The 144179-nt window shown below is 39.2% G+C and overlaps 3 protein-coding genes across 7 annotated transcripts; all 3 read left to right on the top strand.

The window, feature by feature from the left end:
• The first annotated feature begins 8289 nt into the window (after window positions 1-8289).
• fcho2.L (FCH and mu domain containing endocytic adaptor 2 L homeolog) lies at window positions 8290-88822 on the top strand. Of its 2 annotated transcripts, XM_041568752.1 has the most exons (27): window positions 8290-8568; window positions 32864-32955; window positions 40732-40806; window positions 40889-41030; window positions 44736-44888; window positions 47791-47895; window positions 54697-54795; window positions 55060-55156; window positions 61026-61070; window positions 61482-61554; window positions 62472-62496; window positions 67841-67898; window positions 68883-69061; window positions 71317-71328; window positions 72493-72517; window positions 72786-72825; window positions 73193-73278; window positions 73490-73957; window positions 75506-75621; window positions 77032-77161; window positions 78108-78219; window positions 79994-80149; window positions 80870-81002; window positions 82298-82497; window positions 84101-84165; window positions 84594-84758; window positions 87413-88822. In XM_041568752.1, exons 1-27 carry the CDS (start codon window positions 8536-8538, stop codon window positions 87433-87435), a joined length of 2907 nt encoding a protein of 968 aa, XP_041424686.1. In that variant the 5' UTR covers window positions 8290-8535; the 3' UTR covers window positions 87436-88822. The 2 variants fall into 2 exon arrangements, with proteins under 2 accessions (XP_041424686.1, XP_018120598.1); XM_018265109.2 differs by lacking the exon at window positions 73490-73957 and having other exon boundaries at window positions 8295-8568.
• A 10449-nt stretch (window positions 88823-99271) lies between these two features.
• On the top strand, window positions 99272-113885 carry tmem171.L (transmembrane protein 171 L homeolog). Of its 3 annotated transcripts, none has more exon segments than NM_001093105.1 (4): window positions 99272-99319; window positions 102195-102894; window positions 111221-111356; window positions 113051-113885. In NM_001093105.1, coding segments are annotated over 3 exon segments (996 nt in total). In that variant the 5' UTR covers window positions 99272-99319; window positions 102195-102263; the 3' UTR covers window positions 113280-113885.
• A 17247-nt stretch (window positions 113886-131132) lies between these two features.
• tmem174.2.L (transmembrane protein 174 gene 2 L homeolog) lies at window positions 131133-136928 on the top strand. Of its 2 annotated transcripts, none has more exons than XM_041568765.1 (3): window positions 131133-132067; window positions 133936-134031; window positions 134895-136928. In XM_041568765.1, the coding sequence occupies exons 1-3, from the start codon at window positions 131454-131456 to the stop codon at window positions 134929-134931; spliced, it is 747 nt and encodes a 248-aa protein (XP_041424699.1). In that variant the 5' UTR covers window positions 131133-131453; the 3' UTR covers window positions 134932-136928. The 2 variants fall into 2 exon arrangements, with proteins under 2 accessions (XP_041424699.1, XP_041424696.1); XM_041568762.1 differs by having other exon boundaries at window positions 131135-132067; window positions 134892-136928.
• The last annotated feature ends 7251 nt before the right edge of the window (window positions 136929-144179 follow it).

Here is a 144179-nt window from a genome sequence, read left to right on the forward strand (position 1 = left end):
TACCCCTCCCCATCCCCATTTTAGCACCTCTTTAAAGGTTTGTCCTTTAAAGAGAGCATTCACAGATCCTAAAATCATGCTCTGTAAGGCTGACAGATATTTTTTATTGCTTAATGTTCTACAGAGACCTTATGCTTAGGATCCCAATTCCAGGATCCACAAAATAATTATTTCTTCATGAGGTGCGCATTTAATTTGACAAACATGTTTGGTGGCAAGTTATAGTTAGAGTGATATCTTAAAGGAGAAGGAAAGCTACTGAAGCAGTGTATTGCCAATAGATTAGCCACAATACTGCGAGCTAGAACACTATATTTATTCTGCAGAATGCTTTACCATAACCGAGTAAACAGCTCTAGACATTGTTTCTGTCCTTCTGTTTGTTTAGGATAGCATCTGCCATATTAGCTTGGTGTGACATCACTTCCTGCCTAAGTCTCTCCCTGCTCTGGGCTCAGATTACAGCAGGGAGAGAGGAGCAAACTGAGCATGCTCAAGCCCTAGCCCTAGAGGTTTATGCTGAAAACAGGAAGTCTGATACAGAAGCCCCTGTGTACACAATAGAAGGAAAGAAATGCTGTGTTTCTTTTGACAGAGGACTCAGAGCAGCATTACTTTGAGGCTTTACTGGAATATTTATATGGACCTTTCTGATAAGACTTACTTTTAACTTTTCCTTCTCTTTTAAGAGTCTACAGAGTTTATCCAGAGACTGACAGCCATAAAAGACTTCACCTCCCCCACTGTCTGAATTCCCTGGTCATATTTGGGGTGTACCAATTAGAACACTGTTTTAGTTTTTGGCCATTTCTTACAGTTAGAGCTTGTCAGAAGAGGTTTGTGGACCTCCATTTTGAAATAGTTGCTACAGAATCACAATTGGCCTTGTATTTGGGATCACTTTTCTGCCAAAATATGAACCTTTAATTTTTTTCACCATCCCTCCAGTCTTCTCTTTCAGAAGAATACCCAGTCCCTTCTAATGAAAAAGAACACCAGTTTGTTTTATATTCTGCTGTCACTATCAGACATGTTTTATTTGTAGATATGGAATGTAACTGTTTTCATGTTGCTCTGGGTTAGTTGCCATAGCAACGAGGTAGAGCAGTTTTGTAATCAAGAAATTGGATTTTGAATCAGTGACCTCCTTTTCAGCTGAATGTTGGACATTCTGCCTGAATATGAAGGGTAATTTAAAAAAACATACAAAACATTAAAAATTATAAAGAATAAATCCATAACTTCTTTAAATGATGGCTTGCAGAAAATCTGATTGTTTAGGTTTATAGAATGCTAAAAATAAGCAACAACCAAATGCACTGATAAACATTTAAGAAATTAATGAATGAGCATGTATGTGCTTTTAATTCAAGAACAACATTTTGGAAAGATTTAATTTCCTTCCAATATGGAATTATTTTATGGCACAATCAATGTTGTCTAATCCCTGAAATAGTTGAGTAAATTATGTGCCTGAATCTGTTGTAAAATTAGGTGATCGCTTTGGCCATTTTCTTTTTGTTTTCAGCATATAATGCTACAGTCTTCATTGCTGCAAATAGCTGCCACGGCCACAAAACCAGTACTGAGACTTCATCTCTGTTTCAAGGGTAATAAGGCGCTCTCTATTTGCAAACCTCTAGAACATTTATTAATAGGCATTGACTTGCTAAAGGCACTTGCTGAAAACCACTTTGTTCAGTCTGAAGAAAGATTTGTGAAACATTCGGAGGCACATTTATCATGGGGCAGATATATCAAAGGTCGAGGTGAATTTTCGAAATGAAAAAAATTATGATTTCTAGCTATTTTTTGTGTACTTCGACTAGGGAATAGTCCAAATTCAATTTGAAATTGAATATCAAAATTTATCATTACTGTCTCTTTAATAATTCAACCATTCGCCATCTAAAACCTGCCGAATTGCTGTTTTAGCCTAAAGGGGACCTCCTAGAACCTGTTTGGAGTCAATTGGTGGACTTTGAAAAAAAAAATTGAATTGTTTTTTGGGAAAAACTTTCATTCGAATTCGATCAAATACTCTATTACTTCGATTAGTATGATTCAAATTCGGCCGAATATGGACCTATCCGTTTGAAACTGACCTATTCGGCCAAAGAAAAACTTCGACTTAATTTCGGTTTGTTTTTTTGAATTCGAAGTTTTTCAAATTCAAAATTCAACCCTTGATAAACATGCCCCCAAGAGTCGAATTTATGTGAGTTTTTTTTTAACACTCCCATAAACTCGAAATTTAGTAATAAAATCAAATTTTCAGCTCGGACGTATTTGACCCGAAAACTCGAATCGAATTCGGTCCAAATGAGAAAAACTCCAATCGAATTTAAAAAACTCTATTCTGTTTTTTTTTTTTCTCTGGAAAAAGCTCAAATGTCAGGAAGGCTGAAAACCACCAAAACGATCCTTGGACCTCTCCCATTGATTTATACTGCAATTCGGCAGGTTTAAGGTGGCGTATAGTTGATTTAGAGTTCTTAAAGAGCAAGAGTGTGATAAATCTCGATATTCAAAAAAATTTAACTCAAATCAAGTTTGGATAACTCGCAATTCGATTTTGAGTGTTTAGACCAAAGAGAATTTTCACTTTGACCCTTAATAAATCTGCCCCCTCACTGTCCAACGACTATATTACTAATATCCGACGCATCTTTGGAGTTTTAAAAAGTCCGACCATTTAAAAAAAAGTTTGATAACCGTAGTGATAACCCCATTCATGGTCTGTGAGTGCTTGTAAAAGGGCAGGCCATAACTCGAGGGCTAAATTTGGAATAAATAGCCATGGTTAATATCCAGTATTTAGCACTGTGACTATAAACGGTTAAAGTAGCCATCTGAGATTTACAATCCACATGAAGCAATATTGACATTTAAACGTCGAGAAAATATTATAGGCTCCACTTTGCGTAATGTATGTAAAGGCTAACATGACATTCACGTTACTAGATCTTTCTGCTGCCAACTTGGGGTGTGTGGTTTTTTTTTTTTTCTAATAAGAGCTTTATATCTGATTGTTTCTTTACCTTTTGCAAAAAACAAGAATAAAAAAATTGTCACCATTAGACCTGCTCGTGCAATTCCTGTTCAGTTGGACGATCTTTCGAAAATCTTTGCTTCTGCTTACTGAACTTCACTTAAAATAAAATATGGTTTTAGTTTTTGATAAGCTGCTGAATTTTAAAACATTTTTGGGGCCACCAAATATTTTGGATCATGCAGAGAATATATATTGTACTGTTGTAATTTTGTATTTACATTTGTATGATGTGATACTAGATGTGAATGTTAATCACTGCTTGGCTGTGTTAATAAAGTTGTTTAAGTATATTTTCTGTATTGTCGTTTCTTTACTGTGATATTTTGCACTAAACTCTTGCCTTTGGTTCATCAGGGTGCCATACCCAAACTTTTTACATTTCCTCTTGTACTCCGTAAGATTAAGCATTTTCTCATAAATCCTGTAAAACCAGGCATAAATACAGCATATTAGGCACGGTGCGAAGCATCCCCTTTTCACTTATTTGCATTTTTATGTATTGGAAGGAGCTGTTATTTTTAGAAATGCTCCAAATTCAGGATTCGGCCAAGATTTAGCCATTTTCAGCAGGATTCGGCTGAATCCAAGTGCCTGGCTCAACTGAATCCAAAGAACCGCATGATTTTTAGTCACATGAACAAGGAAGCCAAGAAAAAAATTCTCTTTCCGGCTTGTTAACCTGATTTACATATGCAAATTAAGGTTTGGATTCAGGTTGGTATTCAGCTGAATCTTTCAGAAATGGTTTGGGGGTTCAGCCTAACCCTAAAATAGTGGATTTGGTGCATCCCTTGTTATTTTTAGAGAATTTCTCCATGAGCAATGAGAGCAGAAACACTCTAGTGATTGTCATTGAATTTGATGGAGAGTGCTGAGCTAAGCAATATGTCCCCTACTACTGTATTCCCTTTAACCCTTTCAGTGCTAGCTGAATTTGCCCTCATTTGAGTTAAAGGATATGGTAAGTATAGTTTCCCCAGCAGCTTAAAATGGAATAATGCCCATTACTTTGCCTGGGGTAGTGCTTTTTCTTTATTTCAGACTTAACTTAGGGTATGTGCATAACTGATAAGATCAAGCTCCTCTTTCAGCTAATAAATGGTAATGTGCACAATGTCAGCGGGCTGTGCTAAATGCAAATGCGCTAAAATACTTGTGGGAGCAATGAATGGGACTTCAGTAGATACATTACCGTTCCTAAATTATGGGATAGACCAAACTTTCTTAAAATTAAAGCATGCACATCGGTCATCACATGTTAGAAAAGAACTGCACACTGGCACTGACGCGTTTTGTGTACAAGACATGCAATCCTATGTCCCACATTATGGGATAGAATTGCTCAGATAAATCTATTGGAAATTATTTGTGGAACTATCACTATAGTGTTTGAGAAGGGAGCAGTCATCTAGAGTCAGACTCTATTTGGCCTATAATGTTATTGTTTAGGTGCAGAGTGTGTGAGACTAGAGCAGGCATGTCCAAAGTGCGGCCCGTCTTAAAATTTACACCGGCCCTCGGCCTCCATCATGAAATTAATAATAATGCGGCCCGCCAGCACAGTGCAATCAGGAATCGCCTCGTCTATTGCTAACACCTTCAGAACACAGGCAGCAGTATAGACCAAGTGGCAGATCATTTCACTAATTTGCCCAAATATTACTTCTACCATTACCTATGTTAATGGTTCAAAGAATGTTAGGCTGAATGGTTGGCCCCCACGCATTTTCAGCTCCCCAAATCTGGCCCTCATTGCAAAAAGTTTGGACACCCCTGGACTAGAGAAAAACTCGCCTACTTTCTACTCATTCATAAGGAATTTTTGGAAGCTTATTTAACAGAGTTTTGATAAATACACTTCTATAAATCCCCTAGGAATAAATAGAAAGGGGGTGAGCTTTAATCTCACTTTTGATAAATTTGCCCCTTATTGTTATTTTGGATAATGTTTTTGACTAAGTTTAAAAACTGAATATTTTTCTAGTTTGGGGACAAAAAAACATTTATGCAGAATTATACAATTCACACAGTTGTAAGCATTACTGTAAAGAGGCAGGTAAAGCTTGCTATTTGTGAGCCTTGTCCCTTTATATTAAACCACATTCATATGCTTCTGTCCTTTATTCCTGTTTTCTTTCCTTTGTCTTCAACACACCCATCATGTTTTCATCTTCTGCAAAAAAAAAACCAAACTACCTAGTCTGATGAAAAACAATAAGCAATGTAGGACAAAGAGCTGTCAGTGCTGTAGATTTACTTTTTTTTTTTAAATTGATCTTTTGTGGCGGTTGTGATACTGTTCCAAATGCTGGACATATACCACTTGCATGTTACATTTGCCTTTGCAATATTTCTCCTTTGTTCAAACCATTCCCACCTCTATCCCATCTAACCTTATTCAGATGCCTCTCTTTCATGGGCCTTTCCTAAAGAAGGATGAAAGGTACACTGGAGGTTACCAAAATGGCATGCCTGGTGATTATAATTTGTAATGCCTGCCACCCTCCACTATGTAAATAATAATGTGTACATTTTATAGATTTCAGCACATCACCACAATATAAGCACTCTAGACTGAAGAGGGAAAATATAAGACCGATTCCATGATCTCACCCGCAACCTGTATTTTGTAAGAGTAGACATCCTACTGAATTCAAAACCTATTGCATATAGTTCTATTTCATAATCAAAATGTTGTAACATTATGTAAATAGCACATATACAATTTCATGGATAACACTGAAATACAAGCACAATGCCTGAGTTTTATGTGAAAACACCTTACAGTTGGATAACCCCAGAAAACCATAAATTTTTGGAAAGTATTCATTCTGAAGAATTTAAAACTGGTAATGTTATTGTGGTCGTGCCAGTCCATCAATGCAATGTTGGGCATGACAGAGTGGCAAGGATGCTACATTATGATGTCAATTCAAGAGTTAAATACCCAGCATGCGCATGCAATCTATTAATTCCTGGGTTTCCTCTATGATTTGACTTTCTGCTTATTGGTTTCCAGACTGATCCTGACTTCTGTCTACTGTGACCTGTGCTTAAAGGACATGTAAAGCCTACATTTTCCTACCATGTATATAAGTTGGGCATATCTTCCCCACCCACGCCACATCATTTGTACTGTATATACCCCCTCCATTTGCCAACACCATCACGTTTTCCTAAAACAAATGGCAGATTTTACCCGTGGCAATTTTCCCTCTGACACATCATCAGTAACATTGACATGTGCAAACAGGACATGTATGTTGTAAAGTTCATGCAATGCAGAATGCGGGTTTATACAGGCACAACATACTTTGATAAAAAGTTCTGCTGGGGTTGAGCACTGTAATGGTTAAGCTGAGCTCACGAGAGGTAGTTAGGAGAAAAAATAGGATCAGACAACTAGAGCTTCTATGGGAACCAACGATGATATATCTTCATTGGCTGTTTGACTGGAGGGTGTGTTTAGTAATCTGAGCTGAGAAGAACTGAGCATGCTCATTAGCCAACAGCCAACGTAAATTCCTGAGGGGGGCAGAGTGAGTTAGAGGAGGAGAAAGATTTTGAAGTGATTGAGGTGATGCTGCAGCCTTACTTATAACAACCAGAGTGGCAGTTATCTAAGGATTTCAAAGTGGCTGTTCACTGATTAAATTTTTGTGGGGGGGGGTTTAAACTGTGACTGTGATTTGCTGTAATACCTTGCCATTGGACTTCTTACCTTTAATGACTGTTCCCCACTACCTGGTTTATCAAAGTCCCTACCAATTGATCCTGCACAAACCCAGAGGTTCAGCAGTCCTATAATATCCATGATGCATGCGTTCAAAGTCTGGTCGTTTTAGGCCATCCTGTGAGTGCCAGTGGCACTGCATCTGCTCAGTATGCGAGGTTACATCTGTCATAGACACTAATGCTACAAGCCACTAGGTTGGTGTCCCAAATCATTTTCTCTAGAAGTTTCTCCTCCCTGTGCCTGCTGTGTGTTTATTCTGGTCCATCTGACCAAAAAGTAATCTGGCTTTGGTGTTTTGAAGAGGGGTCTCCTGTCTGGAGCAATGGGGATTGGTGCATGGAAAATTTAAAAAACGATAGTATCTCCTGCACATCCCCAGTATTTCTGAACCAATGTGGGTGTGTTTGGGCAGCATACCACCCCCTAAAATCCTGCCACCCTAGGCCCGGCCTTTCCTCAAATCCAGGTAGGGTTGCCACCTTTTAAAAAAAAAAAAAAAAATACCGGCCAGTGCTGGGGGCGGATACTAAAGGGGTGGGCCGTGACGCAAAAGGTGGTGGAGCCAGCGGACAGTGACGCAAAAAGGGGCGGGGCTAGGGTTGCCACCTTTTCTGAAAAAAATACCGGCCTTCCTATATATTTATCTTTTTTTCCCTATTAATAACATTGAGATCAACCATCATTTTTACTTGCCAGGCTGGTAAAATACCGGCCAGGTGGCAACCCTAGGCGGGGCCACATCGCAGAAGTCAAAGGAAATGTAATCTTTTACTGGAGGGCAAGGGCTGTTGTAAAGGGTATTACAAATTACCGGCAGCAACATTGCTGGTAAATTTGTAATAACGGCCCCGGCCCTGGCAGGTGTTTTACCGGCCGGGTTGCAACCCTAAATCCAGGCCTGGCAGGGGGCTAGGCTTAGGGAACTGTCAGAAACCATTAAAAATCATGAAAAGTCTGCCTTTTTTTTTAAATGATGTATATTGCAATGTTGCTTGAAATGATGTTTACTTTTCAAAAAGCTTAAGTTATGTTTGTGTGGAGTTCCCCTTTAAGGGGTGTGGCCACAAAACAGGCGTGGTCAAAACATTTACGCACCCCAAAACTTTTGTCCCTCTTTGTATTTTTCAAATGTTGGCAGGCATGATATTGTGACTGAAATATTTGTATTGTAACAATGAGTATACAATGAACACTACATTAATAACGTTATGTACAAGATGAAACTCCCCTGCTGTGTGAGGAATATATAGAATCAATGGCACGGGCTATAGGTTACACAACTGTAGCTCGCAGCTATCATTGTTTTACTATAAATACTAAGTTCCTAGTGTTTTCAACAAAATGGTTTCCACACTAATTCCAGGCCGAGACACTGAGCATTGACATAGGGAAACGAGTTCATGTGGAAACTGTCAGACGCGAGCTTTTGCATTGGTCAATAAAGTTGTGTTGGAAGAAAAAAACACTATCCTAGAGGAAAATTTCGCCTTCCACGCGCATAAGGTTATAGTGCTGTGCGCGCGCTTTGCTCCCCCTCCCCGGCCCTGGTGCGCATGCGCCTTGAAGCTTACGGGAGGGGGGAGGAGGCTGACATACACTGGGATCCGTATCCGTAGCTGGGAAGAAGGAGCAGCCAGGGAACTGTACATCGAGCCGGGTAACCCGGCGGATACGGGGGTCAGTTTGGAGAAAAATACCCTAAAAGGCGCTGGGCTAGAAGCAGCCTCGCTCTTCTGCAGGCACCATGGTCATGGCCTATTTTCTGGAGAACTTTTGGGTAAGGTCCTGCTTCCTGGCCGGTATTTGGCCTCCTCCTCCTCCTCCCTGCCCTCTGGGCTCCCACTAGGGATTTGTACAGGGGTAGTAGGGCTGCACATTTATTTGAGCTCCCTGCTGGGCTATAACCCCTGCTTTAATTAGGCACCCTCTGTCTCTACAGCTGTTGCTGAACTACAACTCCCAGAACCCTAACCCCATAGGGAGTGGCTTCTACAAGTGGAGACCTACCACTTGAGAATTCCATTCCTGTCCAGTATGTGTTTGGAATTTCCAACCTTCTTCCTCCTGTTATTGATCTACGACTCTCCGTATCTGAAATCAGTAGGTGCAGGGAGTTGTAGTTGATCTTGTGTCAGACCATGACTGAATGTGCTGTAATAAATACAAATGTATCGTCAGGTAATCTGGAGAGGTTTCTGGGAGACTCGCCCTCTAAATAAATAACCATGTTGGCGGAACTTGTTGAGATATAGTTACACCCGAGAGTGCTTGACTTTTAGTGATCATATTGGATAAGTGCAGTAGGTTCACGTTCTGTCTATCTCATGGACTTTCTATTCCCAGGGTTATCACTCTGTCCAAGGGGCCCCTGATCCTCCAACTGCACCTCAATATCCTACTTACCAGAATATGGCAATTTATGGACTGTAACTGGGCAAATTGCATTTCTCTATGGGTTTGGAACGGGATCTACATGGCTGATTCATGGGACCTAGTTTTTTTTTTTTTTATTAAGTTAATACATGTCAGATTAAATAGCTACAAACTGTGGTCTTTTTCTGTAATAATTTAAGGGGTGAAAGTACAAGTCACATGACGGGAAACTGTGTTTTTCCAAACAACCAGGAAATTCTCTTTTCTGTCTTCCCCTTAATCGCACACTGGCACTCTGCTTAATTCTGTAGTAAAGAGCCAGAGTTTGCAGGGATTCTAATAAATCACTGAATTAAATGGATACTATACCCATAAACTGCTTTTTTCTATGTATGTATGTATAACTTTATTTGTAAAGCACTGTTAAGTAGCCGCATCGATGTACAATGCATAAAAGTACAATATATAGATAAAAGTATACACAGGGCAGATAAATATCACACATTGAATAAATACAGGGCTCATATCAGAACAAAGAGTTTAAAGGAACAGTAACACCAAAAAATGAAAGTGTTTTAAAGTAATGAAAATATCATGTAGTGTTGCCCTGCACTGGTAAAAATCATGTGTTTGCTTCAGAAACACTACTATAGTTCAAATAAACAAGCTGCTGTGGAGCAATGGCGGAAATTAAAAAACGGCTATATGGCACAGGTTAACTAATGGATAATAAATAACACCATTAGACAGACAGAGCTTATCTGCTGTGTAACCTGAGCCTTTTCTCCTTTGAATGTCTGCCCCCATTGCTACACAGCAGCTTATTTATATAAACAATAGTAGTGTTTCTGAAGCAAACACAGCAGTTTTACCAGTGCAGGGCAACACTGCATTATATTTTTATTACTTTAAAACACTTTTATTTTTTGACGTTACTGTTCCTTTAAGTGCTGTGTGGCAAGAGATACAGTATGAAGGAGGTCCCTGTCCTGTAGAGCTTACAGTCTAAGTGGATGGGAGGCTAACATACAGGCACAAATTGGAGATGAAAAAGTCCACAAAAGTGGTCTGCGTGTTACTTATTTATTTATTTTTGTGAAAGAATGAAAGAAACTGTGATTCTAATCAACTTTCCAATATACATTAATTACAACTTTTCAATGGCTTTAAAGTTATTTTTAAATTGAACTGCAGTAAAAAGCAGTATTTGCTTATTCCATTCCATTCTGTTCTTGGGGGTCTGACTCATGAAACAATGCAGCAGGTCTGTTTTCCTCCTTAATTATCTGGCCGTTGTCTGCTACATTGTTTCTAAAGTCAGAACAAGAAGACCAGAGACTATAAACAGCCAGATGAAACCACTGAAAATGTGTAATTAAAGGGATACTGTCATGGGAAAAAAAATTTTTTCCAAAACTAATCAGTTAATAGTGCTGCTCCAGCAGAATTCTGCACTGAAATCCATTTCTCAAAAGAGCAAACAGATTTTTTTATATTCAATTTTGAAATCTGACATGGGGCTAGACATTTTGTCAATTTCCCAGCTGCCCCTGGTCATGTGACTTGTGCCTGCACTTCAGGAGAGAAATACTTTCTGGCAGGCTGCTGTTTTTCCTTTTCAATGTAACTGAATGTGTCTCAGTGGGACATGGGTTTTTACTATTGAGTGCTGTACTTAGATCTACCAGGCAGCTGTTATCTTGTGTTAGGGAGCTGCTATCTGGTTACCTTCCGATTGTTCTGTTGTTTGGCTGCTGGGGGGGGAAAGGGAGGGGGTGATATCACTCTAACTTGCAGCACAGCAGTAAAGAGTGATTGAAGTTTATCAGAGCACAAGTCACATGACTTGGGGCAGCTGGGAATTTGACAAAATGTCTAGCTCCATGTCAGATTTCAAAATTGAATATAAAAAAATCTGTTTGCTCTTTTGAGAAATGGATTTCAGTGCAGAATTCTGCTGGAGCAGCACTATTAACTGATTCATTTTGGAAATTTTTTTTTTCCCATGACAGTATCCCTTTAATGTGTGTTTCTGTTCTTTAGACAATGTACTGCTGCAGTTTGCATTCATTGTATGACGCAACATTTATTGTTCTGCAGAGTTCCAGTTTGGAGTTTATCAGTTATCGGGTTAGTAGAGTCCCATTGATCCTAGCAACTTATCACTAGTTGAATAAGAGTAACGTGAATTGGAGTGTGTGTGAATATAAATATAAGGTATGATAAATAGTACAAAACCAATCAATTAGAATGAATCTACTTTCTGATTGCCAGGCATTACTAAAAACAACAAACTGCATTACAGGGGACTGTGGATACCCACCTATAGCACAAAAACTTCTGCATCTGGTTGTATTTATTAGGGTGGAACTAATAAACTAGATCAGTCTTGGATCCAGAGGCATGCAAAGAAGTCAAGTACAGAGAGAGAAGATGTGGGTGCAGGTTGGGTGCGGGCCCTGAAATGGCAACGTTTTGCGGGTTGAGTTTTTTCAATAATTGATAAGTATCCTTTCAGGCATTTGCTGGTTATATACTTTAAACCCTATATATAAACAAATGTACTGACATTAAAGCCATGTATGATTGTTTAACATTGTGTCTATTATGTTTTGAATACTGTGTATTATGCATTTATCAGCAAAACTGTTTCTATGCTTTTTTAACATAGAGCCTTCTCAGATAATTCTCTAAAATAGCTGTTTTTATGCTGTCTGTGAATACTTAAAGGTATCCTGTCATCGGGAAAACATGTTTTTTTAAAAACACATCAGTTAATAGTGCTAATCCTGAAGAATTCTGCACTGAACTCCATTTCTCAAAAGAGCAAACAGATTTTTGTGCCTGCACTTTAGGAGAGAAATGCTTTCTGGCAGGCTGCTGTTTTTCCCTCTCAATGTAACTGAATGTGTCTCAGTGGGACATGGGTTTTTACTATTGAGTGTTGTTCTTAGATCTACCAGGCAGCTGTTATCTTGTGTGAGGGAGCTGTTATCTGGTTACCTTCCCATTGTTCTTTTGTTTGGCTGCTGGGGGGGAAAAGGGAGGGGGTGATATCACTCCAACTTGCAGTACAGCAGTAAAGAGTGATTGAAGTTTATCAGAGCACAAGTCACATGACTTGGGGCAGCTGGGAAATTGACAATATGTCTAGCCCCATGTCAGATTTCAAAATTGAATATAAAACAATCTGTTTGCTCTTTTGAGAAATGGATTTCAGTGCAGAATTCTGCTGGAGCAGCACTATTAACTGATTCATTTTGAAAAAATTTTTTTTTCCCATGACAGTATCCCTTTATTGCAGCCCCTAAGCAAATTGCTAGGCTGCCTGCCTTATTGTATGACAGATCCTGTAAAATCAGTGGGTATGTGAATCCATAGAGCCACTTGTAGAGAAAATCAGACCTTTTATTTGTTTTAGTCATGGGCCCTTGACCTTATTGCACCTAAAACCAGTTCCTTAGGATTGTGATGGTTATCCGTGTTGCATACTGACATTATAATATCCTGAATTCGAGCAGTGTGCTTACATAAAATACTGAACTGCCCATGTATCTTGTTTTTCCAGTCTGTTATCTCCCTTTATATAATATCCAAGTGTTATTTTGTCCTAATGTGAGCGTAATATTGCTCCTCATCCTGCAATGCCTTAAATAAACCTGTGAATGTAACAGAATTTGCTTTAGAGAGCAGCAGTTTCTCAAGCAAAGTAAGCTGACGTGATAGGGATGAAGCTGCATGTGTTACTTCAGTTCAAACTGGGGAAGTGTATGTTAAACCTTATGCTATGGACATGTATTCATTATATTAATATTTGGTTTGGGTTCTCCCTGCTTTACTTTAGAAGGCACAAGTCCACTGAGAGATTGCCCGTTACTGATGTAGTATTGTTGTGGGTCAGAAACCCAACCCAAACCCACAAAACCTTAACCTGTACCAGACAATAACCCAAAAAATGTTGCCATTATAGGACCCACTCCCAATCTGTAACAGTGTCTTCTTGCTCTTTACACTACTTCTGTACATGCCTCGGGTTTCAAACTAGGGAACACCCTAACCCACAATGATTGGCCAAACTTCAATCCAAACCTGCGGTTTCAGGTCAACCTGCACATCACTATTAGGTTGCACTGCACTGAGGATTTAAAAAGATTCACAAAACAAGGGTTTAAGCAAGTCTGTAGGAAACCTTGAAATAGTAAAAAAATAAATGTTTGTTGTTTTGATATGGTAATCATAAAATTGAGTGCTGTCGTTGCAGCTTTAAAGGACCAGTAACGCCAATTTTTTTTTTAAATTAGTTTGTATAGAACGAAAACACACACCAAGACATGTAACTTTAAAATCGCAAAGTTTTTATTAAAAATTAACTTACCGAAACTCTGCTTGCGCTTCTCTTCAGAAAAACTGAGAAGGCGACAATACATTGTGCGACGCTCGATTTCTCCTCCCTGACTATCTCCTATAGGAGGCAGGGAGGAGGAATTGAGCGCCGCGTGATGGATCGTCGCCCTGTCGCCTTTTCTGAAGAGGAGGGCAAGCAGAGTTTCGGTAAGTTATTTTTTAATAAAGACTTTGTTATTTTAAAGATACATATGTCTTGGTGTCTTTTTTCGTTCTATACAAACTAATTTTTTTTTTAAATAATTTGACGTTATTGGCCCTTTAATTTATTACTATATAAGAATATTGTAAATAAAGCTTTTGGGCTCTGAGGTCCCTTCTCCAGGCTGACGTTTTACTAAAAGAGTTCCGAAAGCTTACCTGGTGATAGTTCTGTTTATAGTTTTTTACATTTTAGTGCAGATATACAAGGTTTTAAAGGAGTCGTTCACCTTTGAGTTAACTGATATAGAGTGATTTTTCTGAGACAATTTGCAATTGGTTTTTTTTATTATTTGTGTTTTTTTTGTTATTTGGCTTCTTATTCAGCAGCTCTCCTGTTTGCAGTTTCAGCTGTCTGGTTGCTAGGGTCTGCATTACCCAAGCAACTATGCATTGATTTGATTAAGAGACTGGAATATGAACAGGAGAGATCCCAAATAGAAAGATGAGAACTAAAAAGTAGAAATAACACATTTGTAGCTTTACAGAGCATTTGTTTTTATATGGGGCCAGTGACCCCCATTTGAAAGCTGGAAAGAGTCAGGAAAAAAAAGGCAAATAGTTAAAAAACGATATCATACTAAAAGTTAACTCGAAGGTGAACCACCTCTTTAAAAATGTTTGTCTGTGTGAAGAACAGAAAGAATCAAGTCCACTATATTAGAATAACTGGTCACATACAAGGTTGCCTGATGGTTGCCTGATTTGGTTATCAAATTAGATCATATGGGACCCCATGATAATGCAACTCCCATCTGATGGGATTTTCAGTCTGCTGGATCAGTATTTGAAAGTACCTTGATCGGATATGGAGCAAGATGTGTGTTTGGACCTGCTGACTAGGCCTATCAAGCTCTTTCTGAAGAAACCATTTAGTAATAGTCCTCCAAGGTTCCAGGTATAGATTCTGAGCTCATTTGCTTTCACACGTGCATAATCTAACCACATCTGTTGTGCAGATAAATTGAGGCATCCCCACCGGAGTGTATTTCCTCAGCTGTTTTTCTCTCACCACAAGACTATCTCAAGGGAGGCATCGTGGTTTCACATTAAACCTATACCTTTCACAATTGATTGAGATCTGTGAATTAAGACTTACTTTTACTTTCTGTGCTTCATCTGTTGCTGATCATACAGCATTCTTTTATTCTTTGGGACTAGAATTTTGTGCCTCGAGCCCCTCACAATAGCCACATGTTTGTCAGCTTTTGCAATATCTGTAACGTAGGTATGTCCTTTAAATACAGTACATTTCCTTCACAGTAAAGTTTAAATATTGTTTTCATAAGTACGTCCCATACAAGAGTAAATACCTTTTTGTTTCTTCTCTCTAAATTACAAGCTCTGTGCTCAAAGCAGTAAGTGGAAGATTTGGTGGGCTGTTGCCATTGAATTTTTCTGGAGAGGGAATACAGTTAAGGTTGTGTTTCCACATTTCAACCTGAATTATCCTCAACTTGGGTTTGCAGAAGTATTTGTAAGAGATAATAGTACTTCTCTCCAAATCCCCTCCTGACTGGCCTTCGGACTTCAGCTCCAGGCCTCCCGCAAAGGGCAGATGCAAGTAGGATACAGGCATGGCACCTTATCCAGACCTGGGGTTTTCCAGATAAGGAATCTTTCTATAATTTGAAGCGCTATACCTTAAAGGACCAGTAACATAAATGTGTTTTTAAAAAAAAAAAAAAAAAAAAAAAAAAAAATGTGTTTCTACTTAAACGGATCCTGTCATCGGAAAAGATGTTTTTTTCAAACGCATCAGTTAATAGTGCTACTCCAGCAGAATTCTGCACTGAAATCCATTTCTCAAAAGAGCAAACAGGTTTTTTTATATTCAATTTTGAAATCTGACATGGGGCTAGACATATTGTCAATTTCCCAGCTGCCCCTGGTCATGTGACTTGTGCCTGCACTTTAGGAGAGAAATGCTTTCTGGCAGGCTGCTGTTTTTCCTTCTCAATGTAACTGAATGTGTCTCAGTGGGACATGGGTTTTTACTATTGAGTGCTGTTCTTAGATCTACCAGGCAGCTGTTATCTTGTATTAGGGAGCTGCTATCTGGTTAACTTCCCATTGTTCTTTGTTTTTTTTGCTGCTGGGGGGAAAAAGGGAGGGGGTGATATCACTCCAACTTGCAGTACAGCAGTAAAGAGTGATTGAAGTTTATCAGAGCACAAGTCACATGACTTGGGGCAGCTGGGAAATTGATAATATGTCTAGCCCCATGTCAGATTTCAAAATTGAATATAAAAAAAATCTGTTTGCTCTTTTGAGAAATGGATTTCAGTGCAGAATTCTGCTGGAGCAGCACTATTAATTGATTTATTTTGAAAAAAATGTTTTTTCCCATTACCGTATCCCTTTAACGAAAAAAACCCACCGAGACAGTTTTAACTTTAAATTCGCAAAGTCTTTATTAAGAAATTACTTACCGATTCTCTGCTTGCGCTCCTCTTCAGAAACAGCGACAGGGTGACGATCCATCGTGCGCCGATCCATCGTGCGCCGATCCATCGCGCAATGCTCGATTTCTCCTGGCTATCTCCTATAGAAAGCATAGGAGAAAGCTATTTTCAAAAAAAATTTTTTATGTTACTGGTCTTTTAAGTCTACTAAAAAAAACAATGCAAACATGAAATAAACACAATAGGCTGGTTTTGCTTCCAATAAAGATTAATTATTAGATCAAGTAAAGGTACTGTTTTATTATTACAGAGAAAAAGGAAATACTTTATAAAAATGTTAGTTATTTGATTAAAATGGTGTCTATGGGAGATGGCCTTTCCATAATTCAGAGCTTTCTGGATAAAGGAATAGTAGTTCACTGATAATATATTTTCTTAAAATAAGTGTGTATATGATATATGAAGAAAGAAGGCTGGAATTTACTGTGTAAATACACTTTTACTAGACTAGTAGTTATTTGTTGTTGTTTTTTACTAATACCTAAATATACCTGTTATTTCCTCCTTTCCGCCTTGACCCTAAGCTGATCTCAGCAGCCAGAATACTACTGACCTGCAAGGCTACAATTTTATTGCTATTGTTATTTTTTTTGTTACTTATCTTTCTATTTGGGTCCCATTACAAGGTACTGGTGTATTAGACCAGCTGTATTACTGGTCAACATTAGAGCAAATATAATAAGAGCAGCTGTCTTTGTGCCTTTGGAAGCCCAATGTGGTCCCAGAAAATGAAGAATAAATGCATAGCCTCTCATCATCTCTAAAGCTCCCCATAGACCTAACGATTCTTCTTGCCTTTCTTCTTGGATTCGAACGATCGTACAGCTTACGATTTTTCGGTCGACATCTGTCAGGAAATTGATCGGCCAGGTCAAAAAATCTTTGTCGGTCCCAGTGCAATCTATCTATGTTTGCAGGGCCAAGCAGGCAGCTCCCCTTTATTTTCCTGGCAAATTGGTCTTTTTAGTTGATGGTAAATTCGTACGATCGTTCTGAGAAGATCGTGGTCTCACGATCAGGATCTGATCTTTTAATAATCTCGACATCTATGGCCAGCTTAATCTGGTAATAAAGAAAATCGTTATGGAAACTCGTCGTTAAAATGTAGAGAAATAATTTGATTCACTGTATCATAGTGCTTGTACAGTAACTATATGATACACATTATAATGCCACGGCTTGCTATTTTTTGCACCAGTTGATGCTGTGTATATTATCCCTAGAATTATTTTTGAAAGTGACAATTCAGAGCCGGTGGCCTGTGTGGGAGGCTGTGCTTTATTTATTGATGTGTTGTTATAAGTGATGGTTACTGCACGAAGAATGCTCTTTATAAATAAAACGATGTTTTTGAGGTGGTAGTTGGTGAGTGCCGGAATAGATTCTTTGCATATTTGTGTTTTAATTAACTAGGCAACACCCTGATTTGGGTTAAGCAACTCCCCTTGTAAAAACAGTGGTGCAGCAGCCTCCCTTATATATAAAGGTAGTATCATTGACATTTAATGGAAAAGCATTTATCAGCCCTGTGCTCACAATGCAGTGGAAGGCCTAAGGGTGAGGGTACACTGGGCATATGGGGCACTCACTCTGTCTCTCTCTGCGTTTTGTAGGCTGGTGTAGAGAAGCAGATCCACTGCTATGAGCTTCTGTGTGTAGCTCCATGTACAGGCACAGCTTTGGGCTGAATGCAGCTACAGGGAGCTGAGATTGGTTGGAAACATATGAAAGCAAAATAAATGGGCCATATGGTCAGTGTGCCCTAGCCCCTAAGTATTTAAGATTTAGGGCACTTAACTTGCCAGGTTTTCTGCCCACCGCTAAATACCCCAAACTCCCTTAAAGGGATTCTGCCATGATTTTTATGGTGTAGTTTTTATTTTTAAATTACACTGTTTACACTGCAAAAAATTCACTCTACCATGTAAAATTGAATTCCTGAACCAGCAAGTGTATTTTTTTTTTTTTTAGTTGTAATAATGGTGTGTAGGCAGCCATCTCAGGTCATTTTGCCTGGTCATGTGATTTCAGAAAGAGCCAGTACTTTAGGATGGAACTGCTTTTTGTCAGGCTGTTGTTTATCCTACTCAATGTAACTGAATGTGTCGCAGTGAGACATGGATTTTACTATCGAGTGCTGTTCTTAGATCTACCAGGCAGCTGTTATCTTGTCAGGGAGCTGGTTACCTTCCCATTGTTCTGTTTGGTTGCTGGGAGGTGAAAGGGAGGGGGTGATATCACTCCAACTTGCAGTACAACAGTAAAGAGTGACTGAAGTTTATCAGAGCAAAAGTCACATGACTGGTAGCACCTGGGAAACTGACACTGAGGGGCCGATTCACTAACTTCGAGTGAAGGATTCGAAGTAAAAAAACTTCGAATTTCGAAGTGTTTTTTGGGCTACTTCAACCTTCAACTACGACTTCGAATCTAACTATTCGAACTAAAAATCGTTCGACTAATTGACCATTCGATAGGGTTAATTAACCCTCGATAGTCGACCCTTTGTGAATCGGCCCCTTAGTCTAGCCCCATTAAATACAAAAATATCTGTTTGTTTTTTTGAGAAACAGATTTCAGTGCAAAATTCTGCTGGAGCAGCACTATTAACTATTGAATTTTTTTCCCAAGACAGTATCCCTTTAATGCCACTTCCTTCTGTGTTGTATGTATAACTTTATTGATAAAGCGTTACTAGTATACATACCACTGCATTTTATTATATTGAAAAGCAGAAACAGTGAGGGGAAATATTTAAATAAATATAAATGAGATTCACTGCCAAGTGGCTGGACAAATATGAGGAAGGCGGTCACTGCCCCATTAAAAGTGAATGCCTGAATGCTCCATCAATACAGCTGGTCAAATACATCCGTACCTAACCCATTACTTGTCAACCTATAACCCAGGGTTACTCCATTTGGGTCTTCGTTGCCCTTCAATGGTTTGACTTGAACTAGGTGTATCTTCATGAACATCGGTAGAATTTTGAAAATGCATCCATAGCCCTCAATCTTACACTGGCGCTGTTCAGTACTGCTGTGCTTTCTATGCAGAGGCCTGGCTGGATGCATTTGTTTTGGTAGCTTGGCATGCAATAATCCTGCCCCCCAAATATCTGTTGGCCCATTCTGAACTACTATTTTCATCACCTTAGGGCCATAAAATGTTGACTGGAACAAAAACGGTTGTCCACCTTTGAGTTAACTTAGTATGATATAGAGTGATTTTTGTGTAGAGCGTGATATTCTGAGACAATTTGCAATTGGTTTTCATTTATTGTTATTTAGCTTTTTATTCAGCAGCTCTCCAGTTTGCAATTTCAGCAATCTGGTTGCTATGGTCCAAATTACCCTAGCTACCACGCACTGACTTTAATAAGAGGCTGGAATATGAATAGGAGAGGCCTGGATAGAAATGAGTAATAAAAAGTAGCAATAACAATAAGTTTGCAGCCTTACAGAGCATTTGTTTTTTAAGATGGGGTCAGTGACCCCCATTTGAAAACTGGAAAGAGTCAGAAGAAAAATGCAAATAATTAAAAGAACTATCATAAATAAATAATTAAGACCAATCGGACAGTTGCTTAGAATTGGCCATTCTATAACATACTAAAAATTCACTTAAAGGTGAACCACCCCCTTTAGTAAGATTTTGGAAAGTGTTTTTATATCTGCGGTAATTCCTCTGTTGGGATCATTGTGGATTTGCCTTAATGGCATTAAAACTGTGTGTTACAAAAGCCCCAGAGCTGTTTTGTAGGGGTGAATGAAAGAGAGAGCTTGTCTGTTGCTTTTGTTTTATCTCTGTATTTGAGACTTACAATAAGTTTACTAGCCATCCATAGACACTATAGAAGCCTGGAATGCATTTTAGGAATGTTAGGTGTGCCCTGAATGCCTGTCTCATTAGTTCAGACACTCTGCAATGAGATGGGTGTCTGCAAGTCTTGTCAATAAGGTGACATTTTGCTGATTCAGTCACTTAATCCATTGAGCATGAATGTATATCCCATAATGTTGTGTTTAATATACAAACTAATTTTTACTTATACTTCATTCTTTTGGAATCTACAGTTAGAGCACAAAGGAGAGCACCATTTTGTGAACACTGGTATCGTGGAAAGCTTTTCATCTTCCCAAAATCTTGATTATGTGCCAGAATCGGGGACCTAATGCCCATGCCCTGGCTACACATTTATAGACCGTAAGGAGGGAGGGGGGATGTGAGGAGTACAGTGACATCTAGAAGTGGAAAATGGAAAGTGCCTGAGGCGGGGCAGGCAATATATCATTGACAGCTGATATTTTTAAATAACTTTGTATGGGTATGCAACCTGCTATCCAGAATGCTCAGGAACTGGGGTTTTCCAGATAAGGAATCTTTCCATAATTTGGAAAGGGTAAGGGCACACGGGGAGATTTAGTCGCCTGGCAACTAATCACCTCTTCTTGTGGGCGACAATCCTCCTGATCTGCCTTCCCCTACCTTCCCGCCAGCTATAATGAAAAATCGCCAGCGGTATGGCACTCGCGGCGATTCGTTTTCCGAAGTTTCCTCACTAAGCGCCATGAGTGCCATACCGCTGGCGATTTTTCATTATAGCCGGCGGGAAGTTAGTGGAAGGCGGTTCGGGGAGATTGTCGCCCCCGAAGAAGAGGCGATTTGTCTCTGGGATGACTAATCTCCCCGTATGCCCTTACCCTAAACTGCAAGTTTTATGTGGCAGCTCTACATGGCAAACTAAAGTATGATGAAAGTGCAACTGATTTGGCCAAAAGTGCTAGATGCAAAAATGGGGTTGATCGATGCTCATTACTGTCCCCATGTTTTACCACAGTAATTCCTCCTGTGCAAGTGCATGCATTTCCAAAACAGGCATTTTTCCTACAGTCCAGCTTTGATTAACTTAGCCAGAACAACAAAATTAGGTTATTATTTCATAAACGGAGAGCTCATTGTACTGTCACTTCTGAATTATTTTGGACAACCAACGTTACAAGATTAAAGGGAAACTCACTTTAGGGTGGTGGCAGACGAGGAGATTAGTCGCCCGAAGACTTTGTGCGACTAATCTCCCCAAAATGCTTTCCCGCTGGCAAGAATAGGAATCGCTGACACAATGGCGTATGAATAGCTTCGGATTTCCGAAGTTGCCCAAAGTTGCCTCGTGAGCGCTCCTATCTAAAAAAAAATAAAAAACGTCCCCCACCCCCCACCAGGGGTGCAGGCTAATACAGTAGAGCCCACTATCCAGTTGGGGGAAACAATAGTTTTAAAATGCCTCCTGCAAGTGCTATGGTGCCTGCAACCATAGACCGAAGTAAAACAGAAATGGCATAATATGAGGTCAGGGGAGATTAAATATTAAAATTTAAATTGCAACCAACTGACCTACAGCCATATCCAAATCGTTAAATTCTACCAGGTGAATACTGACAGTAACCCTTGCTATAAGATTTACTGTAAGCCTGAAAAAGTTCACTGAACAGATGAGCCAATTGTAGCCTCATTTATCTGCATAATTGAGTTAATTGCGTCTACTTATAGTCTCTATATAGTCGATATACACTATATATAGGCTTTAAGATAAGGGATCATTCATCTTTACCTGAGTCTCGTAAGAGAACTGCCTCACTAGTGAGTCTTTATGCAGATGATCACAGTCAAACTATCCCTTTGCATTGGGCTGGCCCCACGCAAACTCAAGGGTCCCCATTCACTTAGTGCAAAATCATCGTTTTATTTCAATCCATCCCCAAGACCTGTTGATCAGATGAACAGCACTGCCTTGTTGCTGATTCAGTCCACTTCATATGCATCACATTTGCTAATCAAAGTCCTGTTCCACCCATATGACCATTAACAAAACAAGTGTGTAGGTTTGGTTGATCAGTACTTACCTTATTCGTTGTAACCAATAGCTTAGGGTCTTTCAAGTAATCTCCACCAAACTACTCTGCTGCACTTTATTTTATTCTTTCACTTGTGAACTAGTTTGTTGTGTCTACTGTTTTGCTAATAAGCTGTGTGAATAGTTACCTTGTGGTAATTGTGTTATAGGGAGAAGTAAAGAGCTATGAATTGCTGGGGCAATCCACATACAGTGGTGTGAAAAACTATTTGCCCCCTTCCTGATTTCTTATTCTTTTGCATGTTTGTCACACAAAATGTTTCTGATCATCAAACACATTTAACTATTAGTCAAAGATAACACAAGTAAACACAAAATGCAGTTTTTAAATGAGGGTTTTTATTATTTAGGGAGAAAAGAAATCCAAACCTTTGTGAAAAAGTAATTGCCCCCTGAACCTAATAACTGGTTGGGCCACCCTTAGCAGCAATAACTGCAATCAAGCGTTTGCGATAACTTGCAACGAGTCTTTTACAGCGCTCTGGAGGAATTTTGGCCCACTCATCTTTGCAGAATTGTTGTAATTCAGCTTTATTTGAGGGTTTTCTAGCATGAACCACCTTTTTAAGGTCATGCCACAACATCTCAATAGGATTCAGGTCAGGACTTTGACTAGGCCACTCCAAAGTCTTCTTCATTTTGTTTTTCTTCAGCCATTCAGAGGTGGATTTGCTGGTGTGTTTTGGGTCATTGTCCTGCTGCAGCACCCAAGATCGCTTCAGCTTGAGTTGACGAACAGATGGCCGGACATTCTCCTTCAGGATTTTTTGGTAGACAGTAGAATTCATGGTTCCATCTATCACAGCAAGTCTTCCAGGTCCTGAAGCAGCAAAACAACCCCAGACAATCACACTACCACCACCATATTTTACTGTTGGTATGATGTTCTTTTTCTGAAATGCTGTATTACTTTTACGCCAGATGTAACGGGACGCGCAGCTTCCAAAAAGTTCAACTTTTGTCTCGTTGGTCCACAAGGTATTTTCCCAAAAGTCTTGGCAATCATTGAGATGTTTTTTAGCAAAATTGAGACAAGCCTTAATTTTCTTTTTGCTTAAAAGTGGTTTGCGCCTTGGAAATCTGCCATGCAGGCCGTTTTTGCCCAGTCTCTTTCTTATGGTGGAGTCGTGAACACTGACCTTAATTGAGGCAAGTGAGGCCTGCAGTTCTTTAGATGTTGTCCTGGGGTCTTTTGTGGCCTCTCGGATGAGTTGTCTCTGCGCTCTTGGGGTAATTTTGGTCGGCCGGCCACTCCTGGGAAGGTTCACCACTGTTCCATGTTTTTGCCATTTGTGAATAATGGCTCTCACTGTGGTTCGCTGGAGTCCCAAAGCTTTAGAAATGGCTTTATAACCTTTGAAATTGAACTCAGGTGTGATAAACCACAGTTGTTATTTTTTAACAAGGGGGGCAATCACTTTTTCACACAGGCCCATGTAGATTTGGAGGTTTTTTTCTCCCTTAATAACGTAAACCTTCATTTAAAAACTGCATTTTGTGTTCAATTATGTTATCTTTGACTAATAGTTAACGGTTTTTGATGAGCAGAAACATTTAAGTGTGACAAACATGCAAAAGAATAAGAAATCAGGAAGGGGCAAATAGTTTTTCACATCACTGTATACACACAAGCACAAAATATTAATTTATTGGAACCCCACAAGGCAAATTCCAGGGAATAGTTATCAGCTTGTACAGATGCTGTCTCCACAAGGTCAATGCTGCTTAGTGCCTGAAAGCAATGGGATTAACATGCATTTGCTCCGGCATCTCTTCCTGCTGTATAATCTGACATTAATTCATTTTCTCTGAACCAATACATAAAAGTGTCTGGCTGTTTAATAATGAGGTTGTAATCTGTAAAGGATATGCCAGTAAAACGTTTCTAGTGAAGTTTGGATGTTGAGTTAATCTTGTTGATCCCTTTTTTCCTGTAGGGACTTTTTGATTCTTATTACATGCTGTCTGTGTAGGAGTATGTTCTTTCCGTTCCTATTCATACCTGGGAATGAAAAGACACTTATTTAAGTATGTAAAGTCGAACTTGATTGGGCACATCTCAGGCATGTCAGTGGGTCACAGTTGGCAGGACTATGAGTGCTGCCCTCCATGTCAGGGTACGATGGCTTTTAATTAGTAGAGCATAATATTTTCATTGTAGTTTACCAAAACAATACTGTCCAGAAAGAGCGTCTCATGCTTTTGCCCCCAAATGCCTTCTTTGAACTTCACAAACATTGTTTGGGGACAGAAGCAGATGTAACCCAAGTTATCGCCCAATTCATATACTGTCTCCATTATGGCTCCTGGTGGTTGGAAGTAAGGCAAATTATCCATTATAGGTCAATCTAAACCAGGTGAAATATTGCAGGGGATTCTGTGTCTTGCTTTTTAGACTTGCAGGTTTTGGCATGTATGGCCCCCATGCATTTCATTTACAAGTGAAAGCAAAAGTATGTTCTTTTCCTTGGTAAGTGCAGTTAAGACACTGGCAGTATGCGGTCATTTCTTAGTTCTGGTTCTTGGTGTCCATGCTGTTTTGGCATGCTCTAGTCTAAGATGGCCCCTATTCATTTACAAGCCAAGCCGGAAGGACAGTATGTTCTTTTCCCTGGTTAGTGCTGTTAGAAGCTGACCGTATGCGGTCATTTCTTCGTACTGGTTCTTGGTGTCCATGCTGTTTTGGCATGCTCTGGGCTAAGATAGCCCCTATTCATTTACAAGCCAAGCCGGAAGTACAGTATGTTCTTTTCCTTGGTTAGTGCTGTTAGACGCTGACAGTACATGGTCATTTCTTCGTACTGGTTCTTGGTGTCCATGCTGTTTTGGCATGCTCTAGGCTAAGATGGCCCCTATTTATTTACAAGCCAAGCTGGAAGTATGTTCTTTTCCTTGGTTAGTGCTGTTAGACGCTGACAGTATGTGGTCATTTCTTAGTACTGTTTCTTGGAGTCCATGCTGTTCATTTTCATCATCTTCTCTGCACTGGTACGGATGTTTTTATTACATTCTCTTTTGCACAGTGAAATTATAGGTTTATACACCACTTAGAATTCCTCTGTGGGTTTTGCCAATTTTTTCCTCAAGCTCTGACCTCATCTCCATTGGAACCCTTGGTAACAAGACTCAGACTGGCACACTGTTTCCAATTTTTATTTCTAGTAGCTATCACACAGCTTGCTATGGTGGAGAGATAATATTCACTCTCTGTTCTGCCAACACCATCACCATCATTTTTCCTGGTAAAGGTACAATAAGGTGGTCATTTCAGGCATTAACCCTAAAGCAGACCCAGAGCACGAGTGGTGTACTTTTATTTAGTACAAGTATAGGACCTGGGGTTTTCCAGATAAGGGATCTTTCTGTAATCCGGATCTTTGTACCTTAAAGGAGAACTAAACCCTAAAAATTAATGTGGCTAAAAATGCCATATTTGATTTACTGATTTTATTACACTGTCCTAAAGTTTCAGCTTGTCAATAGCAGCAATGATCCAGGACATCAAACTTGTCACAGGGGGTCACCATCTTGAAAAGTGTCTGCTCTGTAGGCTCTGAACAGCTGTTGAGAGGCTAAGCTTAGGGGTCACCACAAATTATCAAGCAGAAAACAAGGGTCTGATTATTAAATTCTGAAGTTAGTTGCAATGGTTTATGTGCTGCCACATAATTACTAATCGGCCTTATATTGTGACATTTCTATTCTATGTGTACTGTATATTGTGAGTGGGTCCCAAGCTCAGTAAGTGACAGCAGCACAGAGCATGTGCAGTGAATCAACAGAAAAGAAGACAATGAGCTACTGGGGCATCTTTGGAGACATAGACCTTTACTGATAAAGGGCTGTGGTTGCCTTGGGCTGGTACAGAAGCACAAAACATAATGTACAACATTTCTAGCTACTTCTTTAATTAGACTTTAGTTCTCCTTTAAGTCTGCTTGAAAAATCATTTAAGGCTGGTGTTGCTTCCAATGAGGATTAATTATAGATTATTAAGTAGCTTTATTATTACAGAGGAAAAAGGAAATCATCTTTAATAATTTGCTTTATTTGGATAAAGTCTATGGGAGGCAGCTTTCCCATAATTCAGGGCTTTCTGGATAACTGCTTTCCGGATATTGGATCCCATACCTATATGAACTATATTTCCCACTACCTAGCCACATGGATATATGGTGCATTGTACCTAATTTCAAGAGGTACAACAAATGTATGACTCCCTGCAAGACTACCATTAGTCCTTGGATTATTATTTGTAGTGCGAGGGCATATCATTTAGATGGGCTCCAAGCTACATTGTACCAGGGCAATGGCCACATCCCAGCAGCCAGATTGTCCTTGTTGAGTACTTTCATTGCAAGGTAAACATCTTGGTGTTTCTAGGTGCCAGGTTTGAGAGCAAAGATTTCCAGGCTATAATACATTTTCCATAGTGAAAATATGTCCCTCCCGTCTTTAGCTTTGGAATGTCCAATGTTTGATAAATTGCTGCCATGGTGACTTAGAAATTTTGTTAAGGAGCAATTTCTCTGTTTCCATGTCACTCATCATGGCAGCATTCATCAACCTCCCGCCCTTCCTTTATTTTAGCGCTTGTTATATAAACTGAGGCAGTTGGGAGAGAAAGGGATTTAATCTATAAAAACACTGGGGGGCTGAATTAACATGTTGCTGAATGAAAATAGATTATCATTATTTTTATACGTTCTGTTTCTTTAATTCCCAATTCTTGACTTTTCTCTTTTTCAGAAATACATTTTGTTTTTAGGGAAGTCCTTTCTCTATTTCCTGTAAGTAACTCTGGAATGTTTTTGTGCCAGTGATTTGTTTCCATGTCTTATCATTGGCCGTGCACTGAAAAAGCTTTCATTTATTCGGAAGCGACTTGATTTGTTCCCTTGAGTAAATGCTAATTGTAACAAGCTCTAGATCATTTGAGATTTCTTACAGTTTATCATTTGGAGGTTTTTCTTTGTAGCTTGGATTTAATAAAGGTTAGGCTAAATTTTGCAGAGAAATTGTAATTTCACCTAAGCATTGTGCAATAAATTTTGCTGGGAAACATTTGTTTTTAAAAAGATAGGATTTTACACAATACTTCAAATTGTTTTAAAGTCTGTAACCTTCCCATGTGTGCAGAAACTGAGATGAATGAACTTGCCTATAACTGTGCACGAGCGGTGGATTTTAGCTAAAAAAATTCCCAAAATGAGCCTGGTGTGCCCAGTGACTATGGTTGTGGGATATATTGGTGGTTTATCCTCCTCTGTGTTTCATGTGCCATTAAAGGGGTTGTTCACCCTTAAAGGAGAAGTAAAGCTACAAAGCAGTTTATTGCCAATAGATAAGCCACAATAGTGCAAGCTATAAGACTATTTATTCTGCAGAATGCTTTACTATACCTGAGTAAACTGCTCTAGAAGCATTCTCTGTTTGTTTAGGATAGCAGCTGCCATATTAGATTGGTGTGGCATCACTTCTCACCCTGCTCACTCATAGCTCTGGGTTCAGATTACAGCAGGGTGGGGGGGGGGGAGAGGAGCAAACTGAGCATGCTCAAGCCCAAGCCCTGGAAGCTGAAAACAGGAGGTCTGACAGATGCCCATTTGTACACAATAGAAGGAAAGAAATGCTATGTTTCTTTTGACAAAGGACTCAGAGCAGCATTACTTTGAGGGTTTACTGGTATATTTATATAGACCTTTCTGATAAGGCTTACTTTCCTTCTCCTTTAAGTTTACTTTTAGTATGATGTAGAGAGTGATATACTGAGACAATTTGCAATTGGTTTTCATTTTTTATTCTGGTGTTTGAGTTATTTAGCTTTTTATTCAGCAGCTCTCCAGTTTTCCAGTCTGGTTGCTAGGGTCCAAATTACCCTAGCAACCATGCACTGCTGAATAGAAATATCATTTATAAAAATAACAATAAATTTGTAACCTTACAGAGCATTTTAGAAACAAATTGGAAAGAGTAAAAAGGCAAATAATTAAAAAACTATAAAGAAATAAAATAGTAAAGATCAATTGGAAAGTTGCATAGAATCAGCCATTCTATAACATATGAAAATTTAACTTAAAGGTGAACCACTCCTTTAACCTTATTATTTCATTATCAGTTGCTAACATTTCTCAGCAGTTTCAGCCCCTACTGACTGCACTTCCAGAACTGAAGTTGTACTAAAGTCTGTTTCAGAGCTGCTCTAAAGGTGGCCATAGACGTAGAGATCCGCTAGTTTGGCAATGTTGTCAAATGAGAGGATCTCTCCCCAATATGCCCACATTGAAGTGGGCGATATTGGGCTAATCCGAATGTGGGCTTTAGGGCCCAACGATCGGATCATTATGCATTCCGAAATGGATCGAGGGACCGCATAAACGCACAGATGCGGCCGTGAGCCAACAGGATTTTTTAACTTGCCAAATCGAGATCTGGACAACTTTCGGCCAGATATCAATCGGGGAAGCCTGTCGCATGGCCCCACACTTGGGCCAATAAGCTGCCGACTCGATCTGTCTGCAGCTTTTATTGGGCCCTGTATGGGGGCCTTTATAATTAGATATTTGATATTCAAATTGAGCAACATTGAACAAAATACATTGCATAAATGAATATTTATTACCTTAAGTTGTTCAGTGCTGAAAAGTCCAAAGGTTTCAATTTAGTTTAGCTGAACATGAAGTATTGGCCAGATCTGAATCCCACTGTAAGGGCAGGGATTTGAAGTAGTGTTCCAAATCCTGGCATCTTCAATGTATTTTGGCTTTTGAGCCTCTGGTGTGTTAGACTTTTAGTCCACTGTGGATAACATTTTCAGTAACGTGCGTTTGTTCTGCACAGGAAGCTGACAATCCTTAGAGACTACACCCTTGGAAATGGAAGCAGGAGGCACCTGCCATTTCATTCAGGAAACTCAAATGGGTTGTTCACCTTTGATTTAACTTTTAATATGATAAAGAGAGTGATATTCTGAGATAATTTGCAATTTGGTTTGTTATTTTTCAAGTTATTTTGCTTTTTATTCAGCAGTTCTGCAGTTTGCAATTTCAGCAATTTGGTTGCTAGGCTCCAAATTACCCTAGCAACCATGCACTGATTTGCTTAAGAGACTGGAATATAAATAGGAGAGAGCCGGAAAATTAAGATGAGTAATAAATAAGTAGCAATAACAATACATTTGTAGCCTTACAGAGCATGTGTCTTTTACATGGGGTCAGTGACCTCCTTTTGAAAGATGGAAATAGTTTTTAGATTTACCTATACAAGATATACCTTGACCTGGATGAATGAAAATCTTCATAGTCAGAACAGTCATACAGTCAGAAGAAAAAGGCAAATAAGTAAAAGAAAAAAAATTATAAAAAATTAATAATCAAGACCAGTTGAAAAGTTGCTTAGAATTGGCCATTCTATAACATACGAAAAGTTAACTTGTACCGGCTGAATTGATTTTAAAACTATTTATTAAACACACAGAAAAAGTTTGAAAAGACGTTACATCCATGGAACGTTTTTAACCACCAAATAGTTGACCGTTTTATGCTTCTAACAAGATAAATGCATTTTGTCTTCATACTCTTTGTGGTTTGGTAAGATTAAGCATGGTACTTAGGAACGAGTGCACTTTAATTGGAAAATAATGTTATCTACAGCTCCCCATCTGTAAGTAGGGATAAGCTTTTGTATAGTGATAGTGCTGCTTGGTGTATATGTGCACTATTGATGTATAGGTGAATTAGTGCTGTAATATCTTTTCCTTGACATTGCCTCGAACTGCCTGTCCTGGATGAAAACTTGTTACAGAAAGTACATAAGTTGGTGGTTCCATATAAGGACCTAAGGACTATTATTTACTGATATTAGTAAATATTATTATAAGGACTAAACTCACAAACTCTAAAATTACGAATGTTGGGAGATTTATTACATAATGTAAATTAAACAGTATGAGCTGAAAATGACACTGAACTCTGTGCTAAAAAATACGAATACCGTGAAAACATCTAAAAACGTTTTTTGGACAATTCCTAGCAATGAAAAATGCATAAACCTCTCAAAGTCCCAATGGATTTAGATCAACACAGCTCCCATTAACTTCTATATGACCTCGACAACTTTTACCTGGCGGAGTTTTGTATTAGTGGTTTTCGTGTTTTCTTTTTTTTTTACTTCTTTTGTAAAAAATTAGAAAAACACTAATTTTTAGATATTCCTATAAAAAATGAGACATTCAATTGTTTGTAAATGACCTCCTTAGTCTGCCGTTTTTCAGAAAAGTATACCTTTTGTGGGATTTTAATAGATGAAACATTGTTTCATTTTGTAGGTCCCTTTGGCTAAAGTGGCAAATACAGGCAGTCCCTGGGTTACTTACGAGATAAGGTCTGTAGGTTTGTTCCTAAAGCAATTTCCTATAAAAATCATAGGAACGTTTAAGTATCAAGTAGTTGCTGCACCTGTAATCGTTCCCCTGAAAGCCCCCCTCAAAGCCGCCCCGCGAACCTTTGCGCAGCAGACCCGATCACACTACTAGCGGATCTTCTGCTTTGCTTCTGTGACACTGGGCTGGGGGCGGAGCAATCCTTCCATAGGCTGAAGTCCTGTTTTCATTCATAATCCGCCTATGGAAGGATCACGCCGCCCCCAGCTCAGCGTCACTGAAACTGCAAGGAAAGGTCTTTTAGCAGTGTCGGAGGGTCTGGTCAATGGAGGGTTGCGGGGCTGGGGACGACTTTGAGGGATGCTTTCAGGGAAACTATTGTGGGTGCAGCAATTACTTGATACGATACGTTCCTATGATTTTTATAGGAACGTGTCGGTATCAGTTTTTATGTAAGTTGAAATATATACATTTACTTATTAAATGCAACAAGACAAATGTTTGTCTTCACATAGTATTTCTTTTTACCTTTCTGTGCATATGTATTTTGGGGCAGGTGGTTTATTAAAGCTAAATGCTAATAAAAGCCAAGCAAACCATAGTATGTTACTGTAATAGCCCCATTTGTAAGTGTGAGTTGTATGTAAGTCAGGTGTATGTAACGTGAGGACTCACTGTATTTAAAACTCCACTTAATGTAATGTACACACAGAATGGATGAATGTTTAAGACACAGATGAATAGTGTAATGTAGTGAGGTATATAGTTTAGCCATATCTAGTATTCTGTAGCTATCATATGTTTTCTTAGACCTGATTAGTAAATGCTGCCTTTTTGATTGGTTACTAGACAGGGAGTTGTTTATTACATTCCCCCATAAGATTGCATCCCCCAAAAAGTATTTAGAAGGTTGTCTGTTGTATTTTCTGGCCTTTCAGCACACTTAGAGAATTGAGGAGATAATGACACATACCTATAACTGGTAAGAACATAAGGGCAGAGACACGCTCCGATTCGGGGAGACTAGTCGCCCGGCAGCAAATCTCCTCTTCTTCAGGGCTACTAATCTCCCCGAACTGCCTTCCAGCCAGCTAGAATGTAATTCACGGCGGGATGGCACTCGGAGCACTTCATTTTCCAAGTTGTCTGAAGCTACCTCATGAGGAAACTTAGGAAAACGAAGCGACCTGAGTGCCATCCCGCCGGCAATTTACATTCTAGCCGTCGGGAAAGCAGTTTGCGGAGATTTGTCGCCCCGAAGAAGAGGAGATGTCGCTGGACAACTAATCTCCCCGAATCTGAGCGTGTGTCTCTGCCCTAACACTATCAATAGTAAGAGTAGACCACATGATGTGTTTCAGAATCTCCCTTTAGCTGCCCCCACCACCCAATGCCAGAATTACTTATAGCTCCTGCACTCAGACCAAGCTTAACTTGAAGGCCAGTTCTTTCAGTAATGCTTGGCTGGTGGTGGTGCAATATTCCTATTAATATTCCTATTAGCTGTATTTTTTACATTTCTACTCCAGCTTGTGGAGGGATCATGCCATGTTGTGGTCCTCCCAACTATTGTAGGAACATATTGGTATTATTTTCCGCCACATCTGTGGCAGACGCATTGATGTAGAGAGTGTGTGTGTTCTTGTGTGCTTAAACGATAAGGTAGAGGATGGAGCACACCATCTGCAGACTCTGCTGCAAAAGTTTTTTTATATTGATCACAACGTTTCGGATCAGCATTGATCCTTTTTCACTTGAAAAAGGATCCATGCTGATCCGAAAGATGTGATCAATAAAAAAAACTTTTAAGGAAAGTGAGCAGCTACACCGGTGCAGATCGTTAGAACAAAACCTCATCTAGTGTTCTTGTGTGCATTGTGCTGGCATAACTGTATTCATAAAGCTTTTAATACCTCCTGCTCTTAATCACATCGAGTAACCAGGACACTGGACTACTAATTACTATATTTTGCCCTTTTCTGGATTCATCACACACATATTTATTGGTTCCTAAAAGTGAACCCTGTTTTCTAGCCATGGTAAAGTTTTCTAAAGAAGCAATATACTATTTCATTTTCTGCTGGTATATATTGTATCTAGAGGGTACAAGGCGGTATTCACTTTTGCAGCAGCTGCCTGGCACTGCCACCACCTCTTACTGTGTATTTATATTAAGATTTTACAATATGATGTATGTTATCTTTATATTTGTGGCTAGCATGACACAACATACTTATCTTATATTCTTTGCTCTTAGCTAAAATCTCTCTGTATCTATTTCCTTACCGATACATTTTTATATAATATATTTAATAATTGCTATGCTTTATTACAGGGGGAGAAGAACAGTGGCTTTGATGTACTGTATCATAATATGAAACATGGCCAGATATCCACAAAAGAGCTGTCTGACTTCATAAGGGAAAGGTTTGTTTTTACATCTTACTTTATTCAAAAATGGTGAGAGACATTTACATTTGTCACCATAAATTAAACATGTAAGGGATATATATATATATATATATGTGTGTGTGTATATATATATATATATATATATATATATATATATATATATATATATATATATATACATATATATATATACATGTTTTCAGTGCTCATTTTTGGATATGTGGTGTGCTGCCCACCGCCCATTCAAAGTGCCAGAGAGTGCCCCCACTGTATGCCGTAGTTGAAGGTTACATTATCATTCCGGGTACTGCTTGTAGTTAAATTCTCCTGGAGTGGATTGGATTAGCTAAATAACCTAGCTGCATATTGTCCCTACCTAATGAGTATGTTTGATGTTTCTATAAATCTTGGAAAACCGATAACGGACATATTATGCACAGTCACACCATGTTTTTGTAAATATGTTTATTTTTTTAAATCAGCGTTAGAGCAGCCATGCTGTTTACTCTCTCTGGCTATTTCTGTATAATCTGGTATCTCCTAAATGCAACTGCTGCCTGTGGACGGCCTAACTTGCCTATGGTTGGATGCCTTCTAGTAATGCCAAAAATGAACACGCTCCTGCTAGTAACTGGCTTACATTCCATACTTCTTCCTTTATATGTTGTAACCCTTGTGGCTGCTGACATTCTTTTTTACAGAGTGATTCCTTTATATCGGCAGAAATATCTGCCATAAACATTGCATTTCTGTTTCTGCTGAACAAGGTGTGAGAATACTGTGACAAATAAAATGGCCCGTGGGGGGCCTTGATGTCAAGCATGTAGCAAATAAAAATGCCCCATCTTTGCTGAACCTTGCATAGAAAACAAACTTGGGGTCATTTATCAAACCTGGCCAGATTTGTTCATGGATAGTAAACCATGGCAACCAATTAAATTGTTGCATTCATTTTTCTACCTGCAGCTGTCTGGAAAAATAACAGTGTCTGATTGGTTGATATGAGTTACTGCCCATGGGCAACTTTGCCCAGTTTTGATAAATAAGCCCAACTGTATTAGGCAGATTGATTCCAGGTTATGGGCAGATTTCAGAGTGGGCAGTGCCAGCTGTACAGGAAAGCAAGTGGAACTGTTACAGAGGGCACTTGTAGCTTGTAGAGATAACATAAAATCATACGACTCCCTCCTGGACAACAAATGCCCACATTCTTAAACATGTAATCATGAAATAATACATTCTGGGAATTGTAGTTTTGCCAACATGTGGGACCCAAGCACTTTGAGCATAATTCTGTTGAAAAATATAGGATGTAGTGGCCCTTTAAAGAGTAACTGACACCAGAAAATAACCTTTCTTTATATCCATCATAACATTATCTTTGAATGCTATTTATAATTTTGCCATAAAAGTATTTGCCTGATGCTTTTACATTACCTTTCTTACGCCTATGTTCCTCTATGAGGGGGCTGCCATATTTGTGCAGCAGGAGTCCGTTAGCATTATAAACTCTAACTGACTGAGACTAAGATGGGACAGTCATGTTGGCAAAACAGTCAGGTTTAGAAACTTCAAGTAATAATTACTTACAAAAGCAGAACTGTCTGCAAAAAACGATCGATGTGACCTATATGTAACTTTTAATGTAGATATTCAATATTTTGAAAAGAAAATTTCTACTGTCCGTATCACTTTAAGTAAAATTATGTGTGTTTGGGGCTAAACCACCACAAAGTGAAATACTCTATAAAAGGAGTTGTTAACCTGTAAATTAACATTTAGGGGTCCGTTTACTAAAGTGCGGTAAATTTGACTTTAAGTTTCCGCATGTTATCGCTGAGAATATTTTTCCAGCAGAATATTCGCAGCGACTAAGTTTACTAAACAGCGATATGCTCAGAAGTCACTGCGATCACTTGCGGTAACTACGTTAACGAACCAGCTTGTGTTAGCGGTAATTTTAGCAAGTTGCGAATTTTCTGGGGACAAATTGAGTTTTTTGCGAATATTTATGCTATAAAATAGTCTTGTTTTATGGCGGTTATTATGGCAATTTTTACTGTGACATTTATTGCCAGAAATGCCTCTTCAAAACTCATAAACTTTATTGACTGATGATTATACCATCCAACAACATTACCAGAGTAACACCAATCAAACATTTATGCATCATATAAACCCTTCTGCCAATAGAATCATATGAACAAGAAATCATACCAGTCAATCTCTTTGCTTCATAGAAATGCACAGTTTAATGTAGCCAATCACAATGAAACCAAAAAAGCGTAGAGGCTGACGAATCCTTGGACTGTGATCTCCGCTGCCAATAATACGACTCTGAGCTGAAACTGCTGCTGTTGCAACAGATAGAAGCAGAAGCCAAAACATCCGGTCAGCAATAGCTACAGATCTCTCGACTGTCAGCAAAGAATGATGGGTAAAAAAAAGTATTATGGGATATTTCCTGCTCCTTGAGAATTTTCTGGTGAAAAAATACTTTTACTCCACTACACAGGTGGCGGTAAAATTTTGCGAGTATAAAAATCGCAAATTTATATTTACCGCAGGTTAGTAAACTGGCGAAAACGTATTTGGCGACTTTAGTAAACGGACCCCTTAGTATGATGTAGGGAGTGATATACTGAGATAATTTGCAATTGGTTTTCATTTTTTATTTGTGATTTTTGAGTTCTTTAGCAGCACTCCAGCTTGCAATTTCAGCAAAATGGTTGCTAGGGTCCAAATTACCCTAGTAACCATGCAATGAATTAAATAAGAGACTGGAATATGAATAGGAGAGGGTCTGAATAGAAAGATGAACCCAATAATGAAAGTAGCCGATACCTTTTTATGCATTGGCTACTTTCATTGTTGGATTCATTGCTGGCGTGTGGCTAGGCCAGTGCCAATACCTGCATCCCCTCCTGCCTTTTCGTTATTGAATAGAAAGATGAGTCATAAAAAGTAGCAATAACCATACATTGGTAGCCTTGCAGAGCATTTAATTTTTAGATGGGGTCAGTGACCCCCCATATGGAAACTGCAAAACATCAGAAGAAGAAGGCAAATAATTCAAAATCTATACAAAAGAAAAAATGGAGGCCATTTCAAAAGTTGCTTAGAATTGTCCATTCTATAACATACTAAAAGTGAACCTCCCCTTCAAACAATCTGTACCTTTTAAGTCATGTGCTAAATACTGTAGACCTGAGCAGTTTCCCAGTTCTAGTGATCAGCTCAGCTACCGGGCGCTGGTGCTCTCAAATTCCTTTAGTTCTGTAAGTGACCGAAACATTGCTCCCCATAATAATATTAAATGTGGTATGTGAATATGTAGTGCTGTGAATGTGGGGTAAACCAGTGCCAGTCTGCGCTGCTTCCATTAGAACTGAACACAGTCCCTGCTTTGTGATTCCAGCTGTTGCTTATTTCTTACTCTACTGTTGCTAGTGAAGAGCTGCCAGTAAACATCGGCTCTGTCATTTGCCTCCCATTGTTATGCTTAACCCCTCTCAGGTGCGTAACTACAGAGGAAGCAGAACCTGTGGCTGCAGGGGGGCCCAGGAGGTACAGGGGGCCCCATGAGGCTCTCATTGATGGGCAATTTCAACATATATTGTTAAAACAGGACAAACACTGGATATGTTGGGGGCCCTAGAATTAATTTGCTGTGGAGCCCAGCAACATCTAGTTACGCCACTGTTATGCTTAACCCCTCCCCTCTTGTGTTTCTTTCCTGACTTTGTACCTGTAATGCAGCCATGCAGAATGTCTATAATGTCTGTAATGCCATCAGAATAAAGGGCTTTATGTGGCTATGAAAAAGCACACAGTGACTGAAGTCAAGTTTTAGTAAATCAGCAGGTTCCTGCTGCAAAGTACATGCTGTTTGCACATGGGAAATCCAGAACTCTCTTCTGTGATGCAGTCAGTTTATAGCTTAGCGCTACATTTTTTTCATTATGTAAAAATCTTTGTTAAAATTATTTTTCCATTAAAAATATCTTGACCCCAAGGTTAGTTTAGGTTAGTGGGATGCAGGTTAGGTTAGTATTTTAAAATACTATAAAATCGCATGGAAGCATCTTAAATACAATGCAGATTCTGCACATAAATTATTTGTTCAGGTATGGCACCCGTCGTCCAAAATGCTTAGGACCTGGCGTTTTTCAGATAACAGATCTTTCTGTAATTTGGATCTTCATACCTTAAAGCTGGCCATAGATGTTGAGATTTTTCAAAGATCCGATCCTCATCGTGAGACCACGATTTTCTTGGAAACGATCGTACGAATTGTCAACTAAAAAGACCAATTTGCCAGGAAAACAAAGGGGAGCTGCCTGCTTAGCCCTGCAAACATAGATAGATTGCACTGGGGCCGACAAAGATTTTTTGACCTGGCCGATCAATTTCCTGACAGATGTCGGCTGAAAAATCGTAAGATGTACGTTCGTTAGAATCCCACTAACCGCACGATAATTTCGAAGGATTGGTTGGACTTCCCTAAAATCGGTCGTTCGGCAAGAAGCATCGTCGCGTCTATGGGGAGATTAAGTCTACTAGAAAACCATGTAAACATCAAATAGGCTGGTTTTGATCAAATAAGGGTTAATTCTATTTTAGTTTGGATCAAGTACAAGCTACTGTTTTATTATTACAGAGAAAAAGGAAATAATTTTTAAAAATTTGGATTTGGATAAAACTGATTCTATGGGAGTCGGCCTTTCCGCAATTCTGAGCTTTTCTGGATAATGATTTTCCGGGTAATGGATCCCATACCTTTACCAAAGGCTGGAATTGTGCATGGTACTGAATCCCAATAATATATGGCATCGTCTTTCCTTTTATTACTCATAGAGGAGAGAGACCTGGCTCACTAGAGTTAAGAGTCCAAAGGTAAATATGAGGCACTACAGAGACACCATTGCACTGTAAGAATAATTCCCCATGAAAATTGTTTGTCCTTTGCCTTGGAAATCCCTTCATTTATAGTTATCCAGATAAAGTAGTAGCAGCCAGCCATATTCTAAGGATGGATTAGAGGGGATTCTTAAAGTTGACGTCTTCTGTATGTTATTTGTATAAATGTTATAATAATAACATATTTATATGTTATAATAAATATTATATCTTGGCATAGGGTATTGTACACAGGAGCAGACCCCTATTTATTCACAGGCTTCATTAATCCCACGATTAGACCCCTTCTCAGTATTGATGTCGCACAGTTCCCTTACTGGGCAAATCTGCATGAACAATTGTAGAATGCTGGCATTTCTGAGATCTGAATTATCTATTTAATACTTGGCACACACATCCAAAATGGTAAATGGTTGTAAGTAGTTTAGTCCATCCAAGTGTGCCATTATCAGCTGGTATTAGTATATGGCAAACACAAATAAAAAGCATTAAACAATGATGTGTTTTGCTTTTTGCTTGACTTTGATATGTTCTCTGTGTCTCGTGTTAATGGGACAAAGAGGGGCTTAGTGATCACCATGGTCATTCCTATGCTTTACATCTACTATGGTTTGAGAGACGGCACAGTTAAGTCTTCCTGTAAGATAGTAGATTTGCCCTCTCTGCCCCTAATCCACCATGTTACTTCCATGCCCTCTTTATCCCAAGTCAACCCCGATACTGCCATATCCTTCTCTGCCCCTACACCACCATGTTCCTTCCATTTCCCTCTTGATCCCAAGTCAACCCCGATCCTGCCATATCCTTCTCTGCCCCTACACCTCCATGTTCCTTCCATGTCCCTCTTTATCCCAAGTCAACCCCGATCCTGCCATATCCTTCTCTGCCCCTACACCACCATGTTCCTTCCATGTCCCTCTTTTTCCCAAGTCAACCCCGATCCTGCCATATCCTTCTCTGCCCCTACACCACCATGTTCCTTCCATGTCCCTCTTTATCCCAACTTAACCATGATCCTGCAGTATCCCTCTCTGCCCTATTGTAGTCTCAGTCCTTTCGCTCTCTCTCTCGGCTCATCAGTATTTGGTTGTTGTGGTATGTTGGAAATGGTTGTTCCAGAGCAGCTGGGTCACTGGCAGCTGTAGACACAAAATGCACAATATTAACCTTTGCATTGCTGCTTAATGATTTATTAATGGGGGAAAAAATTTGCTTTTCAGCAGCCACCTCTAATAGCAGGAATGATCAAGATGCAGAAGAAGAGCAGTTAGTTGTCAAATGGTCAAAATAAAAAGGATAGAGAGTTCTGAACTAGTGTGGCTCAGCACTGGTGAACATGCTACAAACTAGTTTGGGGCAGAACTCTGTCTGTGTGACCCAAGCTTATATAAGGCCAGTTCCAGATATTATGGGGTATATTTATCAAAGAGTGAATTTAAAGATCGACACAGTCTACTAGAGTGAAATACAGCCTCTCTCTCCATTCATTTGTATGGGATTTTTAAAGGCGTATTTATCAAAGGGTGAACTTTCACTTTCACCCTTTGATAAAAACGCCTTTAAAAATCCCATAGAAAATGGCGGAATTTCACTCTAGTGGACTGTGGGGATCTTTAACTTCACTCTTTGATAAATATACCCCATAATATCTGGAACTGGCCTTATATAAGCTTAGGTCACACAGACGGAGTTCTGCCCCAAACTAGTTTGTAGCATGTTAACCAGAGCAGAGCCACACTGCAACCAAGTATTAGAGGTGATCTCTAACTTCACTCTGATAAATATACCCCAAAGTCTTGCACCGTTTGTTATGTTTAATTTACAGCATATTGAATTCTCTCTCTTTTTTAACTTTTAGCAGATAAAGTGAGTGTAAATGTGTGTTCATAAGGAATAAACATCAAAGTATTTTTTTCAAAATAAACTGCAGACATCTTCAAGGGGAACACACTTTCCACATACATGTTTAGATATGCTAATATATAAGCACAAAACTATCCTGTTACCTATGTAAAAGCACAGTCAACATATTCATCCCCTCTAAGGGTTCTTACTGACGAGCGGTTGAAGCTGCGTTCCGTTTTTCTGCGTTCAGCCGCAAGGGAGCGCAGGAGTAGATGCATTAAGTTTTTTTCAATGGGGCTGTACTCACACAGACACATGCAGGCGCCGAACGCAGGAAAAATGCAGTTGCATGTTGCGTCTCAACCTGCGTTTGGCACCTACATGCGCCTGTGTGAGTACAGCCCCATTGAAAAAAACTTAATGCGTCTACTCCTGCGCTCCCCTGCGGCTGAACGCAGAAAAATGGAGCGCAGCTTCAACCGCTCATCAGTAAGAACCCTTAGGGCTCTTACACACGGCCGTTCCGACCTGCGCTCCCCTGCGTTCCGTTTTTTGGCGTTCAGCCGCAGGGGAGCGCAGGAATAGACGCAAGTCATTATTTGAAATGGGCCTGTACTCACTAAGGCGCGTGTAGGCGCCGAACGCAGGAAAAATGCAGCATGTTGCGTCTGAACCTGCGTTCGGCGCCTACACGCGCCTGAGTGAGTACAGGCCCATTTCAAATAATGACTTGCGTCTATTCCTGCGCTCCCCTGCGGCTGAACGACAAAAAACGGAACGCAGGGGAGCGCAGGTCAGAACGGCCGTGTGTAAGAGCCCTTAGACTGTTGGTACAGGTGAAAGTGGGGGGGAAATTACATGTCTGATCTCTCTGATCAAATGGGCAGAACTCTTGCACAAAGTCAGTGAGTGTAGAATTCTCTTTGTTAGTCTTAAGTAATCAGTGACATTCATGTCATATACTGCATATTTCTGGTCTTTCTTCATACAAAATTGTTTACATTGAGACATGTTTTTGCTTTACAGATCAACAATAGAAGAGGTGTATTCACGTTCAATGACCAAACTTGCCAAGTCTGCAAGCAATTACACACAGCTCGGGTATGTTTGTTCGATTACTCTCTGTCTAATATAACCCTGTTAATATTTTAGACCGAAGTAACCAATTTCTGTTTTACTCCAGGACTTTTGGGCCAGTCTGGGATGTTTTCAAAACTTCAACAGAAAAATTGGCTGGGTGTCACCTTGAACTTGTTAAAAAGCTACAAGATCTCATTAAAGAAGTTCAGAAATATGGGGAAGAGCAGCTTAAAGCTCATAAAAAGGCCAGTATTGCTTTAATATCTATTCTCAACGTCTGTAAAAAGGGATGTGTTGGGAAACATTAACCCTTAAATGGAAATGGACATTTTTTTTTTTTTAATTTAGTTGTGTTCTGATGGTTCACCAGACTTTTTCAGTTGCTTTCTATTTTCTAATATTGAAGTTTAAAGTTTCATTTTTCACATTCTTTTGTCTTTCTGAAGCTGCTCTGGGAGAGGGATTGGTGTTAGTGTGTGGGCTGGCCCAAAACCCGTGGGTGGGGAGTGTTTGGGCTGGCTACAACAAAAAATCAGGCGCGTCAATTTATAGGCTTGTGCCTGCCCCTCCCCTTTTGTCATCACCATGGGGTGGTAGTGGCTCTATGAATAGAGGGGACGGGGCGGGCCGGTTTCGGGTTGGAAGGGGACTAGTGAACTGAACTGAATGAAGTGTTTGGAAGGTGAACAACCCCTTTAAACATAAATTTTGGCTCAAATTTTAAATATCAGAATTTGGCATGTTTTCAATGATATCACTGCCAAGCTACTACATTTTCCAACAGAATGTAAAGCTGTGATCCCAAAAATGAGAAGTAAAACTAGATAGGTTTCATCTACAGTATAGTTTTATAGTTGTAGTTTTATAGGTTATTCTTAATCTGCACTTAAAACTCACATGTGCCAACCCACAACCCCCATCCATTGCTCTCTTTCGGTCAAAATTGTCCCACCTATTTAATATGGATTGGATTGAAGCCTCAATGCAGAAAAAAAAAGGGTTAAAAAATTCTTTGACACATGGGAGAAAACAAATTGCATTGGCGCAGTGCTTCTAGGGAACTTCATGGTATACAAAGAGAATAATTCTTCAGGATCCCCCAATAGTATTACAATAGTTTATAGGAAGTATTGGTAAGGAAGAAAGGAGAAAGTTCTAGACATATATAGTGCATATGGTATAAAACAATATATTGATCCATAGTAAATATGTTCTACCTCCTTAATCAGGTTTTAAACGCCTGTAGTAATAAAAATGTATATGAATAATACATGTATGTGATATTAAAACTGTATAGTGGTTAAAGTGAACTGTAAAACGGTGTCACGCCTATTTTTTTGTTCAGTTCAGTGGAGTTTAATTTTTGCAAAAATAGAGAAATGTCTCAAGTCACCAGTGTTAAAAATCCCAAACATTTGGTAAAAGGGTACGCATTGAAATGCCAGCCATTATCTGCTGGGAAAGTGTGATGGGCATGTGCAAAACATAAGTATTAAGTATTAGAGCATTTCTCATTTAGCTGACTCAGAGTCAGAGCTGGAGTTCCAAAATAAATATAATTTTCTGCCCTGTACTTACATGGGTGTGATCAGCTGTGTATGGGAGTGTTTATGGAATTAGAATAGGGTGTACTGTTTTTTTTTTTCTGAAAAAATAAAATAATGGTTAAATTAGTGCAGTTACCCACTTGAAAAGTTTGACTGTGCTGCTTCAGAGACTCTCTGGTGCTCCATCTTTGGATTGTTGTGCTGCTTCAGGAGACTGAGTAACCACTAATTGCTCTAAAGGAAGTCTTGGGAAAGGAGAGGCCAGAGCTCATCATTTATAGTACATATAAGAGCAGCAGGTTGCATGCTAGAGACCTTAATCGTTTTGCCTTTTTTTTAAAATGTAGCTAAAACATCAGGATGATGTGAAATGCTGCATAGCGCCCCTGAGATTGCTATATTTTTGCTTTGGTTTCTGTCAGGGGCCACCAAATATCCAGAGCATGTTTATTCAAAGGATATATAGGTATAGGACCTGTTATCCAGAATGCTCAGGTCCTGGGGTTTTCGGATAAGGGATCTTTCTTTAAGTTTGGATCTTCATACCTTAAGGCTAAGGCCACACTAGGCGATAGCGCCGCGATTTGACTCGCGGCGACTTTTAAGCCGCAATCGCTGGGGAAACTTTTGCGCTGGCGTCTATGGGGAATCGCGTAAAATCGCCAGCGTAAAAACACACGCGGCGATCTTTTTTCTATTGTCGCTCGAAATCGCCTAGCGAGGCAATTTCGAGCGACAGTAGAGAAAAGATCGCCGCGTGTGTTTTTACGCTGGCGATTTTACGCGATTCCCCAAAGACGCCAGCGTATAAGTTTCCCCAGCGATTGCGGCTTAAAAGTCGCGGCGAAAAGTCGCCGCGAGTCAAATCGCGGCGCTATCGCCTAGTGTGGCCTTAGCCTAAAGGAACAGTAACAACAAAAAATTAAGTAATAAAAATATCATGTACTCTTGGTCTGCACTGATGAAACTGATGTGTTTGCTTCAGAACACTACTATAGTTCAAATAAACAAGCTGCTGTGTAGTGGAAATTTAAATAAAGCTATATGGCACAGGTTAAATACTGGATAACAGATAACACCATTATGTTCTACAGAGCTTATCTGCTGTGTAACCTGCGCCTTTTCTCCTTTGAATGGCTGCCCCCATTGCTACACAGCAGCTTATTTATATAAACAATAATTACCATTGCAGGGCAAACACTGCATTATATTTGTATTACAGGTATTGGACCTATTATACGGAATCATCGGGACCTGGGGCTTTCCGGATAACTGGTCTTTCTGTAATTTGGATCTTCACACCTTAAGACTACTAGAAAATCATGTAAACATTAAATAAACCCAATAGGCTGGTTTTACTTCCATTAAGGATTAATTATATCTTAGTTGGGATCAATTACAAGCAACTGTTTTCTTACTGCAGAGAAAAAGGAAATCATTTTTAAAATTTTGGATTATATGATTATAATGGAGTCTATGGGAGACGGCCTTTCCGTAATTCAGAACTTTCCGTATAACAGGTTTCTGGATAACAGATCCCATACCTGTACTTTAAAAACCTTTAATTTTTTGATGTTAGTGTTCCTTTAAGTCTAATAGAAAATCATGTAAACATTAAATAAACCCAATAGGCTGGTTTTGCTTCCAATAAGGATTAATTATATCTTAGTTGGGATCAAGTACAAGGTACTGTTTTATTATTACATGTATGAGATCTGTTATCTGGAAACCCATTATCCAGAAAGTTTCGAATTACGGAAGAGCCATCTCCCATAGACTCCATTTTAATCAAATCATTCACATTTTTAAAAATGACTTTTTTCTCTGTAATAATAAAACAGTACCTTGTACTTGATCCAAACTAAGATATAATTAATTTGTATTGGAAGCAAAACCAGACTATTGGGTTTACATGATTTTTTAGTAAACTTAAGGTATGAAGATCAAAATTACGGAACGATCTGTTATCTAGCAGATCCTGAGCATTGTGGATAACCGGTCCAATACCTGTACAGAGAAAAATCGGTTTTTAAAAATTTGGATTATTTGGATAAAAATGGAGTCTGTGGGAGATGGCCTTTCCATAATTTCGATAACAAGTTTCTGGATAATGGATCCTAAACCCTGTGCGACAATGATTGTAGAAATCATTTCCCCAAGCTTGAGGTGTAATGTAACTTGTGCACTGTTTCATGGGTGCAGGGTGAATGCTTGTGAATGCATTACATAAACTCCAGAGCCATATTTGAAAGCAGGGAAGGAATTGTTTTTTCCAGCCAAAGAAGCAATAGAGAAATACCAGTGTTACATTAGGTTTGTGCATTCCTGTGGTAAGATCATCTTCCAATTGTGTTGTGTTTGAATTTCAAAAGACAAAACGAATGCTGTATTTGTATTTCACAGACTAAAGAGGAAGTATCTGGAACCTTAGAGGCTGTGCAAAACATCCAGAGTATTTCACAAGCGCTGCAGAAAGCCAAGGATCTTTATAATGCAAAATGCTTGGAGCAAGAGAAATTAAAAAAAGAGGGGGCAGCAGCAAAAGAAATAGAAAAGGTAATTTTTAGAACCGTTTTTTTTTTTGTACATTGCTTTAATGGAGTCACTTGAGAACAACACGGAGCTGAGGTTGTGAAAATCCCCCTCGTAAGCTTGCTCATAACCCCGAGACCTTAAATGACTAGAGAAAATGTCCTGTAGAGCAGACTGGAATGCTGCTGATTAATAACATCTGTAAGGAACTTGGCCCTGTCCTACCAGAGAGGATTTCAGTTCTGTGCATGTAATGTTCACAGTACAATGTGGATTCCATACTGACACTTATGCTTCTCACTTGCTGACGTTTTTCTTGTGTTCTCAAGTGCTACAAATTTGAATAAAAATATATTTTACTATGCCCAGTACAGGTAGGAGACCTTGGCTGTGGACCTTGGCTTTTCTGAAAAACGGATCTTTCATTAATTGGGAGCTCTATTTAAGTCTGTAATGTTTAAATAAACCCAGTAACCCCGCTTGCTTTCCCTACTTGGAAGCAGGTGATGCAGGACACCTGTAGCACAGAGCAACTAATGTACACTAAAAGGGGAGCTCTCACCAAATACCATAAAATATGGGCCCCTGGTTGGATATGTACCCCCTGCATCAACAACCTGTGCTGTAGGGCTCAAGATCTAAAAACTGTCAATACACACGTGTACAGTTGAATCGTTAGATATACAAGTTGAAACAATAGAATTCTACCTGTCTCTGACGATTCAACACTAAGGGTAGCACTACACAGACGATTTCCACACAATCTAATGCGCTGCACAAAACCACAGTCGGATGCGACAGAAATAAGGTAAGTAATGGCATTGTCGGATGGTGTCGAAACGTTGATCCGACACAACACGACGGTCGGATGCAGTCGCGTCAGATCAACGCTGACACCATCCGACAATGCTTTCACTTACCTTATTTTCGTTGCATCTGATTTGACACCCTTGTTTTTGCACAGCGTGTCGGATCGCACACAAAACGTCTTGTGTAGTCCTACCCTAACAGAGGTTGTTGTTCAGGTGCTTTCAAAGGCGCCCAGTCATCTGGCCAGCCCCATTGACGTGCTGACTCATATCCACGTCTTCTGTTGATATCGTTCTGCTTGTCTCCCACCATACATGCAACGAATATTGTACATAAATGTGTTTCATACAATATTATCAGTGTGTCTATGGCCACCTTAAGGCCCCTGTCAAATTCACACATGCTATAATCAATTTTGTTAGGAGCCAATTCTTTACCTTGTAGTAATGATAAGGGTTGATACTCATCAGAGTAAGCACCAGGCAAATGTGGCATCTTAAAATTACTGACCGCCTGCTGCAGTATATAAGGGCCTGCAAAAAGGGCCAAAAACATTAGAATATAGCCCCCAGCTCAAAAGGGCCCATATATAAAGTCCAAAAATATATTCTAAAATGTCTATGAATAAGTGCCAGTGGGTACGAAACGCGTAAGGCGGAGCATCAATTGGTCTGTATGCCTACTTTTTAATATTTATGCTAAATAAAGAATAATTTTTTAAACTTTAAAAGAATGTTTTGGAATATATTTTTTTACTTGATAAATGTGGCATCTTGGCTCAAATATGCGACTCCATGTTCTTTTTACTTTTTGTTTGTATTTGCCAAACTGAAACATTTTTGGCATTTTCAAGGTGGCCATAGACGTAGGTCGCCAAACGAGCGGATCTCTCCCCGATAAGCCGGCATTGAAGTGGGCGATATCGGCTGGTCCAATCGTGGGCCCTAGGGCCCAATGATCGGATCATAATGCATCCGATACGGGTGGTCGGATTGCGGGACCGCATAAACGCACAGATGTGGCTGCAATCCGACAGGATATTTTAACCTATGCCCGATCTAAATCTGGCCAGACTTTCGGCCAGACATCGATCGTGAAAGCCCATCGGATGGCCCTACACACGTGCCAATAAGCTGCCGACTCAGTCTCGTAACCTGTGTTGAAATTCCTTTGCAAGAATCAAAAAGGGGTTTGGCATAGCAGCCTGTGGTCTGACATAACTGGAGACTGGCCATGCATTTAGTAGCAGGAAAATCCCTGGAGAGAGAAAGAGAACCATTATGTCAGCATAAATATTCCTCTGTGCAAAACACAATTTGGGAGGGAACTTGTAGTGACCTTTTTATAAGGGGAACTAAATGGTAGAACTGCTATGCTCAGCTAATTAAATTAGCACACTTGTGATTCAAAGGGTTCAGACTTGTTTCTCTAAAAATGTAGGGATATTAAAATTGTGTCCCTTGAGCTGTAATAAAGCTTTCATGTCTGTTGGTTCTGGGAGTCGTAGGTCACACATTCTTATTTATTTTTTATTAGATTTTTTTTTTTTCATTTCAAAGGGATAATAATGTGTAGTTGCATCTACAGGGGTTTCCCGGGGTGCGAGCCATCGTAGCAATTACACAGGTAGCAATTGAAAAGAAATTAGGTTAAAACAGGAAGATACATAAAAACATTCTAAAATAACTAAAAAATAAATATTAAGAAAATAAATAAAAGAATACTGTACATGGGTGTAGTTATTTTGATCTTGTGTTTGTAACTACAAGTAGCTTTGACTGAGGGGGTTAATGGGTTATTAAGTGAGCAAGCCTTGGGAGATGTTCTGATAGGATAGCCATGGGCTCCAAATCTTATTATAGGTTTGGCCGGTTTCGATGCTAGAGAGTCTTTCCATTATTAACAGATTGTCCAGTCTGGTTTTTACCTATTGTATGTCCAGTGTAGGTGTTGTAGGTCACACATTAGACTCTTGCACTAGGATGTGTTTTTTTAAGTGCTGCTTTCATTTTGCTAGTAGAAGCCTTGTGTGTGTGTTTGGAAAGTTGATTTTAAGCCATTGAGTCTTTCTGTGATATTCTATTTGTGCCATAACTGTACATTTATTTCATTGTAGGCAGCTATCAAAACGAAAAAAGCAACAGAAAGTTATAAGCTCTGTGTTGAGAAATATGCTGCTGCTAAACAGGATTTTGAGCAAAAGATGGCTGACACAGCCCAGGTGAGTTCTGTATAAAGCTCTTGTCTCTATCATTTATAACCTCTCCAGTGTCCATTTCATCTGCTCTTCCATAACTTTACAAATGCAACTGCCAGAACATGTTTTGAACATCACCTCTATGGTCATTTCCAATTAGTTAGAACAGAGACCTAACAAGAAATATCATGGTATGATATGGAGCATGGTATAGCGTTATAGAAGGTGCAATAGGGGACATTATTAGGGTGGTATAATATTAGTCACACAGGATAAAGATATTAGTATAGGTATGTGATCTCTTAGCTGGAACCCCAAGATCCAGAAAGCTTCTAATTATAGGAAGGTTATCTCCATTAGACTCTATTTTGAGACAGTAATCCAGATTATTAATTTTAAACATTATTTCCACTTTCTCTGTAATAATAAAACAGCACCTTGTACTGGTAATTAAGCTGCACAAATCCATGTTGATTCCAAAACAATCCTATTGAGTTTATTAAATCTTCAAATGTTTTTTTTTTTTTAGTAGACTTAAGGTATGTTGATCCAAATTCCAGAAACTTGTTTGGAAAAACAGTTCTGGATAATATGTAAATTAGAGACTTCACACATCATCATCATTAATCCGCCACTGGGCCGGGACCATATATGCCAGTATAATTCTGGGTTGGTCAATTGCGAGTGAGTAAAACAAAGTCATTGTGGCAAACTCATCTTTGAGCAGCTCTGGTTATACTGCGTTACCCTGCACTCCTGTATAAAGATGCACCAAACATTGTCCACACACTGTTTCTTAGCAAAAAATCCTTCAAAGAAGCTACCCCGTTGTTGGCTTGATTACCTTAACATAATGTGCCTTTATTTATTTTCTGTGCATAATTACAGCCTTTCTGCATTTACTTTTTGTGGGGACTGAACTGGACTTTTATGTTGTGCACAAATGTGTTCACTGGTGCATAACGGATTAATGATCTGCTGCCCATTGCCCACTACAAATGCTGTCACTGCGGAGGTCTGTGTGTGTGATTGTCTCATTTACAGTTGCTTAGTACTTCAATTCATACTACAAATGGGTATTTAATATGTTGGGAGCTTCCATTATAAAGAGTCTGAGCTAAGCCATAGGATGTGAAGTGGAAGGGCATTTGTCTTATCCTAACTGGCATTATCTAATAACTCATTATACTGACCAGTTTTCTAACCGCAAGTGTATATAGTGTTACTAGCTGAACAACCCCAGCCCATTCGCATTCTTGCAAGAGAATTAAACCCTTGATAAAGGGTGCTGGCATTCTTCTGCGTGTTAAAGGGGTAGTTCACCTTTGAGATAACTGTTAGTATGTTATAGAATGGCTTATTCTAAGCTTATTCTTATTCTAAGCAACTTTTCAATTGGTCATCATTTTTTTCTTTTCTTTCCAGCTTTCAAATGGGCGTTGCTGACCCCACCTAAAAAAACAAATGCTCTGTAAGTCTACATATGTATTGTTATTGCTACTTATTCATCTTTCTATTCAGGGTCTCTCTTATTTTTAGTCCAGCAACTAGGGTTGCCACCTTTTCTGGAAATAAAATCCCGGCCTTCCTATATATTTATCTTTTTTCCCCTATTAATAACATTGGAATCAGTCATCATTTTTACCGGCCAGGTGGCAACCCTGCCAGCAACAGATGGCCAAGATTGAAAAGTGGAGAGCAATGACAATAAATGTGTAACCTTGCAAAGCATTTGTTTTTTAGATGAAGTCGGTGACCCCCATTTGGAAGCTGAGAAGAGTCAGAAGAAAAAAAAGGCACATACCTAACTCAAAAACGATGTAAAATGAAGACCAATTCAAGAGTTGCTTAGAATAAAGGTGGCTATACACGGAGAGATCCGCTCGTTTGGCGATGTCGCCAAACGAGCGGATCTCTCCCCGATATGCCCACCTTGAGGTGGGCAATATCGGGCTGATCCGATCGTGGGCCCTAGGGCCCAACGATCGGATCCTAACGAATAGTAATGGGCGGTCGGATTGCGGGACCGCATCAACGAATAGTTGCGGGCGCGATCCGACGGGATTTTTCGTCCCATCCGATCGAGATCTGGCCAACTTTCAGCCAGATCTCGATCGGGGAAGCCCGTCGGGGGGCCCCATACACGGGCCAATAAGTTGCCGACACGGTCTGTCGGCAGCTTTTAGCGGCCCGTGTATGGCCACCTTTAGTCATTCTATAACATCATAAAAGTTAACCCTAAAAGTCAACCACCCCTTTAAGAATTGTGTGGCCGAATTGTGTGATCTGAAGGGCAGTAGAGTCTTGGATGCCAGGCCTCCCAATAACATGAATAATGTGCAGTGAGTAAGTTAATATCCCTGTGCACAGTGAGCAATGACCATTTTACCATCCGTTTATAGCAAAATCAAGGGAACAAATCACTATATATAAAGATTATAGTTTCTTTTTTGTTGCAGGTTTCCTCTTTCCGCTCCCTATTTCAGAGAGGCTGTTCTGTTGCCCATGGGTGGAAAAGGGAAGCTGGAACAACCCGGAGTAAACCAATGCTCCTTCCATAACACTTGCTCTTATTTTATATGTATATATTTGTATATAAAACTGCACAGTGGAACCGTAACAATGTGCTGTGAATATTTGACAGTTGCTATAAATTCCTTCCTCTTGTTCTAGTGCTTTGCTTTCAGAGTGTGAATGTGTTTCCAGTAAAGCTGATTGCAGGCATGCCTCTGCAGGATGCTCTTGGCATATTTGCTGAACTCACACATTTCACTCTTCCACTTCTCGCACGTTTCCTGTACTGCTTTCCTGTTTGCCAATTTTTAAGATGAAATTGGGTGCCTATAATTTGTACTGTATAAGACCATGTTACTTGTCAAATCTGTGAAAAAGTAATTTAAAGGGAAATCTAAAGGCCAACAAATATAGTGTGTGCTGACATGTCCTTGTTTTTTTTAAAGTACATGCTGGGAGGCTTCTTTCTACACGTTAAGGTCTTCCTGTGCTATTTGTTCTCCCAGTTGGAATCATTCTTTAGTATTTCCCAGTTTAAAGGGGTTGTTCACCTTTGAATATAACTTTTAGTATGATGTAGAGAGTGATATACTGAGACAATTTGCAATCTGTTTAATTTTTTATTATTGAAGGTTTTTCAGTTATTCAGCTTTTTATTCAGCAGTTCTTCAATTTGCAATTTAAGCAATCTGGGAACTAGGCCCCAAATTACCCTAGCAACCATGCAGTGATTTGAATAAGAGACTGGAATATAATAGGTGAGGCCTGAATAGAAGGATCAGTAATAAAAAGTAACGATAACAATACATTTGTAGCCTTACAGAGCATTTGTTTTTTAAAAGGGGACAGCGAAGCCCATTTGAAAGCCGCAACGAATCAGAAGAAAAAGACAACTATAAAACTGTAATAAATAAATAATGAAAACCAACTGAAAATTTGCTTATAATTGGTCGTTCTTATAATATAATAAAAGTTACTTTAAAGGTAAACCACCCTTTAAAGCGGCCTGATATACATTGTTATAGATTGATGGCTTTGCTGATGGCGGCTACATTCACTGAACATAACTTCTTATATGAGTCCCCCGAGAGGCAGTTTCTAAAGACCAACCTGCAATTCTGTTGGATCTCACTCAATTGGTCTGTCTGTCTATGTATGGGAAATCTGCACTTGCAAATGGGGGTCACTGACCATATAAAAAACAAATTCTCTGTAAGGCTACAAATTTATTGTTATTGCTACTTTTTATTACTCATCTTTCTATTCGGGCCTCTCCTATTCATATTCAGGTCTCTTCTACAAATTGATGCGTGGTTGCTAGGGTAATTTGGATCCTAGCAACCAGATTGCCGAAATTGTAAACTGCAGGCCGATACCAATACATGTGTAACCTTACAGAGCATTTGTTTTTTTTTTAAATGGTCAGTGGCCCCCAGAAAAAGGCAAATAATTCAAAAACTATGTAAAATAAAAAGTAAAGAAAACATGTTTGATATATATGGATTCAGATTTGGCTTAATCTATGTACCTGCCCAAACCATATGTCAACCCTAAAGGACAGCAATTTTAAGTCACGAAATTAAAGAATTCACAAAAATGTTTTCTCCCTTCCTTATGCATAAGCAAATTAGGATTCGGATTTCGTTCGGTATTCGGCCGAATCTTTAGCGAAGGAATCCAAAATAGTGGATTCGGTGCATCCCTAAAATTAGCGTTCAAATTTCGGTTTAGGATTGGGCCCAATCCACGATGAAAGATGCAGGATTTGACTGAACCCCAAAAAAGTGTATTTGGTGCATCCCTATTACCTGATTTTTATATGTCTTTATGTGAAGTAATGTGGCTCCTAAGGTGGCACCAAATTCCAAGTATAAGTGCACCAGGGACCTGGGTCAATAACTCGCTTATAGGTCTTCCTTTGCCAAGTTCCAGGGTGCTTTATATTTGCTGATAATTACGTTTCTGACTGTTCTAATTGTGCCTGCCCTGTGTCTGAATCTTGAATATATTGTTTAACCCTTAGGATACCTCACTACCAGACTTTGGCCTATTCCTCAGTCCCAATGGACTCATGGCCCTTTTAACTTCTTGTTCCCCTGAGCACTTTTGCTATCTTTTTTTTATGTTTTTGTACAATTGTAGCAGCAATGTCTGTCGTAAACGGTTCTCCAAGTAAAATGCCTTTTTCTGTTAAGCTTCCCAAAAATTGTGCGTGTTTCATTGCAAGAGTCATCTTAATGCTCTTCCCCTACAAAAGTGGATACATTTTAACTCAGTGGGATGTTCAGAGGCAGGGGGAGAGCAGTAAAAGTACGGATTATGTCTGTTTGTCTATAATATAATCTAATGTTCGTTCCCTGCAGTTGGATTTAGAGGCAACTGCTATAAGAATCCTCAGTGAGCAAGTGAGCGAACTTCATTAAATAAGATGTAAGATAAAGAGTCTGGATATCTAGAATAATATCTGCAAACCTTAGGCTAGGGGCACACGGCGCGATTTCGCCGCGATTCTGCGCTGGGCGAGTTGTCGCTGCGTTTTTTAAGCCGAAATAGCTTTGCTAACTTTGGCGCTGGCGTCAATGCAAATCGCGGCAAAATCGCTGCGCTAATTCACACGCGGCGATTCTTTTTCTACTGTCGCCCGGAAACGCCCAGCGAGGCAACTTCGGACGACAATAGAAAACAAATCGCCGCGTGTGAATTAGCGCAGCGATTTCGCCGCGATTTGCATTGACGCCAGCGCCAAAGTTAGCAAAGCTATTTCGGCTTAAAAAACGCAGCGACTTAGTTTAGAACAAAACAAATGTACGTTTTAGTTTCCCTTTCATTGCTTGTATGTTACTCTTCCCCCTCTAGTGGCCAACAAGTATATTACAGAGTAGCATAGTCAAATATTTCAGTTTGTTTGAAGGTATTTTGTGCTAAACTAGTAGACGTTTTTTTTCCTGTTAGCATTTTTAATAAAAGCAAACTCAAGGGAATCAATGACTCTCCAACATACACATAATATTCAGTATAACATTGGGCTAAATGTGCTCCGGGTTTTTGCTTGTAGGACGAAGTTGGTGAGGACTTTTGGGGCTGTACTTAATGGTGCCTTCCAACTAAGCATCTGTTATGGCTATTTATGTTATGTATTTGATATGTTTACCTGCTGAATATATATGACCTTATATATTGTGTATGTTGAGTAATTTATTCCCTTGAGTTTGTACCTGAATACAATAAGTATTGATTCATGAAGAATCCTCACCCGGATGCCCATTAATGGTGTGTTTTAATTGTGTGTGTGTGTGTTTTTATGCTAAAACACAGATTATGGAATTAAAATGTATATTCTTTAATTCAATATAAATAATCAATGACCTAAATAATCCGTGACTGGCCAGTCTACTAATTCATAAACAATTAAAAACTGTGAATAAATACAGCATAAATAAATGAATAAAAATAATCAATGAGGGACCTTGTAAATTCATACACACTTCTGACCACAATTCATAACACTATACTATTTTTACAAAATTAATTTCAACTAAACCTTTTCGTCTGTAGCCCAAAAATAAAGTCCAAACCAAAAAAGCAGACTTGGAGTGTATTGCCAGTTATCTTTGCTGTTTTAGTAATTTTGTAGAATAATAGTGTAAAACTTTCAGAGGTTAATTGTGAGTTCAAATTCCAGTTACCACAATTTATGTTTGCAGCAGATTAATCAAATCCAAGAGAGCAGACTTAAGATGGCCATACACGGAGAGATCCGCTCGTTTGGCAATGTCGCCAAACGAGCGGATCTCTCCCCGATATGCCCAATATCGGGCTGATCCGATCATGGGCCCTAGGGCCCAACGATCGGATTCTAACGATGGGTAACGGGCGGTCGGATCGCTGGACCGCATCATCGAACAGACGCGGCCGCGATCCGACGATCCCGTCCGATCGATATCTGGCCGACTTTCGGCCAGATATCGATCGGGGAGGGCCCCATACACGGGCCAATAAGCTGCCGACTCTGTCTGTCGGCAGCTTTTATCGGCCATGTATGGCCACCTTTAGAGTGTATGTTTTTAAGCTAATATTTCAAAATACAGTGTACTTTATACACCACTAGTGAGACCTTTTAATGGGTATTTCATTGTTTTTTTAACAGCCTTCTTTTTTGTGCATTTGTTATTATTATCATTCCGTTTATTGGTGGTGTTTAAAGGACAGTGCACCTACTAATCCTTTTGGGGTTTTTTCAATGAAATCTTTAACAATTACTTTTTTTGCATGAAAAGATATACAATGTAAACTTTTGATTGGCCTTAACAGAAATTCCAGGATATTGAAGAAGCTCATCTCATCCGTGTAAAAGAAATCATTGAGACTTACTCGCATTCTGTTAGTGAAGTACACATCCAGATTGGTCAGGTAAGCTTGTTTTTTTCTTTTTTTGGAAATTAACTCATGATAACTCTGCAACTGTGCAAACAGATTTTCATATCTGACAGTAATAAGCTGTTTTAAGTGGGGTTGGCATGTGAACTTTTTATTCCCCACCAATACTGCTGCTTTGTGGCACCCACATGTCTTCCATGCCACCCAGAAAACGACTGAATCTCTAATTACACTAGATGATTTTTTTGTACACCAGTATCTGCTTTTTATAACCTTTGTGCATATCTGTGCATTCAGGTTCACGAAGACTTCATAAATAACATGGCAAACATCACCGTGGATAGCCTATTACTAAAGTTTGCAGAGTCTAAAGGAACTGGGAAAGAAAGGCCAGGTGAGTGAATATAGCAATACTGCTTTTGGGTTGTCTCTATTCTGTATTATAGATCTGGAATTTTTTGTATGTTCCGGTAATAGTTTCAGCTCCCATGCATTCCTGTTATTTTAATTAAAAGATTAGCAAACTCAAAGTATTGCCATATGTGTAATTAAGTCCCTTTTTGATTATGTGAAATTAGCAAGGGATCAGGACTCCAGCCAGTTTTCATTAAATAACTTTAATTAAAAAAAAAAAAACTCTTAGGAGTAAATTCAGTGTAAGTTCGAGAACAGGAGCTTTTTTATACCCCAAATACAGGAGCTGGTGCTGATTGATGCCATTCTCTTTTGTTTGCATCGTAACTCCTGGTTTGGAGGATGGGAGCACCTCTGCTTTGTGCACTCATGCTACACATATTAAAGCAGACACAGCAAAAGACTTTTGGTGAAATGTCAGTAATCCCACTGGCTCTGCTTTCCAATGTTATTTCTATATGAAATGCTTCAAAGTGGTTTGAGCCTCTAAAATGAAGCCCTTCAACCAGCATAATAGTATGAGATCGGTTATCCAGAACCCCCCCCCCCCAGAACAGTATGGTGACACTCATGAGAAAACTAACCTGGGCCAGTCCATCTTTTGAAGAAGATGGCCCAGTGATTCTTCCTTTCATTCTTCTTTAGTTTTTGTTGTGATCACCAAGGCAAATATAGTAGAAGCCTTTCATATTTCTGCTCCTACCCGATTTCCAGCTTGTCTGGGTAAGTCCTGCTCTTTAGAGAGCGCTGGTGTAACAACGTGGTGCAGAGAACTGCATGGGGCTATGGGACAGGAATACAAGCAGTCCTGGGATTAAGTACCATTTACCCTTTTTATACATAGGATTTATCTATAGGTTAAAGGTTGCTTCTCTTTTAACTGTTTTAGTTTCTGTCAACTTGCCCAGTTTTGGCTGTAGCTTTTTGTTGTTTCCTATTTAATATATGAGATCCATAGAGCAGGCGTGCAATGTTTCTAATGCTGTATTTGACCATCTTTCACTATGCTTTCCTTTCCTTTTTTTTTTTTTTCCATTTTCCCCTTTCCCTTTTCCACCATGCTCAATTCTTTCAAGTCTCCTTCTGCTAAGCTTTATTTCACTTCTTAGACTTTATTTGGCCAGAGAATAACACATTTACAAACTGAACAGGTAGTCAAATGGGTATCTGTATGGGCAACACAGCTCCAACTATTCTCAGCTAATTAGAATACCTGGAGCTGTATCACCCACCACAGTTAAAAGTATGTGTCACTATGTCTGAAATGATATATTCCAATTGTATCTGAAAGCAATGTCAGTACAGGAACAATTCATAAGCAGCATGGGGTTTTATGGAAGATCAGAGACAAACAATTCATGTACAATGCCAAGCTTTTGCTGGAGTGATGTGGAGGTCACTACCATTCAACTATGGAGCAGTGGAAATGCATCATCTGATAAATGCCATTTTGCATTTCGTCTGTCTTGTGGAAAACATTGGGTTTGGCAGATGCCAGGAGGATGCTACCTGCCTGAATGCATAATGGACACATTAAAGTGGATGAGGAGGAATAATACTCTACCTGTTATGCATGTTTTGATCTAGGGCCCCTGGTCCAAGTGTACAATGACATTCTTGACACTTGTGTTCCCTGCTTTGTGGCAATAGTTTTGGAAAGTCTCTGTTTCAGCGCATTAATGCTGCCATACATATAGAGACTTCCATAGAAAAATGGGTTGGCTGATACGGGAGTGGAAGAGCTTGATTGTCCTAGAGAGAGGCATGGCCTTTAACCTAGCGGAACCCTTGTGGGATGAATATGAATGCCAACTGTCTGATTCCCAAATAACTTTGTCCCAACCTCACTAACGCTCTTGTGGCTGAATGGAAGCAAATCACCAACACCATTCCAAAATCTAGTGTAAAGCCTTCCTGGAGGAGTAGAGGCTGCAGCAAATGGAGGCCCACATTCATAATAATTCCCTTGGTTTGCCAATGAGATGTTAGACAGGCAGGTGTCCAGATACTTTTGGACATATAGGGGGAAATTCACAAAAGTGCTGATATTGAGACAAAATAAAAGTGGAGATAAATAGGTCAGATTTTTTTTACCAAATTCACAAACCTCTATCTCCACTTTTGTGAATTTGTCTTTTAAACAGACAGTTTTCAGACTTTGCCTTTCGCATGACATTTTAACCACATTTTTTCTGAATTTGTCTTTAGCTCTTACTCGTCAGTCAGCCATCAAATTGGAATTTCCAGGGGAGGTGGTTTATTTTACATATGAAGATTATACATCATTTTTTCAGGATAATCTGGGCTTTCTAAATTTCTACGTTTGTGTAATTCCACTTCTGTAACAAGATATGAGTCTAAATACAAAGTATGCTATTTTGCATAATATAGGAATTTGTATCAGAAATATGTTTTATTATCTTAGGTCAAGTGTCTAAGTGCTGCTAAAACTAAAAAAAAATTACTGGGAGGCTTTACTTTTCCTTTAGATAATATATTCACTCAAATTGCTAATATTTCCTCGTTCATGAAGCTAAAACTAGTAAAATAATGCAAGTGTTAGTTAAAAACTTTTTACATATACAATTGTATAAATACACTTTTTTTTTGTTTAATCTGTGTTTTACTTGTTTTGTGACTAAGGCTTTTAAATCCATAGGGTTAGACAGAAACTTGTGCCCTGACTGTAAAATGCTAATCCCTATTAATATGATAATAATTCCCCAATGGGGCACCTACAAATGAAGATTGGGGGAACCAAAGAAGAGCATATTATTTTAGAATTGATCTGACACACAGGGAAGAGTTACGCTGAGCTTTACTCCATTTTTAAATTGTAAAAAATGAGAAATTGTTGTTTTAAATGTTGTTTTTGCACCATTTTTATATCGTTTGAAAGACATTCATAAAAGTGTCTGTAGACGGTCTTTCTTTCACTAAAATAGGAAAAGTGGCAGTTGAGTCAGCATTTAGGCAAAATTCTGTTTGGGAATATTTTACACCAGTTTGCCATCACTTTTACTCCAAAAATCGGCTATTTCCACTTTTGTGTATAGTGTGTCAGCTGAAATCTGCATTGTATAAATAGCTTTTATATACTTTGCTGATTTTTATTTCTTCCCCATGTGTATCCTCTATTATAGTCACAATACAGAACGTGCATTGTTTGTGCACATAACACATTGCTAGTATTCACGCCTGTGCACAGTCCCAACCTACTGTTGATAAAGTTAAATGGAGGAAAGTAAGTGCTTTGTGTACTCACAAGGTTCACCCTCATTGACCCAACCTGAAGATCGGAGCACTTAGAGCAATCACTTGTTTTGACAGCAGAATTAATTGAGGCTAAAACATTTGGAATTCCGCTTGTATCAAGCTGTTCATTAGCAATTGCTCTCTTGCTTTAGTGCTGTCAAAAAAGATCAGCCTTCCCCACGGTGAGACAGCAGAGAGATGGCTGGCACGCTGCATTCTGAGAGAGAGAGGTTGAATAAACTTTTCCAAGGAAATGATTCCTAAGTGACATGTGACAGGAGGGGGTCGCAGTGGGCGCTGATGTCCAACTGGGCTGTCGCCCGGCACCGTGCCAGGCACGCAAAGCCTTGCCACTCACTGCCATGAGAAGTGTATTCAGCTAATGTGAGGGCAAACACACACACATACTGAGATGGAAACAGCACTTGCACAAAGTACCTACTCAGGGTGCAGAGCTGCCAAGTGTTCTCTCATCATCATCATTATTGTCAAATGGTACCAGTACACTTTCATTAAACGAGAACTAAAGCATAACTAAAGAAGTAGGCTAGAAATGTTGTACATTATGTTTTTTAGTGTCTGTACCAGCCCAAGGCAACCACAGCCCTTTAGCAGTTAAGATCCTTGTCTCCAAAGATGCCCCAGTAGCTCCCCATCTTCTTTTTTGCTGATTCACTGAACAAGCTCTGTGCTGCTGTCACTTACTGAGCTTAGGGACCCACTCACAATATACAGTACACATAGAATAGAAATGTCACAATATAAGGCTGGTTAGTAATTAATACAGATAATTACATGGCAACACAGAAACCAGTGCAATTAGCGCCAGAATTTAATAATCAGCCCTGTAGCATCAGCTTATATTACAGACAAACCTCATTTTCTACTTGATAATTTGTGACGACCCCTAAGCTTAGCTTCTCAACAGCTGCTCTGAGCCCACTGAGCATGTGAGTGTCACAGACACTTTTCAAAATGGTGACCCCCTGTGACAAGTTTGAAGTCCTGGATCATTGCTGCTATTGCCGATACTTTAGGCTGGTGCAATAAGGTTATTATATAAAATATGGGAATTTTAGCTATATTCATTGTTAGGGTTTATTCTCCATTATTAACAGCCCAGATGTGGGGAGCTCTCAGAACGAACAAATATTAGCCCTTTCATATATAGTTTCAATTATCACTAATATTTAGCTTGTTTTGGTTTTCAGTTATATTTGTTTTCTTTAATTTTAGGTAGGCAGGAGGGGCACCAGCCTGAGACACAAGTATTTTGGGAAAATGTAGGAGGGGAGGGCACTTGTCGCTGGTTTTCTTTTATTTTGGATGTGGGCAATTAATTGTGCTAATTTTGGCACACAACACCACAATTACTGTGTACAATGAAAACATTGTATCTCTGCTTCCTGTCCTTGTGATTGAGGCACTTTCAGTTGTTTCTAAGAGGCTTTGAGTTTGCTGTGTTATTCAGTTATTGAGAGATTTTATTTTCTATTAGCAAGTGATTAATAACTTGCATCACGGCAGCTTTTTGTGTTCCAACTTCTCTACATGTGCATGGTCTAAGGCAAATGGATAGAATCAATGGATCATTCTAGTTTGTGGAGAGCCCCAGCCAGTGTGTTTTTCTGGTTTCTTTCTGTGATTCTACTCGTCCTCGTTAATTATAGTGTTGCAACATAAAAGAAGAAATAAATACAGAAACCAGAGAAAAATGATATACTGGGGGTCATTAATAAACACTGGGCAAATTTGCACCTGGGCAGTAACCCATGGTAACCAATCAGATTCTTGCTTTCACTGTTCAGCCTGCAGCTATCTGAAAAAAGCTAATCACTGATTGGTTGCTATGGATTACTGCCCAGGTGCAAATTTGCCCAGTGAATGAATATTAAAAGTATTAGTGGGTAGAATTGTTATAGGTATAGGGTCTGGTAACCAGAAAGCTCTGAATTATGGAAAGGCAGTCTCTCATACACTCCATTTTATTCAAATCTAATTTTTTTTTTTAATTATTTCCTTTTTCTCTGTAATAATAAAACAGTACCTTGTACTTGATCCCAACTAAGATATAATTAATCCTTATTGGAAGCAAAACCAGCCTATTGGATTTATTTAACGTGTGCATGATTTTCTATTGGTTTTAAGGTATGAAGATCCAAATAACAGAAAAATACATTATCTGGAATATCCCAGGTCCCGGGCATTTTGGATAATACAGTAGATCCCATACTTGTATTTCAACAGCATTTCCTTCAAATAATTATTTACAAAACACTGTGCACTACACTAGTGTTGCCACTGGAGGGCAGAACAAGATTGCTATTCAGGTTTATGGAGCACGTGTGTCCTAAAAGAAACCCATTTGTTATTGTAACTGAGCTTGTAGAGCTGATTCCATTGGGTAAAATAATAATGTTAAAAATTCACTGGTGACCCATCACAATCATACTTTTAAATCGCCTATTAAAGAACATACTTTTAATATGATCTTCAACTGCATTTAAGTCACTTATTTACCTGTGTTGCATCTCAATGAATTCTGATTCCTGACAACCCTTTGTATTAACATTCTGCCATATATTTGCTTTTAGGTCCCATTGAATTTGAAGAATGTAACGCAGCAGTGGCGGTGGAAGGTGCGTGTTGTCATAAAAGATATAATAGTAGATATATACGTATATGTGTGTGTGTGTTTGTTATAAACATGGGGTGAATCATGAGGTTGGAGTGAAGGAAATTGAAAGAAAACATAAGGAAACACTTTTATACTGAAATGGGAATAAACACATGGAACAGCCTTCCTGCAGATGTGTGGGGGCTGATACATTATATAAGCCATTCATACATAGCAAATTCAAAGATTTAAATACAAAAGCAAGCAGAAACACAGTAATGTAAATATCGGCATTTAAACAGAAAGAAAGCATCCGTTTCATTCCATGGGCTCCATGATGGAGAATGCGGGTACTAAATCACACTGATTAGAAATGCTTGTTAAATAACTGTTTACTTCATCTTATATTCCTTCATCTGTGTTCTTTTCTCAGGTGTAAAGCAGAGAAAACGGAAAACCTTTGGTCTGCCAGCAATAATCAAAAAGGAAAAAGATACAGAGTCTGTGTAAGTGGCAGTTGTCCCTGTCTCTTGCTTTGTGCTCATTCTTGTATAATATTATGCACAATTGTGTGAGCGGTATCAATAACCACAATAAATGCTTGTTCTTGACACAGCCGCACTGCTAGATAAACTAGAGCCATTAAGTGAATCAAGTGACCCACAATCGCATTCCTTAGTACTAATCCTTAAATTCCTGGGATACAATAGAGATTCTAGTGTTTGAAGTCGGCCAGAGTCTGGGTTATCGCTGTGCTGTATTAGCAGTACAGATGTGGGACCTGTTATCCAGAATGCTCGGGACCTGGGTTTTTCCTGATAATTTATCTTTCCGTAATTTGGATCTTTATAGCTTGCCTACTAGAAAATCATGTTAACATTAAATAGACCTAATGACATGATTTTGCTTCCAATACGGTACAGGCAAGGTACTGTTTTATTATTACAGAGAGGAAGAAAATCATTTATAAAAATTTGGATTATTTTATTATAATGGAGGCTATGGCCATAATTCTGAGCTTTCTGGGTTTCCTGATAACGAATGCCATACCTGTATAATAAACCACCCGCAGCTGAAATAAAGAATATCAATAGAGTAGCAATAACCTACTTTGTCCTTGTGATGGACCAAACATTTGTCAAAATATTAGGGCTAAATTATATTACAGTGATGTTCTACAAAGGAGTCTGTGGTGTCCTTGGGCAGTCAGAAGCCAACCAATGCCTTGGAGGGCCACACCAACTCCACAGTTGGACCACAGACTGCTCTTATTTAAAGAGGTGGTTCACCTTTAAGGTAATTTTAAAGGTTTCTGTTCAAAATAGAGAAACAAACTGCTTCTTTGATGGTGACTTAAAGTGCAGTATTGTGTTGGGTATTGGTTCTACAGTACCTGCTTACGGGCTGTTTTCTCTTCCCACAGGGAAAATGCAGATGCAGATTCTATTGTAAGTACATCACTTCTGTTTTATGTTTTCTTTGCACGTTATTAGCAAATACATTGGTAATGGGTTTTGTTTATTTTAGCTTAGCATTTCAGGATTGTATCAAAGTATATTTACAGGAATTGTTCCGTGAAAAATAAAAACTGGGTAAATTAGCTGTGCAAAATAAAAAATGTTTCTAATAGTTAGTTAGTCCAAAATGTAATCTATAATGGCTGGAGTTAACAGATGTCTAACATGATGGCAAGAACCCAACTTCCTGCTTTGCAGCTTTCTGATTGGTTAACAGTCGGTAACCAATCATTGACTTGAAGGGGAGCATATGGTCATAACCATTTGATTTTTAATCTGACCTGCATGCTGAGGACCAAAAGCAAACTCACTGAACAGTTAGTAAAGCTGATGTCACACATGGAGATATTTCTCCTTGTTTGATTGTTTAGAAGGAGCAATACAGTTTGCCCTATAGGGAACAATGAAAGTAAGGCCATATTCATACAGGCAATGTAAGAATTGGCACATAAATATCGTTTCCAGCATTGCCTTTGTACACTGCTGTTGGGGTGTAGCCAACCCCCTCCCCAAAAGGCATCTCATTCTCCCTAGTGTTTTCATTGTTTTACAACCATATTTAACGGGGATCTGACGCCCTAAGAATTAATTCCAAGTTCTTTTCTATTGTGTTTGTTAGGCAAAATAAACATAACTAGTGGTAGGACTAAACAGACGTTTTCGGTGCGATCTGACGCGCTGCGACAAAACACCACCGTCAAATCGCTTGCAACGGAAATAAGGTAAGGGATAGAAATGTCGGATGAAGTTGCATCGTTGATCCGACACGACTGTCGGATGCAAACGCAGTATGCAGCATCTGCATCTGACAGTCGTGTCGGTCAACTCTGCGACTTCATCTGACATTTCTATCTCTTACCTTATTTCCGTCGCATGTGATTTGACACCGTTGTTTTGTCACAGCACGTTGGACCGCGCCAAAAACGCCTGTTTAGTCCTACCCTTACAATATATAAATTGGTTAAATTTTTGTTGCATTCTGTCTTAGAATTCATAATCACAGAGAGCAGCCATTTTGTAGACACTGCTATTAATGCAAGCTTTGTATCTGCCAAAGATGTTGTTTATGCACCAGAGTGGGGGACCAGATACCTATGAATTATGCCATTATTGACCATGAGGAGGGAGGTGGAATGAGAGGAGTGCAGTGACATCTGGGAAATGCAGAATGGAAAGTGAAAGTGATTGCCTGCCCCACTTCTATGCCTCCGTATAAATGCGTTAAAAAAAATAATTTGGGTTTTTATGTTTAATTTGAAAAGGACTTTTATTATACAGATTTTTGTCTGGATGACAGGTCCCCTTTAAGTATTTGCCTATACAGTTATAGGATCCCTTATCCGGAAACCCGATATACAGAAAGCTCCGAATTACGGAATGGCTGTCTCCCATAGACTCCATTTTATCCAAATAATGCAAATTTTTTAAAAAGATTTCCTTTTTCTCTGTAATAATAAAACAGTAGCTTGTACTTGATCCCAACTAAAATAGTATTAATCCTTATTGGAAGCAAAACCAGCCTATTGGGTTTATTTAATATTTAAATGCATTTCTAGTAGACTTAAGGCATGAAGACCAAAATTACGTTAAGATCCATTATCCAGAAAACCCCAGGTCCCGAGCATTCTGGATAACCGGTCCCATACCTGTACTAAACACCATTCAGCTAAAACATTATAGTAATTAGAGTCCCTTTTTTTAATAATGTTGCCATATTCTTTCACAGCATCAAATATTTACTAAATTATTTATGATTATTCTAATTGGTGCCACCAAGATAATCAAGTAAAATGACTGTAGGCATTAATGTCCATGCTGTGCATCCCCTTCAGAACAACAAGTGAATTTTGGGGGCAAGCTGTATATAAACCTACCTCTTTAAGGCATAAGATGCCGCCTAATGATTTGCTAATGCAGTGCCGGCTCTCAGTAAATGGAAGCATTCAATAGATAAAGCTGTACCAGTCCAGATAGCTGCAAGGTGAAAGCGGTGAAGCAGGGCCTAACTGGGTTTGACTTACAATGTTTACTTTCTGGCTTGCTTGTTGTGGTGCTAGTGGTTAATAAATAATGAGGCACACTGAGCTCGAAGCACGTCTGCATTTAGTGAAAAAACTGCAAGTATTGAGTGTTTTTGAATGATGTAATGAATTAGTAAGTTTTCAGTGTGTTAGAGCTAGTGTATCCTTATAAAAGATCAGAAAAGAGAATACGGACATTTATGCTGTTTATGTGCAACACATTCACATTCTCTTGCATGTAATGTTAAAGGGTTGGTTCACCATTAAGAAATTTTCTAGTACATTATAGAATAACCACTTCTAAGCAACTTTTCAATTGGGCTTTATTATTATTTTTCTTTTAATTATTTGCCTTCTTCTTCTGGCTCTTTCCGTCTTTCAAATGTGGGTCACTGACCCCATCTAAAAACAAATGCTTTGTAAGACTACAAATGTATTGTTCTTGCTACTCTTTAATACTTTCAGGCCTCTCCTATTCATATTCTAGTCTCTTATTCAAATCAATTTTATAGGGTCATTTGGACCCTAGCAACCCCAGATTGTTGAAATGGCAAACTGGAGAGCTGCTGAATAAAAAAAAAAAATGCTAAATAACTCAAAAACCACAAATAATAAAAAAAATGAAACCCATTTGCAAATTGTCTCATACATCATAAAAGAGTTACCTCAAAGGTGAACAACCCCTTCAAATAAATCACAAAATAATGTATTACGTTTGAGTTTTTGACAATTCCAAGAAAAAGGGACATTGTGCAGGTATGATATTTTTTTTTATCTGGAAGAGCTAAAACCCAGCAATGCCATTTGCCACCATTTATTGGCTAAATAAACAGTTCTTCATGTTGACTGATTCTCTGATTAAGATGGACTGTTCTGGAAGATGTCAAGTTTTGCTCCTTTATAGAGGGGATGTTCTGCCATTCTGATAAAATGGCCACTGTTGGTCTGTTGTTGTGAGGTTTGCTCATCAAAGAACAATATCTCCCACTCATATATTCCTGGATCAGCACTCATTTTTCTCATTTTTTCTGTGGCAAACAACCCTGTTGGGTTTATTTCAGGTTTAAAGGAACAGTAACACCAAAAAAATAAAAGCTTTTAAAAGTAATTCAATCATAATGTGCTGTTGCTAGGCGTTGGTAAAAGTTATGTGTTTGCTTTAGACAGACTACTATAGTTTATGTAAATAAAGTATTTTGTAGCCATGGGGGCAGCCATTCAAGCTGGAAAAGGAGAAAAGGCACAGAATACTTAAAGGACCACTAAGATAAAAAAAAAAAAATGTTTTCTACTTAACGAAAAAAAAATACCAAGACACTTGTAAATTCACAAAGTCTTTATTAAGAAATAACTTACTGATTCTCCATTTGCGCTTCTCTACAGAAACGGCGACAGGGCGACGATCCATCGCGCGGCTCCCGATTTCTCCTTCCTGGCTATCTTCTATAGAAGGCAGGGAGGAAAAAATCGTGAGCCGCACAATGGATCGTCGTCCTGTCGCCATTTCTGAAGAGGAGCGCAAGCGGACAATCGTTTCTTAATAAAGACTTTGAAAATGTAAAATTAAAAGTGTCTTGGTGTTTTTTTTTTGTTAAGTAGAAAACTATTTTTTTTTTTATGTTAGTGGTCCTTTAAGTATTCTGTGCCTTTTCTCCTTTTCCAGCTTGAATGGCTGCGCCCCTTGGCTACAAAATACTTTATTTACATAAACTATAGTAGTCTTTCTAAAGCAAACGCATCACTTTTACCAATGCCTAGCAACAGCACATTATAAATTAATTACTTTTAAAAGCTTTTATTTTTTGGTGTTACTGTTCCTTTAAACCTGAAATAAACCCAACAGGATTGTTTGCCACAATGGACACATGCAGCTTAGGCACAATCAAGTGCAAGGTACTGTTTTATTCTTACAGAGAAAAAATGAAGTGATGGGGGGAAAAATGAGTTATTTGCTTAAACTGGAGGCTATGGGTGATGGTTTCCCACTAAGCTTTCTCTGTAACGGGTTTCTGGACAAGGGGTCCCATAGCTAATTATATCTGTGTCTGTAAAACAACAGAAAATCTTGCTTTATGGCAGGGATTTTAGATATGCTCCCAGGATCAGAGCGGCTGTCCCACAAGACAAAGTAGGATCAAACACCCTGCATCTGAATGGCCTTTATTTGCTGCACTGCTGCTTGGGATGCTTGTGCTTAGCCTGACATGAGACTGATGGAGAGCTTAGCTGAGGCAATGCAAACACACTATACACTGTATAATTACACAAAATCTGAACCTCTAATAAAAATAATAGAATGTTAAAAACTGTGTTAAAAAATGGTATTATTTATGAAAGAGGGTGATTTAATAAGAGTGTGATGGAAGGTCACTGTTGAAGGTGAAAGATATTTACAGCTACAGTCAAACCAAAATGAGATAAGAAACACAATGATAATTTCATTCTTGCAGGCTCACATGATAAAAATAAATAGTGACCGTGTAAATATGATTTGATCATTCCTATTGAAGGACTGTGGTGCTGTATGTTAACATGCTGCATACATTCATACGTTGTATTAAAGGGTATGTAAAGGCATGACATTAAGGAAAAGGATCAGAATCCCTGAAAATCTGTATAATATATATGCTCTAATCTTTTTTTTGATTATTTACTGTTAAAAAGTAAATCAGAAGTGAGTACCCAGGGTGCCTAAACTTGATGTCACTCTTGATGGCACCTTGTAAAGAGTTTCCCAGACATTTGGGGCGACTGTACTGCATAGATATCTTGGGCAACACAGTAGTGATGTGTGGGCCAGCCCAGGACCCGTGGGTTCAGGTTGGCTACCGCAAAAATATTATATGTTGATCGCTCCCTTCCACTCTCCCCGCCAGCGACTGCACACTGCCAGCTTCTATTCTCTGAATTTATAGACTCATGACTGCCCTGCCACGCCCCTTTCATGATGTCACCACAGGGCGGGTCTATAAATAGAGGGGACGGAGCGGGTTGGGAGGGGGTGAGTTAGGGTTGGGTGTGGGTCGAGGGAAACATAACCTGCACATCACTACAGCACAGGCAGGCCTGACTGTTGCAACAGGAGCAGCCAGATAGTCTATGTAGATAGTCTGGGAAAATTAGCACCACCGCAGTCAACAAATCTCCCACAAATGCCTTTACCTTCAATAGCAATCCAAATATTTTCAGTTGCAGTAGGATGTAATTTGCTCTTTATTGAAGCCTGTCTTGTTCCTGTTTTTTTTTTTTTACAGAACCTCCCTGCAGTTGATGAAGAGGGATATAGTATTAAACCAGAAGAAATCCAGAATTATACCCTTTTTTAAGGCTCTTGTTGATTTGTGGGTGCCTGCAACTACTGTTTCTGTGTGCAGAATGCTATCTGTACATTTCTCTGCAACAACAAAGCCCGTGTAGGCAGGGCAAAAGTAAAGTGGGCTTAGTTTCATGTATGCGGTATTTTGCTGCATGTATTGTATGTTCCATGTAGTGGTGTACTGCATCATTATGTGCTGTTTTTCATATGAATTGATGGTGTGGATTAGTTCTAGATCATCCCAGCTATAATAGTATATGATCAGCTATATCCGTGATTGATACAGATTGCATCCTGTCTGCTACCACAGTTGCGATCATGTAAATTTCCCCGCAGTCATTTGCACGCTTAACCATATTCATTATAGGTACTTGCGTCAAAAGGCACTTTCTGCACTAATAGTATAGATGTGCTGGGCACCACTTGGTTCTTCCTGTCTTGTTCTGAATCAAACTTGGTTGCGCCTATTGACAACTCTTAAGGGGTTATTTATCAAAGGTTGAGTTGTGTTTTTGCAGAAGAATTTGAGTTTTTCAAGGGTAGTTTCAGGAAAAAAAATTTTTAGGATAAAAAAAACTCGATGAAGCAAACCGCTTATATCCAAAAATACTCCAGCTACAACCGGTTGAGGTCACGTAGAAGTCAATGGCAGAGGTCCCTTGAACCATTTGAAGATGTTTTTAGCCTTCATGAATTTCATGGTTTTTTATGTGGTTTACGCTCAAAAACTCAATTTGAGCAATTTTTTTCGCTAATAACTCCAGTTCCCCCCCCCCTGTTGCATCGATTAAAGTTTTTTTACATTGTTTTTTCATAAATAAGCAAACATTTGAATTGTGAGTTTATTCGAGATAGAAAAAAAAACCTCACAAACTCGACCTTTGATATATTACCCCCGTAATCAATATAGAGCAGTTGCAACTCTGCACTTGCATTCAAAATTACTCCTTGAGTGTCTGTTTTCCTTAACTGCTGCCCACATACCAAAGAAAACCATTTCTACTCGTCAAGTGATTCTGAATCTGAAGAAGATGGGCCAAAGAAATTCCATGTGGAGATCAAGCCTGTGCAGCCAAACAATGGGGCGCATAACACTATGGCCTCTCTGGATGAGCTTAAAGTGTCCATAGGGAATATTTCCCTCTCTCCAGCTGTGTCGGTGAGTGCTTTCTCCATCTATACATGCACTATCCCAACAATCAAACATTTTTTAGTGAGGAATCAGTCTGTTAAAGTGGTAATGCTCCCCATGTTTAACATGATTTCAGGTAATACAGCTTATGCCGAACATACTTTTGTCTTGTTTTTCATTAAGTAAAATTTATATTTTGTATTATTTCTTGGACTAAACCTGACAAATAGAAGTGAATCCATGTTTTCAACTTCCTGGTTCTTGCAAGGTAGCTTGTGATCTAATTATCATAGAAGACCGAACAATATAGTGAAAACAGAACAATATCCCTCGCTGCTTTATAATTTTAAAAACACATTTAAAAAAGAAAATACAAGAATAGACTGTATTTTCTGCGTAATTTGTATTTATTTTGCTCATGTTGGAAAAAAGGTGTGTGTGTGTGTGTGTGTGTGTGTGTGTGTATATATATATATATATATATATATATATATATATATAATCTCCATTCCAAAATCAGAACTCACAGGACATTCGAAATTCGAAGTTTTTTTTATTCTATTCCTTCACTTGAACTGAGTAAATGTGCCCCATAGTGTCTGCTATATGCAAGGTATTTATCATAGGACAGTATACCACTGGAAGGCCAGCACTCTTGAATAAAGTAACGATCGGCAAATCATCTCCATCCATTCCAAAAGGATCAGCACTCACAGGACTTAAAATTCTGAAAGAGTTTATTAGTAAAACAGCTTTAGGACTAACGTTTCGGCCCCTTCAGATGCCTTTCTCAAAGGCTTATAACACTTTGAGGCCTCTGAAGGGGCTGAAACGTTAGTCCTTAAGCTGTTTTAATAATAAACTGTTTCAGAATTTTAAGTCCTGTGAGTGCTGATTTACTCAGTTCAAGTGAAGGAATAGAATAAAAAAAACTTCGAATTTCGAATGTTTTTTTTTGGCTACTTCGACCATCAAATTGGCTACTTCGACTTCGAATCGAACAATTCGAAACTAAAAATCATTCGAAAGTCGAAGTACTGTCTCTTTAAAAAAAACTTTGACCCCCTACTTCGCCATCTAAAACCTACCGAACCTCAATGTTAGCCTATGGGGAAGGTCCCCATAGGCTTTGCAAGCTTTTTTTGGTCAAAGAAAAATCGTTCGGTCAATGGATTTAAATCCTTCGAACGAATTGCGGTAAATCCTTCACCTTCGATATTAGAAGTCAAAGGATTTACCTTCGGCAGTCGAATATCGAGGGTTAATTAACCCTCGATATTCGACCATATGTAAATCTGCCCCTATTTGTGCAAAGTATATATGCTGTACTTTCTAGTGAAGTGTGGGTTGACCCAAAACCATAGCAGCAGCCCATTTTGGGTAAACCAATTGCTTGCTATATTCACTGCCAACCCTGCATCAAAATTAGTGTCCTTATTATAGCATGCAGTGCTGTCCAACTTCTGTGGTACAGAGGGACGAGATTTTTCCAGCCTACATAGTGGAGGGCCGATAATGGAAGCCATTATTGACCACTCCCTGTTTTTAAACCACACCCACTTTAAACCACACCCATGTTATCACAAGACCATATCTGCTTTAATTGTGGTAGCACACCAAAAAACCAAATGGTTGGTGCTCACTGCAGGGATATCACTTATATGTGAAAAAAGTTGTCATATTAAGACATACCTTTAAATCCATATGCCTCCTCTTCCCCTTGGCTAACATAGCATCCCCAACACCTTCAGGGCCCCTAACAATAATTTATTTTCAAACGCTAGCAAACTCCCAGCACAAATACCAGGCTTACGTTCCACTGGCAGAGCAAGTATTTGGACAAGCTAAATCGGAACCTTAATTATGAAGTCGACCTTTTTTTGCCAATTTTTTTTTCTCCCCGTAATTTGCATATGCAAATTGGGGTTCAGAACATCTCTACTTTAAAGTATCAGTATCACAGGCAATGTCTGTATTAATGGCATTGCATAGGCATGAAAATAAGTTTTGTAGCAAGGATCAGCACCCCACATCCTGCAAGAAAAGCCAATGTATATAATGAACAAACCTAGGCAGGGTAATTGTATTATTACTGGTAAAAATAATGCATTAGACAGGGTTACCATTATATACAATATGTTGCATTTCTTGCAAAGGGATTACAAGCAGTTGTTTTGTATTTTTCAGTGTATGATTTGCTCAAACTGTCCTCATTTAACATGACAATGCTTTGACTTCTAACTCCTCTTTATTCTTTTTTTTTTTTTTTTTTTTTCCAACAGAGACAAAGTCCGGTGAGTACAGTAAATGATTTACAGTACAGTAAATGCTCATTGAATTATTAATAGCAAAGGCAGGCAGGGTGTTTGTGTAGATTTGCGTGTGTTTATAACGCAGCGGTAACCCACGACAGGGGTTCAGTTATCACTGGTTAATTCGACCACCCAGAGCTCAGATTGCCATAAGGCTCAGCTGCTTTTTCCATTCAATTTAAGGTGAAAAACAGTCCCAAAAAGCAACGTCAGTAAAAAAACAACCTAGAATGCATAAATATTTTAGGTCATTTAAAGCAGCAGGGATTAAGAGTATCTTTCAGAAATAAGTTTTGCTTATGTCAGGTTATTCAAATAAATATCAGAATTTCTTGTTTGGGGTTTAATTGTGGGCTTGGACCTTTCTTCTATTTGTCTTTGCTGTAGAACACAAGGATTCACTTTTTATTGACAGTGTATGTAGGGTGCACTATTTTCTGCCTCTGTGTGACATTCTTTCCACTGTTCTCTTGGTACAATGGAGAGCAAAGCTGAAGGTGAACTACTTTTATCTATTACCCATATACATAAAAGCTCAGCAACTAGTGTTGGATGTTGGAAGCTCCAGATGGTGGGCAGAGCAGGTGATGTTGGGGGCAAATCTGATGACATAAGGAGAGGAGCTAAACATGTTCAGGGTGCTATGATGCGGTAACTGTGACTGTCCGAATTGTGTATCATAAGGGCAGAGTCCTGTCATGTTTTCAGAATTCTGAAATTTAGGGAGCCTGTTTTAAACGGGACTGTCTGTTCTTGTTCTGGGCAAATATTGTGACCGTATGTAACTCTTTCAGGTACATCTGAATTTTGGAAAAAGAAGAAAATTTTATATAGTGAATAAAGTACCCCCTATTGTAAAATATAAGGATATTATAAGTTACCGAGGAGTTTCATGACCATATAAAAACACAAGGCCGAGTGTTTTTATACAGGTCATGGAACGCCTAGGTAACTTCTAATATCCTCATATTTTGCAACTGGGGGTACTTTATTTATTATAATGCACAAATTTTAGTGAGTCATGTGACAGAAATGACATCAGAACTCGCCGTTTATAACTGATGACATCAGAACTCACCGTTTATAAGGATATAATTTACAAGATATTCATGGCTTTTGTGTATTATAATACATTTCTCTCTGCAGGCACAGATGAACAGGATCTCATCAAGTAAGTTCTATTTTTATTACTGGTTTTCATGCACCAGAAGCTGCCATCAGTAAATAACTAAAATATATAAATATTATACTGTTCTTGTTTTATTTTTGGGAAGGGGTTGGCTTTGTTTGTGATTGCTTGGCCACATCTTTCACTTTCATTTAGCATTGTTAGCTAAATACACAGCAGTATTGGGATCTAAATCAACACAACTACCAGTTCTATTTCCCAGTGTCTAGTTGGACAGAATAAACATGACTTTATTTGGGTGTTTGTTTAGGTGAAGATATGAATAGGACTAAGCTGCCAGGACAACCAGAGTAAGTAACAGCTTGTACTTAAAACACTTACGTATTATCTGTGGGAGATTGGTAAATTGTTCTATATTCTCTTCCAAAAAACAGGGGGTCAACGAAGACTAACATTGCTGGGCATACACAATAAGATCCACTTGGAGAGCTCACTCAGTGAGCAATATTTACATAAATTGGCAACCAACAGGCTTGGCCAAATCAGGATAATCCAATCATGGATTGAGTCCTATGCCTTTTTTCTTTTGTCAAGGGTTTATATGTTGTATAGTCCCTTAAATAGCTGTTTCATCATGAAAGTATAGGTTCTATTTCACTGTGTTTGGATATACTGTTGACATTTGGTTGACAAACGTTGTATACTGTCCTTTGGCAGGAGAGTTCGCAGCGATCTTCTTGCTTGGGATCCATTGTTTGGCTCATCACATGAGTCGTCTCCCATTTCCTCCTCAAGCTCCACAGGTAATAAACAATTGTTTATTAGGATTAAAGAGTATCTGAATCCCTCAGCATTGCCATATCTCAGGGTTTTTATCCAGACATAGTGCTGCTACACTCAGCTCACTGACTACTGTCACTTTTTAGTCCACAAGCCTCTCACGGGCAAAAGTGTGACAATCCTCTTGGTTGCACTGTGTATCCTACTTTCTGCTGTCTTTCCCTTTCTCTTTAGCTGCAGAAAAAGAGCAGTTGGGGAGTTTTCCCTTCCCCTCCACAGGTTCAGCCTTTCCATTTGATGACATACCAGGTTGTGATTCTGGAAATGTATCCCATATAGACTTTGGCAACAGCCTCTTTGATACCCTTGGCCCAATAAATGCACGTGTAGAGACCACACAACCCTCCTCTTCACAGCCTCAAAAGCACTGGACCTCTCTATATGGGATTTTCAAGCAGAATACAGGGAACCTCCGGAAACTCCAGAGATTTCATAGCCTTTTTGACAAAGCTGACAATGTGCCGTATTATGTATCGGAAAGAGCTCAGAAGGCTAGTGCTGTGGCAGCTGCTAGTGACTTGGCTAACATTAACTATTGGTCAGATAATGTGTTCACTGATGAAAGTTCTAGTTCTTTGGAGAAGTCTTCAGTATCTTCATCTTCCAGCTGTAGCCCATTCTCTCCTGTTCCTAAGCACAATGGTATGTGGAATTGCACAGAATGTGCCAGTTATGGAGTCTTAGCAACTCCTGCATCGTGTGTTTTTTTGTTTTGTTTTTTTTTTGGCAAACAATTGCATACTCACACCATGTGCTACTTTGACCTGTTACTCACACCCATTGGGTTATGTAATGGGCTTCTTTTTTGGCATTTTTTTTTTCTAACCAGACTAATATTTTATATGAGAGTCATCTCAAGTAGGCTAGAAATGCTACACAATTTGTATTGGGCATCTTTTCTAGACCTTTAGCAGTGAAGATCTGTGCCTCTGCAGATGCCCCCAGAAGCTCCCCATTGTCTTGTCTGCTGACTCACAGCACATGCTCTGTACTGCTGTCACCTACCTGTCACAACACTCGGCTAATTAGTAAGTAATTCTGATTTACATTACATGAAAGCTCAGAAACCAGGGAATTCTACTATAATCAAAGTATAATTAAATAATACCTCGTTTCATTAGTTTATATCACAGACAGATCTCATATTCTGCTTGATGATTTCCAATAACCCCTACACTTAGCTTCTCAACTGCAACCCAGAACCAACTGAGCATGTGCAGTGTCACTGACAAGATAGTGATCCAAGATAGTGAGCTCCCGTGGACATCTTTGAGGGCCCGGATCATTACTATATACATGGGTATTTGGAGAGTGCATGTAAAACTAAAAAATAAATCTTAGGGATGCACAGGATCCAGGATTGTGTTCGGGATTCGGCCAGGATTCTTTCAGCAGGATTCGGTTTTGGCCAAATCCTTGTACCTGGCCGAACTGGATCCTAATTTGCATATGCAAATTAGGGCCAGAAAGGGAAATCACATGACTTTTCGTCACAAAGCAAGGAAGTAAAAAATGTTTTCACTTTTTCCATTCCTGCCTCTAATTTGCATATGCAAATTCGGATTCGGTATTCAGCCGAATCTTTTACTAAGGATTCAGGGATTTGGCCGAATCCAAATTAGTGGATTTGGTGCATCCCTAATAAATCCTCATCCGCTGTCCCAGGTGGACTTTCTAGAATGGTTTCCAGTTTTGTGAAGAATGTTTTGTGGGAATGTTGCACGTGTGTTTGTGAATCACAGAAAGGTAGACCCAAGTTTGCAATATGCAAGCGGACTCTGTTGTACTAACCCTAGGAAAACCAATCTGCAGGAAGCCTGAGGCAGCTAATGGTTGAGATGCCCCTGTGCTAACCAAGTACTAGAAGTACAAATGTAGCCTTGAGCTTTGTGGGGCAAAGTTATACAAGTGGTGACGACATGGTGCGTTGGGTCCAGGAAAGTGACCAATAGAGATGTATAACTCTAAAGCTCAGAATGCATCTGACAGGGACATCAGAAGGTTGGCTTTTTTAATATAATCCTATTTCCATCCTTCCCTTCTGAAGGAAGCTTGGCCTGTTACTTCATGAAGCATTTGTTCCATTATAAATCCCCTCTGAAAGAGCATGTTTCTCTACTCAGCATGATAAACCATATAAACAATAGACTTTCTAAATGTTAATAAATATACATATATTTTTTTTAACAGTGTCCCCTCCTGCAAGGCCGACTACACCTCTTTCAGTTGGCAGCATTGGCCCACCACCTCGACCTGCTTCACGCCCAAAGCTTTCTGCGGCGAAACTCTGTGGAATTAATGAAGTAGTATGTACTCTTGCCTACTGCCAACTTCATTTCTCTTGTGTGTAAATGTACAGGGGTTGGGGTGGGTTTCAAGACTGCTGTGTCCACCCAAGTCCAGTAAGGTGATGGTGCTTGATGGTATAGGGCAGCAGCCAATTTTTCTTATGTAGAAAAATTATATATAGCTCTCTGCTGCCCTTAAACGTTCTGTAGAAATAATGACATACCTTTCTGTTAAAAAAAAAAAACGTAATTTGGGATACATAGGAATTATTTTTTTCCTAACCTTCCAAACCCACATTATGAAAAACATTGACATGCAGATCTTGAGAGATAATGAAGATAACTGGAGGGTAGAACAAAGGCTGTCTAGGGCAACTGTTAAACTGTTTCCATATAGTGCCCCATACTTGGGGGACTAGCTTTTTAAAGGGCAAATCAACCCCAAAATAAAAATTTGCCTAAGGAGCAGTTTACCTTTAAATTAACTGTTAGTAATGTATACTTATATTCTGAGACAATTTACAGTTGGTCTTCATGTTTTATATTTTGTCGTTTTTGAATGATTTAAATTTTGTTTAGTAGCTCTCCCGTTTGGAATTTCTACAGCTGTCTTGTTTCTACAGTAAGATGAATAGGCGAGGGCCTGAATAGAAAAATACAATTTGTAAACTCCCCACCACTCATTAAAAGCTGCAAAGAAGCAGAAGAGAACACAAATAATTAAAATAAATAAATAAAAGTGATGGCCAATTGCATCTTTGCTAAGAATATGACATTCTACAATATACTAAAACTGAACTACCACTTTAAGGAGCCTGGGGACCATAAATGTCTCATAGAGGATGACATCCAGCCCATGGGCCTCCAGTTGGACAACCTGCTCAAGGGCATAGGGCAAAGTCAATTCTGAATTAGTTGCAAATTTAGAGAAGCAAGAGAGTCACACAAAGCCAATATTACAGTATATATATATCTATCTCATCCTTGAGAAAGGTCCCAAGAGGGACCGAAACGTTGGAGCACTGTGATGTGTGAAATGAAATAATAAAAAGACACTTGTTTTACAAAGGGAAGTGCTGGCCCAGGAATGCTTTATTCCAGATTTTGATTATATGATTGAGAATTGGCCGTGCACCCCTGAGATTGCTTGATTGGAGTGCGGATACTGAAGATATATAACTATATATATATAACTATATATATATATATATATATATATATATATATATATATATATATATATATATATATATATATATATATATATATATATATATATATATATATATATATATATATATATATATATATATATGACTATATGGTAGTATTTCTATTAGAGGGAGTTAGTTTTCCTTTGGGACATTACTTTCATTCTGTAAATTACATGTGTATGTTCAAATGCGTTTTTTTTGTTTTGTTTTTAAGCCACGGCCATTCAGCCCTCCATTAACGTCGAACACTAGTCCAACTCCCTCAGCCTCTTTGCCTCGTGCCGAAAGCTCCTCCTCAATATCATCTTCCGCTTCTATAAGTGCAGCAAATACTCCCACTTTTGGTAAGTTGTGATCAAGGACTATAAAATGGAAGATTGAGTGTTCCATGGATGTATATAATATTGTAGGGTCACAGAAACAAGTGCATTCTAAAACGACTTTTATGTAGTCACTTTTTGGCTTTTTTGTGGGACTGCATGTCTGTATCTGCTTTCTTTATGGCAAGATGTGTAGCTATATATGTACCATTTGTCTAGAAAGATCATTAAACAAGTTTAAACCTGCCCAATTGACAAACTGACCTATGGTGCACACATGTCAGTTAGGTTTACCCGAATAAACATACAAATACCAAGACCTGCATACAATACATGTACCAAAAAGTGTATGAAGGGAAGTATCTGTATGTGTACAGCTTATTTAGGTGCAAGATTTTAACTTTAATGAATCGCGTGAGGTTGGTTTTATTCTGTAGCAAATGTGTGTGTGTGTCAGTAATGCATGTTCCTATTAGGAAACTTGATAGTTCATTATATTGTGTGTTTCTACTTGTAAATGTTTCCATTCCCTGTAAAGGTGCTGGGTATTTTAACATTGTCAGGGTTAAGACCAATCCAATGTTTTGTGTCCAAAGGCCCACGGCTTTATAATGATGTGCTTACGTTGCAGGCGGCTGGAAGTAAATGAGGCATGTCTGTTTGTTAGTTACTCTCACATGCACATGTACTGTGGTTTATGGTATTGCGGGGGGCCGGTTGTCCCTAAAGTCGTCCAGATGCCATAATTAGCATGTCTGTACCCTTGGAAAGGGTAACAGGTTATCTTGCAAAGGAACAAGCTGCCTGTATCTATTCATTATGCCTCTTAATTATAAGTGTAGATATATACATTTATGTAACCATTTCCCATGACACCTATATTTCTTTGGTAAATAAATTGGACTAACTGACAAATAGCATGTTTATGTTCCCATGTAACTCAAATAACCTAATTACCCTTGTGTTCTAGGCATATCCCGGGGCCCCAGCCCAGTCATCCTTGGGAACCAAGACACATTGCCAGTTGCTGTTGCTCTTTCAGAGTCTGTGAATGCCTACTTCAGAGGAGCAGATCCCACAAAGTAAGCCTTCGCCTTGCAGATCTGTTCTGCATTGTACCAAAGGCTACTGGAGTGGATAGGTAGTCTTTCTGCTGGATGTGAATTCTGACCTCTGATTATATTGTACTTCTAGTTCTGTGCTGGCAGTTTCTTTTATTTTCTTGTTCCAAGCAGTTAGAGGTGACAGTATGGGCTACTAGAATAAGAACATTAAAGCATTCGGGAGGCCCAGCAAAATTATGAATTACAAACCCTCTCCCCAAAATATTTGCACCCTGGGACTCTGAAATTTTCCAGTTCATCCAAATGTCTTGGTCAGAGAATAAAGGCCCTCTGCGAGGACCACACTATTTGCCCGTTATAATATTATTGTCATTATTATAACTGTGCGAAATCCATTTCATGCTTAAACTCTTTTATAATAGAATATAACCCAATGGTATTAAAGGCTGTAAAAGTGAGATTAATGTGATGCCAGTTTCTATGTAATAACTCTTTTAGGCCTAAAGCATTAAGCATTTATCAGAATGAGCCTCCTGCATTCAGTTGCGCTTCTGTATAATTAAAGAAAGCACTGCTGTCCCCACTGACTGTATATTGCTCTGATATTTTTAGGTTCAAGTATGGGACCTATTATCCAAAATGCTTGGGACCTGGGGTTTTAAGTAGCAGTCTTTCCATAATTTGGATCTCCGTACGTTAGGTCTATTAAAAGTCATATATAGATTATATAAACCCAATAGGATTGTTTTGCCTCCAATAAGGATTTATTATATCTCACTTTTGATCAAGTGCATGCTACTGTTTTATTATTACAGAGAAAAGGAAATCATTTTTAAACATATTTTATTTAAAATTGAGTTTTTTGGAGCTGGCCTTCCTGGAATTTAAAGTTTTCTGGATAATAGGTTTCTGGATAAAGAATCCTATACCTATACTTGATTTGCAGCACATAATAAATTTATATTAGCTCTGGCCTATTTGTAGCAACATGGCACCAAATTGAATTGTATTCTTAGTTTGCAGTCAAAATTATGTTCTCCTTGGATTTAAAAGTACAGGTATGGGATCTGTTATCCAGAATGCTTGGGACCTGGGGGTTTCCGGATAAGGGGTCTTACTGTAATTTGGATCTTCATTCCTTAAGTCTACTAAAAAATCATGTAAACATTTAAATAAGCCCAAAAGGCTGGTTTTGTATCCAATAAGGATTAATTATATTTTAGTTGGGATCAAGAACAAGGTACTGTTTTATTACAGAGAAATAGGAAATCATTTAAAAAAATTTTTGGATTATTTTATTATAACGGAGTCGATGGGATACTGCCTTACTGCAATTCGAAGCTTTCTGGACAACAAGTTTCCATATAACGGATCCCATTCCTGTATTTCCATTTTTCTTTTGTTCGTTTTGTGCTCAACTCGCAAGGTGGGTAATGAAAGAGGTAATTACACAGCACAGGCCTCCTTCACCATGAGCTTCTCTTATCAGAGATGTTTGTTATAATCTTACCTGATAATTTGTGCTGCAGCTATAAAGGTATGCAGTATGGCAGCTGCTCTCAATGCATGTTTTTCTTTTACATTTGCAATGTATCTGACTTGTGGTTTCTCAGTGTTTTGCATAACTTTTATCTGGCATTTAAAATGGTCATTAGGCTTTTCATATATGTAGGGATTCAGGAAACCGTCTGAGAGCCTAATGGTTTGCTGTCAAATGTTGGGCTAGAGGTGGCAAGCAGAGAGATCATGAATATGTATCATGTAACGTTGCCACTGTCCGTATATTTTGCAGATGCATTGTGAAGATAACTGGGGAAATGACAGTATCTTTTCCAAGTGGGATCATTAAGGTTTTCACAAGCAACCCATCTCCAGCTGTTTTGTGCTTCAAGTTGAAAAACACCAGCAGACTGGAGCAGATCCTACCAAATAATCAGCTTCTATACAGGTACACTGGATGAAGTTGCAGCTATTTGTCGCAACATCAGAGCTTATGGTGAAACTTTCAAATTCGCATATGTTTAAATGGAGGGAGACTTATAAACGAGTGTATAGGCAAATAGGTACCTTGCTCCTTAGGATAACAGCCCCTAATCTGTGTTATTGGGTTGATGTTTAAAAGAATTGTTCAGTATAAAAATAAAAACTGGGTAAATAGATTTGCTGCTCAAAATAAAAAATGTTTCTAATATACTTAGTTAGCCAAAAATATAATCTATAAATGCTGGAGTGACTGGATGTGTAACATAATAGCCAGAACACTACTTCTTGCTTTGCAGCTCTCTTGGTTTCCACTGATTGGTTACCAGGCTTTAACCAATCAGTGACTTAAGTGGGGCACATGGGTCATAACTGTTGCTTTTGAATCTGAGCTGAATGCTGAGGATCAATTGCAAACTCACTGAACAGTTATTTCCCATGTGGCCCCCCTTATAGTCACTGACTAACTCAGAGTTAGAGAGCTGAAAAGCAGGAAGTAGTGTTCTGTTCTTTTAGACATCCAGTCACTCCAGCCTTTATTCATTACATTTTTGTCTAACTAACTATATTAGAAACATTTTTTATTTTGCGTAGGTTATCTATTTATCTGTTTTTCATTTTCACACTGAACTGTTCCTTTGAGTTGATTGGTGTGGCCTGTGCAACTGACCTGCTTAATCTGCTTTAGCGATCCATCTCAGAGCGACAACAATTGCAAAGATTTCTGGATGAACATGCAAGCTGTCACTGCCTACCTCAAGAAATCATCAGAACAGAACCCATCAGCTTCATACTATAACGTAGATATATTAAAGTATCAGGTAAGGGCAATACATATTGTGTATCTCAATTCTCCCTGCTTTCTGAGTACACCACTGGTTTGTGCCCTTGTTCATGTTGTTAAGACTGTTGTTATCTGTACGCACTCTCAAGGTGCCTATGTCTGAAGGTCATGACCATTAATACAGTGGTTTGGGCCCATTATAACAAGCAAATAAAGGCACAGTTTGCCTTCGAGACTTTTAATAATTCAAACCTTTATTGTGATTGGTTTAATGTGATTAATTCTCTTGACAGGCATTAATATGCTTGATTTAGTAAATTAGAGACAGCTAGGAAAAATAGTGTGAAACTCACTTCAGCTTCTCATTCATGTTTAACTCCCTTTGATGCCAAGGGACTGTGTTTAATATTTCATTATTTATATAGTGGCCAATATATTTCATTTTTTTTTTTATGACTAATACGATCAAAAATAAGCTAAAATACACTTGGATTTTTAGTTCAATAAATCCATGAATTATATAAAACCAGAAAAAGGCAATGACTTTTCCTGGGCCTGTGGAAGCACCTATGATTACAGAATGAGAACAACAGCAGAATTTATAGTTTATCACACCCCTTACTGTTTATTTCCTCAGTAGAATTAATTTGTCTGTGAGCACAGGCAGCACATCTGCTAAATAAATCACTTTTCTCTTTGCTAGTTGTAATATTGGTGTGTAGGCAGCCATCTCAGGTCATTTTGCCTGGTCATGTGCTTTCAGAAAGAGCCAGCACTTTAGGATGGAACTGCTTTCTGGCAGGCTGTTGTTTCTCCTACTCAATGTACCTGAATGTGCCATAGTGGGACCTGGATTTTACTATTGAGTGCTGTTCTTATATCTACCAGGCAGCTGTTATCTGGTTACCTTCCTATTGTTCTGTTGTAAGGCTGCTGGGGGGGAGGGAGGGGGGGTGATATCACTCCAACTTGCAGTACAGCAGTAAAGAGTGACTGGAGTTTATCAGAGCACAAGTCACATGACTTGGGGCTAGGATACTGACAATATGTCTAGCCCTGTGTCAGATTTCAAAATTAAATATAAAAAAATCAGTTTGTTTTTTTGAGAAATGGATTTCAGTGCAGAATTCTGCTGAAGCAGCACTATTAACTGATGCATTTTGGGGGAAAAATTCCCATGACCGTATCCTTTTAAGGTTCAATAAAGACACAGCTGCCATTTTTTGTTTTGATGATGTTTGATTGCTCATTATTTTAGGCAATTGCCCTGATACTGAGAGGATTTCCTTGATTTTACCGAATGCTAGTTTTTAACGTTCTATCAATTCTTAGGTTTCATCAAATGGAATCCAGTCCACTCCTCTGAATCTTGCCACCTATTGGAAATGTACCTCGAGTACGACCGACGTCCGGTTAGACTACAAGTACAACCCACAACTGATGGCTACGCCCAGCACGTTGTCTAATGTGCAAGTGTTGGTACCAGTTGATGGTGGAGTAACAAGCATGCAGTCCCTGCCCTCTGCAATATGGTGAGAAAAGCATTCATCTCTTCCAAAATCTCAGGTTCCCAAAATAAAGGGCTACCCATTGGCTAACTGGGAAAATGGAGCCAAATATTACCTGTGACTGTCCTTTTCCGTATTTGAGAATTTCCCATCCTTTAGGCTAATATGAAACTTCAGCCATTGTGTCCATAGTTGCGTTCAGGCAGAAAACAGCAGTTATAAAACACATCTATTGCTACTTTCCATAAATGTATAGAAAATACTCTGCCAATGACAAACTTCAATTCCTTTTTCACTGTAGTAAAATACAGTACCTTATACTTCATCCCAACTAAGATATAATTAATCCTTATTGGAGGCAAAACAATCCCATTGGGATTAATTAGTGTTTAAATAATCTTAAACAGATTTAAGGTCTATTGTCAAATTATGGAAAGACCCCATATCTGGAAAACTCCAGATCCAAAGCATTCTGGATAATAGTTCCCATATGAAAGATAAAGGTATTTGGTGGATATTTTACAAGGTAATGAAAGACAAAAATGTATTAAAAATGCAAAGGAGGTTCTGGCCTAACACGTTTTGTGCCTGTTGGGGCACTTACTCATGAGTGCCCCAACAGGAATGAAACTCCTTAGGCCAGAACCTCTTTTATCCTAATAAATGGCTTAAATTTTTTTTTATAACTTCTCTTTATTTAAAGTAGTAGTTATTGTATATATCAAGGGCGTTTATACAGTTGCAGTCACATTTAGATCACAGTGTATTTCCTTATACCATAGGCTTGTGCCAAAATTACAATACCAAATGTAAACAATTGTGAAAATAAATGGCTTTACATTTTTAATTGTTACATACACCCATGGACTGGGGTGAATGGTGGAATTCCCTTGGACTATTACTTTAAAAATAAATTGCCTTATACATAAGGTGAGGTGTTTTGGACTTTACTTTGAAATTCATTATGGGCTTAACACACACTGATCATTAGTATTTCTCGAACGGGTCCCATATCTGTAATTAGACAAAGCCACAGTATTCTGAAATATCTTACCTGTGATCTGCTGGCCATAATGGAACCTACAGCTCTACAGAACCCTGCAAGTCTGCCCCCACTACGACCGCTTATTTATATTAAAGGATTTATTGGTCCTTATGTAAACACACAAGGTAGAACTGTTGCAGTTAGGGATGCACTGAATCCAGGATTCTGCCTTTTTCAGCAGGATTCGGATTCGGCTGAATACTTCTGCCAGGCAAAACCAAATCGGAATCCTAATTTGCATATGTAAATTAGGTGCGGGGAGGGAAGTTGTGTGACTTTTTGTCACAAAACAAGGAAGTAAAAAATGTTTTCCCCTTTCCACCCCTAATTTGCATATGCAAATTAGGATTTGATTCGGTATTTGGCCGAATCTTTCGCGAAGGATTCGGGGGTTCGGCCGAATCCAAAATAGTGGATTCGGTGCATCCCTAGTTGCAGAAACCCTTATATTGTGTGTTTTATACCCAGTTATTCTTTGCATTATCTCATCAATGTTTAAATACAAATGTTAAATCTGTATCAATAATTTTGTTGTTTTCAGATGTTGCGCAAGTGTATCATGTGCTGCTCTTTGTTTTCTAGGAATGCAGAACAAATGAAGGCCTTATGGAAAATTTCTGTAATTTCAGAAAAATCTGAAAATGGAGGCAAGTCTTCAAATATTTCTCCAGCTAAAATTAGCTTTAAAGCTTGAGCCCGATCATAATGACTCTCCAGCAGGCAGTGTACTGGGTAACATGATTTATTGGAGCGCGCAGTAGATACACAAGCACCTTGATTTAACAACAATACAGCAAATTACACAGCAAGGGGGTTGTTTAAACAATTGTTGTTATATATTCAAGTGCCCCTTAGAGAAACACACAGAAAACAGCAGGGACCATTTACAGTGATTTAATGCCATGATTGTGGATATAAAGCATAACTTGCTCATTCCCTTGTGAGTATGTTCTGTATTTATCATTGTGGGTCATTGTCCATACACACTGCATACCATGTAGCCATAGATATGAGGAAATCCTTAAGCTTTCGTTGATTTAATTCATTATTTGTTTTTTTTTTTCCTGTCTTATAGGAGCTGGATCACTTAGGGCAAAATTTGACCTTTCCGATGGACCGAGTAACCCGAGCACAGTTGCAGTGCAGTTTGTTAGTGAGGGATGTACTCTCTCTGGAGTTGATATTGAGCTGGTAGGGACGGGATATCGTCTGTCTTTAGTCAAAAAGAGGTTTGGCACAGGTGAGGGCTCTTTCTCATTACATTTTATTGATTTGTGCTATGTACAAGTGAATGCCCAGCATGACATGCTTCACTACCTTTGACCCTTGTATTAAGATTATGTGCCTTTACAGGGGATGCTTGGTATTGATATACAGCTTGCCATTTTTGGACAGCCATGACATAGGGTTATACATGGTACACACACTATATAAGCCAAAGTATCCAACATCTCATTGCTAAATCAAGGGTATTAAAGCACACATAAAGCCTACATTTTCCTACCATCTATATAAGTTGGGCACCTCTTCCCCACCTAAATGGCTTTGTTTGTACTGCATATACCCACTTCATCTGCCAGTGTCATCACATTTTCCTAAAACAAACGGCAGCTTTCACCCTGGTGGCCATTTTCCCTCAGTCATCAGTAAAAAGAAAGACTTACACTCGCACACCCTGGCCGTCCAGACTTCAGCGACTCCCAGGTGCTCGATGCTAGAGGGAATGGGCAACCTCAGAAACAACGTAGGAACAAGACACACCGGCACAGCATGGGTGAGTTCAGCAGGTTAAACCTTGCTCGTTTATTGCGGATGCAACGTTTCGGGGCGTGACCCCTTTCTCAAGCATGAGAAAGGGGTCACGCCCCGAAACGTTGCATCCGCAATAAACGAGCAAGGTTTAACCTGCTGAACTCACCCATGCTGTGCCGGTGTGTCTTGTCCCTCAGTCATCAGTGACATATACATTTGCAAAGAGCACATTTCTACTGTAGGGTTCATGCAATCAAGAATGCAGGCTTACACAGGCAGAACTTACTTTGATGAACAGTTCTGCTAGAAATGAGCACTGTAATGGCTCAGGAGAGGAGGTATGGGGAAATAAATAGGAGCAGACAGCAAGAGCAGAGTTTCTATGGGAACCAGCAAGGTCAAATCTTCAATGGCTGTTACACTGGAGGGTGTGTTTAGTGATATGACCTGAGAAGAACTGAGCATGCTCAGTAGCCAACAGTCTGTTAAAGAAAGAGAAGGAATCCTAAGTGGATGCTGCAGCTTTACTATTAATCTTTTAACAACCAGAGTGGCAGGTAATTAAATACTTAAAAAAAGCTGTTCACTGATTTTATATCTTTGTGGGGGAGGGGGGTTTACACGTCCTTAGATCTAAAGTCATAGAACAAAGAACATTCTAATAAATCCAAGTTGGGTTGAGGTCAGGTCTCTCTGTGACTCTCCGGTCAAGTTCTTCCACTCCCATCAGAGTAAATGTTTTTTCTGTTGTAGTGCTGTTTTCTGGATTTCTGTCTGTGGATTTTAGTGTATAGGGTTAACAGTGGACTGGCACCCAATAATTCAAGGTTTAATAGAAAAAGTTGTGTGAGCTTTAAAGAAAAACTATACTCTCCAATATATTGCATAAAACTGCTCATATGTAAAACCCTGCGTCATGTAAATAAACCATTTTCATAATAATAGACTTTGTTAGTAGTATGTACCATTGGGTAATCCTAAATAGAAAATTGCCATTTTAAAAAATAAGGACCATCCCTGGGATCCTAAGATTCACTGTGCACACATACAAACCATACATGTTAGGTCACATGAGCCAATTAACAGACAGAGTTCTGTCTTTTGCTTCAACACTTCTTCCTGTTACAGTTAGAGTTGTAGTATTTCTGGTCAGGTGATCTCTGAGGCAGCACACAGACCATTACAAAATGGTGGTTCAAGGCAAGAGATGTAAAAGGGCAAGATTTACTTAAATATATAACTATGATTCTTTAATATTCCACTTAATTTGAAATACATGATCTGTTGCTTAAGTATTCATTTGGTGGTATAGTTTTCCTTTAATCCCTGCTTCACCAAACTGTAAGCATTATGCATTCAGGCAGGTAGTGTTCTCCTGGCATCAGCCAAACCCAGACTTTTTCATCCGGCTATCAGATGGTGAAATCATTCATTCATCACTCCAGAGGACACATTTCCGGCAACTCTAGAGTCCAGTGGCTGGAAATTTTATACCACTCCACATAGTGGTGAGAGCTTTGTTTGTCTTTGATCCTCCATAAAAACTTCCACTTCCCTACATATAAATCTTATACTGAAATTGCTTCCAGAGACAGCTTGTAACCTAAGTGTTCCAACTTAGGGGTGTCTGCATACTATTGCCCTACCTTTTCCTGGCTTATTCTACTATATAATAAATATTGTTCTCACACTTAGAAACCTTCCATGGGATTATGGCAGTATGGCTCACTCGACACCAGTGATCCCCAAGCAGTAGCTCGTGAGCAACATGTTGCTCTCCAACCCCTTGGATGTTGCTCCCAGTGGCCTCAAAGCAGGTGCTTATTTTTTAATCCCAGGCTTGGAGGAGAGATTTGGTTGTATAAAAACCAGGTGCACTGCCAAACAGAATCTCAATGTAGGTTGATAATCCTCATAGGGGCTACTAAATGGCCAATCACAGCCCTTATTTGGCACCACAAGAACATTTTTTATGCTAGTGTTGCTCCCCAACTCCTTTTTACTTCTGAATGTTGCTCACGGGTTCAAAAGGTTGGGGATTCCTGCTCTACACTGAGAGGCATTGCTCTATACTGTTTGTATGTTTTGTTAAAGAAATAAAATAACTTCCCCCTTTTTTTTCTTCTTCTTCTTCTTTTCCAGGAAAATACATGGCAGAATGTTGATTTTATTCCCTGTGTGATCACATATACGCAGAGCAGCCTTCCTGTTAACTTATCGAAAACTCTTCCATATTGCTCTTTTAATTATAGATATATATATTTTTAATTTTTGACTTATTTTAGAAGGTATTTCTATATGGCTGCCAACTTTGGAACATAAAAAATGCACTTTTTTTTAATGAGTCATTTTGTTGAAATATCTACTACATGATGTAGCACTGAAATTTTCTCCAATCGTGGTTAAAAATGCTGATTTTTTTTTTTTAATTATGTTATGGCAATATTTGTGCATTTCTATTAAGGCATAACTTACATATACAGACCCATGCTATATACAAATGTATACCACACGAGCACCTCTGTCAGTCCATAGCCTTGTATTTGTATGGAACTGGTGCAACTGTCTTTTACATTATCTAAGTTAGTAATGGACAACCCGTGCCCTCCAGATGTTGAACTTTATCTCCCAGGATCCCATCAGCAGACGACTTGAGATTTGTAGTGAAGCAACATCTAGAGGGCCACAGACTGCTCATGCTTGATCTAATTGGTCAGTATTTTAATGGGGTTGAAATTTGTATCTAACATTTGATACAATGTTAGAGGTCACATCTGCAGCCAAGCCCTGCTGCATTACCAAATGCAGTATCTGCAGCCAATGGGAAAACCTGCAGGAGAGCCACTTGCAGTTCAGAAGGGATGTTAAATTAATAGGCTACTATTGTAACCCCCAGAGTCTAGCTAGAGGGCTTTGGTTTGCCAAACTCCATTATACCCCAAACATCCTATCATATCATTACTCCAAGGAATGCCGTGTTTGTAATACTACAGTTACAAAGTGTCACAGAAAAATATATTGGAATATATAAGAAAACAAATCCAAAAGACTCCCTCGGACGCATTCAGCGTTCACTTTTAGCATTTTATATATTATTTATTTATTAAAGAAAATGTAGCTTTGCCAAATATAGCCTTCTGCCAATAAGAAGCCCAATGGCATCGGTGGGATTTTGTCACATTGTCCATTCGAGCTTGGCTTGTGCCACCCAGGTGTAGCCGTCACCTGGGAATGTGTAGCCATTTTGTTTGTTGATATTTGCACCAGTGCACAATGTTGGGGGAGCTGAATTGCCCTTTAGTGATTATTGGGGCTCATAATGCCATTGTCTGTAATGAGTGGAAGTGTCCTAATCTGCATAGATAATCTTATTTTTTGCAAGAAAGCAAACCTCAGGCATACAAATTGTATTCGGCCAACAGAGAGCTGCCATATTCCTTGATTGACTCTGTCTTCTTTTTCCCCCATTGTATCATCCGTTTAGTATAGTGCGCAAGAAATCCAAAACATTTATGGATTAATTCTATAAGTCCCTAAATGTATTAAATAATTTTTTAAAAAAATGCAGTGAGCAAACACTAAGGGCTATGGTACATGGGGCATATTCTCCACCATCGGAGAAGCACCTGACCCACCACTGCTGCTCCAGTTCACTTGAATGTGAATTAGCTGCTGGCCCCATGTTAAATATGCAATAAAGATCCAATAGAAAAAATTGCAATGGCACACAGGTCTGAAGAAACACCTCAAGTGTTTATTGCGGAGTGCAGTATAACGTTTCGAGGTGGACCCCTTTGTGCAAGGGCCAAACTTATTTGTATTTAGCCAATCCTGTGCAGTATCTGACCAGATGTACGAGGGGCTATTTCCTTTTAATTGTTCTGTTCATTCAGGCCAACAGCCTGAACAATCCGTTTAGCAGGAAGTGAAAAACTGCCGCTGCACCTGCACTTCCTCTACTGTTCATGCACCATGGGCTGGCCAACATGTTGCACTGGCAGATGAAATGTACAAACTTGTCCAAACATTGAACCAACAATATCCATGTTACATAGGTATCGGGTCGAGCCAACATACACATACCGAAAATCGTACAAAACACATTTATTAACGTCTTCTAAACTGGCCAGTGAATGGTAGGGATATACTGTAGCACTCGCCAGCTGCCTGTTATCCAGCAAATACCAGTGGTTATAAACTCCATGGGTGCACGTCCCTTAGGCAGTGGAACATGGGGTGTTTCAAACACCAATGGTTCCAAAACACACTCCTCTCTGCCAACAGGTGTTTTGCAAGGGGGATTTCATGGGTAGCGGCAGTGCCAGTAGGATATTGTTCAGGAACATGGAAAACATGATTCCCAAGTAATACCCAACAACCGGCACAAGTGTCTGCCATAGGAATCACTTTTGCCATTGTGATTTAAAAATGGCTGCCAGTATAGAAGGGATTTTCAGTTGCTGTGGTACCCAGTGCCCAGTACACTAGAATCTGCAACTTGCTGTGGCTCAGAACCTTTAAAAATAGAAACAGTGCACCATGGAGGGAGAAAAATGTGTAGACTTAAAAGTCGCTTTAAAAATCCATATTTATTATTCCAATTTCATTCGTAAAAAAGGCAAAACATATAAAGCAACCATAGCTTGGTTCCTTCATATGTTTTGTCTTTTTTACGAATGAAATTGGAATAATAAATATGGATTTTTAAAGCGACTTTTAAGTCTACACATTTTTCTCCCTCCATGGTGCACTGTTTCTATTTTTAAAGGTTCTGGACTTTCGAGCTGTACCGGGGTAGCTGTTCACGTGTGGCACATGGAGTATGGAGTAGATCGGAGTGCTCCCAGGTAACTAATCCTATACTTACTGTGGCTCAGACAGATATATTTTAAATAGAATATAAGGATATTCTAAGTTACTGAGGAGTTCCATGACCATATAAAAACACAAGGCCGAAGGTCACGGAACTCTAATATCCTCATAATTTGCAACAGGGGGTACTTTATTTATTATAATACACAAGTTTCAGTGAGTCATGTGACAGAAATGACATCACTAAGCTCCAATTATAACCAATGACATCACCGTTTATAAGGATATAATTTAGAGGATATTCATGGCTCTTGCGTATTATATATAACATATACAGTGATACATTTTTAGACTAACACCTATGCAACGAGTACGAGTTGGTTCATTTTTATGCACTGCCCCTTACACTTTGTAGCCTTTAAGTACATAGGTCTGTCTTGGAGGAAACATTTGGGGAATGTGTTGCCTTAAGTTCTTGTACCTCAGTTAACAGGTGCCAGATGCCCGTACGCCATTCAGAAGGAACGTCCCGCCATTTAAGCCAAGGGCTGTGCAAATAACCTTAAACCACTACATGTTACCGTTTGTAGCTGCAAATGAACAATCACCATTACACTAAGAACCAAGAAGCTTTTGCTGAATTAAGTTTCACTATTAAGCAATAATTATGCTTCTTTATAACACGTTGCCATCAGCAGTGATTTAGAAACAGGGGAAAGCAATAAAACTGCTCTTTTTTTTAGGAATGGCAACAGGTTTATATAATCTCGGACAGTTTTACAGTTTCTAAAGCCAATATTAACACTTCTAGGTATCTCTATTGTAATCTGTTTTGCTGCCAAACCACTAATTGGTTTCTTTCCTCCTACCTGGAATTTACATGTAATGCTGCATAAACATTAAGGCATAATCCTTTACGTAAATTTCAGCACTTTTAATCTCACTTTTGGTAAGTATTGAGAAACTCATTGGTTATAGGAGCTGGTTACAATATTGAAGCCATACAGATTTTTTTATGGGACTTTTCTCTTGCAAATGAATAAAACTATAAATCCACAGGTTGATGCTGGTATCTGCCGTGTGATAATATTAAGCTTAGCGAGCTGGTTCTTGCTTCTGGATACAGTGATGTTACCCTTTGTAGCTGCCTCTTGTCTAGAGAAATTTGTAAACACTGAAAGCTAATGTTCCTGAGTTTTTATGCAGTGTTCTTACTTCTGGTTGTAAATTAAAACAAAACAAGTTTATCTTACAAAAAAAAAAATGTAAATATTTTTGATTTTTTTTTTTTTTCATAATGTAAATTTTACAGAATATGGTGCATCTGTAATAAACATGTAATATATATGATTTATGAAATGGCTAGTATTCTGTTCTTTTATGTGATGTTCATCTATTACAAAGTGGACCATCTGCAATAAACATATTGATGCATGAAAGAAGGAACTGGCCAATCAAGCGGTCTGATGGGAAGAGCCTCTGCAAGAGGAGATGCCAGTATTAAACCAATGAGCAGTGCTCACACATCATATCCTGAGATAGGTAAGATTAGGGGGCACATTTACTAAGCTCTAGGGAAGGATTCGAATTAAAAAAACTTCGAATTTCAAAGTGTTTTTTTGGGTATTTCAACCATCGAATAGGCTACTACGACCTTCGACTTAGATTTGAACGATTCGAACTAAAATTCGTTCGACTATTTGACCATTCGATAATCGAATTACTGTCTCTAAGAAAAACTTTGACTACATACTTCGGCAGTTTAAACCTACCAAGGTACAATGTTAGCCTATGGCGACCTTCCCCATCACTTTTCTAAGCTTTTTATGATCGAAGAAAAATCCTTTGATCAATCGATTAAAATCGTTCGATTGGAAGGATTTTATCATTCGATCGAATGATTTTTACTTCGATCGATCGAAGTATTTGCGCTAAATCCTTCGAATTCAATATTCGAATTCGAAGGATTTAACTTCGAGGGTTAATTAACCCTCGATATTCGACCCTTGATAAATGTGCCCCTGTGTGTATGATCAGATCAGGGTGGCTGACCCAGGATAAGGAGCCAATGTATTTAATAGTGGAAATTCAATTGTTACATATGTTTATTTCCAAAGTCAAGAATATTTGGAATTGTGATCCATTACAAATTCAGAATTCAAGTCAGGACTGTATTTTCTATATCAAGACCAGTACCTAGGCAGCTTTAGGGGATGGTCCTCTGGTATTTCCACCGCAGCAGCTCATTCCAGACAACTGTCCTCTAAATACAGCGGCAAAGCTGAATGGGGATCCCACTTTTCTGCAATTAGTGCATGAATCAGTGAGTATAGGGTCTGGATGGAGGTCCGATGCCTGGGACAGCACTGGACCCAAATATACCCAAAGTAAGCGTATTTGCAGAACTACCACACTTGATATGGTGCTCTCAGAGAAAGCACAGCAGTTGCAGCACACTTTCAGGAGAGGAATTCACGTAATTGATTAAGTACAGAAATTCTTATTTATGCAATATCTAAAATTGAGATATGATCCCATGTAAAGGGATGGCTCATCTTGAAGTTAACACAAACTCTGATTCTTTCCAGCTTTCAAACGGGGGTCACTGACCCCATCTAAAAAAAAAAAACATGCGCGGTAGGCTACACATTTACTGCTAATGCTACTTTTTATTACTCATCTTTGTATTCAGGCCTCTCCTATTCATATTACAGTCTCTTATTCAAATCAATGCATTGTGTTACTAGGGGAATTTGGATCCTAAAACTCAAAAACCACAAAAAAACAAAACCAAGTGCAGATTTTCTCAGAATATCACTCTCTGCATCATACTAAAATGTAATTTAAAGGTGAACAACCCCTTTAATAACTGTATCTCACCTTGCATTAGTTGTTCACAATAAAACATATCTGTGTCAGTCCAGTATGTATTAGCCACAACATTTGTAGAGAGAGCTCATGATATTTGATCAGAAGTTTTCATTATAATCGCAGGAAACCAGTTCAACCTGACAAATGTTCATCTGCTATTATGCAAAAACCCATAAACATGTACTGGCAGACAGAAACCAATGCTGCGCCCTGTGTGACATTAGTTCGCCAAAAATGTAATGTATAAAGGCCGGAGTGACCGGATGTCTAACATAATAGCCAGAACACTACTTCCTGCTTTTCAGCTCTTTAACTCTGAGTTAGTCAGTGACTTTAAGGGGGGCCACATGGGACATAACTGTTCAGTGAGTTTGTAATTGATCCTCAGCATTCAGCTCAGATTCAAAAGCAACAGTTATGACCCCCATCAAGTCACTGATTGGTTACTGCCTGGTAACCAATCAGTGGAAACCAAGAAAGCTGCAAAGCAGGAAGTAGTGTTCTGGCTATTATGTTAGACATCATTCCAGCCTTTATAAATTACATTTTTAGCTAACTATATTGAAAAGATTTTTTATTTTTTCCTATCTATTTACCAAGTTTTTATTTTTACATTTTAAACAATAAGGAAATGTAATGTATCTGTTACGTGTCCCGGCATGCACCCCGCCAAACAGCTTGTGCTTTCCCAGTGAATATTAATATGGAGCGCTGCTGAGATTGCATCTTAATAACTAGTTACAAATTTACTTTCTCCAATGAATATCGGAGCCTGTTTTTCTGGATTTTGATTTCAAAAGCTACTGCCGGTGATATCTATTAAAGCCACTTTAATATGCTTGAGAAGTCAGGGGAATGTGCCCTTGCTTGCTTAGCTTCTCAGTACTATTAGTCACTTATGTGCTACTGACTTCACAGCTCTTTTAATTCCTGAACAGACGAGAGAGCATTACTGCTACATTGTTCCTGTAGTCCGAGCATGGAAGAGCAATGACATTGCTTTCAGTATTTATTACATTAACAAATAAAGTTGCTTCCTTTTTCTAAATGTAAAAATTGCATTATTTGGGCACACATCATCTTTAATAATATTCAGTTTAAGGCTATGTGTTTCAGATACAACTGAATCGGTACATGTCCACACCACTCACTGAAAGTCTCTCGTATATAGCTGGGGGGGGGGGGGTTCTCGTTTTTTTTCAAGAATTTTGCATAGAAAATGTGATTATTTAAGGCACAGTACAGAATTTTTAATTGATTTATATTTTATATGTTCCTTGTTTTCATCAGGTGAAGGTTATATTAAAATTACATGATAGTTCTTATGTAACAGTTACTACTGGTATGCCACCTATAATCAGTGTCGGACTGGGCCGGCGGGAAACCGGGAAAAAACCCGGTGGGCCCCCGGCCTTCATGGGCCCCCGCCAGCCCCCCCTCCCCCAATGTTCTGGCCCCCCTCCGCTGATGTCTGGGCCCCCAAATAAAATGAATTGCTGCGCCGGTATCGCATGCGCACCTGCGTTTGGGCACAAACCAGCATGCGCCGAGACGTTCGCGCATTCGTGCTGGCCTGCGGCCAGATGTGCGCGCTGGCGTGCGGCCAGACGTTCACGCATGCGCACGGGGGGGCTGGAGTATAGTTACCCGGTGGGCCCCCCCATATCCAGTCCGACCCTGCCTATAATCCAGAATGCTTGGGACTTGGGGTTTTCTGTATTTTTGAATCACTGTACCTTCTCTGCTAAAAAAAAATTCATTTAAGTATTAAATAAACCCTATAGGATTGTTTTGCCACCAATATGGATTTGTGCAGCTTAGTTTCCATTTCTGTTTTACTACTACAGAGAAAAAGGAAATCATTTTTTAAAAAAAATTTGAATTACAGTAGAAACCCCATTTTACGTTTTTCAGGGGACCAGAAAAAAATGGTGTAAAATCCGTGAAAATATAAAATCAGGGAAATGTATTATGCATAATATATAGGTGGGAGCGGTGGTGGACCGGGGGATTGGGCCAGGGCTCGCACCCCGCGCACCGCTGTTTCCAATAGGAAAATCGCGTATGGAGGGTAGGACCACAAAATAATCTAAAATGAGGGAAAACTTAAAATCAGGGGATGTAAAATTGAGGTTCCACTTTATGGAAGATGCCTTCCTATAATTTGTAGCTTTCTGGATAATACATTTCACAGAAGCCGATCAGGAAGTACAAGAGCAGAACAGTATGCTTTGGAATGTTCCATTTGTGCTCATGACCGATGACTCCATTCACCTGAATAACAGGGGGCACTGGTGGAGCAGGCAGGCATATGCCTTGCTGACATAAGTGTGTGACATAAGCCTTAGACTATTACAGTAATTGTCTATCTGTTATTAATCTGTACAAAACCTGCACAAACCAGATTGGTATTGTGTGTAATGAAGCTGCATTGCACAAAGCAAAAACAGAGCCAATCGTGCATTACACACGTCTCTTTATTTCAAGCAACCATTAATGGTAGAGTAATGGTATGAGCCTAAGGGGTAGTGGGGAACTGGTCACTGTGATTACAGGCACACTGACATGTATACACACACATACCTGACTCCAATCTGTGAAACTCTGCACTGATACATGAGCCATGTATTAGGGACACTTTCAGGGTTAAGGGATCAGTAAATCGTTAGTATAGATCGAAAAAAAAAAACCACAAAGACAAATTGAACTTTTAAATCGTTAAGTCTTTATTAAGAAATAACTTACCTAAACTCCACTTGCGCTCCTCTTTAAAAGGCGACAAGGCGGCCATCCATCATGCAGTGCTGGATTTCTCGTCCCTGGCTGTCTCCTATAAGGAAAGCAGGAGAAATCGAGCACCGTACGATGGATTGCTGGATCGCCTTCGAGCACAAGCGGAGTTTCGGTAAGTTATTTCTTAATAAAGACTTAGCAATGTAAAAGTTTAATTTGTCCTTGTATTTTTTTTCATTCTATACTAACAAATTTTTTTTTTTTTTAAATTGATGTTACTGGTTCTTTAATGAACTATGCACGGGGATGGAGGGACTACCTATGGTAGTATGTAGGGGCTTTTCTTATTGGGGGGTTTAGTTCTCCTTTAAGTTGACTTTTAGTATTTTATAGCATAGACTACTCTTAGAAACCTTACAATTGATCTTTGTTTTTTCAGTTTCTGAGTTATTTGCTCTTCCTCTGCTGCCTCTATCCTGTTCTCAAATGGGGATCACTGACGCCAGCAACCAAAAAACATATTGGCTACAATATGTGAGGCTACAATTTGTTACTATTTTTATTTCTTACCTTTCTATTCAGTCCCTTTGCTGTTCATATTTCAGTCTCTCATTCGAGCCACTTCCTGGCTGCTAGGGGAAATAGAACCCTAGCAACTAGATAGCTGCTGAAGAATGGAGAGCTGCTCAACAAAAAGCTAAACCATTTGAAAAATGAAAACCAATAGCAAATTTTTCTTAATGTCACTGTCTACATCATACTAAAAGTTAAGGGTGAACAACGCCTTTAAACCTTAGTTCTAATCTCAAAGGAAAAAAAAAAATCTAAAGGATTAAAAAGAAGCTGAACAAAATGAATTCCTGTATTTCAATATTAATCATTACATGGAATATGAATTGACATTCCAGTTTTCCATCTCTGTCACCAAAACCAGCATGTGTATAGGACAACCCATTATATCTAGAAATGATATGTGTGCATTTGTCAGCCATTATTCTGCTAATTGCCCTTCTTCTTATAATCTCTTTTCAAACTTCCACCCACCCACTCACAGCTGCCTACTACTATCTGCTGAGCTTCAACCTCCTATAGCAATATGTTAGATTCGTGAGCCTGAATACACCGTTTATCTCTGTATGAACTCACTCAGAGGAGTGGCATGATCATGGGCTCAGGCTTCAGCAGATACAGTGCACCAGCAGGTGATCTGGGACCAGTTTATAGCAAGGTACAAGGACAAGTCTTACAGGAAGGTGTGGACATTTCCCAGGCCGCAGCAGCAGTAACAAGTTTTGAATATACTATATATTCCTGAGTCTTATAAAAGTGCATATTCATTAAGGTCAACGAATTATGACAAATCATCAAAAAAAAGGGTTCCAGGATGCCATCAAAGGTTTCCTCTATTTTTAAAAAAAGCATTTCTAAAATGTGTGGAAAAATAAAATCACATTAACACTTCTTATTACTTTTAGACGGATCTTGTTGTGCATACTGTACAATTGTGGGGGTAACAATTATGATGTGATAGGTGCCCTTTAAGGGCTGATCTATGTGGCAGATTTTGTACTGAAATGTGTGGGAAACAGCTGCCCATACACTGTACACCCAGAATATACCCAAGCAGCCCTATAGGGGGCAACCTTGGCAAATACCCCCAAGGTTAAACTCCCCTGGAGATTTTTATCATATTTTGTGGGTCAGATTTTATCTGATCTTGCCAGATAAAGTCGGTTGGAGTCTTTTGTTCATGCATTTAATCAATCAGAAAAAAAGTCTTTCTGACATCATCAGTGTCGGACTGGCCCGGCAGGACACTGGGAAAAAACCCGGTGGGCCCCGACCCTCATGGGCCCGCGCTGGGCCAAACCCCCTCTCTCCATTCTGAAATCGAAAAAAATTGGCGCTGTGCAGCCTGCCCAATGCGCCAAGTGCCGTAGCGTTCGTGCACACCCGCGCGCTTCACAGTAGGGGCCGGACGGGGAGGCTGGAGGGGGGCCTTGGACAGCGGCTCCAGTGGGCCCCCCAGTCCGACTTTGGACACCATCTGACAGGCGTGCTGTGTCGGATAGCAAAACTTCCATGTAGTTTTTAGGTTTTTCTATCAGTCCCATTATATTTTAATCCAGGAGACTACATCCCACTTGTAGGATGTGTCTTGTTGATCTTGCATTTATAGGGAGCCCCAACGTTTTGATGGTGGCCCTGAGTGTTTTTAAAAATGCACACACACGTTTAAAATGCACCCACAAAATATTTTAATTAATTTAAAATTAGAGGGGAGATTGGCACCAGTTTAATGTGAGTGTTTGTTCTTAAGGTTGACCCCATATGATCAGGGCAGCCATCAGGGGGGAGAGTTGTAGGGGGCCCGAGGGTAAGGGGGGCCTATGCCACGCCACACTTACTTGATTAGCCAGGCCCCCCCATCTGTCTGAGAGCTGCTGACTTCGGGAAGGCACGGACGTTTAAGGGGCCCTGGCCACCAATTTTCTTATAATGTGGGGGGGCCCCTGGCCATCAATTTTTTTTCCTCATGTGGGGTCCTAGCCACCAATTTATTTTAATGGGGGGGCCCTGGCCATAAATGTTTTTTTATGGGGGGCCCTGACAACCAATATCTTTTTATTTTTTATTAACATGTGGGAACTCTAGCCACCAATATTTTTTTTGTTTTTTTACTGTGTAGTGGGGAGGGTGGACCTGTAGGTGGGGCTTGTGGTGGGCGCAGCCCACGGGGCCCAGGAAATCTTGTTGTATGGGGCCCTGCGATTTCTGATGGCGGTCCTGCATATGATCTACCCTTTCCTTTTCATGGACCATAATGCCTCTCCAACCCTCATCAAACTGGAGTACACCCTAATCATGTGCGCGCCAAGATGGCCGCCCACACCTCCAGTGAGGATTGAGGAAGGTTTTGATGTGATAGGTGCCTCATGGATTGTTAGGGCCTAGCAGGCTTTGATAGGCTCCCCATAAGGTTCAGTAATCACAGCAGCAATAGAATGACTTATTCGAGCAGCCGGTACAGGCCAGTTGTTGGGGCCCTTGAACTATTATTTGAGAAAATTCATCGGTATTAGTTATTACTCGGAATTCTAAAACTATATCCCTGCGCCGCTGAACTCTTATTGTCTCGACTTATTGTCTCGACTTATTTAGGGCGGAATCAAACCTATAAAGTTCTAGTTTTTGTTGAAGTTTGTTACTTCCGGATTAGTGGGACATCGACTTTCCCGTATACAGACAGGGGCGCCTTGCAGTGACATTCAGACTGAGCTATTACCAGGCTTGGTGTCGATACGACTTCCCTCATCATAATATGTTCAATTCACACACAACCGGTTTCAAGTCAGCCTTCCATGTATATTTGCATTTCAAATAAGCCCGCCCCTCCTAACGCCGCACACACCCCTTACACCCCTCCCTCCTGCCAGTGAAGTGTTCCTGCCGAGCGCAGGTAAATACGGCCCCACCCTCACCTGGCGGTACCATTGGTCAGACTGGGGTAGGAGAGGTGAGATAAGTAGGAGGTGTGGCCTCAACAGTGCCAGGTTGGTCGCTTTGAGCTCGAATGGTGGTGATGTGATTTATTGCAGGACTGGGGTTTCTGCTACTCTGTCTCTGCTCCAGGTAAATAACTACACTCTCTGCTCCACATAACTATTCTCCCTTGTGTATTTTCTGCTCCAGGGAACCTGTCTGTCTCTGCTCCAGGTAACTTCTCTGTCCTGCACTCTACTCCAGGTAAATAACCTCACTCTCTCTGCTCCAGGTAACTTCTCTGTCCCGCACTCTACTCCAGGTAAACAACCTCACTCTCTCTGCTCCAGGTAACTTCTCTGTCCTGCACTCTACTCCAGGTAAATAACCTCACTCTCTCTGCTCCAGGTAACTTCTCTGTCCTGCACTCTACTCCAGGTAAATAACCTCACTCTCTCTGCTCCTGGTAACTTGTACTTGACTCTGCTTTGCCGCAGGTGTGTGTGTGTATATATATATATATATATATATATATATATATATATATATATATATATATATATATATATATATATATATATATATATGTATGTATATATATGTATGTATATATGTATATATATATATATATATATATATATATATATATATATATATATATATATATATATATATATATATATATATATATATAATCTTCACTTTCCCTATCTGATAATGCTTAGTAGACTCTATAATGCTTTGCCTGAAAGTTATAAGCAATGGAGCTTGGAGGGAATTCTTTCCAGTAGTTAAGAGGTTAAGCTTGATGGGAATGTGTTTTAACATCCTTATTTACTATATTTAAACTCACAAAGCCCCATATCAAAGCAAGGAGACTGTGGTCCCCGATATTGCACAGTAGAAATCAACTTTGAGTAGCTACAACTCTCACTCCTACAACAGCTTTCAGCTGTCGGTGATCTGCTGGGAGTTGAAGTAGTACAACAGCAGGAGGGCTGCCCCTTTAAAGAAGAAAAGTAATTCCCCTGCACAACTAGGGTAATTCTGGCAGGGAAAACCCTTGCTAGTTTATTGTGCAACGTTTCGGGACGTAACCCCTTTGTCAAGCCCAGGGCCAATAACCTTTCTGCCCTACCCCATTTGGCAAATAAAAGCCATCCTGATTTTTTGCGAAAAAAAAGTACAGGTATTGGATCTGTTATCCAGAGAGCTTCAAATTACGATAATGCCATCTCCCATAGAGTCCATTTTATCCATATATTCCAAGTTTTTAAAAATGATTTCAATTTTCTCTGTAATAACATAACCGTACCTTGTACTTGATCCCAACTAAGTAATAAATTTGATCCTTCTCTTATTGGAGGCAAACCCGATAGGCTGGTTTTATTTCATGTTTACATTATTTTCTAGTAGACTTAAGAAATGCAGATCCAAATTCTAGAATACAAAAAATTATCCGGAAAACCCCAGGTTATGAGCATTCTGGATAACAGGTCCCATACCTTGTTTAATCATTTATATGGGGATGAGGGAGTTATCACATTTTTTACAGAGTAATAATTGTTGCTCCTTTTTTTCTAGTCCATCGTAATACTGTAGCACTCATGTATGTAAATAACATATCCATAGGAATGCTGCAAGGAAATTGCAGAGAGGCCTGTCCGTTTATTTTAAAGGCCTGATGAGTGTTGCCCAAGAAGGACCTGTTTTCTTGTATTCAACGCTGACCTGATTGCTGTGAGATCTTGCTCTATTTGGGGAAAAGTCTCCTTCCAGGATCATTGCTTCCCTACACATGTGGGCTGTAAATTGACCTTGTACCCCAGAAAGCTCCAAATTAAGGAAGGGCCATCTCCCATATCCAAATAATCCAATTTCTAAAAATGATTTCCCTTTTCTCTGTAATAATAAAACAGTACCTTGTACTTGATCCCAACTAAGATATAATTAATCCTTATTGGAAGCAGAACGAGTCTATTGTGTTTAATGTTTCATGATTTTATAGTAGACTTAAGGTATGAAGATCCAAGTAACAGAAAGATCAGTTATCTGGAAAACCCCAGGTCTCGGCATTCTGGATAACCGATCCCATACCTGTATATCTATAACATAATATCTTTAATGGCAGGAGAGCCAGAGCAATAGTGAACCTTTTAGATAAAGGAATAGCCGATTGGCAGAGCAATTGGATTAAAGTTTCCTTAACAATATTGTTTTGCTGACTAAGGGAAACCCATTTTCTTGCATCGGCCAATGCCTGGCTGTTCTGAGCATACTTGAAAATCTTTGTCATCCTTTTTCCTTTGGCTCTATCTATCAGTGCAGGCCTTCAGAATATCTGCAATTAAATGATGTTCTTCTGCTTAGGAAAAACATTAGAAACCTTTCTCAAATCTTTCCTAACCAGAAGAACATCAGAACAGCCACTTTCTTTCTCCTGACAACTTCCTTGACTACTTGGGGGTCAGACTGGTCAGAAAATGACCAGCAGGTGGCGCTGCTATAACACAATTTATTGATAACAGTACATTAATCCTTTAATATCTTGGAATTAAAAATAAATAAATAATGATTGTACATGGCAAAAGTGCTTAGAATAGCACCCTCCATTTTACATTCACTTATTTTTAAGGTTTATGTAACCTTTAAGCACAGGTGGGTCCATTGGCAAATAGACCTGTGCTTGGGTGCAAATACAATACAATATAGTATAAATATAGTAGGTTGATCCCAGAGATTGGATGGATGTCTGGCTGCGTGTGGTACTTCGTACGGTTGACATCTTCTAGTAAGGTTGCAAGATCATTGCAGGACACCAATAACATTCTCATGTTGCATGTCTCTGTAGTACCACATAGTTGTGTAAAAAGTCATTTTTTTGTGTGTGTGCAGTTTTAAAGGCATGATCTGTTCACATGATTTATGAAAATAGGATTGAACATTAAGAATAGGGTATCTTAGCACTTGGTGTTTACTTTTGGTCCAAATGTGTAAGTTGTTTTCCTTTTTTTTGCCCCCATAGGTACAATAGTGTTCTCTTCATACGAAAGCAAAACCAGTTTTGAAGTGGCACATTTTTTTCTCTTTTAAAATGCAGCCCACATTTTTGTCCTTCTCCTTTCGATCTGTTAGTCCGCGTCATGGCAGCAGATTCATATTCATCCTCTTTGTTTTTGGAGTTTTGCTGTTCTGCACGGGATTCCTGCTTTCCATCTTCGGGTTCCAGTCCTGTACTTCGGATACCCTCTCCGGCTGCAGCATGACATTCAAAGTAGTGGGTCCTGCGCTTGCTGTAGTAGGACTGGCTTCAGTCTTGATGGCAAGATCTAGAGCCAGGCTGGAAGTCAGGAGAAGAGAAATGGCAGGAGACCAGACTGACCCAGACACCGTCTTTCTTTGTGGTGAAAGCCGGCAGTTTATTCAGTTTCTCATATTTGGCGTATTGTTTGTCACCTCTGGAATTCTCATTAGTGTGCTTGGAGTATGGATTCCTGGGTGTGGTTTAGGATCTCCGCACCATAATGTCAATGGGACCGTGTCTGACTTCAAAACCTGTGGATTCCTTTCTCTTCAAATAATGGGACCGTTAATTGTGTTGCTGGGGCTCTGTTTTTTTGTGGTAGCTCATGTAAAGAAAAGGCATAACAGCAGTGAAACCGATGACTCCACGACAGAGGATGAACCACAGACCCCAACAGATGAGCCCTTTCACATTACTGTTGGTAAGTTTATGATGGTATGGTTTCATTATGTTGGATATAAGTTGCATTTTATACCTTGGTATTTGCATCATCTATCCACCTGAAGCTGTTCAAAACTAAATAAATATATTAAAGCAATACCAAAACATTCCTATAAAAAAATCATAGGAATGTGTCCATATGTAGGAGCTGCTACATGCTTAATAGTTTCCACTAAAAGCCCTCCCCAAAGCCGCCCCCAGCCCAGCGAACCTTCATTAACCCAACCCTCTGACACGGCTAGCGGATCTTGTGCATTGCTTCAGTGATGCTGGGCTAGGGGCGGAGCAATCCTTCCATAGGCTGCAGTCTTGTTTTCATTTGTAATTGGCCTATGGAAGGATCATGCTGCCCCCAGCCCAGCTTCAATGAAACACATAAGATCATTTAGCAGTGTTGGAGGGTCGTGTTAACCAAGGTTCGGGGGGCTTCTAGTGGAAACTATTCGGCGTGCAGCAGCTCCTAGATATGGACACGTTCCTATGATTTTTATAGGAATGTGTTGGTATCGCTTTAACATGTAGAACTTGAGGTTAAATTGTCTCCTGTGCCAGTGGCGTAGAAGATGCGAGTGTCTAGAGTGTTGACTAAGAGTGCCGTTTGACCAAGGTCTACTGGGAATGTTTCACTGAAAGCACCTATATGACTGCTGAACTGCTATTCCAAAAAATGCAAATGATGCAGAAAAAGAAGAATTAGTGCCAGTTTTAGCCTAAGGTAGTGAGGGTTTTTCCCCAGGGTCCTCAGAATCTGAAGAGCCCTTTTGTAAAACTTCAGAAGGTTTCCTTTGTAGGCACAAAACTTTGCTTAAAGTGGAGGCCTGCATCAGGTTGGTACCTGTAAAATACCCACAGTTTTAGGCAGAAATACCCCAGTTCTTTGACCGTGCAGGCGGTCCACAGATACCCTGCAAAGGTATCCGGGCCAATTGCAGGCTTACATTCCCCCCCCCCCCACCTCCCAAAGTTGAACTTTTTCCTCCTGACCTGGTAGATCTGCCTCTGGAGTGACTTCTGGCCACCAGTGATATTACTTTGTGTGGATCCTGGGTCGGCCTTAAGTTTAAGGCAGTGCATATAAGTTCTGAGTTAGTGGGTGCACTTTGGGCAGGTGTCTGACTTAAAGTGGACCGGTCGCCCAGAAACAAAAAGCTGTATAATAAAAGTCCTTTTCAAATTAAACATGAAATCCAATTTTTATTTTTTCTTAAAAACATTCATTCATAGCTCATTTAAATATCTCATCTGTCAATCAAATATTGTCTGCCCCTCCTCTGCCCTGGGCATAGAGGCGGGGCAGACAATTACTTTCACTTTTCATTCAGCACTCCCTAGAAATCCCCCCTTGACAATATCCCATTAAAGTACAGATATTGTGTTAATATTTATTTTTAATATAAACATTAGGGAATGTCCAGCCTGCCGCCCCCACTTTCTTAAACTGCAATTCTCCACATCTCTCAATCTTTAGCTGTCAGGGGGGTTCTTTTTCAACCACAGGAAGAATGCATATTAGACATGCTTGATACAGTATGCAATCTTCAATTTTATAGGAAACTGTGTGTGTGTGTGTCATACAAATTATGATAAAAGTGTCTGAATTTAGGTCTCCATCTGTTCCAACTATAGAATATCTAAAAAGGCTGTTTATTTCTATAAAGCTGTATGGAACTTGCTACCCACACATGCTTTACTTATTTACCCATGTATCTGAAGGTCATAACAGTGCAAAGGTTTCATAGTACTCTTATCTGTCGCTGATAAAATAATTATCCAATTATTTGGATGCAGTTATTTCTGCCCCTTTCTGTGTTCAGCACGGATAATCCTTTGGGGTTTCTAACATGTATGAGACACTCTCGAGGAACTATATTTAAATGTACCGGCTGATAATTTGGTTTAGATCCATGTGGATTGGCCTTGCTCAGTGCCCTGCCTGTTTCTAATTAGAGTAACCCGTATTGGCCGATGGGAGCCAAAATAGCCTGAACTATAGAATGGGTGCAAAAGAGGTTAACTATCAGGACTCCTATTGGTTACAAGACTGCACTAAAAATAACATTGTTGTAATGTGCCTTTAAAGCTGGCCACAGATGCAAAGAACCGATCGTACCCGACCAGTGCACTAACCCATAGCAACAAAACCAATGTGTTGCAATGCATCTGGATTTTATTGCAGGTCTCAAAAGTAAAAGTCGCCTCAAAATACTCCATGTCCGCTTGTCTAAACAAACAGAAGTAACTGAAGCGGGTCTGTTTTTAATAGATTGTAGGATCAATTTGTCTTTTGTGCTCCTTTCATACTGGAGAGCGAAAAAGAAATACAAAAACAAGTAAACAATACAGCTGCTGAAATTTACTTAATCCTAAATAATAATGACGTTTTTATAGGCAAGCGAATAAATAAATCCCATCCCAATTCAGTTTGTACAGAGCACCTATGTTTCATCACTTTCCAGTGTAACAGCACCCAGCTTAGCCCAGGAAAGCTAATGTCCCTGCCTTTGGAATCTGCACAGTCCTCCTCCTCTCTGAATGTAAAACATACACGATGCCTCGCCTACCCTGAGTCGCAGCACACACATGTTTATTTCATGCATGATCCCTAACCCAAGATGGTGGCTGTGAGATCGGCCTCCAGCAGCTCATTCCAACAGTGGAGATGTAGGGGGTTTAGAATGGGCAGATGGAAGGGGCTAAGTTATTGAAAATGTGGTTGCCTTCTCCTTTATTGTGAACTTTAAAGGGATACTGTCATGAGAAAACATGTTTTTTTCAAAACGCATCAGTTAATAGTGTTGCTCCAGCAGAATTCTGCACTGAAATTTTTCAAAAGAGCAAACAGATTTTGTTATATTCATATATATATTGACATATTTTCAATTTCCCAGCTGCCCCAGTCATGTGACTTGTGCTCTGATAAACTTCTCACTCTTTACTGCTGTACTGCAAGTTGGAGTGATATCAACCCCTACCTTTCCCCCGCCCAGCAGCCTAACAACAATGGGGAGGTAACCAGATAGCAGCTCCCTAACACAAGATAACAGCTGCCTGGTAGATCTAAGAACAACACTAAATAGTAAAAGCCAAGTCCCACTGAGACTGATTCAGTCACATTAAGCAGGAGAAATAACAGCCTGTCAGAAAGTAGTCACATGACTCGGGCAGCTGGGAAACTGTCAATATGTCTAGCCCCATGTCAGATTTGAAAAACTGAATATAAAAAAAATCTGTTTGCTCTTTTGAGAAATGAATTTCAGTGCAGAATTCTGCTGGAGCAGCACTATTAACTGTGTTTTGGAAAAAACATGTTTTCCCATGATAGTATCCCTTTAACATTTTCTAAATCAACCTTTACAAATAATTCTCTACTAGCGTGAATTGTATGTTGTGTGTAAATATTAGCATGGTTTTAAAACAAGAATGTAGCAGGTCAGATTTCATGTTCTGTGAACTGTGCTCTCCTTACTTTCTATGTTCTGTTTGTAACTGCTGATCAGCCATTTGTATCCCACTTCCAGTTGTGTTTTCTGTCTAGTTATGGATGTATTTGGTGCTCTCTCCGACTTATATTTTATAGGCATGCTATTATAGTATTAGGTGCAGTAGAACCCCCATTTTATGTTTCAGGAAGCTAGGAATAAGAAAAATCAGGGAGATATATTATGAGTGATATATTGGTGGGACCACAAAATAACTTAATCAGGGGATGTAAAATAGAGTTTTCACTGTAGTTGTTCATATGACAGGAATGATGTCACTAAACTGATGACATCACTAAGCACAGTTTTTTTTTTTTTACTTCAATAAATTTTTATTGTTCATCACAACAATAGTGCACAGTCAATTACCGCTATCAGAAAACACAAAGCAGCATGCCAAAATGTACATACAATAAGTAATGAGACATACATCATCTGTAAACGAACATTTGTTGTGCGAACCAAGGTTCGTACTTCCGTAAATGAACATACAGGGTACAAAAGCATCATTTTATAAAAAGAAACAAAAAATAAACAAAAACAAAAAATAATAAAACAAAAAATATACCTCTCCTGCACCGAGACCAAATATACCCTAAGAAGGCTACAGGGAAAAAAGGATAACGGGAGCATCAGTCCCAAATCTATACTCAATCCACGGGTTCCAGGTTAACAGAAACTTCTGATGGGTATCTAATAGAACACTAGTCATTTTTTCTTGGGACATAATCCAATCAACTCTGGACTTAACCGGGGTTATAGGAATTTGCCTCTGTTTCCAGGCTCCCGCTAAGGTCCTCTTAGCAGCTAACATTATGAACGAGAACAGGCGAAACTGAGCATTGGTGAGCTCTTGGGGTTTAACGTTAAGTAGGGCTATTGCCGGGTCTCTAGGCAAGGAAACCTCAAAAACAGAATAAATCATGTTAAAGACCCTAATCCAAAACCTTCGGGCACCCGAACAGGTCCACCATATATGAAACATCGTGCCCATTTCCCCACAGCCTCTGAAACACCGGGGATCTGCAGTGGGGGAAAATTTCGCTATACGCGCTGGGACTAGGTACCACCTAAAAAGTACCTTATAATTGGCTTCCTGCAAGGAGATGTTATTAGAAGACCTCTTAGTTGTGGACCAGACTCGCTCCCACTGTTCTAGAGATAATTCTTTAGATAGGTCCCTATGCCAAGCCTGTATATAGGGTAGCTCCAGAGGCTGGTGGGATTCAAAAAACCTACTATAGAGGCATGACACCGATTTGCACAATCTAGGGGAGTGAAGACACCACCTTTCAAAAAAGGTCATGGGAACATTCATGTTTTCCCCATGGCTCCATTGAAACCGTATAAAGTGGAGGATTTGTTGCAACCGAAAACTTTCACTAGTTGGAACAGAAAACTTATCACGAACCTGCTGAAGGGAAAGTGGGCCCAAGGAAGAGCATAATTGACCCATAGCCCAAATTCCATGGTCCAACCACCACCGGAAACGTGAGGCCTGTAGGCCTGGGGTAAATTGAGGGTTACCAAATATAGGAGCTGCAGGGCAAAAGGGGGAGCTCAAATGTAATTTCTTGTTGGAAATATCCCAGATTTTCAAAGTTTGCTGGAGACAGCTACTAGCCTGTCTAGGTCTCTTCCCCGAAGAGCTCCACACCAGTGGCAAGGGGGGAAAATGGTTGGGTAAATGCGGCTTCCAATTGGACCCAGTGTGGGCAGTCTTCAGTGGAATGTAGCGTGAGGACCTGGGCCAACTGAGCCGCTCTATAATAAAGGGAGAGATTCGGGAGGCCCAGCCCACCCCCCGACTTAGGGCGATACAAAGTAGCTTTACTGATTCTGCGAGATTTCCCCGCCCATACAAAACGTAAAACTCTTGATTCAAATTTAGCTAAACGTCCTATGGGGATAGGGACCGGTAAGGTCCTAAATAAATATAAAAGCTTTGGTAGAAGTGTCATTTTGACAGAGTTAATACGGCCTACCCACGATATATGGTGAGAGCTCCACTTTTCTAAGAGAGTTACCAAAACTTTAAACATAGGCGGATAGTTGAATTTATATAATAGATCATAAGAGCTTGTTAGTTTAATTCCCAAAAGGGAAATATAATTCGGATGCCAAATAAACTCAAAGTTGAGGTGGAGCAATTTTTCTACTGCATGAGGGAGATTAATATTTAATGCCTCTGTTTTGTGGTGATTAATACGGAGTCCGGAAATAGAACCAAATGTGTCCAAGAGACCATATAAATTTGGAAGGGAGGTCATAGGCCGAGTAATGGTAAGAGTGAGATCATCCGCAAAGAGGCTGATTTTATGGTGCATACCACCCACTTCAATTCCTGAGATATTAGGGTTGGAACGGATGGCAATGGCCAAAGGCTCAATAGCCAAATTAAACAGGGTAGGGGATAGGGGGCAACCCTGACGGGTCCCTCTGCAAATCGGGAACGGTGTAGAGGAAAACCCCATTATATGGACTACAGCTGAAGGGGCGTCATACAGAGCCTTAACCCAGGTTAACAAGTTGGAGCCAAACCCCCAGCGCACTAAAGAGTAATATAGATAGTCCCAAGACAGGGAATCAAAAGCCTTACGAATGTCTAACTTAAGAATCATAGACTTGATGTCTGAGGCTTTGGCATGTTGCGTGAGTAGAATAAGACGCCTAGTAGCGTCTGAAGCTTGACGACCCGGGACAAAGCCCACCTGATCTTTATTTATTATTGAGGGGAGGAAAACATTGATACGTGTAGCTATAATTTTACCTAAAATTTTAATATCCGTATTCAAAACCGAAATGGGTCTAGCACAGTTTTTTTTAAGTATGCTCTACAGGCTATTAATGGCTTTGTTTGAAGTATATTAACCAGAATACCTGTTATTAGAGAGTACAGTTCCACTTCCAGAGCCACTTTAAAAAAAAAAAAAAAAATTTAAATAAAAATCCTTAAGCCATTGATTAACTCCTCCAAATGTATGGGGAGTTGTAGGTGCACATTCCTCCGCTGATGGAAGAATAGACAGGCACTAACTAGACCAGACCACACTGACTGCAAGTACTATTTCTACTAATAACATCTCACACATGGCTTCCTTGTTTTGAGTTGTTATTCCTACAAATAATGTATCTCTTTTTACTGGTACTGTGCAGATCCTACCCACGCTAGCGGGCAAGTTTACCCCTTTTATTTTATTTTGTTGAGCTACGGTAAAACATACATGGAAGAACTTGATGCAGCAATTGCACATAACTGAACACACACATCTTCTTCACAAGTAGGGTACGTCTTTACTTGCTGATAGGGGAGTGTAGCTTTCATCTTGTTCCTCTGCCTTGATCCTGTTTCCTACATTTGTCTTCCTACAAACCAATTCTTTTGAACCATTTCCTTTTGTTTTATTGCTCTCCTCAAAGCTGCAGGTATCCCTCCTATACTGGAAATTCTCAAATGACTGCATCTCACTTCTTTTTATTTTTCTAGGACACTATAGGCTGGAATATTGAGTAACTGCCAAATATATGGAACATTTTACAGCAATTTTTGCTTAAATGTCTTTATAATTATGCCCCTGTGCGTCACTGCTAGTGATGGGCGAATTTGACCCGTTTCGTTTAGCTAAAAATTCGCTGCCGGCGGAATGTCGCCGACGCCCATTAGTCTATGGGCATCAAAAAAAAAAAACGCCTAGTCTATGGGCATAATTTTTTTGGCGAAAAAATTCGCCCATCCCTAGTCACTGCTGTAGAGCCAAGCATTTTTTTCTTTTAATATGAAATTCCAGTGCAAGGTAGAAATGGCTCTGTCTCCTTGGTGCAGCTTGGGTTTATTATACTATTACTATACTGCACCCGGCCTTAACTTGTCCTTGCTGGTTTTGACTTGGGAGAAACTCCCCTTCCATTTTATATCTTGTTCTTTGTGAAACTCAACCCGTGTAATGTATTCTGCTAAACTTGTCCGCACAGAGGCTTTATATCAATGTATTTGTGACCTAGGACTAAAGTAATTTGAATAGTTTTGTACAAATATTTTCCGTGCAATGTGTTTTTGCTATCCAGTAGGAATTGAGTTTTTGTGCGAGTACTTCAGTACAGATCTACTCAGTCACTGACGGTTTATACATATGTTCTATAGATGTTTTGGAAGGATATTATGCAGTTGGGTAATCCTATAACCATCAAGGGGGGAATTGGGCATTTCCTGGTTTGACTGATCACTGTGCAATTTTTATACAGTAGAACCCCCATTTTATGTTTTTCAGGGGACCAGGAAAAAATATGTAAAATCGGGAAAACTGTAAAATCAGGGAAATGTGTGAAAGTAAATTTTTCTTCAAGTACTGAAAGGGTATAAGCACAGGAGTCAATTTAACTTTGAGATACAATATTTACTGTGTTAATAACAAGGGTTAAACATTGTGGGGGGCAAGTGCAAGACTCTGTCAGTCACATACACAACCTAAAGCAATAAGTGATTGGTGCAGGACTGTATAAGGGGCAGACTAATTGGAATTGAACAATTACGGGCAGAACCAAGGCAAAATATACATCTGGGTAGTATTTTAAACCTCTTTATTTCACAAATAATAACATTCATAGAGTGGGAGAAAAAAGCAGTTTTTGGCAACATACAAATTTTTAAATGTCAAATCCGGAAAAACATTACTTAAAATCAGGGAAATGCATTATATATCGGTGGGACCATTTAACGGTACTTAAAATCGAAGGTTTCACTGTTTTTTAAGGGTAGTTGTAGAAGTGTTTATAAATAATCACCCTAAGACACAAGTCTTGTACAAAAGCGATATTCTTGTCTTTCAGGAGACTCGGTTATAATATTCCCACCCCCACCTCCACCTTATTTTTCGGATCCATCATCTCAAACAACACACCATGGGGGTAGCACATTGCCCAGGAGTGAGAACCCACCTTCCTATAACAGTATTTTTAATACAAGGTAAGCTCAACTGACTTTGTTTTTCTAATGATGCTGCAAGTTATATTCTTATGACAAAGTCTATAAGATTGGTGTATTATTGATTCTGCAATCCAAAAGGTATATTGTTATAGTTTGTACTGCATAATAAAGGGTTCTGTTCACTAAAGGTGAATCAAACATGTTTAAAGGTAAAATATTTCAGTTGGGCATGTGTATAAAGGTGCATAAACACTGACCTCCCAGAAAAATAGATATATGTATTCTGCTACTTGGAAGTCCCCTCAGTTTTCCAGAGAGTCTGTCTACAATTCACTATGGAAGGGAGAGGAACTTAAAGTCCCAGAATCCCTCAATACACCCTGGAACCAGGTGAGGGGGAGAGAGATGTGTCTTAAAGAGATAGTGACACCTGAAATTAAACCTTTTTTTTTTTTTTACACCTATCATAACATTGTCTTTGCATGCTATTTATAATTTTGCCATAAAAGTATTTACTGAGGATTTTTAACTGCCTTCCGCCTGCTATACTGAGAAAACGCCAGCGCAATGGCACTCGCGATGCTTCCATTTCCAAAGGTGCCTCACGAGGTAACTTTGGGCGACTTCGGAAATCAAAGCGCAGTGAGTGCATTGCTGCAGGCGATTTTTCATTTTAGCAGGTGGAAGGCAGTTCTGGGAGATTGTCAACCCGAAGAAGAGGCGATTGGTCGCCAGGCAACTAAATCTCCCCGAATCTGCACGTGTGCCCCTGCCCTTAGAAACTGACAGGTTGAGAAGGGACAGTCAGGTTGGCAAAACAGTCAGGTTTCGGAACTTCAAGTAACAAATACTTACAAAAGCAGACATATTCGTGAAAAACGGTCAACATGACCCATAGGTAATTTTTTGTGTTTAATTAGCATTAATATTATGAAGTTTTTTTAGTGTCAGTATCACTTTAAAAGGAATCTATCACTCCGACATGAAAACCTGTTTAATAAATTCCTTTTCAAATGACATGAAACCCAAATTCTTTTTATTAGAGCGCCCATACTTGTTATAAGCTAGTTTAAAAATCTCTGCCGTCAATCATATATTGCTTGCCCCTCCTCCTTGGCCGTAGGGGTGGGGCAGGCAATTGCTTTCACTTTCCATTCTGCACTTCCTAGATGTCCCTGCTCTCCCCATATTCCCCTCCTTCTTACCTCCTAACTGTGTAGCCTGTGCATGGGTATTAGGTCCCCCATTCTGGCACATGAGTAAGACTTTGGGATGATGCAAAGCTTGCCTTAATAACCGTGTTTTACAGAATGGCACCTGCCTGCTTGCTGGGGTTTTGCATTCCAAAGCTAAAAATTATTTAAATTTTGTTTTTTATAGTGAATTTTATGTAATTGAAGGTTATTTTGCTTTAACATAATAGGATATGGATTTATTTCTTGGTGACTGATCCCCTTTAAATTCCATGACCTGTATGAAGCAATCAGCAATTAATTAAATCTTTTGAATTGCCAGGATAACCAAAAAATATATATAAAAAAAAAAAGAGAAAATAAAGGCACTCGCTGCACATATTCACAAAAATCCATCAAAGCATTACAGACATCGATGCATTTTGATCCTCTAGGGGCCGTCATCAGGATGTTTATATTTATATAAACTTTGTGTTTGTATGGCTGAATAGTTCTTGCCTTAGACTTCTAATACTCATGCACTTTATTTTCCTTTGGCAGAGTACGTATTAATGGACAAGAGAGTGTCAGAGTCCGGGATACAGTATATACCATTTCTTTGCCAAGTACTTCAGAGGGCTATACCAACCCTTCTTTCTCACCTGAGCCACCACCAAAGTATGAAGAGAAAGATCCTTGCCCTACAGGACCTACTCAAGCTTCATCTCCAGCATCCTCTAATGAAGCAGCTTTACCTCCCCAAAGTCCACCCTACCAGGAACGGGAATAGAAGCCGACACTGATCACACCTTTTTATACAGACTGTTTAGTGTTGGAGAGGAACTAGCATTGCAGAATGCCAGAGGAACATGGAACAACTGCTTTACTGCTTGCTGCAACATTTGCTCAGGGGGATTAAGTATCTAAAGTCATTACTTGGGCAATGGTAAAGTGCTGCTAAGTAAGTTTTTGTGTAGTGACCTCACTGCTCTTGTACTTATATTAAATGTTATCTGATGATATCTCTTTAACAAAGAATGAGAAGGCTCTCGGGCAAAGGAGCCATACTTGATGCTGTATGTAAGATTCTGCTGATGGAAATCTTGTATGTCCAGTATCTGGACAATTTTTATGAATTAGTACAAATCTTTAGTGTATAAATGGCAGCAGGAAAATTGGGTTAGAATTGGTAACTTGCAGTTAAAGTGAAAGCCTGAAATTTTAAATTGCTACTAAAATGACATGGAAATTCATTGTTTTTGTGTTTTAAGACTTGTTTTCTCTACCTGTAAGAGAAAATTAATTTTACTTCCACAATTTCTCACTTTAAATTATTTTTAACAAAAAAAATAACATTTTTGAAATAAATATTAATTTACCTTGGTTTTGAAGTGAACAGAATATTAATTATCCAGACGCTCTAATATCTAAGTTGACATTCTTGCTTGGAAAATTTGCTGTTGAATTCCAACCTGTCATGCCACCGTATAACCTATTCCTATGCAGTGAAGTTTTTCAGAGATCAGAGGTAAAGAAGCCTAACCTCTCCATGTGTGATTGGACTGGTATTAAGGTCATTGGACTCAATGGAACAGTGAAAACGCTTCCTCTGAAGTGGTAATTGGAATGTTAATGTTCTAGGTTTGGCAGATGCCAGGAGAACACCACCTGCTTGAATGCATAATGCTGACGGTAAGGTATGATATGATGTCCAGGGACTGTTATGCTTGGTTTGACCTACATTAAGATCCTCTTGTCTGATGACCTAGCTAAATGAATGCATCTCCATGGAGCAGATTTATTAAAGGAGAAGGAAAGCTGCCGAAGCAGTTTATTGCCAATAGATCAGCCACAATAGTGCAAGCTATAAACTATATTTATTCTGCAGAATGCTTTACTATACCTGAGTAAACCGCTCTAGCTAAGATGCCATATTAGCTTGGTGTGACATCACTTCCTACCTGAATCTCTTTCTACTCACTCATAGCTCTGGGCTCAGATTACAGCAGGGGGAGAGGAGCAAACTGAGCATACTCAAGTCCTAGCCCTGGATGCTTATGCTGAAAACAGGAAGTCTGATACAGAAGCCCATGAGTACACAATAGAAGGAAATAAATTCAGTGTTTCTTCTGACAGAGGACTCAGAGCAACATTATTTTGAGGATTTACTGGTGTATTTATATAGACCTTTCTGATAAAGCTTACTTAATTTTAACCTTTCCTTCTCCTTTAAGGGTCGAATTTTTTTTTTTTGGTGTCAAAATTCACACATTAGAATTTTTAATCCCCGAATAATTTGAATGTGAGATTTATCACACCTCAACCATGGAAACTGTTTTAATTCAAATATTCGCCTCCTAAAACCTGCCAAATTAATTTACAAGTCAATGGCAGAGGTCCATTGACCCATTTGATTATTTTAATGACATTCGAGGTTTTTTTTTTTGGTTTTTTTTTATTTATTTATGGTTTGTTTTTTTGGAGGAAAATTCAATTTGTGTTTCGTTCAAATACGAAACTAATTTTCTGAGTTTTCATTCCATTGAATTTTTTCATAAATGTCCTCCAATTTGAATTGAGTACATTCAAATTTATTTTAGTAAAAAATATCACATCAATTTAAAATTCAACCTTTGAGAAATAACCTCTCGTAAGTATGGTTGTCTTGACTTGGATAGATCCCTGTAACTTTGTATACATAAGAACAATTATCAAAGGGCAGAAACCAGTAGCAGGTTAAGTGATGGCGGCAATGGGTTACTGCACTGCTGAAAAACCACCACATCCGTTGAGCTGTACAGAGCAGCGCCTTGTCTCTCCCATTCTACAAAACACAGTAACCAAACTTTAATCCTAATATAGTCTTAATAAAATATGCTGCTTTTGGAAAAAAACTCATGTATGTAACTCATGTAATTACAATAATAAATAAGTTTCGTATCAATTTAATCGGCCATTTCCCCAGGGTGAGGGAAGTTTAACTACAACAATATTTCAGCCTAATTACAGCTGTCACTGTATTTATATCCACATTAACGTTCAGCGAGGCTGTAATGAAGGGGCGCTTCGGAATGAATGTAACCTTTTCACCTTCACATGTTCAATCAGGAAGATTTTATTTATGTGCTGGGGTATTTGTTTTGTATATGCAAACAGAAGAATCATTCAGTAGGAAGGAGATGTAGTTAGTCCTAGTAGCGTGTAGATCAAACAAAGCTGGGGAACAACCTGGAGCATGTCTGGTGTATCGAATCTGGAGCAAATGCTGTATATTATTTTTTCCTCAAATCTTAAAAACACAACAGAGTTTGTGCTGATGCTGTTTGCTACACCCCCATGCACATAAATACATCTATTTATCTTACCAACTGACAACCTTGGTTTCTCCTATACTGAGAAATGCTGGAGCTGATGCACACAGGCATGCAAAGTAGGACATTACACTTTTGCTTAAAAGAAAACAGACTTAAATTTGCATCTCCAGCAATGGAGCCTGTTATGAAACAACTTTGTAGTTCAATTAACTCTCTGAAATTGTGGGGTCCCCCCCGACCAGGATAAGGACAGCTTGTAAATTAGTAAAGATTATGGTTTGGGCGAATACATGTTTGTCACTTACGGGGATGGTTCAAGTTTCAGTATGTTATAGAACCACTAATTCTAATTCCAATAAGCAACTTTTCTATTGTCCTTTTATTTTTTATATATTTTTTTTAATTATTTGCCTTTTTACGAATCTTTCCAGCTTTCAGACTGGGGTCACTGATTCCTTCTAATAACAAATGTTCTTTAACACTACAAATGTATTGTTATTAAGAGCAGCTGAATAAAAAGCTAAATAACTCAAAACCCACATAATAAAAAATGAAAATCAATTGCAAATTGTCTCAGAATGTCACTCTCTACATTACTCTTAAGGGGCAGATTTATTAAGGGTTGAATTTGAGTTGAGGGGAGTTAAAACTCCCATGAACTCAAAATTTAACCAATTGCAATTTTATTAAAAAATGTGAATTTTTGGAACTTTTCGAAAAAAACTTGAATGTCAGGAAGGCAGCAAACCACTCCAAATTGATCCCAAGGACATTCTCGATAGGCTTAAACAGCAATTCGGCAGGTTTAAGGTGGCGAATAGTCCTTAACAGCCCAGTGTAGGATAAATTTAGAAAATCGAATTTAAAAAGAAAAAAAACTTTGAATCAAATTTTAACAAGTCCCTAGACGCATTTGACAGTTTTGGCCATAAAAAAACTCGACGATTTTAAATCGAAAATTTTCAATTCGACCCTTGATATATCTGCCCCAAAAGTTAATTGAAAGGTGAACAACCCCTTTGAAACTTCTTGCACCAATTCAAGGTGTCAGTAGAGTATTGGAAGAACCCTAGAGGAAAGGTATTATCTCTCCTCTATAAGGCAAATGCAAATGGTAAGAAAAACAATGGCTTTGAGAAGAAGAATATCTTTATTTACAATTGGAATGATCAGTATGGAAGTCTGGCAGTTCCCACAATGTCACCCACTGAGCATCAGGTTCAAGGATAAGCAGAAACCACACACATCAGTCCCCATCAGTATGTTTTTTTTTGGGGGAGAGGCCCATACAGACAGTGCTCTAACCATTGTGCCCCCATGCTGAAATGGTTGGGGCCGATTAGTTAGCACCGGTGGAAAGGGGCATGGTGTTTGCTCCACCAGCTTGACCAGTTGAGGACAAGCTGGGGGAGCAGAGGAGAAACCACAAAACACTAAGTGAAATATATAAATGTATTTAGAGGCACATTTATCAAGGGTTGAATTTCGAATTCATGTGAGTTTTTAAAAACTCCCATAAACTCGAAAATCGACCAATCAACATGTATTAATAAATTCTATTTTTCTTGGCTCGGACAGATTGAATCGACCTGAAAACTCAAATAGAATTCAATGTGAAATAGATCGTACGATCGGATCTTTGCGTCTATGGCCAGCTTTAGTCTTTTCAGGTTTCAGAAAGGTAAACTTTAATTTGCACATGTTTTGGGGAATTGAAAAGTGTCCCGTCTTGTATTAAACCTTGCTGTGAATAAAACATAAGTGCGTACTTGAAGTTACACCAGTTATCACTGTTTCCTTTTTGGAAATAGGTACCAACTATTTGCTGATCACTGAAAAAAAAGTTACCCACCTCCCCCTCATCTCCTCCCAGTTCTGGACAGGGATTTAAAATAGGCCCTGGCATTTCAAGTACACAAAGGCCCAAACAGCCCCACCAGCCCACTAAATAGTAACTGTCTATGGCATCATACAGCAGCCCCTCTTGCATTTGCCAGAACTCACAGATTTATCAGTAAGTCGCCAGCATCAGGTTGGGGAGTTTTATTTTTGAGACTCATTTTTCGTAGGTTGGCCAACTCTGAGGACTTGCTGCAATAACTAATCTGCTCTACTGATTTTATTGCTGTTAATGTTAAGCAGTTTTTCCTTGTCAGACAAACATAACCGCTCACATTGAGTTAAGTTATCATATCTTTGGAGTCTGACCTGTGGAAAATAAACCTGCTCAGAAGATAATAAAAGTTGCAGCTGGTAAACTTTGACCTGTCATAACATTGCTTTTGTGTCTTTAATCTGCCGTGATTTTCCTTCTTCTTTTATTGAGTTGCCGAGGCATTTCACTGTGTTCATTTACCATTCCCCACATACCCTGGTGGAACAGAGCTGATATTGATCATTGTTGTAAAAATAACGCAAAATAATACAAACTGATGATCGTTATGTTGCTTTGTATCTCTGGCAAGCAGTCATAGCCGGGTTTGTTTGCCAAGTACTTAGATAACTATCCCTAAAAGCTTTTATTACATGCAGTAATTACAGGCATTTTCATTTCAATATTTGTTTTCATTATGATGCCCAATATATTTTGAGATTTAGAGGGGTTGTTCAGCTATAAATGAACTTTTAGTATGATGTAGAGAATGATATTTTGAGACAAATTGCAATTGTTTTTCATTTTTAATTATTTGTGATTGTTGAGTCCACATTACCCTAGCAACCATGCATTGATTTGAATAAGAGACTGGAATATGAATAGGAGAGGCCTGAATAGAAAAATAAAAAAAGTAAAAAAAGAATAAAAAGTAGCAATAACAATAAATTTGTAGCCTTACAGGCTTGTTTTTAGATGGGGTCAGGGGCAAAAGTACACCAGTGGTGTAAATACCCCAGGGTCCATCCTTCATGGGGCATGTTGGGAGGTCATCACCGGAGTGATGGTGCTACCAGAAGACTGGGAGGAACAAGTTTGATGTTCAGAAGACATTTGAAAAATTTGCAATGGGGTAACAAGTTGTGTTATTGTGCATGTATGCTGGTGTAGTCATGAATATAGTTAAAGGGGGAAGTATTATAAGCTTCATTGCTTTTTGCAATGCTGTACAGACACGGGCTTATTTATAAACAGTGGGGAAATTTGCACCTGGGCAGTAACCCATAGCAACCAATCGGATGATCGTTTTCAGTGCTCAATCTGCAGGTATTTGAAAAATAAGCTAATCGCTGATTGGTTGCTATGGGTTACTGCCCAGGTGCAAATTTGCCCAATCCCCACTTTTCAAAAAACATTAAGGGGCAGATTTATCAAGGGTTGAAGTGAATTCAAGGGAATTTTCAAAGTAAAATAAATTTGAAATTCGAAGTAATTTTTTTGGATACTTCAACCATCGAATAGCATACTATGACTTTGAATTAGATTCGAAGTAAAATCGTTCGAATATTTGACCATTCGATAATCGAAGTTCTGTCTCTTAAAAAAAACTTCAACTTCAATACTTCGCCAAATTAAACCTGCCATAGGCTATGTTAGCCTATGGGGACCTTCTAGGAGCATTTTTCTAAGTTTTTTTGAAGTCGAAGACAAATCCTTCGATGGATGGATGAAATACTTTGAATCGTTCGAACGATTTTACTTTAACCGCAAATGGCCAAATTCGATGTAAAAAACTTCGACTTTGATATTTGAAGTTGAAGTATTCCAATTCGATGGTCGAATTTCTAAGCTTTGTCGAAGCTCTGCCCCACAATGTCTATAAATGTCGTTTCTTACAACTCAGATCTGGCGAATCATAACTTCCTGCAACTGTAGGAAAAAATAATATAAATGCAAGTTATACACTAAATGGCAATGTGTTGGGAGTTTCCTTAAATGAAAAGGATCTAGGGGTCTTTGTAGATAACACGTTGTCTAATTCTGGGCAGTGTCATTCTGTGGCTACTAAAGCAAATAAAGTTCTGTCTTGCATAAAAAAGGGCATTAACTCAAGGGATGAAAACATAATTCTGCCTCTTTATAGGTCCCTGGTGAGGCCTCATCTGGAGTATGCAGTGCAGTTTTGGACTCCAGTCCTTAAGAGGGATATAAATGAGCTGGAGAGAGTGCAGAGACTAAGTGCAACTAAATTGGTTAGAGGGATGGAAGACTTAAATTATGAGGGTAGACTGTCAAGGTTGGGGTTGTTTTCTCTGGAAAAAAGGCGCTTGCGAGGGGACATGATTACACTTTACAAGTACATTAGAGGACATTATAGACAAATAGCAGGGGACCTTTTTACCCATAAAGTGGATCACCGTACCAGAGGCCACCCCTTTAGACTAGAAGAAAAGAACTTTCATTTGAAGCAACGTAGGGGGTTCTTCACAGTCAGGACAGTGAGGTTGTGGAATACACTGCCGGGTGATGTTGTGATGCTGATTCAGTTAATGCCTTTAAGAATGGCTTGGATGATTTTTTTGGACAGACATAATATCAAAGGCTATTGTGATACTAAGCTCTATAGTTAGTATAGGTATGGGTATATAGAATTTAATTAAAAGTAGGGAGGGGTGTGTGTATGGATGCTGGGTTTTCATTTGAGGGGTTGAACTTGATGGACTTTGTCTTTTTTCAACCCAATTTAACTATGTAACTATGTAACTATATGTAGAACAGAGGACAGTTTACATTGATATTGCACAGACATATTGATCTCTCAAAAACATTGGTGCCCAGTCCCGGACTGGCAATCTGTGGGTTCTGGCAAATGCCAGAGGGGCTGCTATAGGGTCCCATAGAAAGTCAGTGTTTAGTGGGCTTGTAGGGGCTGTGTTGGGCCTCTGTGTACCTGAAATGCCAGGGCCTATTTTAATTCTCAGACTGGAACTGTTGGTGCCAGTGGTTCTTTAAAACAACAGTTAACTGTTTCTTTGCTAGATCTCAAAACAGTCCCTATGCTGGTGGGTGACACCCAGAGTATAAAATAGAGTTATTTTGTCTCAACTCAGAGTTTAGTAAGACTTTGTAACCTGCTGAGTAGAGATTGTTTGCCTGTTGGGAAAAAATGACATCAGCGGTTTGTTTCTCTTTGATTGCGTTTGATTTGTAGTTAATAGTACAGTTCAATATTCCAGTCTCTTATTCAAATCAATGCATGGTTTCCAGGATAATTTGGAACCTAGCAACTGGATTGCTGAAATTTGCAAACTGGAGAGCTGCTGAATAAAAAGCTAAATAACCCATAATAATAATAAATAATAAAAACCAATTGCAAATTGTCTCAGAATATCAAGCTCTACATCATACTAAAAGTTCATTTCAACCCCATTAACACTGGCAGGTTCTGGTGTAATGGATGGGCTTGTAGGAAGTTTTCATTGGACAGGTGTTTTCCATGGGCTGAACTGCTGGAGAATATATGGGGTTGGCCTGTGTACGACTGCCTAACCTTGTTAAAATGTGACCATGTTGAGGGGCCTCCGTCCATAAAAATATTTATTTTCCAAGTATGTCACCAATTGGTAACTTTTCCTTTATTCAAGTAGCTGTCTGCCATTTTCTGGTTCACTATTTTTGTAGAATTTAATCTCTGTTTTTCCATCAAGACTATAAATATGGTGCTGTTATTTATGCCAAGTTACTTATGTGACGTTTGACCTAGAGCTCGATAAAAGTGTTCAAAAGGGTAATAGGACACTTATCTTATTTATATTCTGTTTTCTTGACTCAATAGCAACTGAATAAAACATAACAGTGCCCCCTTCTGGGGAATCTGTAGTTGGAGAGACATCTCTGATTAACATAAAAAAATCTATATTTATTTCTTTTTTATTTTATGTATTATTATTACTTAAACATAACCTGTTTACCAAAAGCAGAAATGGTAATAGTTCTGAGAATACTTTTTCCCCTTCTTTTCCCTGTTTTTTTCTGACAAAATGTCCTTTAGTTCTCCCATTACCTTATCTCCTCATCTCTTTTTCCCTTTAATTGACGAAACTTTTACAGAATCCCTTCATGCTCTATTTTGCAGTCTTAACAATAGGTGGTGGGTGGTAGTGGTGGTGCTGGCAGGAGTGGGAGCCTGGTGGGGTACCCAAAAATTATTAATACTAATTCCTTAATAGATGATTAAGTGAATCATAAGCTGCTAGAAAAAGAATAAAGCACCTGCTTGTCGTAAACGTGTGTAGTGTCCTTGTGAATTCCATCCAGTACCTGCAAGGTCCACTTCATCAGAAACCTACAAGTGTGTGCTTTAAATAAAGCTTTAACAGCCACCACTAAGTAGTAACAACTGTGAAGATTGTTTGGGAGTTGCTGCCGGTGAGGGTCTGACGCTGCTAGATGGACAAGCTACACAGTGGTTGGGTTGGCATGATGCGTTGTTAGTATTCCTTGTGAGCCCAAAGGCTTTATAGACTCCAGTGATTATTTAAATACAGTGTCTAGCATCCTCTGGCTGAATGTTGAACAACTCCTAAAGGGTCTCAGACATGGAGTAGTATTGTCAATTAACCTGTATAGCAAATGTTAGGTAAAGTAGGGAGTCATTGTGCCTATAGTAACAGTTGGTATAATAGTCTCTGGGAAGGGACTGTGGCTGTGGGATAGCAGGTATAGTAGGGAGAGATGGTGCCTATAGTAACAGTGGGATAATAGTCTCTTGGAAGGGAGTGTGACTGTGAGATAGCAGGTATAGTAGGGAGAGATGGTGCCTATAGTAACAGTGGGATAATAGTCTCTTGGAAGGGAGTGTGACTGTGAGATAGCAGGTATAGTAGGGAGAGATATTGCCTATAGTAACAATGGGATAATTATCTCTGGGAAGGGACTGTGACTGTGAGATAGCAGTTATAGTAGGGAGAGATGGTGCCTATAGTAACAGTGGGATAATAGTCTCTGGGAAGGGACTGTGGCTGTGGGATAGCAGGTATAGTAGGGAGAGGTGGTGTCTATAGTAACAGTGGGATAATAGTCTCTAGGAAGGGAGTGTGAATGTGGGATAGCAGGTATAGTAGGGAGAGATGGTGCCTATAGTAACAGTGGGATAATAGTCTCTGGGAAGGGAGTGTGGCTGTGGGATAGCAGGTATAGTAGGGAGACATGGTGTCTATAGTAACAGTGGGATAATAATCTCTAGGAAGGGAGTGTGACTGTGGGATAGCAGGTATAGTAGGGAGAGATGGTGCCTATAGTAACAGTGGGATAATAGTCTCTGGGAAGGGAGTGTGACTGTGGGATACCAGGTATAGTAGGGAGAGATGGTGCCTATAGTAACAGTGGGATAATAGTCTCTGGGAAGGGAGTGTGAATGTGGGATAGCAGGTATAGTAGGGAGAGATGGTGCCTATAGTAGCAGTGGGATAACAGTCTCTGGGAAGGGAGTGTGAATGTGGGATAGCAGGTATAGTAGGGATAGTAACAGTGGGATAATAGCCTCCAGATGGGACAAAACTGACATTTCAGAGCCTAGTTATTTGGCAAGTTTAATAAACCCATGAACATTTTTATGGTTTCCCAGAGAATGACCCATTCCTCAGAATGAAAGGCTTTCTTGTTGCCCAGGGAGTCTTTTATTCTGGTGATCCAGATGTCTGAAGAGGAGGATGGAAGATGTCCCCATCAAGGGTAGCACTACATAATTGTTCTCAATTCCCCAGAGCCCCATTTTCTGAAACCCCTTCCTTGTAATAGTGTCATGCTCATCTTGTATTTATAGAATAGTAAATAAACAGCCGATTTTTACAAGAGTTAAGTCTGGTTTGCAATAAGTGTAGATTATCTCTGCTGCTCAGACCTTTATACCTTGTTGCTAAAGTCTATTGCTTTATAAGACAAGCAGCAGTGATCACGTGTTTGTTCATTGAAACAACTGAACTTTTACCTTGGCAGAGACTAGGGATTTCTTTCTATTCCTTAGCCGGGAACACAAGGCATTCCAGAATGGAACAGAACAACAGCCATGAAGATGAATTGTCTTCCAATGTTTATTCAGTCTCATCTTATCCAAGCAACCAATCTGATGTCCATGTTTCAAGTGGGGATAAAGGTTGGGCCACGTTGATGTTCTCTGGAATCTTTCTGGCATTAGTAGGAATTGCTTTGACTGTGCTGGCATGGGTGAACAGTAAGGCAAGTTATTTTGACTGGACTCGCTTAGTGGGACCAATTATGATGACTGCGGGAGTGTTGTGTGTACTGATTTCTGTATGGAAGTTTATGGTGCTAACATCATGTCAGCCATGTAAGAGCACTGAAGAGGCACCAGTAGATACTGAGCAGTTTTCAGGAGGACAATCTTTTGTTTTTACTGGAATAAACCAGCCCATAACTTTTCATGGTGCAACTGTCGTACAGTATATTCCTCCTCCCTATTCAAGTCAGGATTTTGCTGGAGGTGCAACTCCTCTATCTCCTAACTCCAATCCTAACAGTACTACTTGGGCTAATGGGGCTTCATTATGTCCTCCTCAATATTATAACATCTATCCCATGGACAATCCTGCTTTTCTACAAGATAACCCATCTCCTGCTCAGCTATCCATGATCGGATTATATGACAGGTTTGTTTCTCCATTTTATTTTTACAAGTTAAAGGAACAGTAACATCAAAAAAATGAAAGCCTTTTAAATTAATAAAATACAATGCAGTGTTGCCCTGCACTGGTAAAACTGCTGTGTTTGCTTCAGAAACACTACTATTGTTTATATAAATAAGCTGCTGTGTAGCAATGGGGTCAGACATTCAAAGGAGAAAAGGCTCAGGTTACACAGCAGATAAGCTCTGTAGAACATAATGGTGTTATCTGTTATCCACTATTTAACCTGTACCATATAAACTTTTTTCAATTTCCGCCATTGCTACACAGCAGCTTGTTTATATGAACTATAGTAGTGTTTCTGAAGCAAACACATCAGTTTTACTAGTGTAGTACAACAGTACATTATATTTTCACTACTTAAAAACACTTTAATTTTTTGCTGTTACTCTTCCTTTAACCATTCAGCCTCCTTAAAGGGGGACTTCACCTTAAAATGACCTTTTAGTATTATGTAAATAGTACTATTCTAAAACAATTTGCATTTTTCATGTTTCTGAAATATGTTTTCTCAGGCTTAGCATTTCAACCTTTATCTAGCTGTTACGTTTTACCCTACTAAAGAGGTAGTTGTTTAGAAGTCTGTCTTTGAGATGACCCAGAAAGGTCTTGAAAAGAAAGAAAAGCAGCAACACCAAAAAAATAACAAAAACATGAAAGTTTGTGACCCCGAGAACCAGATAACATTTTCATTTACAGGCTGGGAGGAGGCAAAATAAAAACACTAATAATTAAAAACAATACAGGATAAATGAATCCAGGAGAGATACCTTGAGACTCTATGTACAAGTTCTTCTGGGACTTGCCATCTCATTTCCTTGCTATATGTGAGTTGGGTTGATTCCGATGTTATTAATAGGGAAAAAATATAAATATATAGGGAGGCCGGTATTTTTTCCCAGAAAAGGTGGCAACCCTATATGTGAGCCTTTCAGTAGATAAAGCACAGCTTCTGCGTCCCTACATGAATAATTGGGACCAGGGCTGGAATTAGGAATAGGCAGAAGAAGCACATGCCTAGGGTGCAACAATGTATGTGAGTGAGGGCTCTGGCACTGAATCTCCCCACTAGCAAATGTGCTGTTGTCTCACTGCTGGGGGCTTCAGTGTACAATAAGGGGGCATTCTTGGATTCTCATACCAGAGCCGGGCCAAGCCGTCTGGGTGTCCTAGGCAACTTGGTTGGTCTCCAACCCCCATCCTCGTGTGCACATAGAAGCATACATGATATCGTCACAGAGCGTGGGCAGGAGTGCGCAGCGAGTACCTGCCATGGAGGACAAGGGCCCAGACTAGGGCTAGGCAGAGAGAAGATGTATGTGCCCAGCACCCACCCAACCATTGCCCCTAGACATGTGCATCTTCTACGCATCTCTAGTTCTGGCACTGGCTCTTACATGAAGGCCCTTCCACTGAGTGGGACCAAGACTTAAAGTCTATAGAGAAACAGCAGGGGGAACAGGTATATGTGCTACTACCAAAGAGAGAAAATAAAATGCAGGTGATATTTTACTCCTTAAAGGGGAAGGAAACCTAGTTGGCGCAAAAACCCTCCCCCCCTCCCGTGTGTTGCCCACCCTCCCTCCTCCCCCCTGGCCTACCCGTCCCGCTGGGCAAATGCCTCTAACTTGTTACTTACCCTTCTGCGCAGGTCCAGTCCAGGGAGTTCACAGACGACATCTTCTTCCACGCGATCTTCTTCCTGCTTTGAACGGCGTTTTGGCGCATGCGCAGTAGGAGCATTTCGCTGGTACGGATCTACTGCGCATGCGCCAAAAGTCACGAATAATAATAATAATAATAATAATAATGGTAATAATACCCTTGCCTTCCTCCCCCTTCTTAGTTTAAGAAACACATTATAGCAATTTTCAATGTTACTGTCATTTATTGATCTAGTGAATAAAGTACCCCCTCTTGTAAAATATAAGGATATTATAAATAACCAAGGAGTTCCATCAGCATATAAAAGCATGAGGCTGTAGGCTTTATAATTTAAAGGCTATTCATGGCTCTTGTGTAGTGTTCAAATATATCAGGTTGTATCCAAGGACAAACTTTGGTTTCCCCACAGTTCAGCACTTGCAGGTCCTCCTCCACCTGTTTGAGACGATCTCCAAGTACAGAAAATAAAGTGCTAAATTCCTCAAAAATTCATTGAGGAGGGGGATTTAACAGAGAGAATAAAATATAGTATAGTATTTTTATACTTTATTGGCACCCACCGTGATTATTGACAGTGATAATAGTATTCTTTTAATTTAACTTAAAAGAAGAGGACCCAAAAAAGTGAAGTTGTGAAATTTGAAAATTTGAAAATAAAAATAAAATAGAAATAAAAATAAAAATAAAAATAAAATAAAAAAGAGTGAAAAAAATGTGAATTATTCAGTGAATTTATAAGTGCAAACGATTTATCTCCAAGTGATAGTGAATGCAGTATCATTCATTTCTTAAACACATTCTTTGTGCAATTGGTGAATATTAATGTGATTAGTGAATATTTAGTGTGGGTTAAACTTCCCCTTCGATTTTGCTCGTTTAAAATCCACACTATATAGGTTAGAGGAAAGGAAACGTAAAATACTTTGCCACAATTCCGGTACAACCGGTTGTGCAGCTCACTCACCAAATGTGAGTTAAGGGAGAGCGTCTGATAAGTCCTGTTCGCACTGTTTCCACTTTTTTTCTACTCTCCGGGTTGTTGCAATAGGGATAAAAATAGAGAGGGGCATGTGCAGGGATCACTTTAAAACAGTTTAATAGAATAAAAATACACTCACAAACATGATCGGTAAAACTGCAAAAGGATAGGTAAAAGTCCCACGAAAGTCGCTGTGTCTCCTTGGGCATCAACACATTAAATCATTGTGAAAACTGGATTGAATCCAGCCAGTGATGCAATAATCTCGCCCTGGTGTCAGAACTCCACCAACATCATTGTGCCACCTCTGATGTCATCATGTCTGTTCCTACATCACTGCCCCACCCCCAATGCTATCTGCCCGCCCCCCCTGTGTTCAGGTTTAGCTGTCAGCAAAGGTGGCAATCCTACTCTTGTGTATTATATCTACTGTATATTGGAATGTGGTGGAACGTGGCCGTTCTATAACACACTAAAAGTGAACCACTCCTTTAACTAACATCTACTTGTTCAGCATTTTTATCAAGGTTAATCTCTGTTTTTCCATAATGTCTATTTATACCAGGCAAGTGAAGTTTGACCTAGAACTTGATAAAAGTTTTCCAAAGGGTGAAATGGGGAGTTATCAGAATAACTCATTTATTGATCTTATTCTCTTTTGTTAATGTTAATGTCACTGACTCACTAGGAACTGCACAAGGTATCAGAGTGCCCCCCTCTGGAGGAGCTATAGCTATCATTATAGTTTTATAGTGAGGCAGTAAAGGTTCCAAATCTGGGTATTTATTTGACCAGTTTAACTATTCGTTTTTCAATATTTTACATTATATATTAAAATCCATATTATTAAAACACGAAAACATTAACATAACTTTCTAATCATATTTCAAAATATTTTTTTATATTGTTTATTTTCTCTACTCTTCTGCTTTAATTTTCTATTCTCTGTCCCCCTTTATCTCTGATCTTATTTTCTATCTGCCAGATTTGATTTACAAACATAGAGGCTAAATTGCACAAGTACAGTTGTACATAGCACCCAGTAAGCAATAGGTTTCGACTGAACACTGTGCTACAAGGATGTCATTTCTGTAGTGCTGGAAAATGTGCTTAATTCCTAATGGAAGTGTAGCGCTATAGTAAATTGTGTGTTATTTGCTCCACTCCCAATAAATGTGCACCGGATGAGACCTGTAATCTTAGGGAGTGAGCCCTCACAATGGTGTGGAGGCAGGGTGTAGAACAACTGTAACTGGATTCAGGGTATAATAATTGGGCGCCAGTGGTTCTTATAACTTAAACATAAACTGATTTATTGAACATACACAATCCTCAGTGGAGTATACAATAGAGCATGACAGGATTTAGCATCACATTGAATAGGCAATACTCACAGCACCTTTTGGTCAATATTAGTCCCCACAGGCAAGAGGACGTGCTCAGCAGCAATAAAGGTACAACCAGCTTTCAGCCTTTCCCTAAGTGGAACCTGAGGGGTATCTATCTACCCTGTTCCTATACACTTATAGGGGAATGTAATAAAAGTCGCAAAGAGCAAAACAATTCGCACCAATAAGACTAAAAATCCACATCTCGCAATGTAATATTGTTCCTTAAACTGTTATTGCATTGCGAATTTTAATTGCGTATTGCGAATTTTAATTGCGCACTCATAAGAAGTGCTTGAAGGTGTCGTAATCTTTTGGAGCAAACATAACGACTTTTTCAGTAAGAAGTTTTATTACATTGACTGCGCATTGGCGCAAACTATAAAATTCGCAAGCGGTCTTTCACTGTCGGAAGTGGTCGCTAAACAGTTTCCGGGCTCGCAAAAGCTATATTAAATTCGCACAAAGCAAAATTTGTTCGCACAAAGGCATAACTTTTCGCATTGCGAATAGTTTTTCCGTTAGCGATTTTTATTACATTCCCCCGTTAGTCCCTACTTCTGGGCTATTAGTACCCGGGATCTTAATCCCTCTGACTCTCCTCGTCGGAGCCTTGAGCTGCTCAGCTAAATAACCTGTCTGTCTGTCACTCCTAGAGTGACCTATAATGGTGAGTAGCCTATTCTTACTAGACCTGACCTGTCTAGGTTCCACAGGGCTCTGCCTGCCTGTTCAGGTCAGAGCCAGCACAAAATGGACACTGAAAGCATGGCTTCAGAGCCTTTTATATCCCAGCACAGTGCCATCTGCTGGTCACTGTGAGAAGTAGCTGGGGGCCTAGCTTAGAGCAGAAAGAGCAAACAGTACCCCTCCCAACAGTATTTTAGGACCCAAATAGGTGTCCATAACATTGAGGGACTGCCTGCACAAAATACTAGGGGTGGCTATTTTACACATCCCTACAGAAGCTTCTAATCCAGTGCAGTCGAACTGGTAGCAGGCAGCATCATGCCAGCGACCCCCTCATGTGGCCCCTCACATGAAAGTTTGCCTGCTGTGACTACATACCTTTGTGTAAAATTTAAGATTTATACCTCAATTCAGACAGTAAGATTCACACTTGTAATCCCCCCGCATTGTTCACACCTGTGACACCTTTATTGTTCACACCCCTAAAGCCTGTACTGTTCATACCTGAGACCCAGACTGAAACTGCCCACATTGTTCACCTGGTTTCAGAGAAACTGCTGGAGGGGATCAGCATTGTGTCACTATATGTAGCACAGTATAAACTGTTCATTTTAGATTTTCCTTTCTCCTGTCCTACTCTGCCTGCCCTATGCTCCCCGTGTGCCATACTCTGCCTAGAAAGGCAAGAGTATGACACCACGTAGTTCAGAAAAATTCTGGCCCTCTGTGCCACAGAAGTTGGACAGCACAAGAAAGCCTTTCATTCTGAGGAATGGGTCATTCTCTGGGAAACCACAACAATATTTCATGGGTTTATTAAACTGGCTCTGAAATCTAGAGACTATTATCCCGCTGCTACCATCTTTTCCTACTATACCTGCTATCACACAGCCACAGTCCCTTCCCATAGACTATTATCCCACTGTTACTATAGACACCATCTCTCCCTACTATACCTGCTATCCCACAGTCACACTCCCTTCCCAGAGACTATTATCCACTGTTACTATAGGCACCATCTCTCCCTACTATACCTGCTATCCCACAGTCACACTCCCTTCCCAGAGACTATTATCCCACTGTTACTATAGACACCATCTCTCCCTACTATACCTGCTATCCCACAGTCACACTCCCTTCCCAAAGACTATTATCCACTGTTACTATAGGCACCATCTCTCCCTACTATACCTGCTATTCCACAGTCACACTCCCTTCCCAGAGACTATTATCCACTGTTACTATAGGCACCATCTCTCCCTACTATACCTGCTATCCCACAGTCACACTCCCTTCCCAGAGACTATTATCCACTGTTACTATAGGCACCATCTCTCCCTACTATACCTGCTATCCCACAGTCACACTCCCTTCCCAGAGACTATTATCCCACTGTTACTATAGGCACCATCTCTCCCTACTATATCTGCTATCCCACAGTCACACTCCCTTCGCAGAGACTATTATCCCACTGTTACTATAGGCACCATCTCTCCCTACTATACCTGCTATCCCACAGTCACACTCCCTTCCCATAGACTATTATCCCACTGTTACTATAGGCACCATCTCTCCCTACTATACCTGCTATCCCACAGCCACAGTCCCTTCCCATAGACTATTATCCCAATGTTACTATAGGCACCATCTCTCCCTACTATACCTGCTATCCCACAGTCACACTCCCTTCCCAGAGACTATTATCCCACTGTTACTATAGGCACCATCTCTCCCTACTATATCTGCTATCCCACAGTCACACTCCATTCACAGAGACTATTATCCCACTGTTACTATAGGCACCATCTTTCCCTACTATACCTGCTATCCCACAGTCACACTCCCTTCCCAGAGACTACTATCCCCACTGTTACTATAGACACCATCTCTCCCTACTATACCTGCTATCCCACAGTCACACTCCCTTCCCAGAGACTATTATCCCAATGTTACTATAGGCACCATCTCTCCCTACTATACCTGCTATCCCACAGTCACACTCCCTTCCCAGGCCCTGTAATAATGGAATCCTCATTGTTGTGTTGGACGTTGTGTGTGTATTTATAAGCTAATGCTAAGACCAAGTGCTTTACTATGAGCTCAGTCTGTGTGACCGAAGCGAAACTCTCAGTTCTAAAAATTGCAGTTTGGGAATGTAATGCAAATGTCATGTATCTGCATAGTTTCAGCTCTGCTGCTCAGACCTTTACACCATGCAACCAAAGTCTAATGGTTTATAAGACATGTGCCTGCCATCACGTGTGTGTTCATAGAAGCAACTGAACTTTTACCTTAGCAAAAAACTAGGAATTTCTCTGTGTCCCATAGCTGGGAACACAAGGCATGCTAGAATGGAGCAGAACAGCAGCCATGAAGATGAATTTTCTCCGAATATATTTTCAGTTGCATCTTATCCAAGCAACCATTCTGATGTCCATGTTTCGGATGGGGATAAAACCGGGGCCACGCTGCTATTCTCTGGAATCTTTTTGGGATTAGTCGGGATTACATTCACTGTGCTGGGATGGATCAAAACCGAGCAATTTCATTTTGAGTGGACTCAGTTACTGGGGCCCATCCTGCTGTCTGTGGGAGTAATGTTTGCACTGATTTCTGTGTGCAAGTTTAAGATGTTGGCATGTAAACCATGTAAGAGCACAGAAGAGGCATCGCTAGATATGGAGCAGACTTCAAGAGGACAATCTATCGTTTTTACTGGAATAAACCAACCCATCACTTTTCACGGTGCTACAGTTGTTCAGTATATTCCTCCACCCTATCCAGCTCAGGACATCACAGGAGGACCCTCGCTACCTTCCAACCCCAATCCTAACTATTCTACTTGGGCTAATAGACGTTCCTTAGGTCCTCCTCAATATTATAACATCTATCCAATGGACAATCCTGCTTTTGTACCAGATGACCCATCTCCCGCTCAGCAGTCAGTCAATGAATTATGTGGCAGGTCTGTTTTCCTACTTTATTTTGCAGCTTACTACTTCAACCCACTTATCAGAAAGACCATAGAGTACCATAAAAGTAAAAGATGGAAATACACACAACAGGCAACATAAAAGAGAGGTTTCCTTGTTCATATCCATTCTAGAATCTATTAAAAAGTAGGTAATCCGTTTAATCACTGAGCAATTATCTTAGATCCATATGGTTCAGTGTAAAAGATGAGCAAACATCTCATTGGTTGCTATAGGTTACAGTGTTGGGGCAATTTTGTAAATCTATACAGACTGAATGTATGAAAGGGAGTCATGGTTAATCCTTTTGCAAATAATTGCTTATTATAGCAGTCTCCTTCTTTATTGAGGATAAAATTACGTGAATGTAATAAACATCCACTTATATCCAATGTAGCTGGATATACAGGTATAGGATCGGTTATCTGGAGACCCATTATCCAGAAAGCTCCGAATTACAGAAATGCCGTCTCCCATAGACTCCATTTTATCCAAATAATCCAAATTCTTAAAAATGATTTCCTTTTTTTCTCTGTAATAATAAAACAGTAGCTTGTACTTGATCCAACGTAAGATATAATTAATTCTCATTGGAAGCAAAACCAGCCTAGTTGGTTTATTAAATATTTACATGATTTTTTGGAAGACTTAAGGTATGAAGACCCAAATGACAGAAAGATCCATTATCCAGAGAACCCCAGGCTCCTGATCACTCAGGATAACAGGTCCCATACCTGTAGAAATATAGGCATCCTGTTGACTACTCTAATTGTATATATTGTGCCCAATATGGCATTTCAGTGGCTGCTAAAGGTAATACTGGGATTTTTACTCATAAACCAAGTATTTGTATTAGGAATATTTCATGGCGGGATTATATAAGTGAATAGAAACACAGCCCATTGAATGAGTAATTTATCTCCTGTAAATCATTTGTAGATGGGTTATATGATTAGGTTTTTTAAGGGAGGCCAAGCCTATACATGCTATTTATACACTGTATATCTCAATTAAACAGGTAGGAGCTGTTTGTATTCTGTTTCCCATTAACTATAGGTCTGACCTTTCTTTTTTTTTTTTATCAATTAAAGTTTCAGCAAATGTCTTTTCAGGGAATATATATATATATATATATATATATATATATATATATATATATATATATACTGTATATATTGCATGAATGAATGTTTTGTTAAAATGTTGGCATAGGCACAAATAGCCTCTTTATTTATATATTTGTAATTATTTAGCCAGGAGCTGGCTCAAATGAGAAACCCTTATCCAAAGCTGGAATGAAACAGCACTCCAGTCGCCCCATCATCATCATCATCATCATCATCATCATCATCATGGGAAATTGTACATGGTTGCTTGAGTCAGCCACAAAATAAAATTTCAACACAGTATCTGAATGGACCTGAAAGCACTCTGGTTTTACTCAGCAAGAAAACCCACTCAAATAATTATGTTATTTATTGGTGTCAGCCTTCTATGAATGAAGCCAGTCTTGCCCTCAAGCCCTGAAATTGGGGGAAGAAGTAAATCAGAGTGTTGTTATAGATGTCTGATGGTAGATTGGAGAAGTTTGGCCTCCAGTGAGCTGACAGTATTGCTGGAAATTGTATATACTGTAATACCAATGCTATTTGGCACTCTTATAGGAGGGTGTTACCTACTGTTATTATTTCTCCAAAGGCGAGATTGTCATATTATTAAGCAAAACAGCTTTGTTTGTTGCCTAAATATAATTCTAAAATAAATGGAAAAAAAAAGTATCAGACGTGGCTAATGAAGTGCATTAACCCCATTGTGTACTGAACGATTAACATCTTTGTTTTATTCATTTTAACCCTTCCAGTTTGCCTGATCCTGCCTGGCATTCTGAAGATTTCCCGGGCGCAAACAGAACAAATGAGCCGCCGCCATCATATGATGAAATCTTTCCCACAATAAGGTAATGACAAGTTCAGAGGCAATTATGGCCATTGGTATATCTTGTTATATATTGTCCAGTCTCCACAGTACCTTTTTCTTTCTGATCAATGCTTAGTACCGAAAGTCCCTTAAATATAAATATAGTCCTAATTCATTTCTAACCCACAGAGACATGGTTTAAAGGGGAACTATCGTGAAAATGAAAATGTAATATAAACTTCAGCATACTGAAATAAGAAACATTGTAAATACAATCAAATAAATATTCTGTAGCGTTTCTGAAATAATCAAGTTTATCTTCACTATCCCTCCCTCGCTCAGAATCTGTTTCTCTTCATTCTGTCTTCATTCAGCAGTTGGGTGTCAAATAATCATTGACAGTTAGATCCAATATATCTTATAGAGGACTCCTTTCCTAGCAGAAGTATTAGAGCTCACTCAAATAACTGATTAAATAAAAAGGGCTGTACTCTTCATACATGTTTAATTTGAAATGTATTTGCCATAATAATCTCTATCATCTACCAATCATCTACCAATGCCCCATGTTGGCCAGGGCACGTTACATTGTTCCAGTCGCTCATGCTTTTTGCATATATGATCGGACCAATAGAAAGGTTTATACTCTCTGTCCAGCCTGTGGGTTGGTTATTCAGAAAACGAAGCTGATTGGCCCATGTAGAGATGCCTTCGGTCTTATCATTTTCCTTTTTGGAAAAAAGCTTTTCTGTTCTATGTAGGCTACATAAATTCTTAAAGTCTTTCTTGATTGGTATTCTTATAATTGAGACACAGAACTGTTCCTGTTGTTCCTTATACATCATTGCCTTTATTTTGTCTCTGAGTATACTTCCAATGAAGCATTTTTCTTTTTTTCAGAAGAAGTGGAACTGCAGATCACAGCCCCAAACTGTCTTGACAACAACCTATGCCCCCTTTTGTGTAGCACTTGTAATGGACAAATGACGGTATAATATCCTCTGCCTAGTTCAAGCCAAACAACTTCAGAATGAGAGTTTCCCTTGCTTTTGAATGTAATTGGTGGAGGTCCTAATAATAAAAAAAAAAGAGGCACAGAGGCTGACATGAAAACCAGTGCAGCCTGCGGGAAAATGCCTACAATTGATCATGAAGATATTGTGATGAGGAAGACACAGATTGGTACTGGATAGATCACCTAGGACTGTGTATATGTCTGTGTATATGTCTATATGGGCATTCTTTCCTATTCAACCTAATGTCTTAATAACTTGTAGACTCCATATATAGTTCCATGCTATATCACCAACGGAGTAGAATTGCACATACATTTCACTCCTTCATAATGCCATACTGTTATATTCAATATTTCAGGGGTGAGGGAGCTGTTCAGCCAACCAAAAATATTGACATGGGAACAACTATTTATATAATGAAGTGGAAATCTGGCTGTGCTGCAACCAATATTTTAAAATGACTCTATTACCTCATTGTTGGCATGGTTGTAATTGGCATATTCAGTGTAGCATAAATATATTTGTGCGACCCCCTAGGTATATCAGAAAACATATGCCCACACAATATGAGTACAAATGTATTTATTTAATGAGCAGAAAGCTTGATTTCTTACAGAAACACATCTGTTCCATAATGATATGTTTGCATTCTGCCCTGATGCTATTTGGTTTTACCCAACCGAAATTATTGTTATGCAATTAGATCCTAGCGTTTGTCTATGGAACTCTTCTAAACACATTAAGGCTAATTGGAAAATGAACTCCAAAACAATATTAAGAATCATAATAAATGGTGTATTTTGCAACGTACAATATTTCTCTGGAAAAATAACACCGAATGCATCAATGTCAAAACGGCGTGAGTGTGCGCCAGATGGCTCTGTTACACAAGTGCATTTTATTTGACTAAATAGAAATATAATTAGCTCTGCATACATGGATTGGCAACTAGTGCTGCTACAAATGGGATCTACCTGCTTGGTTTATTTACATGCCTCTAAACACTGTAGTATTCTTGTGAATAAATACATGGTAATCTATGTGTGTATCATTAGTTCATAATCAAGCTCAACATGTGTGCCTTGTTTTCCTCTTTAACATGATAGGTAAACAAATGAATAAATGAAGAATTCCCAAGCTACACAGTATATATATATATATATATATATATAATATATGTATATATATTTTAAACGATTCTTGTATTTTAAAGGCAATTGTGCATCTAATGTGGAACTATATGTACATGTAATAAAGTAAGAGGTAATAAAGTAAGAGTAAGCCAGGTGCAGGTACAAAAATCTAGAAGTGTGCATACTGGGAAAGGGTCCTGCACAAAGAAATCTACTAACAATAATAATAAGAGGGCTCATTTATGACTGCAAATGCAGTGAGCAAAGCGCAATTTAAAGTGTAATTATCATGTTTTTCCATAATGCAGCATTTCCCCCCCAGAATTTCAGAGTTGTTGCACCTGATGCAATTGCATTCTGCCTGATGAAATTGCAGGCGATTTATTGAAATCAATGAAACTGGGCTCTCACCTTGTTACAAATCGGATGCAATAACGCTGAAGTTCTTTTGGATGTTCATTGTGAGGTCTGCACTCAATTCTTTAGACACCTATTGAACCCAGGGGAAGTGATGGGCGTATTTGGGGCGTTTTGCTTAGCAGAAAAATTTGTGAATTTCCTGCAAAATTCGTGAAACTGTGGAATGTTTGCGAAACGCCGCTGGTGTCTAGTTTTTGACGCCGGCGTCCATAAAAATGTCCATTTTCTTTTGATGCCGATGAATTTTCGCATCGGTTTTGCGAATTAATTCACCGGGAATCGCGGGATTTCACAGCTTTCAATAGCAATACACATACAAATAACTTAAAACCATAAACAATTTGTAATAAATGTATATTGCAAAGTTACTTAGATTTATGTTTTCTTTTAGTATATGAAATATTTTTGGGTTGATTTTAGGTATCCATTGGTCAAAAAACATATATCCTTTGCAAGGAGTCTTGCGGCCCACGGAGTAATTGCTGCAATGTTTATCTTCCTGCAATGCCTGACACCCTACTACACTCTGTATGCTGGACATTTTGGGATGAGGGAGAGCTGCAGGCAATGAGCTGCTAATTTGAGTGTTAATATAATATATTTATTAGGGTATATTTATCTGCAGGTTCAGATATACATTATTTTTTACTTTCTTTCATGCAGCAGAAATGCTAGAGATGTGATGGTAGCTGGTCAGATATGGGATGTAGGTACAAGTGAGTAACTTCTGATTGTAGGTTTGGTCTGTAGAGTAAGAACTGTGCAGGTCTGTTCACTGATTATGAGTTTTTTCCTCCAAGGCCCGGAGGAGCATTTCTAACAGGCAGTTTCCCATGAGAATCACCGCTGTCGGCATCCTTGGCAACAGATAAAAGGTTATTTGAAATGAAATAACTTTTTAATCCATACGCATGACACAGTTGTTTTAGAACAGAAATTGATCCACTTTATCACCAACCACATGGCATGTACCATAACATACCCCCCTGTGGCTTTAGGAAATGTTCCAATAAAAGGAGCACAGGCCATTTAGCAAACAATATGTTTTTGTCAAACACAGCAAAAAGTAAATCAAAGGAATAACTTTCTGTGAATTATTTGATTGCAGTTAAATCCTTTCCATACAATCGTCCTATCATGTTCCTGCTGTTGTTTGTGAATCAGATATACAACATTAAAAGCAGGTTGTAAACAAGGACTGCAGGCAAAGTAAACTATTTATGCTACACTTTGTAATAACCGTACAGACATTTTCTGATATAAAGCAGACATTGTGGGCATTATTTCGGGGAGGGAAAGTCAAAAAACAGGTGCAAAGTGCCATATTTTCTGTCCACAATGCGCCCAGCTCCCAGAGCTTGTGTCTCTTTGTGCTCCCAGAAGTACTGCTGGAACAAAGGGATCAGAGGGTACAAGGTGCTCGACAACTCCATACTTAATTCCTGCTGAGGGTGAGTGTTAAATGAAGGGCTCCATTAGGCTTGCGTCATTTTTTGATTGGACATTATGTCATGAGAAAGTTATGTACGGGGGAGAGAACTGGGGAAACTGTCAGTTAAGGGAGCAAGGACTGGGAGGGCCAAGGGCATATTTGTACCTGGTTTTGTCATAAATACACCAGCAGGGTGGAGACCCCACTTGGAATGGTAGTTATTGCAATTAAACAGCCCCAGCCCTGATGTAAACAGAAATTTGTTGAACAATTGCTGCACAATATATCGTTATGTATTTTGTGTAATACAGGGGGCACTCTGGTAAATTACTGCCCTCATAATGTGTATTGGATATCATTTTAACTATTGTAATACTGGATATATGAACTTTAATAAACAATTAACTAGGGGGGTCCAACCTAGGCATGTCTCAAAAGCAAAAGACAGAGAGGGCTAGTGTGATGAGCAGCCCTGAGCTCCACCAAGATTTGCTAATGGGGTCAGTGCTAGTGTGAGGGAATTTTGTTGCCAGGTTTCATTGCAAAAAACACCCATAGACTAATGTATTGTGTCCTGAAAAAGCCGCTGAAAAAAAGTAAAATTTTTGCAGTTTCTCACATTTTTCAGCAAAACAGGAGAAATTCACCCATCACTAGTCCGTGCTTCTGTAATTATTACATAAGTACTATGTCTATGAGTAGCGGGTAGGGTAGGAATTCTAGGACTCCAGAGAGCCAAAGCATTGCCCAATCAATTGGAGGTACCAGTGGATTGCTTTATGATATTGGCTCCCAGCAAAGTTTCACATTCAATATAAATATTCCTGTGTAACCCGTGATCCACCATCATTTATCCAAATGGGAAGAACCAATGATTCCTTATTCTGTATTTGGTTTAGCAAGTGCACTGCGCTGTTGGAGCCAAATGGTGCAACACCGACTACCCTATTTGTATCCAACAAACTCCAAAAGCTATGGACTTCAACTGACTACATTTATCTGCTGCTGAAACCTCTTGTGGAATGCTGGGAGCTGTAGTCCTTAGCAGCTTTAAGGCACATCTATGCATGTTCACAGCCATTGAGATGTGGGTATAGTGGATACAAAGCGTAACTAAACCCAAAACTATAAAGTCATATAATTGTATTTAGAAAGAATTGCAATTTACATTATTTTTCTATTTTTAGTGGTTTCTATATTTGAACCTTATACTGCTAATATCAGGCTTTGGTCTTAACAGGTCTTTTTTGAATCAGAGCGTCAGCGACCTCAACTGTCTATCTACTTTGTATCCAAGGTTAGATTACTGTATACTACAAGTTATTGAGGGGGAAACAAAAACAGAAAAATTGAAGTAATAATATAGTGTAGTATTTTTAAGAATATTTATCAACACCCTTAGTGCTTCTTGATATCAACCAAACATATAGTTATTATTTAAGTACAAATATTCACTTCAGTGTGGGGGATCTCTGATTGGCTCCGGACGTCACGTGTCACATAATCCGGGTTCCCGGCCAAGGAATCACTTCCTACACGATATTACGGATTTCTCAAACACGATTTCCAAAGTATAAAATATTGTACTTTATTTGTTCATTACATATTATCAGCTAAGGTACAGTGCATATGAATCAACACTATTGGTTATTATTTAAGTGAAAAACATTTTTTGGAAAAAAATAGGAAAAATATATATAATATTAAAAAATATTATTAGGAGCAGTGCGGTTCTAAGGATTGGGTTTTTTCACTAATCTACGGATAAACATCCACAGCATCTGTAAAATCTATATAGCTTAAAGTGCAGGTTATACTATATCACTTTTTTGTTTCTATTTTTTTGTATATTTCATTTTTTTATTTTTTTATATTTAAAAATATATATATTTTAAATTTTCACTATATGTTTGGTTGATATCACTTTCACCAACGGAGAACATTTTTTTAGCGGACACGCACAAACTGAAATATAAAGGAAGCACTAAGGGTGTTGATAAATATTCTTAAAAATACTACACTATATTATTACTTAAATTTTTCTGTTGTTTTTTCCCCTCAAGAACCTGTGGTTCCTGAGGTATACAGTAATATAACCTTGGATATTGTTTTTAAAACAAGCAGAGCTGAGCCCTAGTGATTGCTGGACTGGGAACACACCGTTCTGGAGAGTCGAACCTGTAATTTGATATTATCTACTTTGCATGAATTGTCTGTGTGGTTTCATCCCTAGGGTCGCTAACTTTCAGTTGAGCCAAAAGCCCGGTATTAGCAGCCTAAAAATGCAAATATCTCAAAAACCAAAATAGAAAATGAATGTAAATTGCAAAAATGCTTAGAGAATCACCCTGAGAAAGTTTATATTCACAATGGTGTATGGGGTTACTGAACACCATTACAGCTGCCCAAAAGTGCAGCAATACTGTAATGCAATAAAACAGAACTTTATACAGTTTAATGTGTACATATTCATTCAATTCAATTTATACTTGCCTCATGGGAAAACAACTCTGAATATGTAAAGAGCCAATCATAAACCAGATCGATAGATTATAGGATTTGTAGTGCAATTCCAAAAATCAGCACACGATGGCGCAGCCTGACCTGTAGATCCCATTAACATAGGCCATAAAAAACAGGAGGACAGTTTTTTTTTTTTACAAGAATACAACTAACCCATTTTTATTGTAATTAATACAATACTGTAATCAGTCGGGATATTGTTTTAGCAGAAAAGAGCACGACAACAAAAAACACTGAAGATGAATAAATCCCTGTTCAAAATGAATAAATCTGCTCAACCCCAGGCCAGTGCTCCTATCAGCAGAAAACTGCACCGGCCTGGGGTTATACCAGTGAGTACCACAGAGAGATCAACTTCAGTCTTCTTCTTTTTTCAAATTTCCAAGGGCAAATGCATGCGCAGTAGAATGAAATATGCAACTTTTTAGTTAAAGTTCAGCCTTTCGTTCTACTGCGCATGCGCAGCCATGCGAAGAAGGTGGAAGACGGAAGTAGATCGCTCCATGGTGCTCACTGGTATAACCCGGGGGCTTTCAGGTAACTAAATACATTTAGGGGCAAGTGTACTAAAGGGAGAGGTGACTAACGCTGGAGAAAATTCGCCTGCGTGACGTCATTTTGGTACTTCGCCGATTTACTAAAGGGTCCGGATGATGAAAGAAAATGACAAAGGCACTCATTCACACTCAATCGCCGGGCAAAGTTGCGCTCGGGCGAAGGGACGAAACTGCGCAAATTCACTAAGTTGTGAATTTTACTGAACGTTACCTCTTGCGACAGACTTGCTTTCACCACCTCAGACCAGGACAAGTGCAATAGACACGAAACGCGTCAGACCTCATGGCGCTGGGTTCGCAGTGTATCAAGATGTTTGAATAAAGTATTTTACTCACAATCTGAAGAAAAAGCGATTCCTTTGAAGTGGACTCCGGGAGTGCGCTGTCCAAACCATTTGTGTGTGTAGCGGATACGTTCCCCCTAGTGACGGACTCAGGGCGGCAGCACCTGGTTCACAACAAAGTCCGGGTAAGCCTGTGAGACACATTTACAATTCGTGTACTGTTGGGAGTTATAACCATTCCAGCTCAGTAGCGACAGGTCTGGGGTTGGAAACACCCGGACCATGAAGTAGAAACGGTGAGCGCGAGTATCAATTTGTGTAGGCAGCTGCGGACTCATATTTAAAAATAGAAACCCTGAATTTAACGCTGGATGTGTTATATACAATAGAGTAGATAGGACTTCCTCAAAAGTCCCAAAAAATGCTGGCATCTTTTCCTTTTTTCAGGGTGATAGGCAGCAAAAGAACGTAAATTTTGGGGTAACTGGCTTCCCCCCTACATTTCCTAACATATGGCACATACACTATACACTGGGCTCATGTGTAGTGCAATATAACAACTTTATTTTATTTTATTAAACTTCCCTGGGCTTGTGTAATGTTGCTGCAACAAATATGTCCATTTAACTTTAACTTCCCACTGTATGCAAATTAGCCAACGCTAGCGCAACTTGCCGAATTAACGCTAGTGCAACTTTGCCAGCGTACGGCACCCTGGATGTAACGTCGCATGTTAGTGAATTAGCATTGTCTGAGTGAATTTTTACCTGGCGAAGTGTTGCACTGCCTGCGAAGCCGTCGCTGGCTAATTTTCGGCACTTCGTAAATTTGCCCCTATGTATGATGTAGAGAGGGATATTCTAAGACAATTTGCATTAGTTTTTTTTATTATTTGTGGCATATTTGAGTTATTTAGCTTTTAATTCAGCAGCTTTCCAGTTTGCAATTTCACCAATCTGTTCTAGGCTCCAAATTATCCTAGCAGCCATGCATTGATTTGAAGAAGAGACTGGAATTTAATTGGAGAAGGTCTGAAGAAAAAGACGAGTATAAAAAGTAACAATAAAAATAAATGTGTAGCCTAAGGGGTCTTACTGACGAGTGGTTGAAGCTGTGCTCCTGTGCGTTCTGTTTTTCTGTGTTCAGTCGCAGGAGAGCGCAGGAATAGACGCATTTAGCTTTTTTCAGGTGCGTGTAGGCGCCAAACGCAGGAAAAATGCAGCATGTTGCGTCTCAACCTGCATTCGGCGCCTACACGCGCCTGTGTGAGTACAGCCCCATTGAAAAAAGCTAAATGCGTCTATTCCTGCGCTCCCCTGCGGCTGAACGCAGGAAAACGGAATGCAGGGGAGCGCAGTTTCAACCGTTCATCAGTAAGAGCCCTTACAGAGCATCTGGTTTTTAGATGGGTCAGTGACCCCATTTGAAAGCTGGAAAGAGTCAGAAGAAGAAGGCAAATAATTAAAAACATATAAAAATAGATAATGAAGACCATTTGAAAAGTTGCTTAGAACTAGCCATTATATAACCTACTAAAAATGAACTTAAAGGTGAACCACCCTTTTAGTTGCAGGTAAGTGCAAACCACACAAGAAAATAAATAGAAACAAGCTGGTCTTGAAACACAGAAAGCTCCTGGTGGGTATTGGAATGGATCTCCCTCTGAACTGGCACAAACTAAGCTCTAGATACACAAACAAATACAAAATAAAGGACTGGCATGGAATGGAAACTTGCATGTTTACACTGATATGTTATTTATATATGTTATATAGAAGAACATCAAATTGCTTCCTAGCAGCAGATGTGTATACAGGATCATTGTAGATTTTCAGACTAGTGAGGAGGTGGGAGGTTTCTAATACATAAACTCATAAACATTTAGAATTCTAAAGCATTTTTTTTTTTTTTGCATATACTCAAATGAATTTTAATAAAACAGATATGTGTAGTACTGTGTCCCATGGACATCACTGCAGGTGTGTGGTCACTTGATTTATAAACCTTATCAACTGGGGGCCAAATGCAGCTCTGAATGGGTTACATGCAGCTCTGTGTGAGCTCTGAGACCATGTTAGAAATTAAAGGGCTAATTTACTAACACAGGTGCTGATTTTGACCAGTGCAGTTACCCATAGCATCCAATTAGACCTTTGTTGTAGACTGAAAAGCTAATTGCTGATTTAGAGAAGAACTGCATCGTTACATAATTGCTGATAAGTTTTCACGTGTTATTTATTACATCCTATATGTTTTTAGGAAACAATGCAAAATTATGCCAAAATGATATAAACATAAAAGTGTGTGGATTTGGTCAAAAACTCCCTGCATTTCTGTGAAAAGGATACCCTGTTAGCAGCAGTGAAGTTAGAAGTCTCTGAGAAAGGAATGGGACTGTGGGATATAGGGTATAGCAGGCAACAACACTTTGTAATAATATTTTCAATAAGCATTAATTTAGTTGTTGTTAAAATAAATCTCCCAGCAGAAATAAGGCTTTTTCTGGGCCCAGGGAGTCACAGCTAAAGCTAAGAGTAACTAAAGAAGTAGCAAGAAATATTATACATTATGTTTTGTGCTTCTGTACCAGCCCAAGGCAACCACTGCCCTTTAGCAGTAAAGATCTGTGTCTCCAAAGATGCCCCAGTAGCTCTGCATCTTCTTTTCTGCTGATTCACTGCACATGCTCTGTGCTGCTGTCACTTACTGAGCTTAGGGACCGACTCACAATATACAGTACACATAGAATAGAAATGTCACAATAAAAGGCTGATTAGTAATTAATACAGGTCATTACTACATGGCAGCACAGAAACCAGTGCA

This window comes from Xenopus laevis, chromosome 1L (genome assembly GCF_017654675.1).
Source record: "Xenopus laevis strain J_2021 chromosome 1L, Xenopus_laevis_v10.1, whole genome shotgun sequence".
In the NCBI taxonomy this organism is placed as follows: Eukaryota; Metazoa; Chordata; class Amphibia; order Anura; family Pipidae; genus Xenopus; species Xenopus laevis.

Excerpts from the sequence above, each read along its gene's own strand:
- tmem171.L (XM_018246252.2), top strand. The coding sequence starts at position 102,264 with ATGCAGCCCACATTTTTGTCCTTCTCCTTTCGATCTGTTAGTCCGCGT. Across the intron at positions 102,895-111,220 it reads GCCCTTTCACATTACTGTTG|GAGACTCGGTTATAATATTC; the intron begins GTAAGTTTATGA and ends CTTGTCTTTCAG. Across the intron at positions 111,357-113,050 it reads AACAGTATTTTTAATACAAG|AGTACGTATTAATGGACAAG; the intron begins GTAAGCTCAACT and ends TTCCTTTGGCAG.
- tmem174.2.L (XM_041568762.1), top strand. The coding sequence starts at position 131,454 with ATGGAGCAGAACAGCAGCCATGAAGATGAATTTTCTCCGAATATATTT. Across the intron at positions 132,068-133,935 it reads GTCAATGAATTATGTGGCAG|TTTGCCTGATCCTGCCTGGC; the intron begins GTCTGTTTTCCT and ends TAACCCTTCCAG. Across the intron at positions 134,032-134,891 it reads GAAATCTTTCCCACAATAAG|AAGAAGTGGAACTGCAGATC; the intron begins GTAATGACAAGT and ends TCTTTTTTTCAG.
- fcho2.L (XM_041568752.1), top strand. The coding sequence starts at position 8,536 with ATGGTCATGGCCTATTTTCTGGAGAACTTTTGG. Across the intron at positions 82,498-84,100 it reads TCCCTGCCCTCTGCAATATG|GAATGCAGAACAAATGAAGG; the intron begins GTGAGAAAAGCA and ends TTTGTTTTCTAG. Across the intron at positions 84,166-84,593 it reads AGAAAAATCTGAAAATGGAG|GAGCTGGATCACTTAGGGCA; the intron begins GCAAGTCTTCAA and ends CCTGTCTTATAG.